General features: G+C 41.8%; 3 protein-coding genes and 1 long non-coding RNA gene across 9 annotated transcripts; 2 read left to right on the top strand and 2 right to left on the bottom strand.

Moving 5' to 3' along the window:
• Positions 1 to 30,000: 30,000 nt before the first annotated feature.
• On the bottom strand, positions 30,001 to 82,660 carry SMC1A (structural maintenance of chromosomes 1A). 2 transcript variants are annotated; one of them, XM_071213181.1, is made up of 25 exons: positions 82,441 to 82,660; positions 78,493 to 78,681; positions 78,267 to 78,379; positions 77,088 to 77,291; positions 76,757 to 76,995; positions 75,972 to 76,230; positions 75,738 to 75,878; positions 74,832 to 74,914; positions 74,478 to 74,685; positions 60,646 to 60,831; positions 60,374 to 60,553; positions 60,126 to 60,272; positions 59,895 to 60,032; positions 58,503 to 58,623; positions 58,294 to 58,396; positions 54,322 to 54,463; positions 51,686 to 51,831; positions 51,448 to 51,601; positions 50,344 to 50,454; positions 39,252 to 39,408; positions 38,636 to 38,790; positions 38,376 to 38,527; positions 36,722 to 36,791; positions 36,324 to 36,434; positions 30,001 to 35,889 (listed from the first exon to the last, which is right to left on the bottom strand). In XM_071213181.1, the coding sequence occupies exons 1-25, from the start codon at positions 82,547 to 82,549 to the stop codon at positions 35,806 to 35,808; spliced, it is 3,702 nt and encodes a 1,233-aa protein (XP_071069282.1). In that variant the 5' UTR covers positions 82,550 to 82,660; the 3' UTR covers positions 30,001 to 35,805. The 2 variants fall into 2 exon arrangements, with proteins under 2 accessions (XP_071069282.1, XP_004480414.1); XM_004480357.5 differs by having other exon boundaries at positions 58,294 to 58,400; positions 58,507 to 58,623; positions 82,441 to 82,552.
• Positions 82,647 to 98,497, top strand: RIBC1 (RIB43A domain with coiled-coils 1). Of its 5 annotated transcripts, none has more exons than XM_058291927.1 (9): positions 82,647 to 83,101; positions 83,274 to 83,388; positions 84,967 to 86,882; positions 88,942 to 89,059; positions 93,125 to 93,206; positions 93,409 to 93,753; positions 97,233 to 97,351; positions 97,755 to 98,149; positions 98,264 to 98,497. In XM_058291927.1, exons 4-9 carry the CDS (start codon positions 88,943 to 88,945, stop codon positions 98,343 to 98,345), a joined length of 1,140 nt encoding a protein of 379 aa, XP_058147910.1. In that variant the 5' UTR covers positions 82,647 to 83,101; positions 83,274 to 83,388; positions 84,967 to 86,882; position 88,942; the 3' UTR covers positions 98,346 to 98,497. The 5 variants fall into 5 exon arrangements, with proteins under 5 accessions (XP_058147910.1, XP_071069287.1, XP_058147905.1 ...); XM_071213186.1 differs by lacking the exon at positions 84,967 to 86,882 and adding an exon at positions 83,884 to 83,943 and having other exon boundaries at positions 82,717 to 83,101; XM_058291922.2 differs by having other exon boundaries at positions 82,824 to 82,985; positions 83,277 to 83,388.
• Positions 98,498 to 124,919: 26,422 nt separating this feature from the next.
• Positions 124,920 to 125,899, top strand: LOC101443395 (uncharacterized). The gene is made up of 2 exons (XR_002794569.3): positions 124,920 to 125,110; positions 125,677 to 125,899. It is a non-coding gene; the product is annotated as an uncharacterized lncRNA (long non-coding RNA).
• Positions 125,900 to 136,327: 10,428 nt separating this feature from the next.
• Positions 136,328 to 138,761, bottom strand: HSD17B10 (hydroxysteroid 17-beta dehydrogenase 10). The gene is made up of 6 exons (XM_004480361.4): positions 138,658 to 138,761; positions 138,175 to 138,339; positions 137,300 to 137,464; positions 137,043 to 137,171; positions 136,856 to 136,964; positions 136,328 to 136,663 (listed from the first exon to the last, which is right to left on the bottom strand). Exons 1-6 carry the CDS (start codon positions 138,682 to 138,684, stop codon positions 136,473 to 136,475), a joined length of 786 nt encoding a protein of 261 aa, XP_004480418.1. The 5' UTR covers positions 138,685 to 138,761; the 3' UTR covers positions 136,328 to 136,472.
• Positions 138,762 to 144,179: the final 5,418 nt, after the last annotated feature.

Here is a 144,179-nt window from a genome sequence, read left to right on the forward strand (position 1 = left end):
GACAGATGGCCCTTATTTGGAGCTGGTGTTTCTGTGTGATGGAAATGGACTCAGAGGGGATCTCTTTTCACAAGACTTGCATGCTACTTTATTGGAATTGTAGTCGGTGCTGGGTTTAAGATATATGTAGGGGATTTGAATCTCTGGACTGATAATATGACACCCAGGCCCAGAGCCTCAACAGACTTCAGCTCCTACACTTTGACTTATTGGACTTACTCCACTCAGCTAACATGGAGTTGAAGAAGGTCAACCACCACAACATGGAGCCTAGAGTGTCTACAACTAGAAGCGGGAAGAGTGCATCCAGTACCCATGTGGAATCTAAGCCCTCACTTGACATAGGTGTGCAATGGACACAACCAATCCAATGTCCACAGAGAAAATGTGGAATGGGTGTGGGAACGGTAGCCATGGGGGCTGCTGGGTGTGGGGAACGGGAGGAAGAGATGAGATGTGGAGGCGTTTTCGGGACGTGGAGTTGTCCTGGATAGTGCTTCACGGACAATTACGGGAGAGAGTCTGGGCTATGATGTGGACCATTGACTATGGGGTGCAGTGATGCTCAGAGATGAACTTACCAGGTGCAATGGATGTATCACGATGATGGGAGAGAGTGTTGCTGTGGGGGGAGTGGGGGGCGGGGGCGGTGGGGTTGAATGGGACCTCATATATTTTTTTTTATGTAATTTAAAAAAATAAATAAATAAATATTTAAAAAAATAATAAAAGCAAAAAAAAAAAAAAAAGAAACCTGACTAGGAGAGGATATTGCAGAGTAGAATATTTCAAAATATTTATTTTCAATTTTTTCCAATTATGAAAGTGAGATATAGATGTTATGAAAAGTTGAATATTACATAAATATTTAATGTAGAAAATGAAAATCCCTCATAATCCCACACTCTTGAGATAATTTTTCTTAATAGTTTGGCATATATGCATCCTCTAATATTTTTCTATGCTAATAGTAATACATTTTTTCATCAAAAATAGGATCATACTGTACATACTGTTTTTGCAAGTGCCATTTTTCCTTAATGCTATATATTTGACACCTTTCAATGGTATAAAGATCTGTTCTTTTCTTGTTCATTCTGCTTATTTTTAATAATTTTTAAAGACAATAAAACAATATTTATATTTAACTTTAATATCCTAACTTAATTGTCCTTTTCAACTTGTGTCCTAAAAGTTTGGTACTAGGTTTTGTTTGTTTGTTTTTTAATTAAAGTTAATAGATCACAAGGAATGTTACATTAAAAAACATAAAAAAACAAAAAACATAAGAGGTTCCCATATAACCCACTCCCCACCCCTCACCACATCATTTTTGTATTTTTTTGAAGTTATATACATCACACACAAAAATGTTACATTAAAAAATATAAGAGGTTCCTGTATGGTACTATGTTTTGATGAAGTAGACCCCCCTTTTCCTGTCAGAGCAACAGGAAAACAAACTTCCTCTTTCCAGGAGTGGCCTCAAGAAGTAGCCAAATATCTTAGCCCATTGTAGTTAGAAAAAAGTCTGAATATCAATTATGGAAAAATCAGTTATTGTTTTTGACAAAATAGTTTGGTAGTTTAATAACACTAAATCGGGTCATTCAACTTGTTAACTTGTTTACTCATTCCCAGGTCTGTTTTCTGACTAACATCCTAGCTGACTCACATGGATATCAGTTTTCAAAAGTAATTATGTTACAGCATTCAAAAGTAAATATGTTACTTTTACTGGGTAGAGTCAGACAGGAAGAGAGTTGGAGTTGCATTCTGAGGAAATTTCTGTTCTACATTTTTATTGCAGAACTCCCATACAAGCAAAATCATGGCAGAATTTTAAATGTTAACAATAAAACATTTGTGCCTTAAAAAAAATAAAGACAATAAAACAAAAATAAATTGAAAACATCAACTATCTGTTATAGTTTCTGGGTTTTGTGTTACTTGGGAAAGGTCTTCCCTAGATTACAATATATTAACCACAATGGAGTGGATGTGGCTCAAACAGTTGAGTGCCTGCTTCTTCCCACATGGGAAGTCCCAGGTTCAGTTCCCAGTGTCTCCTAAAAACAAAACAAAAACAAAAAGCAAACAAATGAAAAAATCAGCTCAGGGGAGCTGATGTGGTTCAGCGGTTGAGCACCAGCTTCCTACATACAAGGCCCCAGGTTCAGTCCCTGGCCCTGGTACCCCAACAACAAAAATATTAATCATATTTTCTTCTAATATTTTATGACTATTTTTAAGACTTTTAAATTGAGGTACACTTTACACATTCTGAAATGCACAGATCGTAAGTGAAAGGTTCTATCAATTTTGACAAAAGCATACATTTGTGTAACCCATATCTCTATCAAGATATAGAACATTTCCATCACCCTAAAAGGTTCTTTCACAACCCTTCACGTAATCTTTTTCCCCAAAACACAACTGTTCTGACTTCTACCACTATAGTTTAGTTTTACCTGATCTTGACCATTATATAAATGGAATTATACAGTATGTACTGTTTTGGTTTTTGCCTGGCTCCTTTCAGCATAATAATTTGGAAAGTTATCCAAGTTGTTGCATGTATCAAAAGTTCATTCCTTCTTATTGTTGAGTAGTATATCATTGTATGTATGTACCATGCTTTGTTCATCCACTCACTTACAGATGGACATTTGGGTTGTTTCCAGGTTTTGATGATTATGAATAAAGTATAGATGGTTTTTTATGTTTATATTTTTTATACTATGAAAATATTTTAAAATATTTATTTTGGTGTAAGGAATGAGATAGAGATGCAACTTTATATTTGCTGAATCTCTAGTCAATAAATCCCATAACCATTTATTGCTTATTCCATTTTTTCACCAATGACTTGAAATATTATCTTTCAATATACTAAATCTTCATAGACTAAATGTTTTTCCCTGAACTTTCTATTGTGTTTGATTGATCTAATTGTCATTTTGAACCAGTTCCACTATCTTTTAATTCCTATAGCTTTACAATATGTTTCATTAAGTGGTAAGGCTCATTGGTACTCATTATTCTGTTTTAGAATTTTTCTGATTATTTCTGGATGTTTATTCTTCCAAAGGGATATACACTTTAGAACTTTAATGTCAATTTAAAGTATTGGGATTGCTTTAAATTTATAAATTAATTTGGGGAGAATTGACTTCTTTATAAATACTGAGTCTACCCAGCAACCAAGTATGTTTCTCCATTTATTCAAATATTCATTTATCTTCTATAGGGGAGAATATTAATTATGGAATGAGGTTTCTAGTAATTACAGTGAGAAGATTTTGAAGGAAGAGATTCAGTTAAAAGTTGGTCAGGGCGACTATGCTTATGAGCCTAGGCCTATACCTGCAGTGTACCTAAGAGTTACCTCCTTAGAGCCTCTATGTTGCTCAAATGTGGCCACCCTCTAAGCCAAACTCAGCGTGTAAATGCATTACCTTCCCACCAGCATGGGACATGACTCCCAGGGATGAGCCTCCCTGGCACTGAGGAATTACTACCAAGCAGCAGCTGGTGATGCAACTAGAAAAAGACCTTGATTAAAAGGGGGAAATGGCAAAAACAAATGAGTTTATATGGCTAAGAGACTTCAAAATGAGTTGAGAGGTCATCAGTGGGGTCACGCTTACGCACATCTCAGCAGGGTCTCAGAAACAGTCAAAGGAGCTACAACCCCAGGTAGTGGTGCTCCTGACGGCTATGGAGACACCCAGACCCTGCAGTCATGAAAGATGGCTTTGGAGTTCAGTGCCTTGCCAGTGGACCTTACTTTGGAATTTGTGTTCCTGAGTGTAATGGAGTGGGACTCAGATGTGACCTCTCTACACATGTCTCTTCTGTCACTTTTACTGAACCCGTGGTTGGTGCTGGTGTTGGTGTATGCTCAGGAGACTTGAATCTTTGGACTGTCTATGTGGCAGCTGGGTCCTGAGCCTCAGCAGAGTTGCAACATCTACTCTCCGGTTCATTGGACTTAACCAGGTCAGCTAACAGGGATGTGAGGATGGTCAACTACCACACCAGGGAACTGAGAGTGTCTACAGCTGCAAGCAGAAGAATTCCATCCATCATCCATATGGGATCTAAGCTCTCTCTTGATTTAGGGATGGAGTGGACATTGCCATCCCAGGGTCTTCAGGATGGAGGAATAAAATATGGATTAGAGTGGAATTACTGGTATTCTACTATAGAATTATTGTGACTCTAGTAATGGAAGAAATTATATCATTGATATAGAGACAGTGGCCACAGGAGTTGCTGAAGGCAGGGAGAGGGAAAACAGGTGTGGTATTGGGCATTTTCAGGACTTGGAGTTGTCCTCAATGATATTGCAGAGACAGATGCAGGATATTATATATCCTGCCATAACCCAATGAAGGGACTGGGAGAGAGTGTAAAATACAACATAAACTATAATCCATGCTGTGTACCAATGCTCCAAAATGTACTCATCAAATGTACCACACAAATGAAAGAAGTTGTGGATGTGGGAGAAGTGGGGGGTATGGGGAGTGGGGTATATGGGAACTTCGTATATTTTTTAATGTAACATTTTGTGTGATCCATGTATCTTTTTGAAAAAAGATAATAATTTTTTAAAAAAAGTTGGATCAGGGGAGGCAAAGTACAGAGTTGTATGAAATACAGGATAGAATGGATTATTAGAACAGCTAATATAAAAGATGGCTACTCATAGAGACAGAAAGGAGATTATAAAGGTTACCAGGAGCTGGGGTAGGGGGAGGTGGGTGGAATGGGGAGTTATTGTTTGATGAGTAGAGAGTTAATGTTTTGAGTGATGAAAAAGTTTTGGTAATGGATGGTTGTGATGGTAGTACAACATTGTAAATGTAATTAATGCCACACTGAATTATACACTTAAACATAGTTAAAATGACAATGAGATAAAGCTTTACACCCACAAGTCAGAAATAGCAGCTATGTACAGCAGGCGAAGCGTAGAGAAATTGAGAGGTGAAGAATTTTATTGTTTGTTTGTTTTTTATTTATTATTATTATTGAAATAATGAAGATTCTCTAATAATGATTGAAGTCATTAATGCACAACTATGTGTCTATACCAAATAGCATTGATTGTACACTTTGGATTATTTGTATGCTTTATTAATATGTATAAATAAAATTGATTTGTTTAAAAAACTTTACACCCACAAAGATGGCTATTATTAATAAAATGGAAAATAACAATGTGAAGAAATTTGAACTCCGGTGCATTGTTTGTGGGAATATAAAATGGTGCAGCTACTACATAAAGCAATATGGTAGTTACCCAAAAAATTAAATATAGAATTACCATATGACCCAGCAATTCCACTCCTAGATGAATACTCCAAGAAAGTGAAAACAGGGTCTCAGACAGATACTTGTACACTCATGTTCACAGCTATTAACAATAGCTGAAATGTGGAATCGATCCAAGTGTCCATCAGCAAATGAATGGATAAACAAAATACATACAATGGAATATTATTCAATCATAAGAACAAATGAAGTTCTAAGACCTACTACAACATGGATGAAACTTGAGAACATTATGCTCAGTGAAATAAGCAAGACACATAAGGACAAATATTGTGTGATGTCACTTAGATATCTAGAATTAGCAAATTCGTAGTGATAGAAAGTAGATTAGAGGTTACCAGGGGGATAGGGGGAGAAGGAAGAAGGAAAATGGTTAATATGACAAATTTTATGTTTCTATGTTACTACAGTTAAAAACAATAAAAGGTTGTTTTATTATTTATATATGAAAGGATAAGGGACAGAAATGTAAGGCAGGGTATGTTTGGTAGAATTAAGTGAATCAAAATTTACCAAAAGAATGTCCTAGAGGAAGCGGACTTGGCCCAATGGATAGGGCATCCACCTACCTACTACTACCCATGGTTCAAACCCCAGGCCTCCTTGGCCCGCGTGGAGCTGGCCCATGAGCAGTGCTGATGCACACAAGGAGTGCCCTGCCACGCAGGGGTGTCCCCCATGTAGGGGAGCCCCACATGCAAGGAGTGCATCCTATAAGGAGAGCCGCCCAGCGCAAAAGAAAGTGCAGCCTACCCAAGAATGGCGCCGCACACACGGAGAGCTGACACAACAAGATGATGTAACGAAAAGAAACACAGATTCCCGTGCAGCTGATAAGGATAGAAGCGGTCACAGAAGAACACACAGCGAATGGACACAGAGAGCAGAAAACTGTGGTGGGGCAGGGGGAGAGAAATAAATAAAAAATAAATCTTAAAAAAAAAAATGTCCTAGAAGTCCTCTGACACATGGGGAGAAAAGAGAGATGGGTTCTTCAGGATTTTCCTGTAACCTCTATCAAGTGCATTTCCAACAGAATTATAGTCTCTTTAGACCAGTTAAATAATAATTTCCATTTGTGTAGCATTTTATGGTTTGCAATCTGCTTTTGGAGCTATTATTTAATTTGATTCTCATAATAACCGTATTAGGTAGCCAGGCAATGAAATTAAGATTCAAAGAGGCCATGTGGTCACCCTAGATCTCACAATCAATGAGATCTCACAATGGCAGAGCTGGAACTAGAACCTCAGTCTTCAAATTCCTAAGCTATTATACTAGAGTGCCTTCACTAAAAAACACAGAGATATGCTATGTTTCTCCCACCATCTTCCTCCCTCTCTGGGTTCTTATCCTAGGTCCATTATTACTAGCCAGTCAGCCAACCTTGCTCCACTTTCCAGAATTACTGTAAGGTTCAGAAAAACAAATTTTGCAAAGTCCCCAGCACACTGTCTCATGCACAGTAAGTTCTCACTAAAAAGAAGCTATTAGCTATTATTAATCTTTCAACTGTTCCAGTCCAGCTTCATTGCCACTAACTTCCAATTCTTCTCATTCTCCTTCCTGAACCTCTGTGGTACCAAAGAAGTGTGACTTGCTTTCAGAAGACAATACCAACAGCTTTTTCAGGCAGATGCTGCACATCTCCCAAAACTTCTACGAAAAACATTTGGTTGTCAGTAATGTGGCTTCAACTCCCCCTGCCAAATCAAACCCTTAAAACATAGCTACAACACCTAGCGCCCAAATCTTGCTTTCTAAATACCATTTTCTTCAACAAAGAACCACCAGTCCTCCTTGGGAAAATAGCTGATTCCAGGGCTGGGACAGGGAAAGAACAAGACAGGTCTGGAGCATCTTGTGGTGCCAGAAAACAGGGAAGTTGTCAAAAGGACACAGGAACCAGTTTGAATGGCTTCCTGCTGGCCAAATCTAGATCATTTTGAAGATCATCATAAAGAATCATAGTCATGTATTATAAACCATTGGAAAAAATAGACAACCATGATTCTATGATGTTACAAATATTTAAATGTGGGAGAAAGGAAAGTTCTTCTTTACAATAGAAAGCCAACTGATACATGTAGAAAAGAATGATGGCATTAGAAAATCACCATTTGGCAATTCCAGCCGTAACTTTTTCAGGTGAGAATCATCAGTGACTACTAAACTAGTGGGTGAAAGTTTGAGGAGTAACAGGATATTTCCATAGTTGCAATGTATCGCTCCACAATATAATGATTACTGTAGCAGTTAAACTATTACTGATGAATTCCAAAAGGAACTATTAGATTATGTTTAAAAGCTGGTCTTTTCCTCTGGGCATATTAGAGTGTATTGGATTCAGAGGTTTCACTTTAACCTGATTAAATAATGATTAAGGCTTTGATTGGCCCATGTCAGTAGGATGTAAGTGGGCGAGGACTCACAGAGAAACCACACAGCAGAGAAGGGAGGAGGGAGTTTTGATGTTGGAGTCTTGAGCTGGAGTCCCAGGAAGTAAGAACACAGAGGAGCTTCGTCATGAGGAAAGAGAGAAGGCTCCAGGAAGAGAAACAAGCCATTCGCCTAATAGTCTACAGCTGGCCTTGTGGCAAAAACAAAGCAGCTGAGTCCAGAGAAAGGTAAGCCCTGGGAAGAGAGGAACCCAGGAAGACTGAACCCTGGCTGATGTCAGCAGCCATTTTGCTACAACACGTGGCAACAGACTTTGGTGAGGGAAGTAACTTATGATTTATGGCCTAGTAACTGAAAGCTTCTACCCCAAATAAATACCCTTTATAAAAACCAACCAATTTCTGGTATTTTGCATTAGCACCCCTTTGGCTGACTAAGGGGAAAATAATAACTTCAGAGTGGAGACACCTGACATATACTACATTAACCAAATGGTCAGAGTTAACTCTGCCATTAATGGGACAAATAGACATGATCTGTCTCCTAACATGACACACTGAAAAGGACACAACACAACTTCTCTATTTCTACCAAAAATGCATAACCTGCATTGAATCATGAGGAAACAAAAAACCCAGCTGAGAATAGTCTAGAAATACCTCGCCTGTGCTTTTAAAAAATGTCAGTGTCATGAAACGCAAAGAAAGACTGAGGATACTAGGGAGTAAAGAGATATAACAACTGAATGCACATGATTTGGGGTGTTCTTTTGCTATAAAGAGCATTGTTGAGGAAATTGGTGAGATCTGAGTAAGGTCTGTAGATTAAATATATAATAGTATTGTCTTGATGTGAATGATCAGATTTTGATATTTGCTTTGTGTTTATGTAAATGAATCCTTGTTTCAGGAAACACACACTGAAGTATTTAGGTACAAAGGGCATCATGTCTCAATTGTTTCAGGGGGAAAATATGTATGTAGGGGAGAAATAGAATAGGCTATAGCCATTGTGGTAAAATGTTAAACAATTGGGCAACCTGGATGACTAGTATACAGGAGTTCTTTGTATTATTCTTGGAACTTTTCTGTAAATCTGAAATTGTTAAAATAAAAGTTTAAATTAAATTAATTTAAAAATATAACTATACATATATACACACATGTATAGGCTTACAATATCCACACAAAGGATATACAAGGAACTGATAATAGTGGTGACCTCTGGAAAGGAGAACTAGGAAACTGAGTGTGAAAAGTGAGAAAGAAACTTATTTTTTACTGTATACCTTATATCTTTTGAAGGTTTTATCCTCTGCATGTATTCCATACTTCAAAATTTCCCTCAAAGATTACTGCTTCCAAAAAGCCAACCCTGTTTTTCCTAACTTTTGTCAACTTTTCTAAAATAAGGCACAGAGAAAATCAAGCCTAAATCCTGGGGGGGGGGGGGGGGGGAGGGAGAGAATGGGAGAATGTTTATATGAAAATGGCTATATGTAATTGAATATATAATATGATCTCAGGGAGTTTTTTTTAAAGGCCTAGAATAAAACCTGATTACATAAAAATAATCTGCTGTGCTTGGGTGTGGTACGATATGGTTTTTTCCTGAATTTTCCGCAGTGAACATGCATTACTTTTGAGGGGACAGTGGTTTATTTTGTTGCTTTAGGAATTCTGGGCAGAGGTTGAGTTTATCCATGCTCTTCAGATCAGGCACATTATCACCATTAGTTTGTTCAATGTTCCTCTCTTGATCCCTTTGTTCATTTATTTATTTATTCTCCTGAACTCCCAGCTACCTTCCGTTTCATTCCCCTTTCAACACAAAGACAAACATTTAAGCATATCTAATAAAATTAACCTTCAGCATCAGAAAACTTTGAGTATAAATATATATAGATATATATTTTTAAAGATTTTTAAAAATTTATTTCTCTTCCCTTCCCTGCCCCCCCCCCAGTTGTCTGCTCTCTGTGTCCATTCGCTGTGTGTTCTTCTGTGTCCACTTGGATTCTTGTCAGTGGCACCCGGAATCTGTGTCTCATTTTGTAGCATCATCTTGCTTCGTCAGCTCTCCGTGTGTGCGGCACCACTCTTGGGCAAGCTGCACTTTTTTCATGCTGGGTGGCTCTCCTTATGGGGTGCACTCCTTGTGTGGGGGGCTTCTCTACACAGGGGACACCCCTGCATGGCACGGCACTCCTTGCACACATCAGTATTGCTCATGGGCCAGCTCATCACATGGGTCTGGAAGCCTTGGGTGTGAACCTTGGACCTCCCATGTGGTAGGTGGATGTTCTATCCATTGAGCCAAATCCACTTCCCTAAATATATTTTAAAAATCACAAGTGTCCTCTCTGGGCTTGGCCTGGCATTATTCTAATATTTTAGTTCTAAGGCTTTATTGCCAAACTCCACCCTTTCAATACAAGGGTAGTCCACTGGTCCCTCCTCTTAGCCAGATAACTATCTTCCTGGCCACTCTTGTCCCAGCCCCTTGCAGAAGCCATGTTTCAATTTGCTTCTGGGCCTTTGTACTTCTTCCATTGGGAAGTCAGATATACCTATTCAAGTCCTGCCCTTGTGGCTTACTGGGTTCCTGAAGTTATGCAGTCTCAGTTTTCTCAGAGGTGAAATGGGATGTTAATAATTTCCACATAAAGGGGTTACTTTGAGTATTTTAAGAGGTCATGTATAAAAAGAACTGAGCAGATAATAGAAGTTTAATAAATTCTCTGCTTCTACCCCACCCCTCCAGGCATTCCTCTTCGTTCCTCCAGAGCACAAGGACACCACAGGTGTGATTTCTTCTCTCTCTTCTGCCATGACAATTGTTTCTCTAAGGCCCAGCTTTGAGTCGCAACTCTACCTTTAACTACTGCAATTCTGTTTTTGAAAGGGAAGGTTGTGAGAGGCCAGGACTCTGTGGAAAGAGACCTGGAGTTTACCAGTGTTGGAGTCACACCACACCTGTAATTCTCCCTGTGCCTCAGTTTCCTTATCTGTTAGAGCTGGAGAATAATAGCACATACCTCAGATGGCTTCCTCACTATTTCTCACTCTTTTCTGTCAGGCCTTCTTGCTCAAGACCTTGCTGGTTTGAGCTCCTAGTGCACCTCACACTGACCCAAGCCACGCCCATGCCCCTCACACTGACTCAAGCCATGCCCCCTCCCACACGGAGGGGAAACTGCCAGGCAACCAGTGATGTCATGCAGGACCCTTGGGCAAGAATGCGCAATTACACAGTTAAATCCAAAGCTCAATCGTTCAATTATTCATGCACTCGTTTGCAGGCTCTTCCTCTGTATCCAGCCCAATGCTGGCTTTGTTGGAGACATGGTTCGAATCATATTCAGGCTTTGCCCTCAGGGAGTTTCCAATATGATAGGAGAGAGAGTCCCAGATGTCAGGTCACCAGAGTGCAGGGTAGAGGGCAGCTCTGGGCATTGTGGGAGCCCAGAGGACAGGATGCAGTCCAACTTGGGAATCATCTTGGGGGAGGTGACACTTGAGCTGAGTTCATCAGGTTGGGGGACTCTGTGTAGGGATTTCCATATTGAAGCAATAGCAATTGCAAAGACACTTAGACAAGAGAGAGCCTCCTACATTCTATGAAACCCTTTTACTTAGTTCTGTGGTCAGAGCACAGTGTGTAAATCCAAGAGTGGCAAGAGAAGAAGCTTGAGAGGTTTGGCAGGGGCCAGAATTGTGGAGGACTTTAACTGCCAAACAAGGAATTAGAACTTTATCCTATGGGAATGGGTTGTCACAGAAGGAAGTATTATGTTGGCTTTTCCTGTTAGAAAATGCCTTCTCACTGCTGGTGTACTTCTGTAAGTTGAAGATGACCAATCTGGAATCAGGGGGCCAGGGAGTAGACTTGGGGTTGTCCATGTAAGATATGTTGAGGCTGGAGCAGGGTGATGGCAGTGGATGAGGAAAGAAGATGGATTTGAAAGATAGAGGGAAACGGACTTTGGCCCAGTGGTTAGGGCGTCCGTCTACCATATGGGAGGTCCGCGGTTCAAACCCCGGGCCTCCTTGACCCGTATGGAGCTGGCCATGCGCAGTGCTGATGCGCGCAAGGAGTGCCGTGCCACGCAAGGGTGTCCCCCGCGTGCGGGAGCCCCACGCGCAAGGAGTGCGCCCGTGAGGAAAGCCGCCCAGCGTGAAAAGAAAGTGCAGCCTGCCCAGGAATGGCGCCGCCCACACTTCCCGTGCCGCTGACGACAACAGAAGCGGACAAAGAAACAAGACGCAGCAAATAGACACCAAGAACAGACAACCAGGGGAGGGGGGGAAATTAAGTAAATAAATAAATAAATCTTTAAAAAAAAAAAAAAAAGAAAAAGAAAGATAGAAAGGTTAGAACCAACTGGATTTAATGAAGGATTGGCTATGATGAGAAAGGAGGTGTCTGGGCTGCACATATGACAGATAATATCGAGTAAATGTATGGCACAAGTTCCAAGTGGGTGATTAAGACAGAGATAAGTGCTGAGGACTGAGAAATCAGTGTGTGATAGAACGGGCAGAAATGCCTTGCTGGAGGAGGAGAGATTTAGGCTAAGAATCACCATGTGACCTTAGGCCAGTCATGTTTTCTTTCTCTGGTCCTTTAGGTTTCTATCTGCTAACTTGGGAGAAGAGGAATAATAATTGTGAGGATTGAATTATGTAAAAAAATGTTCATGAAGCACCTAGTCCTGTGAGTAATTTGGAGGGGGAGGCATGTGGCAGGTGTGTTTGGTCCAGGATGGGGTGGGGAGTAGAAGGGATGGGATGCTGTTTGTGCAACAAAGTTGGTGTAAACAGGAAAACACACATACATGCAGACAATGGGACAAGGAGAAGGGAAATGTGATCTGAGCACATGTGTATGAATTTCAGGGGGTCAAAGGGCAAGGCCAGCTGCCAAATCAGTCTTATCCTGGGAGGCCCTATCTCTGCAGTCAGCATTGAAAGGCTTCTCTGAACTATGCATTCTAGAGGAAGTAATGGGAATTGCGGGGCCTGAGGCCTCTGGGTAAGTACCTGAATTGCTACGTGAACCCAAGTCGCTTCTAACTCACTTTGGGTTATGAACAACAACAAGGAGGCATGTGTGTTGCTGGGAGATGGAGGAAATGTTTCCCAAGGCCCTCTCCAGGTATGTTATGTTGCAGTTTTACAACTCTGAAACCTTTCATTTTTTTAAAAAAAGAAAAGTCTAGTCCTATTGCCATCTCTGACTTGCCGTGTGACCTTGAGCCAGCTGCTGAACCTTTCTGGGCCTATATTCACATCTGTAAAATCAGGAGATTGGGCAGGAGTGTCACCAATGTCCAGTGGTTCTCCATGGCTTGGAGGACTCTTACCTTCATCTCTAGCTGAATGCTTCATACAAATCAGAAGAAAGTGAGACGCTGGTCACAGACAGCCCCTCTTTTCCAAATCTTCCATCTTCTCCCACTGCCCTCCCCTCCCCACTGACAGGAGCTAGCAGCACTGGCTTGCTTGCCAAACTTGTTGTCATGGCGACGGGTTACAAATAACTCAGATGCAGACAGAGATTTTAACCCAAGAGCTGCTGGACCAAGGGCTTCTTGCTCCCTCCCCAGACAGACTGGGAGAATAATCTGACACACTCTTTGGGATCAAGTCACTCCCCTGCTCACAAACCTTTCAAGGCCCCTCAATCTCAACAAGAATATTGTGTGTTAGGCCCACCAAAAATCTGATTGAAATCTTTCCAATCACATTTTCTACTTGCTCCTATTATAAAAGTGGTCATTCCTATTTATTGAACACCTACTCTCTGCCAAGCCTGTGTTGGGTGCTATAGATACAGTATCTAATGAAATCCTCCTAGAACTCTATCAGGTAGACATTATTATTCCCATTATACAGAAGTGAATAGTGAGGGCCATGGGTGTAACTTGAATAAGTCAGTCAGAATTCAAACTTGAATCCATTGGACTCCCAAACCCAGGCTTTTTCCACTACCAGTGGAAAATGGTTTACAGACTTGGTGTATCCAAATAATCTGAAGAGTTAAAAAGTCAAATTCTGACTTTCATTCAAGAGGGCAGAAAGCATTTCTCTCTTCCTTCTGAGTCCCCATAAAATAAGAGTCAAGACCCACAACTCCAAAGAAAACTGGAGGAGGGCCCATCAATGGGGGAGAAATTTCAACAAATTTCTGGCAAGCAGAACAGGAGCTGAAAGGGATGGCAACTGAGAAGGCAGGGCAGGGAAAGGCATGGGTATAGTAGACCCATGGGAGGGGATCAACCCAGGAGAAAGCTGATCCACCCTGCAAAATCTGAGAGACCTGCTCAGAAAACACAAGTTTTGCCTGATGGCAGGAGTGAGATGTAGCGCCCCAAACAGGATAACTGTAAGTTTGTAGACCTCCCCCATTTTCACTCTACCCTCCCTGCACGCTCATGGGTTGAAATCACAAGAGACAGGCATTTACACTCAGGCAAAACATTGAAGGGTTCTCCAAAGACATGGAACATCCCTAGAGCAAACGCTTCAACTTTCTGCACTTAGGAGTTCTAGGGCAGATTGTGCATGTTTCCTTAAAGGATCCTTTAAAGGGAAGTTAACAATAGACCTGACAAACCACCCCCCCTTAAGCAGAGCTCCCAATCAACTTTTTATTGCTTTCTCCTTAAATTAATGGGCTGATGTTTTGAACATTTGTGAAAAAAAATGCTGAAAGGTCTGTGAATAGACTGATGTAACAAACTGAATAAATCAAGGCTACCACATTGCAAATGAAAAAAACAAAACCAAGCAATTATTTTTTTATTATTTATTTATTTATAAAAGATACATAGATCACACAAAAAGTTACTTTAAAAAATATAGGAGATTCCCATATGCCCCACTCCCCACACCCCCACTCTTCCCACATCAACAACTTCTTTCATAATGATATACATTCATTGCATTTGATGAATACATTTTGGAGCACTGCTACACAGCATGGCTTATAGTTTATGTTGTACTTTACACTCTCTCCCAGTCCATTCAGTGGGTTATGGCAGGATATATAATGTCCTGCCTATGTCCCTGCAATATCATTCAGGACAATTCCAAGTCCCGAAAATGCCCCTATATCACACCTCTTTTTCCCTCTCCCTGCCTTCAGCAACTCCTGTGGCCACTGTCTCCACATCAATGATATAATTTCTTCCATTGCTAAAGTCACAATAATTCTATAGTAGAATGCCAGTAAGCCCATTCGAATCCATATTTTATTCCTCCATCTGAGGACCCTGGGATGCGGATGCCCACTCTTCCTCTCAATTGAGAGGGGGATTTGATTCCACATGGCTCGTGGATGGGACTCTAGTGCCCACAGCTGTAGCGTGTCTCAGTTCCCTGCTGTGTCACCTCCCTGTCAGCTAACCTGGGTAATTCCAATGAACTGGAGAGTAGGTGCCCAAGCAATTATTAAATCCATGAAGACAAAACAAACCAAAAATCAAAATAAAAAAATAAAAAAGGTCATTCTTGTCTCTGTAGTGAATATTAGCTTATTAGGAATTGGGATATATATAAACATAGTACAATAATGAAGGGAGGGAAAGTAGGGGTATGTGTGGAGGGGAATAAAATCCTCTTCTACCATAATGAAATGTCAAGTGATAATGTCTCAAATTGCTGAGTTAAAAAATAGTAAAACCACATATGAAATATGAATATGGGTAAAATTGCATGTATAAGATTATTTTTCTTTGAAATTGAATAAATGTATGTTAATACTACAAGATGTTAATATCAGATGAAAAAAACCCCATTATTCTAAGTGAAAGAAGCCTCACACAAAGCACTACATATGATTCCATTTATATAAACTGTAAATATAAATCAATTTATAAAGATGAAGTGAGATTAGTGGTTATGCAAGGCTGGGGAAGGACTGCTAAGGGGTATGAAATTTTTCTTTTTGGAGTAATGAAATTTTTCTAAACTTTTTAGGGTGATGAATGCACAACATTGTCATTATACTAAAAGCCATTGATTAAACACTATGGATAGATCATATAGTATATGAATAAATCTCAATAAAACTGTTTAATAATTAGATAAGTAATTGTGCAAGAATAGCCAGAAATAGGAGCTATGTATAACAGGGGAAGCATAGAGACTTCAAGAGGTGATGAATTTTCTTGTTTGTTTGTTGATTGTTATTGTTATTTTTGTTGAAATGATGAAAATGCTCTGATGATTGGGGTAATGAATGCACAACTGTGTGATTGTGCCAAATACTATTGGTTGTGCACTTTGGATGATTTGTATGCTTTGTTGATATGTATCAATAAAATTGACTTGTTAAAAAATTAAATAGTAATATAAGCATATTATTTAGAAATACAGAGGTCCATCAGCCAAAATTATTTCACCTACAAGTAACAAAAAAACCAACAGAAGATTGAACACATGGCTTTGTTTTTTTTCCAATTAGCAGGAAGTGTGGTCTGGATTCAGCTGCTCAGTAATGCCATCAAGCAACCAGGCTCTGACTTTTCCTTCCTTGATGTATTGAATCTATTAATACATCCTCATGCTCATCAACTCATGGTCACAAGGTGGCTGCCACAGCTCCAGGTAGCATAACTATATTCAAGGCAGAAAGAAGGAAAAGAGCAGCATTAGCAGTGTTTCTTTGCTCACAACAGCAAAAGTTTTTCCAGAAGTCCCCAGCAAATATCTCGTTGGCTGTAACTGGCCATATATCCATTTCTAGCTGCAAGGGAGGCTTAAAAAGCAAGTATCTGGCTCTTTAGCCTCTAAGTAGGGGGATGGCATGGTTTTGGGAATGGTAAATCCAGAATAAACAGCTAAAAGAGTTGAAAGTAGTTGACTAGGGAATAGGACTTGTAGTGGGAAGGAACGGGACAGGATATTGCTGATTTTTATAAGTCCTTTAGTACTATTTTGTTTTTTAAACTACGTGCATATATTTCTTTCATAAAAAAAATAAAGGGGGAGCAGATGTGGCTTTAGTGGTTGAGTGCCTGCTTCCCACATAGGAGGTCCTGGGTTCAGTCCCTGGTGCCTCCTAAAAACAAAAACAAACAACAAGCAAACAAATGGAGGAAAAAAAGGCTATATTCTATGGGGGGAAAAGCTAGTAGTACCTTTCTGTCTCTAGAAGTAAGGCCATCAATTCACCTTGGAAACAAACTTGCCTGAAAAGGCTCTTTACTTTGACTAGGGTAGCTCAGGTTTCCACCTACTGATCTAGACAAAACCGTGCCATTACCATTAACCTGAATATGGCTGGTTGAAACCAGTACAGCACTGTGTAGCAGTGACATGGGTGGACTATGGTTAGATGTCATGGTGCAATTCCCTGTCACCTATTTATTAGCTCTGTGAGCTTGGGCAAAGGACACCTGTGAGCCTTACTTTCCTTCTTTATGCAATGAAGATAATGCAAGTACCTACCACAGAGTAAGCACTCAGCAAATCTAACCCACTGTGATTTAAATGTTAAATGTTCTCTGTATTAACATACTTTGGGTGTACCTTTAACAGTATTATGTTCCCACTCAGTTAATTTTTTATCCTTAACATAGGTTTGGGCTGGACAGTTCCAGTAAATTATTATTTGTTCTTTGGAAGGGTATGTGCATGTTTTTGTACAGGCATTAGCTCACAGAAGATACTCAGTTTGAATCACATCAGGAAACATGCAGTCTTGAATTGCTGTTGATGCCTATTGGAGGAAAGACTCTTAAAGGAACTAGGCTGGATTTTTGGTATCACTACAAATATTGTTGTCTAACATTTTAAATATCCACTCTTTGTGAAATGTGCTATTTAAAAAATTTTTTTATTTAATTGACTTTTTTAAAAAGATACATAGATCACAAAAAATATTACATTAAAAAATAAAAGAGGTTTCCATATACCCCACACCCCACCCCACTCCTCCCACATCAACAACCTCTTTCATCATTGTGGCACATTCATTACATTTGGTGAATTCATTTTGGAGCACTGCTGCACCACATGGATTATAGTTTGCATTGTAGCTTACACTCTACCCATCCATTCAGTGGGTTATGGCAGGATATATAATGTCCAGCATCTATCCCTGCAATATCATTCAGGACTCCAAGTCCCAAAAATGCCCCCACATCACATCTCTTCTTCCCTCTCCCTGCCCTCAGCAACTCCCATTTCCACTGTCTCCACATCAATGATAGTTTCTTCCATTGCTAGAGTCACAATAGTTCTATAACAGAATATCAGTAAATCCACTCTAATCCATATTCTATTCCTCCATCCTGTGGACCTTGGGATGGTGATGTCCACTCCACCTCTAAATCGAGAGGGGGCTTAGATTCCACATGGATAATGAAAGGGATTCTCCTGCTTGGAGTTGTAGGCACTTTTGGTTACCTGGTGTCGTGGTTGACAGTCTTCACCTCCCTATTAGCTGACCTGTGCAAGTCCAACGAACTGAAGAGTAGAAGTTGCAACTCTGCTGAGGCTCAGGACCCAGCTGGCACATGGCCAGTCCAGAGATTCAAGTCTCCTGAGTGTACACCAACCCCAGTGTCAACCACAGTTTCAGTAAAAGTGTCAGAAGAGGCATGTGTAGAAAGGTCACATCTGAGCCCAACTCCATCACAATCAGTAACACAAATTACAAAGTAGGGCCCACTGGCAAGGCACTGAACTCCAGAGCCATTTGCCATGACCATAGATCCTGTGTGTCTCTGTAGCCCTCAGGAGCACCAGTATCTACTTTGGCTGTCTCTGGGATCCTGCTGAGATGTGTGTAAGTGCGACCCCTCTGATGACCTCCCAACTCTTTTTTGAAGACTCTTAGCCATATAAACTCATTTGTCTTAACCATTATCCCTTTTTTATTCAAGGTCTTTTTCTAGTTGCATCACCAGGTAGTGATTGGTAGTAATCCCTCGGCGCCAGGGAGGCTCATCCCTGGGAGTCATGTCCCATGCTGGGGGGAAGGTAATGCATTTACATGCTGAGTTTGGCTTAGAGAGTAGCCATATTTGAGCAACATGGAGGCTCTCAGGATGTAAGTCTTAGGCACCCTGCAGTTCTAGGCCTAGTTCAAATTTCAGGCACACAGGCTCATAAGCAGAGAGTCATCAGTATCAAGGACTCATCAGTGAACCATCCTTCTTCACTGGTCTTTGCCCTTGGACTTGGGGGATTGTTTCTGTTCCACTGGGGAATGTGACAGAGCTCCCCTGGCTAGGATCTCATCACTCCCTCACTTGTCATTTGTAACTACTATGAAAATACCCAATGAATATCCAAACATTTTTATATACCCTATATACATGCCCTGGAGAACTCCACCCCAACATGTACTGCTGACTATTGTGACTGCCATGTGTGGGCCATGGGGACTGGGTCACTGCTGTCAGAGGAAGCTATGAGAATTTTCCAAAAAAAAAAAAAAAACACACACACAAAAAAGGATATATGGAGTGTTGTGCTGGATCAAGAAATATAGGTGGCCTGGGAGTGGAACACAACAATGACCTCCTTTCTCTGAAGCCAAGGTGAGAGCTGGGGATCTGGCTTTCAGGTAGGGAGCACATGGTCAAAAGCCATCAGGTGGTAGAAGATAATCTTGTCCCCACAACATGGTATCAGGCTAATGGACTAAGGAGATGGTCAGCAAGTAGGCAGCCCCCTTCAGAGGGGAATGAGTGACATTCTCTCAGAGTGGTAATTTCTGGTATCCATTAAAATATTTCCTTTTTAGCTTGGTAATTCTCTTCTGTTATCCCCAGCTCCAGTGAGGTTCCATTAAACACACATACACAAAAGATATTCCAACCATAATAGAAAGAAAAGAATGCTATGAAAAAGTCACCTTTGGAGAATAAGAAAGGGTGCTTAGAAATTTAAAATTATTGCCAAAATAAAAAAATTCAATAGAAGATAAAGTCAAGAAAATACCACAGAATACACAATAAAAAACAAAGACATGGCAAATATGAGAAAATAAAGAGGCAGACAATCATCCAGGAGATCCAACATCCAACAGGTAAGAGTTCCAGAAAGAGAGAACAGAGAACATAAAGGGAGGGTATTATCAAAGAATTAAGACAATGATTTCCCTGAGTATAGGGACATGTCTTAAGATTAAGAGTCTACTCACTAAAACAGGGGGGACAATCCACCTCTGGACAAAACATTAAGTATAAGAAAAAAACAAACAAACTTAAGCTTCCATAGGTGGGGAAAATAAGTCACAAAGAAATGGGAATATATATTAACACAGAATTCTAAAGCCAAATTATCATTCAAACATAAAGAAAAAAATTACCACTACATTTTCAAACATGCAAAGACCACCCCCCCCCCCCCCAATTTATCTTTAAGAAGTTACCTGAGGATGTTCTCCAACAAAATGCATGATGTTCAGTCAAGTCAGTGTTCTTGGATGCAAGTAACAGAAACTGATTCAAGTTAACTTAAAGAAAAGGAATTGCAAGGTTATCAGGTAGCTCATAAAAATTGGGAAAATCGGGCTCAGAAAATGGGGCAGGCACTAGGAAGGAGCCACAGCCAAGGTCATACTGTTAAGAATAGCCTGGATAAAATGCTACTACTGGTACTGCTATCCCCACTGCTGCTACCCTACTAGACGCTACCCTACCATCACATAACACTGCAAATGAATTCTAATTGTTCTTGTTCTGCTGTTTTGGTCCATTTGTTGTGATCTTTAGGGTTGAGTTCCTTATACTCTTCAATTCATGGCATATTATTATCATCAGTCCATTCAAGGCCCTTCTTTTGCTTTATTATTTTTCCCCATCAATCCCTAGTTGCACTCCCATTATTCTCCCTCTTAGCCATTCTAGGTAATTAATGTATATACCCTTGCAGTCCATATTCCATATGATTAAATATATGTATATCCATGAAAAAGTTTTTTTAAATCTTTTCTTCCCCCTCCCTCCTCCGTCTCCCCTGCCATGCTGTTTTTGCTTTGTCCATTTGCTGTGTGATTTTTTGTATCTATTTCTCTTTTTGTCTTCTCTTCTCATCTTTCTCTTCTAGGATTCACTGGGATTGGATCCTGGGAAACTCTGATATGGAGAAAGGTTCCCTGTCAATTCACCACCTCAGTTCCTGGTCTCCACTACACTTCACCTTGACTCTCCCCTTTGTTTCTCTTTTTGTTGTGTCATCATCTTGCTGCATGACCCACTTGCATGGGCACTGGCTCACTGCACATGCACTCACCTCGCCACATGGGCACTTGGCTCACTATGCAGGTACTTGTCTCACCATGTGGGCACTTGGTTCACCACGCAGGCACTTGGCTCACTGCATGGGCACATGGTTCACTGCACGGGCACTTGGTTCACCACGTGGGCACTGGCTTGCTGTACAGGCATGCTTTCTCTTCTTTTTCAACAGGCCCCAGAGATTGAACCCGGGTCCTCCATATGGTAGGCAGAGGCCTTATCACTTGAGCTACATCTGCTTCCCTATAGTGTTGTTTTACATTACATAAATGGTATACTATAAATCTCATTCTGTTTCTTATTTAAATTACTCAACACTAGGCTTTGAAGGCCTATTCATGTGGCTATTTGTGAGTCTAGCTCATTACTTTTAATTGCTTTATACTATTCCATCCAATGTACCATTTGCTTATCCAGTCCCATGGTGATGGACACCTAGCTGCTTTCAATACTTCACTATCACAAACAGTTGTGCAACAAACAACCTCAACTATATTTTCTTAAGGATTTTATGAGAATTTCTGTGGAAATATACCCAAGAGTGAGATTGCTAGATTGTAGGGTATACATGTACTTAATTTCATGAAGTACTTACAAACTGCTTTCTGGAATACCTGTATCAATTTATATTCCCACACTTGGTTTTCTTCTCCTCACATCCTCATCAGCACTTGATAATATCTAACTTTCTGTATGTTGCCATTCTTACAATGACTTCTTACTATTAAGAGTAGATGTCTTTTTTTTTTAGATTTATTTCTCTCCCCTTCCCCCCACCCCCCCACCCCAGTTGTCTGCTCTGTGTCCATTCACTGTGTGTTCTTCTGTGACTGCTTCCATCCTTATCAGCAGCACCGGGAATCTGTGTTTCTTTTTGTTGCGTCATCTTGTGTCAGCCCTCTGTGTGTGCGGCACCATTCTTGGGCAGGCTGCACTTTCTTTCACACTGGGCAGCTGTCCTTATGGGGTGCACTCCTTGTGCATGGGGCACCCCTACGCGGGGGACACCCCTGCATGGCAGGGCACTCCTTGTGCGCATCAGCACTGCATATGGGTCAGCTCCACACGGGTCAAGGAGGCCTGGGGTTTGAGCTGCGGACCTCCCATGTGGTAGGCGGACGCCCTACCCATTGGGCCAAGTCCGGTTCCTGAAGATGTCTTAATATATTCATTAGGTACTAGTTTCCCCTTCTATAAATTACTCTTCCTATCTTTTGTCCATTTTCCTATTGAGCTTACTGTCTTTTCTATTAATTTTTTGGTCAGTTTTTCACATTGGAAATATACTCTCCTAATTTATCATCTATCTGTTAATTTTGTATATTACTTTCTTCTATGTGTTATTCACTCCAGATTCAAAGCCATGAACAGGTTATTCAACCCTAGCTGCCTGGTGGGCAGAGAAATTCTGACTACCTTCAGTTTCCATTGTAGGAAGTGGGGCTCTGCCTCCCACCAAGACTCACATTATGGGGGAATCCCCCAAACAGGACAGGTATTTAGGTGCTAGGCAGCAACTAGAGTTTACCCTTTGGGTGTTCAACATTCACATATACTCTTCTTCCCATACTTATGCTTTAAAAAAATGCTTCCACCTAATATAGTGTAAATAAACCTCATATAACCAAAAATGCAATCAATCCCTCTCCAGAGAGACACAAAAAGCATAAATTAGAATGCATTCAGGTGAGCAATAGAAAACTCAAACAGGCTTAAATAATAAATGCATATTTATTAAGCTTACTGAATTAATTTTATTAATAAGAATAAAAAATTATTTATTAAGCTTTAATGCTTAACTGAAAAGTCCATAGGCTGGGCAGACTTCAGGCATGGTATGATCAAGACTATGGTTCCATTTCTCTGTGATTCCCTTGGCTCTGCCCTCCTCCATGTGCCATCTTCATCCTCAGGTAGGCCTTCTGCATGTTCACAAGATGGCTAACAACAGCAAATAGGATAGATACTTCTTTGCTCATATCTAAGGACAACAGGTCACCTTTCCTCTCAAAACCTGAACAAAAGTCCTAAGCTTCAGTGTGACTGGTCATCCTTGAATCCTTGAACCAATCATCACTGTGTCAAGGAGGGATGAAATGACCCAGATTGTTATATACCAGTCAAGGCCTACCCCTAGAGCTGGTGGTAGGGACAATCCCACACAAAGTGCATAGCTATACAATGGGTGAGGAGGAGAGTGAATGTTGGAGAAACACAATGTCCACTACAAGGGAGTAAGCTAAGAAAGAAGAAGATATGGGCTCCAGGATAGATTGGGTACAACCCAAAAGAGTAATGAAGGGACATCCCAGGATGTCCAGTTGTGCTGCAGGCCTACAGAACAATTAGTCCAAATTTGAGCAGGAAGATAGAGGGCTCCAGGAGGAAGATTTCTGGGAAAAGAGGGGATTCAAATGATTTGATGCTTTCCTTGAGAATTTGGTACAACTCAAGAAGGTCATAAAGTCAGGCAATGAAAGGAAAAAAGAAAAGCAATTGGTGGAGGTGGGGGTGGGGGAACTGTATAAGAAAGGAAATGTAATCCTAGTATACTAATTGGATCTGTAGGGAACAATATTTACATAATCAAAATAATGTAAGTACTTTATTGACTTTAATCTTTTAGAATGAACATAGGTAAAGTATGGATGACAATTATGGCTACAGAATAAAATGCACAGTAAATATTAACCTTGTTAATAGTCAAATAAAAGTACAAATGACAGAAGTTGAGAGATAGAACAAGGGACTATAAATCGATTATTCAAAGGTACAAAGGTAAGGAATAGAAGATATATAATTAATGACGTGGGTATACTAGGGGCATGGGAAGAGGATAGTTGGGTGATATAAGTACCAGGAAGTCAATGGATAATGTCTAATATTGATAAATAAATTGATGAATAGGAAAAGCTGTATATTATTTAGAAATATGAAGATAATTACCAGAAGGAAAAAAACCCAAACTATTAAAGGCAGACTAGAAGATTTCCAGGTCAAGATGATAAACTTACCACATATATTTATCTCCACTACCTCCTAAGACCCTGCTAAAATGATAGCAAATGAGTTAAAAAGGTATAAAAACACAATGACGAAGAGAATGGGAACAGGTCCATCAGCAAGAGATTTTAACACGTTTCTGGAAGATAGAAAGTAAATGGAAGAATGGTGACTGATGAAGCATGGAGGAGAAGCCAAAGGCTGGAGTATGCATGGAGGAGATGCCAATGAGGAAGGAGCTGATCTTTCTCTGCAGAACCCTGGAGTGTCTTGAATCTTGACAATGCTAGGTACTGGTGAAGGGTGGGAGTGAGATGCAGGGCTGAAAACAGGGAGATTAATTGTAAGGCTGCATATCTAACTTTGTGCACAATGCACAGCAGCCAGGTGTCTACCCATTAGGGTTCTTCTATAAGGAAATAGAACAACCTCAGAGAAAAGATTTTTGCATTCTGTCATTCAGGGATCCTGAGGCATAGTAGTCAGTTCTCCACCAATTGACTTAAAGGAAAGCCACCCAGTTGCCTAGCCCTGTCCCCCATACACATAGCTACCAAAAGATTTATATTGTTGCATTCTTAAATATCAGTAATCAACCACTGACCACCACACATTTATAAAAAGACTGCAACATGAAAGGGACCAAAATAAGCAATTAAAAAAGAAACAATCTCAGAGGAAATAGATATTTCAAATAATAGAAGACATTATAAAAATATCTCTACTTATTATCTTCAGAGAGATTCAAGAAGATAGTGCATCCATAAAACAAGAACAGGATGCTATAAATAATAAAAAGAGAATATGAACAAATACTTGGAAACTAAATATATGACTGCCAAAATGAAAATAAATGCAATAGAAGGATTGGGTGATAAGGTTAAATCTTCTCCCAGAAAGTAAAATAAAACAAAAGGGAGGGAGGGAATGAGGAATGGAGGAGGAAGGGAGGGAGGAAGAGATAAAAAATATCAGAGAAAGGATAAAAAATATAAATGATCAATTCAGGAGGTCTAACATCCAACTTTAAGGAGTTCCAGATGATAGAATAAAGAAAATGGAGGAGAGGACTTTGATACATCAATGAAATACTATGAGAATTTCCCAGAGTAAACGTCTTCAGAAAGTAGAGAAACCAAATAACCAGCACAAAAAAATGACAAAAGACCCTAAACCTAAACACAGAATTGTGCAATTTCAGAACACCAAGAAAAAATTTTTAAATAACTATTTTAAATGGGAGGTAGGAGGAGATGGAGTAGTATTTTTTCCCTATTCTTTCCACTAAGTATAGCTAAAATCCCTAAAAATTGTATATAAAACAATCATAAGAAGACTCTGAAAGGTGGAGAGAAGGAAGCAAACTGGTTAGGGAACTTGGGAACAGAGTAACTGTGGTGGTGAGTTCTCTTGGTTTTCTTTTCATCTCACATATCCTTGACTTTGTGCTGAAGGAAACAAGTAATTGAACATACCAATGGGCACAGACAAAGAAAAGCCTCAACATAGGCCTGCTCTCTTTAACCAAAGGACCAGGAAAGGGGCAACCTAGCAAAACCGAAAACTTTTAGACAATAACTGCTGTACTCTAGCCAAATACCACAGAAAAAACTGTGTTCCCCCCCAACAAAGGCCAAGTGGGGGAGCTTAGACTTCCACATTTTCCAGGCTGTAACAAAGCACCCCAATCCTCCCCAACACGATACTGTCAGAGAAGGCTGAATGGGGCTGGAACTTCCACACTCAACCAACAGAAATAAGGAATCCCTCTTCCTGCAATGTCAATGGAGTCCGGCTGGGAAACGTGGACTTCTACCCCCACATGGCAGTAAGAAGGCTGTGACCTTCTTCTATTGCCAGAGCAGTGTGTGAGGAGGCAATCTAAAACATTAAAAGAAGATTTAGATAAGATACAGAGCCTCTTAACGTAATACCCAAAATACCCAAGTTTCACTTTTTTTTAAAAGGCGGTACCAGGGATTGAACCCAGGAATTGTATGTGGAAAGCAGATATTCAACCACTGAGCTACATCTGCTCCCCTAAAAATACCCAAGTTTCAATAGAAAATTACTCATCATACCAAGAACCAGGAAAATCTCAATTTGAATGAGAAAAGACACTCAACAGATGCCAACACTAAGATTACAGAGATATTAGAAATATCTGACAAGATTTTTAAGCAGCCATTATAAAAACGTCTCAATGAGTACTTAGGAATGTGCTTAAACAAATGAGAAAAAAAAGAAATTCTCAGCAAATAAATAGGAGATTTAAAGAAGAAGCAAATGAAAATTTTAGGACTGAAAAATATAATAACCAAAGTAAAAAACTGGATGGACTCAACAGCACAATGGAGAGAACAGAAGGAAGAATCAGTGAACTTAAAGATAAAACAATAGAAATAAAATTCTGTATGACAGACAGAAAATAGACTGGAAAAAAATTGAACAGAGCCTTAGGGACTTGTGAGACTATGACAAAATATCTAACATTCATGTTATTGGAGTCTCAGGAGAGAAGAAAAAGAGATGAGGGAAAGTTACCTATACAGCAATGAACTCAGACTTCTTATCAAAACTGGATGCTGGGAGAAAGTGGAGCAATGCCTTCAAAGTCCTATGGGAAAATGATGTTGAACCTCAAATTCTATAGTCAAGTGTGAGAATGGAATAGACATTTTCAGTCAAAGACTCAGAAAGTTTACCTTTTATGTGTCCTTTCTGAGAAAGTTACTTGAGGGTATTCTTCATCAAAACAAAGGGGAAAACAACCAAACCAAACCAAAATCCTGGGATCCAGGAAATGGTGGCTATAACCAAGGAAAGCAATGAAGGAAAGCCCCAAGATGACAACCATGCATCAGGGCTAGAGTGCAAAAAGTCCAGATTGGAGAAAGGGGTTGGAATACTCCAGGAAGGAGGTCACATGAGAGGGGAAAAAGTGGACTCAATGAAATACCTAATGTAATGGACATTTTGGGAAGAAAAGAAATTTCATGCATGATAAAAGTAAAAATAGTGAAAGAAAAAAAGAAAGAATTGGAAACTTCAGGAAAAACAAAAAGCTGCTTCAAGCAAAACATTTACTAGTACACTTGGTTCTGCAATGAACATATTTACATACTCATACTAATATAATCATTGTTTGCTGCTTTTCAACTTTAAGAACCAAACTATAGACAAAGCACAAAAATGTCACGATTACAGAACAGAATTCAATGTTATTAACTTTGACAGAATAAAACCAGATGGCAGAAGGTGGGAGGATAGCAGTGGGGAAAAGGGCTAAAGGAAGGGATATTTTCATCTAATCAAGTTTTGGTCAAAAAGTACAGTCTCACATACCATACAATCTAGCCAAAGTGTATAATGGTTGACTCTTAGTATAATTACAGTGTTGTACATTCATCACCAAAGAAGTTTTAGAACAATTTCATTATGTATAATGGTTGGATCTTAGTATAATTACAATGTTGTACATTCATCACCAAAAAAGTTTTAGAACAATTTCATTACTCCAAAAGAAAAACTTCACACCCCTTAGCATCACCTCTCAATCCCTCTATCCTCCCCCAGCCCTACATAACCACTAATATAATTTCATTCTTATAAATTTATTTATATTTACACATTAAATAAATGGAATCACATACAATATGTAGTACTTTGTGCCTGGTTTCTTTCACCTTGCGTAATTTTTTGTTTATTGAATATATCTCAACAAAACTGCTTTAAATAAACATACAAGAATAGCCAGAAATAGCAGCTGTGTACAGCAGGGGAAGCATAGAGAGATTGAGACGTGATGAGTTTTTTTATTATTATTGAAAAAATGAAAATGCTCTAATTAAGTGATGAATGCACAACTATGTGATTATGCCAAATACCATTGATTGTATGCTTTGGACGATTGTATGCTTTACTAATATGTATCAATGAAATTGATTTGTTTAAAAAAAATAGAAAAAAGTAATATAATGATTAGGGAGGACTTTATACGTGTGAAATGCTATCTAAATGTCTCATAATAATATTCAGAGCTCAGTATCCTTTTAAGAGCAGTTCACTTCCCTTCTGTGCCTTTCCAATCAATTATACTCTTGTGAAAAAATAATACATTACCTACCAAAGGGGAAGAAAAAAAGAAATACAGTCTCTAGTTTATGGAACAAGAACTAAAGGTGCTACTTATATTCAGAATGACAATAGAGAAACTAAAATACAAGTATAATAGAAGCAGGAAGGAGAGGATTTGAATATGGTATGAATGGGCTAAATCCTCATGTTATAGCAGGCCTCAATGGGTTATCTCTGAAATTGATTTTTAAAAATGCCCACATAGCATATTATTTAGATATGGTGATAACAATCAGAAAAAATAACTGAAAGCAGTTGCTAAAAGTGAAAGTAGGGGTAAGGATGTGTGGGGCAGTAGACTCGTGCTTTTCACAAACTCTTCTGTACTAATTTGTTTTCTAAACAATGTGCACTCATTACTTCTATTTTTTAAATGAACATGTATATAAAGCAATATTAATTTTTTTTTAAGGTACCAGGGCCAGGGAGTTAACCTGGGACCTCATATGTGGGAATCTGGTGCTCGACCACTGAACCACATTGACTCCTGAGTTGTCTTTCTTTTTGTTTGTTTGTCGTTTTTGTTTGGTTTTAGGAAGCACCAGGGATCAAACCTGGCACCTCCCACGTGGGAAGCAGGTGCTCAACTGCTTGAACCAATATTAATTTTTAAAAGCACTAAAAAAAGGACACATTTACCCCAAAACAATCCTTTGTCCCTCCAGACAAGGAGCAGAATATACAAAGAGGTGGGAAAATTTGCACTCTCCCCTCCTGCTTCTCCCTTAAATGCAGCTCCTGCTCCAGCCAAACTGGAATGCTTAACTCAAATGTGCCATATTTACTCTGACATCAGTTTTTTTTTTATGTTTCCCAGGTTTCCCTTCCTCCTCATCTCCACTATTTGGAATCCTCCCTATTCCTCAAGGCCCAGCTTAAATTCCAACTCTTCAGGAAAAAAGTCTTCCTTAGTTCCCTGGCAGACCTTCTTTCTTCCTCCTCAGGGACTCCTGTAAATCTTCATTCCTGCCTTTAATTATTGACACTTTTCTCAGATACATTCTTTAAGTAGGTGTTTCATTCCTACAACCTATCCCCAACCAACTTTCACATGAGCACCCAGAGTAACCTTTTAAAAACATGAATCTTTCTGTCACCTCATGGGGCAATGTCCAGTTCCCCCAAAATCCATGCATTCAAACACACTTCATTTAACTTTTCTTAGGCAGCTCCTTTGCTTGAAATGTTCTCGCTTCCCTTTACACAAACACCTATCCTTCTTTCAAGACTCAGTTCAAATGCCCCCTCTTCTATAAAGGTTTTCCTGACTACTCCCCCAACCCCACTCCACCCAAAGTTGAACCAACCAATGCTTCCTAAGTGCTCTCACTGTGCCTCATCTAGACTTATTATATTGTCTGTCAAACTCCATGCACTTGTAACTTACTTATGTGAGTCCCCAACTAGACAGTGAACTCCTGAAGGGCAGGGAGTATACATCTTATCAGTCCATTTATTCCCAGAATCTAGCACAGGATCTGGCGTACAGCAGGAACTCAATATATGCTTGCTGAACAAATGGGTGGAAAATGATAGGAGTGAATGAATATAGGAAAGAATGAACAAATGAAAAAGTAAATGCACATATAAATGTATGACTGAGTAAATGTCCAAGTGAATAAATGAGAAATGAGTTAATGTGTGAATAAGTGAATAATGAGTGGGTGAATGAATGATTAAATAAGTCAGTAAGTAAATGAAAAGCACCTATGTCGGTGAGGGAGAGAAAGAATGAGTGAATTTCCACCTCTGTGTCTTTGTTTAAACCCATCTGGCAGACCTTCTGCCCTGCTCTCCACCCATCCGAACTGCACACAACAGTGTTAATGCCCTTTAGATTACAATAAAAAAAGACACACTATGGTTATTAATGGGGTTTTATTAAAGCATTTACAGGGAAATAAGGAAGACAAGAACAGCTACCCAGGCAGCTTCTTCCAAGAACAGAAAATTGAAAGTGGTTCAGATTCAAAGCATCTCTAAAGCCTGGCTTATTCTGTCACCCCCTCAGCTGCAGGCATCTGTTGCTCCCTTCTCTAGTGCTTCCCAAAATGTGACTCAACTACTTTCTGGTTCTATTTCTACTACTCCTACTCCTACCAATTAACTTCTTTCTGCACCCCTCCTCACTAGCCCATGGCTTTTGCTGCCCCACATCTTCCAAGCTTCCTGGCTCTGGCAGCTTCATGGTTTTGCAGTTTCAGTTCCTATAATCCAGGGCATCTGTGTTGTATTAATAACTCTTGTGGCCTCTTAGATTCTTGTTGCCTTGCTACCATGTGGTTCCGGGCACCTGTGGCTCTTGAAGTCTCATGGCTTCTGTTGCCTCATGGAGCTTGCTTATTCAGGCTTTTTGCTGCTCCACAGACTTCATATATTCAGGTTATGGTTTCTGTTCCCTCATGGCTGATGCTACATCGTAGCACCTATTGCTTGATGGTTTTGTGCCCTTTTACCCCATTGTTGCCTTGCTGCTGCCTAGCTTCTGCTACCTATGCCCCTGCAATCTCATGACCCAAATGTTTTATGACTTATGGTTTCTGTAGCTTTCTTTTTAGTTCCTAGCCACCCCTCATCTAGCACTTCTGTATCACTAAATTCTAATTGTTCATTTTCTCTGAATGTCTTACATTCATTCAGCCCCCTGAAAGAGGATATTGTTTCATGCTTTTGGCATTTGATCTGAGCCATCCCTATGAGGCTGAGTTCTTATACTGGGCCACCTAACAGGTTGCTGGCCAGCCTAGATATCAACTATTCTGGAGTGGGATACTATCCCAATCTAACCATCTGTGGCCAGGACTGTGAGTTCATATGGTAGAGTATGGCAACTTATACTTAAGAAACCATTTAGAAGGGACTGTGGGCACAGCAGGTTTGCCAAGGGTTTCCAGAGGGGGGCAGTATAATCGGTAAGCACCTTGTTTGACCTAACACACTGACCTTCAAGGCTCAACTTAAGTCCACCTCCTCCCTGACCACCTCTGTCCTGATCTGTGATGGAATGGATCAAGGCTCTAGAGGTGATGTGGAAAGGAAACGTATGTTCCAGCTCTGGCCCCACCACTTCCTAGCAGTGGGACCTCAGGCAAGTTCCTTTCTCTCTAAGAGCTTCAAGAAGGGGATAGACAAAGTCTCTAAGTTCCCTTACAGGTCTGGCATTCGGGGAATCTCTTTATGTTATTGTATTAGGGATAATGAGTCTTACCTAAGAACCCTCAAGAACATCTCTAGAGGTAGAAATGAGGGAGGCAGAGTCCTAGTTTGGAAGAGCCTTACTCTACAGAGAAGGTGCTAAGCCAAGATTCATTGTACTGGGTGAATGAATCAATAGCTGTGGGGAAGGAGGAGCACACAGAGAATGTTTAACTAACTTGAGGTAGAAATTTCTACTGCTGAGGAGTTCGATTCTGATTCAGAAGTGGATGAGGAAGGAGAAAGACTAAAGAAGGTAGAAATCCTGGATATTAATGACTACTCATTCTAACCTCAATCACACTCCACATTCAATAATCAGAAACCAAGTACAGTTCATCATCTTTCCTTAACAGCTCACATCTTCTCAATGCCAATTCTTTCCTACTGCCCTTGCCCTAGAGCAGGCCTCCTGGTCTTTTGTGGTAGTTTCCTAATTAACCTCTGTCTTCATTCCCTCCCTCACAAATGCATTCATTCATTCATGCACTCATTCAAAAACAAATTATTAGGTGTCTGTTATGTGCTGGGCACTGTGCTTATTGCTGGGGATATCCACTTAGCAAGATACTTAGTTTATTCAGAGAGAAAAATAAGCAAACAATAAACACAGTGTGAGAAGTTGAGTAACAGGGAAACTACAGGCATGGCAGCCTACCACTTCAGCATCTAACCCAACCCATTTCCACACTGACTGGTCAGAAAGCAGTCTGTTAAAATTCACATCTGATCTAGACTGTCCAGCTTAAAAACCATGGTTCCCCCACTGCATTTAAACAACAGCTCCAAACCTGGCTGCTCCCTAGAGACATGGGATGAACTTTATCAGCACGTAAGATTCCAAGCCCCTGCTCCAGACTTAATGAAACTGAATTTTTAGAGGTTGGGGCCCAGGACACTGCATGTTTCTGGTGTTCAGCCAGCCAGTTGGAGCTGGGGAACCAACCACACTGTCCAACAGGATATACAAATTCCTAAGCCAGGGACACAAGACACTTCAAATCTGGTTGCTGCTACCTGTCCTACTTCATTTCTGGCTGCCCTCCTCCTCACCTAGCAAACTTTATGCTTTGGTATTTCTAGATTGCTTTGCTGTTTCTTGCCCTCAGGACTTTGTTCATACTGTCCGTTCTACTTGGAAATTCCTTGCACTCTCTTCACTTGGACAATTCCTAATAGTCACTCAAGATTCAGGTCAGGTGTCTCCCCCCTAGAGGATGCCTTCTCTGAATCTCTTTTTCTATGCTTCTGTCATAGCACTGATCACACCATATGCCTCCCTGTGATGTCACACTAGACTGTGAGCTCCTTAAAAGCAGGATAAAGATTTGACTCATTGTTGTGTTCCTAGAGCACAACACTGTGACTACCAGATAGTGAAGTACTCAATTAAAGGTAGATACTGTTGTAGAGTAACCAGTTCCTTAGACCAAAGCTGCGGTGTCCATGATGAGTCAACTTAGTGTCTTCCAACAAGCCCTAGGGATTCTATTGGCATCCAGCTTGCTTTTCTTAACACACAGCAACATCTGCCCTCCTGAGCGCATGTTGCCTTGAGATGATAGGAGGCATGTGGAAGAATTGCAAAGAATGCTGGGCAAGCACAAAGGAGATCTGAGCTTTAAGTCTAGGCTCTGCCATTGAACTACAGGAATCTTGGACAAGTCATCTCACCTCTCTGACCCTCAAGACTTAAGTTCTCTAAGCTCCTTTGTAGTACCTGTGCTTCTGGCTGTCAGAGCCTTAGTCCAAGGCATCTCATGTAATCCTTTCTACCCTGGGAGGGTACTACTAAAGCAGATTTCTAGTTCTACATTCTTTGGATATGGGGGTGTGGCAGGGGATGGTTACTTTTCTTTATAAGGCCTTCTGCACCTTTTCTTTGGTAACCCTGTGCATATATTACTTTAATTACCAAAAAGGAAAGTGATTCTGATGCACAGTGAAGGATAAGAGCAACCTTTATAGTGGAGAAAGCAGTAGACTGAATCAGAGGACCTGGGTTCGAATCTAAATTGTTATCTGCCAGCTGGATCACGTCTAATGACTCACCCAACCTTCCTGGGCCAGTTTTCTCATCTGTAAAGTGGTGAGAAGAGCAATGGTTCCTTCTACAGATGAGAAACTGAAGCTCAGAGGTGAAGTAACTTGCCCAAGCTTCTACAGCTAGGATTTGAACCAGGCCTGATTCCTAGGTTGTGCTCATCCACATGTTCCAGCAGAACCACTGGCAGTATATGATTTTTTAAAATAGTTGATTACAGACAAATTTAATTGTTTTAATAGTTATGCCTTTTAATATGTATTAGAAAAACATAATTAGCATATAAAAACTGATTTCACCAATATCACTGCTTAGGATGAAACTAGATAGACAATGTTAGATCTAAAATGACTTCAATAAAAAAGAGTAAATAGTACAGTTGGGCAATTTGGAAGTATCTATTAAAAACAAATAGGGGGAGCGGATGTAACTCAGTAGCTGAGCACCTGCTTCCCATATATGAGGTCCTGGGATCAAAACTCCTTAAAAAAAAAAAACACAGGAAAGAAACAACCAAAAAATAAAACTCACAAAAGGGTAAATACCTATGCCTCTACAAATTCCACTTCTAGGTATGAAACCTAGGTAAACTTTCACACATATTTTTACATACACACACATGTGCATAAGGATGCCCCATGTAGCACTTTGTAATAGCAAACACTGACAAGTCTTAATATCCATCAAAAAAAGAAACTGGGTAAGTACAATGTGGTAGTCATATGGTGGCAAACAGCAAGTACAAAGAACGAACCAAATCTACGTTTAGCAACATGTATAGATCTCAAAAATTTGTTAAGCAAAGAAAGCAAATTGCAGAAAATTCAATATAACATTTACATTACACTTACATAATATTTTCAAGGAATTGGCAAATTTATGTAAAAGTATTAATGTCTAGATGGATGTACAACAAACAAAACAGCAGGTAAGAGTGGGTGGGAGGAAAGGGATCAGGATTGGAAGTGGTAGTTGAAGGAGGCTAGCTTTATGACGGTCTAATTTCTTAAAAGGAGAATAAATTCATGCATTATTTAGATAATTAGAATTGATTCCACTTTTTAAAAAAAGAGTAAAATGCAGATTAGGATAAGACAAAGGTCTGACAGTGATTGTAAATGAATGAAGTCGGAATTCATTGCACCAGGTTTTGCTGCCTCTCCATAGCCTCTACAACTAATGAGGTTAGGGATGTGACCGGGGCTACATCTCCCCTACTTCCTCACAACTCAAGTTGGGGCCCAGGTACCTGGTTATCACACATGTTGAAGACTTAGGTTTCTTTAGGCCTTCTAGTTACAGATAACCCCACCAGTGCCCAGTGATTTTCCCAGCAACCAGGGCATTGAGCACACCAGATGTGGAGGCCCTTTCTGTCCCTAACAGCAAAGAGCCAAAGCCCACAGGGATCCAGACATGAGGCAAATTATATTCTGAGGGGTCTGCACCTAGTGGGCTCTAAGCAGGGATAAGGCCTCCAGTGAGGAACTTGACATCATTAAATCCTGAGGTAAGTAATATTTTACAGATGAGGAAACTGAGGCACAGAAAACTCAAATGACTTGCCCAAGGTCAAACAACAAATGATAAAAATGGGACCAAAACCCTTAGCTGTAACCAGAGCCCATGCTCTGCAACTAGGGCCTGACCAAATCCTACCAATTTGTCAAGGTCCAGATCAAATGCGACCTTCTCCAGGAAACCTGGAGGGGATCTTCCTCTTCTACAAGTACCTATATATATGACATTCAGCTAACCACAGTAATTCATGAATCCATCTCTCCACTAGGAGGGCAGAGATGATATCTGATTTAGCTCTGTGTTTGTAGCACAAAGCCTAGCAAATAGTGGGTGTTCAGTATATTTTTGATGAATACAGGAATGAGTGAATGAATGGGGGCAGTTTCAGATGACTGCCTAAGACTCCTATGAGGTCCTGAGTACCTATGCCCAGCCCTAGGGAGCTGTTACCCTAAGTTCTCTTGGAATCCAATTCAGCCTAGGCCCCTGCTAAAACAAGTCTCCATTATCTTTATTAATTTGCAAGCACACCCACATGCACACATGCATACACACACATATATATACACATACATACCTCCCCCCCACAGAGGGTAAGTGGCCTGAGAGAACCATGATTACAGGTCATTAGAGGGAGGGATGGACAGATGGCCCTGATCAGCTCAGTTCAGTTCAGTTCAGCTCAGCTCAGCTCAGCATCTCCTCCCAAAGGCCAGGATACAACCTGTAGCTTAGGAATTTTGGGTCCAGAGCTAATATCACCTCTGTTCCTCTTCGTGCTTGATAGCAGTGCCTTGACTATATCAACAAGAGCTAGGAGGTTGGGGAAGGTTGGGAGCCAAATAGCCAAAGATTGGGAGAGGCAGCTTAGGGATCCAGAAAGGGTGGGAGGGCAGAACTAATGCTACTGCTCATTGGGGTTGGGGTTGGCATCTGGGTACTTGGTGAGATCGAAGGTCAGGACTTTGCTGATCACACAGTCCCCTTGCTGAAGGAGGAGGGAGAAAAAAAAATTATAAAGAGAGAATTAAGAGGGGTCTAGAGCCTCAGGACTGGGGGACTCAAACCCTCCTCCCTACATACCTAAAAGCCCAGACAATGGTTGTCTTTGAGTGGCAGAGAATGTGCTCAGTCCCATGTACCTTCTCTCCTTGCCTATCTCAGCATTTTCCTCCTTTTCTCCACTGTCTGGTTGCCTCTGCCTGGCCTTTCCACCAGTCCCCAAATGCAATGGGCATTGTCTAGCTGGGTTGGCCTAGCCTAGCCTCCAGGGCAGGGCTCCAACAAGCCCAGGTGGCCATTCAGGACCTGATTTCCTATGTTTCCCCACCTCCCTTCCCCCTCCACTGCAATCTTCCCTTCCTGCCCTGGGGAGTCAGGCAGGCTTGACTGGGGCTGGCTTCTGAGCCAGGTCTGCCCTACCTCGGGATAGACTCCAATGAGGCTCTCAGCCTTGGTGTAGAACTCCTCCTTGAGAGAGATGACAATGGCCTGGAAGTTGCAAGTCGACTGCTCCTTGATGTAATTTGCCACCTGTGGGAGGGGCCACCAGGCACTTAGCAGGGCTGAAGTCTTAATACTCCCTTGTGTCTTCCCGTAAGAACCAGCAGGCAGATGGGGTGGGGGACAGGGTAGAGGGTGGAGAGAACAGAGACTGAGAAAAGGAGGCCACTGACAGTACCAGAGTGTGCATAACCCTGGGCTCAGCCTCCCGGACACAGAAAGCAGGTAGCAGCTAGGGCGCACTCAGTAGTTGCTCTCTGAAACCAAGCCCCAACCAAGAGACCTTCCTCCCAGGCCCCCACTTTCCTTGCACCCACCTTGCCAATGTTGGTGTTATCCAGGGCAGCATCGATCTCATCCAGGACGAAGAATGGGGCTGGCTTGTAGCTGGGAGGGAACCAGTAGATGAGCTGACATGGAGGGTGGTGGCCAAGGTGGGGTGGAGCAGCCCCAAGACCCATCAAATAGGCCAGCTTCCCCCTCCACTTCTTCAGACACTAAAAAACCTAGGTCTTAATGTTGCCTGAGTCCCTAAAGGCCAGTGAATCAACTGAGCCATGCTCTGAACCCAGTCCTGTGCTCCAGGATCCTGCAGAAGAACCAAGAGAAGACATGGTCCTCTCAGGGAGCTTCCAGGATGGCTGGAACTCTGCAGGCTCTGGTCATATTGGCCAAGATATCCTAGAGATCCACACCCCCGTCCCATTCTGTCATGCTTCCTTGACTTGGCACATGTTGGACCCTCTGCCAACAATGCCTGCTGGTCAATCTGGAAAACTTTTACTTATCCTGTATATCTCCTGCTCAGGTGTTACTGCTCTTGAACTCCTTCCGTAGGCACCCCCCCATCCTCTTTCAGATTGGGTTAGGTCTCCCTCCTCTGTGCATCCACAGCACCCAAGCTTAACAGTGACAACACTTAGCACACTGTTTATATGTCTGCCTAGATTGTAAGCTCCTCAAGGACAGAGACCATGTCTGACTCATCTCTGCTCCCAATCCCTCTACAGGATCTTGTACAGAGCAGCCCTCAAGAAACACTTACTGAATGACACTGCACAATCAAACACAAAGCTGTGGGGGTCAGACACAAGTACTATTGGCGTTCAGGATGGGGAGGTCACAGTGGTCAAAGAAGGCATCCTACGTTGATATTCCCAAGATGGCTGCAGGAAGACCCTTCCCAAGATTCTGTCATTCAGAACAAGATTTCCTCCGACAGCCAGAAGCCCCGGATATTCCCCAAGGACTTTATCATTGGGCCCTCCTAGGATATTGATGGGTGGGGTAATCAATCAAAACAGTAAAAGCTGGGAATTCTCCTATGCCATTAGCAAAGGAGTGGAATAATTAATGGTTCAAAAGTAGGCCCAAGGCCTGAACTCACTCTCTCTCCCCTTTGGACCCTGATTCTGGCTACCTTCTCCCCCTGCATTGATCAACATGCAAGTAAAACCTAGGCATTTATAATCTATAATGGGGGATTGTAGTCTGTAAATCAACCTGCGTTATCACTTTTCAGTCCCTTTCTATCTGGAACCCATGATCTGTTATTTTCTCCCATTTCTTTTCCCTCCCTACCTTAAGAAATTACTGGCCTAACTCAAAAAAAGAAAAAGAAGGCATCCTAGAGAAAGGGGAGAAGAGAATGAGGCATGAAGGGGTGGAGGGTGACAGGCTAGATTTGCATGGAAAGAGCTTATTAGAGAGCAACTGCATGAGCAAAAGCCTGGAGGTGGGATTGAATACATGCAAGGGCCAGTGGGGACAGGCTGAATGAATGAGGATAGATGGGGAGGACAGGTCCAGGAAAACCAAGGCCAGATACACTGGAGTAGAGAGGGAAATGGACGAAATCCAGATTCTATCAGAGCATCTTCACCTCTTTAGATCTCTCCATATCCGGGGGCCCAGAGTCTCTGGTGGCCTCAGTTCAGTCTCTCTGCCAACTGCCCTGGGGCGCAGCCTTACCTATGGATGGCAAAGAGCAGGGCCAGAGCCGCCACTGTTTTCTCTCCCCCTGACAAGTTGTCCATAGGTCGGAAGCGTTTGCCAGGAGCCACACAGTTGTAATTGATACCATCCAAGTAGGGCTCCTCAGGGTTCTCAGGGCCCAGGAATGCCTGGGAAGAAAGCATATGGGCCAGGATATGGATATAGGCCTGCATAGGGATGGGGACAGGAAGTCTAGAGCAAAGGGCAAGTGAAGACAATAGGAGCTATTAGCTTACCTGGGCACTGCTGTTGCGGGATAGGGCCTTATAGATCTCATCAATGTTGGTGGCCACAGATTCAAAACAAGCATTAAAGCGGTCAAAACGCTCTTTCTTGATCTGTTCAAATGCCTGCTTGGCCTTCTTGGCTCGCTTTCGGGCTGCCTCAAACTCTGCCACAAGGGGAAGATAGATGAACCCTCAGTGTCCTAACTCACACCCTGGCAAGAATGATCTACAAATGACAATTTGCAGAGCAGGTACATTGCACAGAGGGAGAAGAATGACTGGAGTGATTCCCAAGAAGCGGGTACCACAAGGCTCTGTATTCAGGAGGCTGACCACATCGTAGAGGAAGAAACTTGGGCTTGGATCCCTATCAACATGGATTTTTCCCTGGGCTCTACCAGCAACCGGCTGTTTGACCTTGCACAAGTCATTTCTCCTGTCTGAACCTCAAGTTTTCCACACTATAAAACAAGTATCATAACCCCTACTGTTCAGGGCTCTTGGGAGTTTTAAAGTAAGAAAGCACACTAAAAACTGGAGCTGTTATGATGTGCGGCAACAGGTCCTTGGCATACCTCCAGCCTTCTGCCCTCTTCTGAGGCCTAATTAGAAGGGGAAAGCTTACCATCTGAGGTCTCTTGGAACTTGTCTCGGACACTTTCCAGCTTTTCCATGGCCTTCATGTTGGGGGCAGCAATACGCTGGAGTACACTCTGCTGCTCATTCAGTTTCTGCTGCAGTGTGTTCATCTCCTGCTTAATCTCCTCCTCAGCCTGGGCATCCTGTAAGCCCCAGGCCCAGCAACATCAAGAAGGGTCTGGCTCCTGAGCCCATATAGAAGGCAGGATCTTCCCCAGTTCAGCTCCTCTTACCAATCCCTGCCTACAGTAATTACTCCCACCATTCCTGAAAATTACAGGATGAAACTGCTTTCTCATCTCTAATACTCCCCCCAGACCCTGCCAACCATTTGTCTCTCAGGAGAAGCTGGTGGTACCATACTTCTCTGGCTTTCAGCCTAGGCCATGAGCCAGTGCCATCCCAGGATGACCAAGAAACTCCCAACCAGGCTGCTGTAGACTCCATTTACGGCTCTGAAATGATTAAGGCAACTCATCTTTTCTACTCAGATCACTACATTTGAGCAAATTATCCTTGAGTTTGGTTTAGAACTATGGATATTGTATATACATGTCTGGTTTGTGCCTTTCTGCCACTTTTAGTCAATAAATACTTTCTGAATGCCAACTAAATGCCATGTACTGGGGTTCCTCGTAGCCTGTGAGCAATGGTTCCTGGGCTAATCAATCTAGCCGAAGAATGCATGTAAGTGAACCATTAGAATACTGTATGACAAATGCTAAAGCAAATATAAGCAGGCAGTGTTGGGTCAGCACACATGAAGGGTACTTAAATCACTCTGGGGCCAGGGAAGCCATCCAGGAGTATTTCTAAGCTAAGGCCTACAGGATAAATGGGTGAGGACATGGAGAAGGAACAGTATTCTAAGCATGTGTTCTAACATGGCATGCAAAGGCCAGGGGTTTTTCTCATGGACTGTTCAAGAAAGTAAAAGCAATTCAGTATGGCAACGGTAGCAATTGTGTGAACGTGTGTATACATGCGCACATGCCAAGTATGTATGCCGGGCAGAAGGCACAGGAAGAGATGAGGCTAGAGAGACAGGCAGAAGCCAGATTATGAAGGACCTTATAGGTCTTGTTCAGGCTTTCCCTCTGGAAGGAAATGAGGTACTATTGAAGATCATGAATGGATTTACATTTTATATAAGCCCTTCTGAAGATCTCTACATACTGCTAAGGAGTAGGTCTCCAGGATATATTAAGTGAAAAATGAAAGGTACAAAACAGTATGCCACCTTTTATCTGAGAAACGGGTGAAGAGAATATTAATATATTTATATATAAATGTATTTTAAAAATAAAACAGACTAACCAGGTGATTAGGGGTTGGGGTTTTGAGCCACACATCAGCCCACCTCCTGGAGCTCTGGAAGGGGAAGAAAGCTGCAGATTGAGTTCAACCATATGGACACTGCCTCTATCAATCATGCCTATGTAACAGGACCCATATAAATGCGGGACATTTGAAGCTCCTAGGAGCTTACATGATTGAGAAAATACATCTCTGTCTGGAGGGTGACAAGTTTTGATTCCATGTGGAAAGGACACAGAAGCTGGCGTTATAAGATCCTCCCAGACCTTACCCTGTTTGTCTCTTCTTTTGGCTTCTTATATGTATCTTTTCACTATAATAAAAATAATCATAAGTATACCACTTTTAGTGAGTTCTGTGAGTCACTGAATTATCAAACTGGGGAGAGGGGTGCACAGGAACCCCAAATTTGTAGCCAGCTGGTAAGAAGAGAGATTAAGGATTGCCTAACTTCCGGCATCTGGTCTAACTTTGGGTAAAGTCAGAACTGGGGGAAACAGACGTGACTCAGCCAACTGGGCTCCCGTCTACCATACAGGACGTCCAAGGTTTGATGCCCAGGGCCTCCTGGTGAGGGCAAGCTGGGCCATGTGGTGAGCTGGCCCACATGGAGTGCCAGCCCACGTGGGAATGCGGCCCCGTGCAGGAGTGCCACCCTGCGTGGGAATGCCAGGCAGGTGAAAGCTGCCCTACGCAGGAATTTTGGCTGATAAGGAGAGCTGGTGTAGCAAGGTGATGCAACAAGAGACACCGAGGAGAGAAAATAAGAAGATGTAGCAGAACAGGGAGCTGAGGAGGCACAAGAGAATAATCGCCTCTTTCCCACTCTGGACGGTCCCAGGATCAGTTCCTGGAGCCACCTAATGAGAACGAAAACAGACACAGAAGAACACAGAGCAAATGGACACAGAGAGCAGACAACGGGAGGAACGGGGAAAGAAACAAATAAAATAAATCTTAAAAGAAAAAAGAATTAAATTGGATTGAGTTACTCCACTATTTGCAGTTGGTGTCAGAAGCTGTTGTTAGAATTTGCTGATTGAACTTTGACAGCCTACACAGCAGGCAACAAGGGAGGTGAGGGGGACAAAAAAGGAATCTAGGGGAAGCAGATGTGGCTCAACTGACTGGACTCCCATCTACCATACTGGAGGCCCTGGGTTCACTTCCCAGGGCCTCCTTGTGAAGGCAAGGTGGCCTGCGCCTACGGAGAGCTGACAGCCTGTGCCCATGGAGAGCTGGTACAGTAAAATGATGCAACAAAGGAAGACAAGCAGACACAGAGGAACGCGCAATGAATGAACACAGAGAGCAGACAGCAAGCAAGCGGCAAAGTGGGGGGAATAAATCAATTTTTAAAAAAATCTAAAAAAAAAAGAGGAATCTAGACTTCTCTTTATGTACCTTGTTTTATATTTTCAGTTTTAGAACTTATAATGATTTTATATAATTATAAAACAAAACTAAATAAAAAGGTGGAAACCATTGGGTAAAAAGTTGATGAGGAACAAGATATTCACAAGATGCCAAAGGATTATCCTAAGGATTACTAGTTGCAAAAGTAAAAGTATACAATTACAGTTAAGAAATCTAGCAATTAACATCTTAACTAAGGGATCACACTTAGTATCACTAATAGTGGGACATTCTGATATTACATATTACTTAGTATCACTAATAGTGGACATTCTGATATTACTGGCATGGCAATACAAAGTACATAGCAGCACCAATGAAGGATTCTTGCCAAAACAATACTTACCCCAGATCTATCAAGCCTTAAGACTAGACCAAATTTCTAATTTATAGGAAATACAAGGTTGGAAGAACAAGTTAAACAATACTCTAAAGAAACCAACATATCCATAATATGAGACATTCTAGAATACAATGCATGTGGACTCTTTAACAGTCAATGACATGAAAAAGGTGAGGAGACAGTTCTAGATTAAGAGGCACTAAACAGACATAACCAAAAGCTATACATGATTCTTGATTGTATCCTAGTTTCACACACAAAAAAAACTATAAGAAAATATAGGACTAGGGACATTTGAATATGGACTGAATAATATTAGATATTATGAAATTACTATTATTTTTCTTAGGTGTAATAAGGAATTGTCATCATGTAGGAGAACTCCTTAGGAGATGCATGCTGAGTATTTAGTATTAAAGTATCATGTTGTCTCTCCCTTCCTTCAAATGGGTCAGAGAAAAAAAGTGTATATTAAGTAGGGAAGAGAGGGTAGGAGACAGAGTTGAAAGGCAAAGCAAATGCAGTAAAATATTCATTGGTGAACCTAAGGAGGGTATGTAGGTGTTCTCTGTACTCTTCTTTCAACTTTTCTGTAGATTTGAAAAATTTCCAAATTAAAGTTGGGGGAAAAAAATCTAAATGTGAAAAAAAAATCCCTAAAAATTGAAAACAAATCAAAGAAACCTAATTATGTATCAAGTTGGTTAAATACTCAGAATTATTTCCAATTACTTTAAAACATAGAAATGTGATGTATATACCCAATGAGATAATAGCTTAATGACAAAAAGAACCTAAAAGAAATCTTAAACAGTATTCAGTAATCAAATTGTTAGTAATAACATCATATTGTGATTTTCAAACTATTATATATAGAGTAGGCTAAAGTAAATTGGTCATTATGTTAATGTTGATAGGAACTACGGTTGTCAGCAAGAATAACTGGAGGTTTAAATGTAAAATCAATGACATTAAACTGTGCAAATTACCACTTCAATTGGAAGTATCAGTGAACTCATGATGTATTTTTCTTCCAAGATAAAAAAATTTTCATAGACCAGGCTACTGAAAAGTTCTGGAAGCACTGACCAACCCAGCAGTCATGAATGCTCCAGTGTCCAGATGGTAGTCACTAAATAATAGCATTTCCCACTGAAAAAACCCAGAACAATCTAGAAGAAATGGCTAATTTTACGTCTGGGGCAGGAAATACAGAGGAAGAGCCTGGACTGTTTGGTCATATCAGAAAGTAAGGAAGATATCAAAGACTACAAGGGCTGTGCCAAAATGGTTCAGAAGCCAACTTGAATTAAGTTCCTACTGGCCAAAGATGGGACAACTTGAGTACCAAGGATAATAGCCACAAGAGACTGAAACACACCAAAATCCCTAAGTCCACAATAATACGAAAAACAACTCAGTGGAAAAATCTTGAGAATGCGAGGAAACCAACTCATTATGTAATCAACTGGCAAATAAGGGGAAAGAATCAGCATATATCTTGCCTTTCCTATAAAACCAGTATCTCAGGGTAACCAAATAATTGATAAGAGGAAGTCTATCTATAGTATACCAGCTAAAAAAACAAAGAAGAAAATGATAGAATTAGAAGATCACCATTTTGCAACCCCTGATGATTTTTAATGGATCTAGCTTATGATCACTGCAGCTGCTAAGGGTGAAAAAAGAGCCACAACCAGACATTACATATCTCTTCACGGAAGTAAAAATGTCACCTATGAATTACTCTAAATGAAAACAAACAAAACACAGAGACTTAAATCTGACCAAGCCTCTAGATCTGCACTGTCCAATACTATAGGTAGTAGCCAAATGTGGTAGGACATGTGAAATGCAGCTAGTATTACTGAGAACGGAGGAACTAAACTTTTAACTTTATTTAATTTAAGAAGTCATAGTCAGGATGTGGAAGTGGCTCAAGCAGCTGAGCACCCACTCCCACATGGGAGGTCCCAGGTTTGGTTCCCAGTGCCTCCTGAAAGAAAGAAAGAAACAAGCAAAACAAATGATAAAACCAACTCAGGGAAGCCGATGTGGCTCAGTGGGGCTCCCCACATAAGATGCCCTGGCTCCTGGTACCTCAAAAAAAAAAAAAAAAGTCATAGTCAATAGAGATTTTAGGAAGCCTTTTGAGGTATACCACAAGTGTAAAATACATACTGGATTTTGAAGAGAGTATAAAAAGACTTATCAAATATCTTATAATTTTCATATTGTTTACCTGTTGAAATGATATTCTTTTAGATATACTAGGTTAAACAATATATTGTTTGTGGATGTGTCTGTATAACAATTAGGGAAATGTAAATACCAATCATAATATCAAGGAATTATTTTTAGGTGTGATAATGGTAGTAAAATTTTTAAAAGAAATCCTTACCTCTTTTAGACATAGATTCTAAAATTTCACAAGTAGTATGATATTATGTCCAAGATTTATTTTAAAATAACCTGGCAGGGAGGGAGAAGGAGTGTGTGGGGGTTCAGATGATACAAGTTTGGCCAAGAGTTGATAACTGTGAAGCTGGTGAGGGTTACATGAGGAAGCACTGTACTGTTTTACTATTGCACATGGAATCTTCCACAATAACCTAAAAATAACAGCAATAAAAATCACCTTGAAGTATCTCTCATTGACAAAGTCTGGGGCAATTTGAGTATCCAGAAGAAAAATATCAAATGCATTTAAATACATAAATTTATAATGAATACAAAAAAATACTCATTGGTTAACTCTGAGGGTTATGAGGGTAACCAACTAATTATTCTGAAAGCTGGCAAATAAAGGAAAAGAATTAAGTATTTATCCTACCTTTCCTGTACTAACTGTATTCCAAGAGAAACAGGTGACAAATGAAACTTCTTTTATTTAGAATTCCAACTAATAAATGAAGGAGGGATGAGAGAATTAGAAAAATACCATTCTGCATCCCTAACATATATATCTAGGCAATGATCACCAACAGCTGCTAATACCAATTCATGAAATACAGACAGGGAACTTTATACAGGATGGATCAGGCCAACAACACTTGAACTCAGTGATCATGGCTGTTTAAACTTCAAACATTCAATCTTCAAACATACACAAATATTCAGAGAATAAAATAACAAATTTCCATGTACCCATTACTCAGCTTCAACTGTTTTCAACTCATGGCCAATACTCTACCATCTATACCCCAAACTCCCTCCCTATACTCAAATTACTTTAAAGAAAATCCCAGATGGGAAACGGACTTGGCCCAGTGGTTGGGGTGTCCGTCTACCACATGGGAGGTCCGCGGTTCAAACCCCGGGCCTCCTTGACCCGTGTGCAGCTGGCCCATGCGCAGTGCTGATGTGCACAAGGAGTGCCGTGCCACGCAGAGGTGTCCCCCACGTAGGGGAGCCCCACGTGCAAGGAGTGCGCCCCGTAAGAAGAGCCGCCCAGCGCGAAAGAAGTGCAGCCTGCCCAGGAATGGCACCACCCACACTTCCCGTGCAGCTGACAACAACAGAAGCGGACAAAAGAAAAAAGACGTAGCAAATAGACACAGAGAACAGACAACCGGGGGAGGGGGGGAATTAAAATAAATAAATAAATCTTTAAAAAAAAAAAAAAAAAAAGAAAATCCCAGACATATAAGTTCATCTATAAATACTTCAGTATGGTATCTCTAAACCTGACACTACTGACATGATGGTCTGATGATTCGTTGTTGTGGGGTGACTGTCTTGAGCATGGTAGGATATTTAGCACCATCTCTGGAATCTACCTTGTAGATGCCAGTAATACTACCCACCCCAGTTATGATAGTCAAAAATGCCTCCAGACATTACCAAGTATCCCCTAAGTCCCTATGGGAGAAAATTCCCTCTTCCACCCACCCCCAGTTCCCCTACACAGAGAACCACTACTGTAAAAGATAAGGACTTTGGGAAGCGGATGTGGCTCAAGCAATTGGGCTCCCGTCTACCATATAGGAGGTCCAGGGTTCGATGGCCAGGGTCTCCTGGTGAAGGCAAGCTGGCTTGTATTGTGAGCTGGCCCACATGGAGTGCTGGCCTGAGCAGAGTACTGCCCCAGGCAGGAGTGCTGGCCCACACGAAGAGCTGGTGCAGCAAGATGATGCAACAAAAAGAGACCAAGAGGAGAGATAAGAGACTCAGGAAATCAGGGAGCTGAGGTGGCGTGAGAGAATGATCACCCCTCTCCCACTATGGAAGGTCCCAGGATCGGTTCCCAGAGCTGCCTAATGAGAATACAAGTGGACAAAGAAGAACACACAGCGAATGGACACAGAGAGCAGAAGGGGGGGGGGGGAATAAATAAGTAAATCTTTCAAAAAAAAAAAAGATAGGGGGGCAGCAGACTTGGCCCAGTGGTTAGGGCATCTGTCTACCACATGGGAGGTCCACAGTTCAAACCCCGTCCTCCTTGGCCCGTGTGGAGCTGGCCCATGTGCAGTGCTGACGCGCTCAAGGAGTGCCGTGACACACAGGGGTGTCCCCCATGTAGGGGAGTCCCACGCGCAAGGAGTGTGTCCCGTAAGGAGAGCCGCCCAGCGCAAAAGAAAGCGCAGCCTGCCTAAGAATGGCACCGCCCACAGGAGAAATGACACAACAAGATGACACAACGAAAAGAAACACAGATTCCCGTGCTGCTGACAACAACAGAAGCAGACAAAAGAAGACACAGCAAACAGACACAGAGAACAGACAGCCAGGGTGGGGCAGAAGGGGAGAGAAATAAATAAATAAATCTCTTAAAAAAAAAAAAGATAAGGACTTTAAAAAACCATAACCATCACACCATTAGCACTCCAAAGATATAAACAGCAGTTCCTTAATACAAATTATCTGGTTTATAAGTTCAAAAAGTCCTGATTGTTTTACAGAATACTTTTTTACACTTTCTTCATATCAGGTTCCAAATAGGTGCATATATTGTACTTGACTGATATGTCTCTTAAGTCTATAGGTTCCTGTTCCTCTTTTCTTTGCAATGGTTCAAATCAGACCCATACATTACAATTGGTTTATTTGTCTCTTTTAGTCTAGAGTAGTCCCCTTCCTCTTTATTCATTTTTTTTCTTCCTATTTATGAAAGAAACCGAGTCTTTTGTCCTTTAGAGTTTCCCACAGTCTGGATTTAGCTAACCACTTCCCTGTGCTTTTATTTAACACGCTCATGAAGCATAGATGTTTCTTATAATTGGCGGCTACAGATGCTTGATCAGATTCATGTTAGAGTTTTTGGCAAGAATATTTCATAGTTAATATTGAACACTGATCAATTTTTAACATTACAAAGAAAATGAACTGACATCATGTGTCTACTGATGTGATGCAAAAGGTAGTTGACAAGTACACAGCACCATCTAGGATATTCTTGCCTTGGGGGCGGGGGTGAAGGACCTAAATCCAATCATACCCTAGAATGAACTACCAGTTTATAGAAAATACAGGGGGTGGAAGAACATATTAAATAATGTCATGGGAACATAATCAGCCAAATCCATAATGTAGATAATTCTATGGACAAATGACTCAGTTTATTCCATAAATAAATGGGAAGAAGAAAAAATAGAGGGGAAAATGTTGTAGATTAGAAGGGACGAATAAACTAATTGTAACATGTAAACTTCACTTGAATCCTGATATAAACACACAAACTTCTAAAAAAAAAAAAAGATGCTTAAAGGACTGTTTTGAAAATCTTAGTATTTACTATTAGATGATATGGAGTTGCTATTAAATTTTTAGGTAGGATATTGTGGTTATGTTTTGTTTTTTTAAAAAACAAGAATCTTTATATTCTAGAGATACACACTGAGGTGATTATGGATGAAATAATGTCTAGAATTTGCTTTAAAATAGTCCAACAGAGATAGGAAGAATATAAGAAATAAGATTGACCGTATGTCACTAATTGCTGAAGCTGGCTGATGGACACCTAAGGTTCATCATATCATCCTGTCTACTTCCCTATGTTTGAAATTTTCCATAAAAAAGTTAAAACCAGTTAAAGGGAGTGGATGTGGCTCGAGCAGTTGAGCTCCAGCCTCCCACACGGGAGGTCCCAGGTTCAGTTCCCAGTGCCTCCTAAAAAAAAAAACCAAAACAAACAACAAGCAAAACAAACATAAAAACCAACTCAGGGAGGGAAACGGACTTTGGCCCAGTGGGTAGGGCGTCCGTCTACCATATGGGAGGTCCGCGGTTCAAACCCCGGGCCTCCGTGACCCGTATGGAGCTGGCCATGCGCAGTGCTGATGCGCGCAAGGAGTGCCGTGCCACGCAAGGGTGCCCCCCGCGTGGGGGAGCCCCACGCGCAAGGAGTGCGCCCATGAGGAAAGCCGCCCAGCGTGAAAAGAAAGAGCAGCCTGCCCAGGAATGGTGCCGCCCACACTTCCCGTGCCGCTGACGACAACAGAAGCGACAAAGAAACAAGACGCAGCAAATAGACACCGAGAACAGACAACGGGGGGGGGGGGGGGGGGGGGGGGAATTAAATAAATAAATAAATAAATCTTTAAAAAAAAAAAAAAAAAAAACAACTCAGGGAAGCCAATGTGGCTCAGTGGTTGAATGCCAACTTGCCACTTATGAGGTCCCATGTTCAATCAATCCCTGGCCCCTGGTACCTCAAACAACAACAACAAAACAAACAAACCAGTTAAGTCCCCCTGGCTATAATGATGAGGTATGGATTAGAAAGCACGGGACTGTTCATGTGGTGCAGCGGTGCTCCAAAGTGTATTCGCCAGGTGCAGTGGGTCTGCCGCAATGATGGAAGAGGTTGCTGGTGTGGGAGGAGTGGGGTGGGGGGGTTGGGGGGTATATGGGAACCTCATATTTTTTGAATGTAACATTTAAAAGAAAATGAAGAAAAAAAAAGAAATAAATTCAACAAAAAATTTAAAAATTAAAACTGCAAGTTATTGGTGGCAGGGTGAGATGTTATATAGGTTTGTTTTGTAAGTTTGCAACTATTATACATTTATTGTTTATGTATGTTTATGTATGAGTGATATATTTCAATAAATTAAAAAATCTAAAACAGATCATGAAAAAAATCATAGCTGGTTACAGTATTTAATTATAAAAATAATAATTTGCATTATTAAAAAGTATGTGTATAAAAACATATGAATGTATACAGATCTATCCATATATCTGTTTATCTACACACTTATATGCTATACACACATTTCTTTTACACAAATGAATTTACACTGTACAAACTATCCTGCAATTTTCTTTTTTTACATATCAAATAAAGTGATAATTCTCTGCCAAAAAAAAAAAAAGCACTGGGAATTATTTAGGAGGTTCCTATAGTAGTCTTTGTGAGAGATCAAAGTGGCCTGAACTAAAAAGTAGTGGAAGCAGGGAAAAGTAGAAAATTCAATAGATATTTATTTAGGAGGTAGAACCAATAGGGCTTGGTAATTTATTGAATATGTGAAGTGAGAAAAGGAGGAGGTAAGGATGCTGCTCAGATTTCTGGTTTGAGCAGGTGGCAGGCTCAGAGAAAATGGGCAGATTTGGGTAGGTAGAGTGGGGTTGAAGTACCTGTGAGACCTAGCACAGAAATGGCAGCTGAAGTCAGGAGTATGAAAGAGATACCCAGGATAAGAAAGTGCTGAACAAGAAGGAAAAAGTACCTTGGAAAAAGTTCTGAGGATCACTTGGGGCCTACCTATTCACTGTACAGGAGCCTATTCGCTCTGTGTATTTATCTGCTTATATGTATACATACATAGAAGTTACCCCCGTCAGAAGACAGAGACATGAGTAACTCGACTCCTTGGAAGGTGGAGGGGTGGGAGATGTGTAAATGTCTGTGAATATGTATTAGGGGGAGGAGCCTGGATCACAACTCAATCTTCCCTCTCTTGCCAACTCTCCCCTCTTCCCCACCACCATCTCCAAAGGGACTCCAGTGGCTGACCCTCTCTCGGTAACTAAGATGTCCCCGGGGGCTGATCCTCACCTTCAAATCCTCACATAGGTCTCCGTAGTCAATCTCGATGAGGGCCTCTCGTGCATAGATGCTGGATGTTCTCTGGGAGCCACTCACTGAATCCTCACCTTGGGAACTACCCTATAATGGTGAGAGGGAGTCTAATGAAGGAGACTGGCTGTGAAAGTGCCCCCACCAGAGGGAGGCTGGGGGTTTTTGCAGCCTTCAGTGTTTTTGAGAAAGCCGTGTGGAGGAAGGAACAGTACCTTTGAAGGCAGAGAGACCTGAGTTCAAAATTGGACCCTGCCACTTCCTTACATTGTGATTCTGGGTAAGGCATGCTCTCTGATCCTGAGTTTCCTCATTTGTAATATGAGGTAATGCCTGCCTGGCAGGACTATAATTAGGATTAGGGGTGATCATGTCGTGTGCTACCATGATGCCTGGCACATTTCTGGGGTTCAAGGTATTTTACTCAATTAAACTGAAATGCTATTTAGGAAGAGAGGAGTGCGAAAGACATGGGGAGAATGAGATATATGACCAGATCTAAGATAAGATATATGAAAACTTCCTTGCAGGTAAATTTCCCACCCCCTTGCTACCAATCTTCACTTCCAGTGGACAAAATGCCTTGGCTCCCCTACTGGCTAGCTTCCCCTTCCTGTAGCTAAGCCTTCTCACCTCTGCATTTCTAATGCCCCTGGTTCCACTTTTTCCTGGCCAAATCCCTTGCTGCAGCTAAGCTATCATCCCACATGCCCCCCTGCTGCCTGTCCTCCTTTGCTATTAGTTGATGGCTCTCAATTCCCACTCCTAATATCCATCACCTGCTAGAGCCAACATCGCTCAAGTCCCTAGAGTTAATGAATGACTTTATCCTCCTGGCTTACACCTCTCACCACCTATTGGCACCCAGCCCTACCAATTCAACTTCCCTCTCACACCAAGGCTATTACTACCTTTCACTCCACCTGCCTCCATCTCACCTTGCTTCATCTCCCCTGCATCCCTCCTATGTCCCTTACCACTCCCTGCCTTCTCTCTCTCACCTGCCCCTCCTGACCACTGTCATTCCCCGTCCTTGGTTAATGTTGTTTACAGCTCACTTCCACCACCAGCAATAACACTCACCTCTTCTTGACTAATATCGTCCATGGTGCCCTTAGATAGCGGCAACTTGATGTCCTGCATTTTGCAGGCCTGTAGCAGGTTGTGGCGGTCACTGCGCTTCTGTTCAAGTTTAGTCTCAATAGCTGTCACCTCCTTTTGTAAATGGGTCATTTCCCTAAGAAGGTCCAGAGAACAAGGTGAGACTAAATCTTGCTGCCTGCTCTATCTACTCCCTCACCCCAGGCCTGAACCCACTTACTTATTGGCACCTCCCAGTTTCTTACGAATCTCTTCCATCTCGTGATTCTTGTCATTCACCTCTGACTTCTTGGCGAGATGCTGATTCTTCAGGTCTTGTAGCTGGGCCATAGTCTCATCGATGATCTTCATGTGCCTTTGTTCCTCCTGATTGCAGCAGGGGGAACAGGACAGAAAGTGATGGCTTTCCCTACTTCACCTTGGGATCTTCTCTCCCTGCTGCCACCCTTTCCACCACGCAGCTTGTTGGAGCCTCTCTTCAATAAGCTCACAACCCCCCACTCACCACTCAAGCTTCTTTTATCTTTTTATAATTTATTTGGTGGCCTTCCTCCCACCAGTTATATGAATTGACTGCTGTAGAAAAGTTCAAAGTATAGAAAAAGTACAAAGCAAAGAAAAAGGTCACTCAAAATCCCACCAGCCAGAGATAACAAATTAAGATTTGAGCATATTTCCTTCCAGTATTATTTATACAGCAGACAGGTTTACATACTTCCTCCCAGCATTATTTATAGGCAGCTTTACACAGATGAGACTAGAATTAAATTAAACTCTATATACTGATTTAATGTTATATTTGAGCATTTTCCACATCAAAAACTTTCTGCAACGAGTATAACAACATTTACATCTTCAAAAACCCACACAAACAAAACTATATTTTCTATGAGTAGCACATATATGAATGTAAAAATATGAAGTGAAAACATAAAGTCTGTAAGAATACAAACTAAACTGGGATTACCTCTGGAAAGAAAGTAAAAGGATTAGGACTAAAAGTGGTCAGTCAATGGGGATGTAGCTATACTGTTTTGATTTTTTAAAAGGATGATTTTTTGTTTTCATTTTTTATCTTAAGAAATCACATATAAGGGATATGATATCTGTAAATTACTCTCAAATGCTTTGGAAAAAACAAGCATATGCATATATAATGAAAAAGCAAATGTGGCAAAGCGTTAATGACTGATAAATCTTGGCAAAAGGTGTATGTGAGTTCTTTGTACTATTTTTGCAAATTTTCTGCTAAGCTTAAAATTATTTCAAATAAAAAGTTTAAAAGTTGGGGAAGCGGTTGTGACTCAACTGATAGACCATCTGCCTACCATATGGAGGGTTCAAGGGTTTGATACCCAGGGCTTCCTGACCCATGTGGTGAGCTGGCCCATGTGCAGTCCTGCCTCACACAAGAAGTGCTATGCCATGCAGGGGTGTCCCCCGCATAGGGGTACCCCATGCACAAGGAGTGCACACTGCAAGGAGAGCCGCCCTGCGCAAAAAAAGTGCAGACCACTCCAGGAGTGGTGCTGCACACACGGAGAGCTGATGCAGCAAGGTAACGCAACAACAACAAAAAGTGACAGTTTCCTGGTACTGCATGATAAGAATGCAAGCGGACACAGAAGAACACACAGCGAATGAATACAGAGAGCAGACAAGAGAGGGGAAGGGGAAATAAATAAAATAAAATAAAATAAAATCTTTAAAAAATGAAATTAAAAAAAAAAGTTACATGAAGGTATCTTTCTGGATCATCTAGATGCCCACTTAGTCCTGCCCCAGGATTTTATTGCCCAACCTGCATTTGTATTTAAGATTCCAGTGATACCAAAGAGTACTACTTTAATAGCCTGGGGTTAATGAAAATAACAAACATATACACACAGTCAGACATAAAAGTCAAATGTTGTGTTCAAGCAAAAGGGAAGACCAAACCACTTCAGGAGGGTGTACTATAAGGAACAAAGATTTCATAGTAATTTAAAGAGAAAAAGTAAGGGAGAACTGAGTTATCATATAATACATGGTAGAAATGTTAAAACTCAAAAGAACGGAGCTGTAGCTGTCAGTAGTAGTCGCACTGTGAAAAAAACAATTCAGTTTCGGCAAAGTGTCATCTTTTGAACTAAATTAATGTGATTAATCTAAATTTATTAGGGTTTAATTTGTAAGTATGCCTTGGCTTTTTGGTTGTTTTAAGTATATATGTTTGTACATATTTAAACAAAGTTAAATTTTTTTTTAAACCAACCCTGGGAATCTCAGGGAAATTTTTCCTATAAAAGGGACTAATGTACTAAAGTCAAAAGATCAATAAACTACATAAATATTTATATGAATATAGCATCATTTACTAAATTCCTCATTCCAAAGGGGCACTGGGAAGTTTCCAACTTAGAACTGTAAATAATGTTTGCAATAAACATCAACCTTTGTGCACAAAGCTTAGCCAACATTTTTGATTATTATTTCCTCACGTATTACTGAGTTAGAGGACTTAAATGTATTACAAAAATACTGGTCTTGCATGCCATGGCCAGTACTGGGCATTATTGGTTTTTGTTTTAAATCCTGACTAATGAGATAGGGAACAAATTACATCTGATTGTTGCTTTAATTTGCATTTCTTTGATTACTAGTTAAACGAAATTATTTCTGTGTGCTTATAGGCCATTTGAATCTCTTCTTGAACTTTTGTGCCACTTATTCATTTTTTCCCTGTATGGGTATTAACGTTTTTCTTATTGACTTTAGATGAGAGATGTATAAATTATGGATATTATCCTTCTGTCCATCATAGCGCTTCCAATATTTCCTCTGAGTTTTCATTCTTTTAACTCTCTCCCTCCTTACCTTCTTGAGCTTTTCTATCTCATTCTCATCCTTTTTCACTGTCTGCTCCCACATGTGTACTTTATCCTGGTCCTCCTTCAGTTGGTTCTTCTCAAAATCCAACTGGATGCCCAAACGAGTCTTCTGATTCTCAAACTCCAAACTGCAGGGAGAAAGGGGAGCTAGGCCCAGGGTTCATGGATCCAGAGTTACTGCTGGATGTCAGTCACAACTCAGCTTATCCACCCATATCCACATACAACTCTCCCCTGAAGTTTGGAAAACTAAGTTCCTCAGCCTAGCTCTGTGGACATGGCACAAGGCAGGGGAGAGCAGGCCAAACTCCCAAGTCCAAAGGACTCCAGAGTCCTCCCAAGTTCCTAGAGGGAGGCACAAAAAAGGGGTCCATCTGAATCCACCAACTATGATAATTCTTATTTATTAAGCTTCTATGTACTTTACATAATCTCTAATCTTCAGAACAGCCCCACAAATAGGGATAACTATCCTAATTTTATAAATGAGGAAACATAGGCGAAGAGGTAAAAGACCTTGTCCAAGGTGACACAGCTAGTAAATGGCACATTTGAGATTAGAACCCAGGTCTAACGCCAAAGCTTGGGATCTTTCTCCTACACTATCATTGCAATATAATGCAGTAGCTATTAGTATTACTTATTAATAGTGTAAACTCCGACAAGCTAGTCACACTTGCCATTCCTTAGTTTCCTCATCTGTAAAATGGAAATAATGGTACTTACCTCAGAGTTATTGGGAGTTTCTTAATAAGCTAGGATGTACAAAGTCCTTAGAACACTGCCTGGCACAAATAAATACTCAACAAATTTTAGTTGTCAGCATTGCAGGGTACATTCTGTAGTCAGCTCATCTTTACCCAAGGACCTTGACTCTTTCCAATAACTACTTCTCCCCCCCCACCCCCACCCCACCCCACCCCGCTGCCCTGGTTCCAGAACCTTTTAAAGGAAAGGGCTTGAATAGTACAAAAACATGGAGAAAATCCCAGGTTCCTAATATTGCTCCTCCTCCCCATCTCTTTAGAAACCCAAAAGAATAGAGAATTAGCACACAGATACTAGTAAGCCAAGCAGGGCTAACTTCCAACTGCTCCCCTCATGTGCCCCACCAACACTGTGTGACAGGTGCCACCAGATGTCATGCTAGCAGGCTTAAAGCCATTAGTCACTGTAACACAAATGGAATGTAATTAACCCCATAATTTTGAGCTATGCAATTTTAAATCCAATCTCCTAACTAAGTATGACTCACAAGGCTCTCTGTGATCTGGCCCCTGCTGACCTCTCTACTACCTCCACCTTTCTCCTGACCCTGTTTTTATGCTCCAGGCATTCAAAACTACTTAGTTTCCAGAATAAAGCTTGCTCTTTCACATTTCAAAGCATCCTGTTCTCACTGCCTGGAACCCCCTTCTCTGTCTGCTGCCTAGTTAAATCCTACTCACTCATCAGGTCTCTAGGTCTTCACGCCTTGTTCTATAAAACCTTTAACTGTTCTGAGCAGACTTGGAAGAACTACTTAGTTTCTATTGTACTTTGTTGGGGTCTTCCCATTTTGGATTTTAGGTGCACATCCTACAGCTCACGACATACTTATTGTTGGCAAGACTTGTCTCTTGTCCCCTTTGTTTCAATCCCTGATTCCCATTCCCATTAACTTCCCTAATGTGAGCAGGTACTCTAAAGTAATACACATATAGGTATAGTTCCTTAAAAATGCATATCCATGTAAAATGCCATTTTGCTTTTAAATGTACACGAGTTTATGGTATTATAAATTTCATTCTTTCTAATTTCTAATTTTCAACATTAGGTTTATAATTTATCCATGTTACTACCTATAAATCTAGTTCTTGTTTTGAACTGCTGGACAGTATTCCATAGTGTATATATACATCGCATTTAACTTATACACCCCACTCCCCCGTGATGGCCATCTACACCACCAGCTTCCCACTACCATAAATTATGCCAAGATAAACCACCCTAAACATTCCTCTTTGGGACCCTATAGCAAGACACTCTGGGTTTGATAGAGCATATGTAGACTTATTGTCACCAAATACTGCTAGATTGCCTGAAAACAGCTGTAGCAGTTTACATCAACATCAGAGGTATATCAGAGTTCCTGGCTTTCCATGTCAACAACACTGGTCATTACTTTTTTATTTTTGCCAATCTGATAGGTACAAAGTGGTATATCATTGTTTTAATTTGCATTTCTGCCTATGAATGAGATTAAACATCTCTTCATTATAGTTAAGACATATTCTTCTTTCATTTTTTTAATTGCAGTTCTTGTTTTCCTCCTGTTGATTTGCAGTTCCTTGGAAATTTCCTCTATATTTTCTAACTACCTCAATTATAGTATTGATGACACCGTTCTGAAGCTGGTGATCTATTTTTGTTTTCCCCACTACTCCAAAAGCTCCCTGCATACAAGGATGGTCTCCAATTTAAAATCACTTGAGCCTAGCTTGGGGTAAGCGAATGATGAATATTTACTGTAAGTGTGAAGGGCTAGATGAACTGCTCACCAGGGCAGAGTCCAGGTAACCTCCTTTAAAAAAGAGGCTGTGTCATGTTCATCGTTTTCTTACTCCAATCTCCCCTGCCCCTCTCTAATACCTAGCACAGGACAACCTGGCAAAAGGTAGGTACTAAAGAAAGGTTTGTTGAAAGAATAAACAAACTGAAGATGGGCCTTAAAGCAAAGAGAAACCGTTGTTTTGTTCTTGCTATTATTCCAACCTAGAACTTCTTTCATCTTCCCCCACATCATCAGGATAATGACAATAAAAGGTAATAGTTTATTCTCATTATTCACAGTAGTTATGTTCTATAAAGTCCCTATGAACACTGAATTGGCAAACACTGAACACCATTGTTTCTAGGGAAAATATAAGGTTAGGCTCCTGTAAGCCTCTAGTCACATTTTCAACTACCAATCAATACCTAGCTTGTTTTATACGTGTTTCTGCTTAAAGACACCTTATTTTACATTGTTGACTCATAAGCACTGAACTTATGGCCAACAGGAGTATAAGGCATGCTTGAATGAAACTTATGTAACATGTATCTTCTTGGTAAGGCACGTCACAGCCTTCTTGCACTTAGGAACACTAAACAGCACTTCAGTACTATACTTGGGGGCCATTTTAAGTAGTGAAATCACTAATAAAAAGCAAAGGGGAGAGGGTGTAGCTCAGTTGTTGAGCATCTGCTTCCCATGTACAAGGTCCTGGGGTTCAATCCCCGGTACCTCCAGACAGGAAAAAAAAAACCCATAAAAATATGAAAAAAATGTGGCATTAAATAGACTCGAAAAGTATATTTAAATTTTACAGTGTGATAGCTGAAATTAGAAGGCAGAGCATCACTTACTCAACCTCAGATGGGAAAGTATGTCAGGTGATTCAAACCCCACCCACCTCCACTCTACACTTGTCCACAAACTACTGCAAAAATGCTGCCAAGTGTTGATTTGGGGATTACAAATAAATTTTAGCAATTAGGCAAATTTGCAAATAGGGGACCCACAAATAATAAGGATCAACTATATCTATTGCTCTTAACAGGTGCTAAGTATTATGCTAAATACTTCATAAGGATTTATTTCAGCTGCTCCTCCCAAGAATGCCAGGATATGGGTACCATTATTATCTCATTTTACAGATAAGGAAACTGAGGATTAGAAGGGTCAAGTCACTGCCCAAGATCGCAAAGCTAATGAGTCATGGAGCTGGGATCTTAACCCAGGTAAACCAGGTAGAAAGTTGGTACTCTTTTACTAAGCCACACTGCCTCCCTGATTTCCCTTTAAGGCCTATCTCTACTAAACTCCCATTGTTTTAAGAGCTAGTCCCTGACTTACAATGGCATCTGACTTTCCAACAATGTCAGGCTGGAGGCTCAAGGCCATCAAAGTATTTCCTCCTACCACACTTTCACCTACCGTTTCTTGGCAATTTCATTCTGCCGCTTCACCTTCTCTTCCTCAAATTCCCTGATGTTGCGCACACCAATCTCCCGACAAAACTCTTCAAATACCTCATCTTCTACCTGAGGGAAGAAGTCAGGGAAGGCAGAGGACTTTTTGGTTAAGAGTCCTGACTCCAATCCCAGTACTGCCCTTAAGCACATGCTGGCATGGCTTACCCCCACCAACCTGGTTCATCTTCTCCTTCAAGTCTTTCATTTCCCTCTCTCGGCTCTGAATGATCCTCTTGATATCATTGATGCGAGGTCCAAAATTGGCTAGCTCACTCTCCAGTTTGGACTTTTCCTGCAGGAAATGGGGTTGAGAAGTCACAATTCCAGGATCCTTGAAGGAAAAGAACTACTCTGACGGTGTTGGCCCCATGGTCAGGAACAGGTAGCTCACCACACATTGAGAGAACCTAAACCTTACACCATTGCCCTAGTCAATTCTCCTACCTTACCTCACTTTTAACAATCACACTGCTTCCTCCCTGGCCTCCAGTTTGGCAAACTTCAACTGAGGGGTCTAGACAATCAGGTAATCATCATTTGTTACAGGTTCGTAGTTCCTTATCTACAACCCTTGAGGCCAGATGTTTTGGAATTCAGACTTCTTCAGATTTTAGAAAAAGAAAAAATGATGCATATACTACATATTTCACATTCCGGGGTGGTCTGGGGAAGCTCCCCATAATCAAACACGTTAATATTTAAGAAGCTAAATGTCTCAGTTGCATTAAGTGGGTTAAATAGATCATAAATAACTCATGTCCACCAGATTGTTTTTTGTGTGTGTGTTTTTTCACCACCAATTCAAAAACAAAAACCATAGTGAAACAGAATCAAAACAAAAAAGGATATTTTTTGTATTCAAAACTTCCTGAACTTTGAATTCTGGATACGGGATTATGGACCTGTGTTAGATAATTGTATAGCTCATGTCTGTACCAATCCTAACAATGACCCTTCCTTATTCCACTTTCCTGCTTCTTTTCTCTCTAAAACACTTACTACTATTTAACATACTGTATCATTTATTTATTTAAATTTCCTTCCAACTGAATATCAACTCCATGAGTGCCAGGATTTTTGTGTTGTTCACTGCAATATCCCTAATACATAGAAAGGTACCCCTACCCATGGGGATTGAAATACCTGCAGCTCACTTTCAATTAACTTTCAGAAGAAGTTTGAGGTTTGTTGAATGAATGGATTATGCTAATAATTGCACCTAACATTTACTGAGCACTTATAATGTACCAGGGACAAGTTTAAGCACTTTACATGTATTAACTCATTCAATCTTCCTAACCCCATAAAGTAGGTAGTATTTTAAGTCCTATTTTACAAATAAGAAAACTAACACCATACACTGCCATGTGTATGACTTGCCTAATGTCATACACATGGCAGAGCCAAGATTTGAATCCCTGGCTGACTCTATGCTATGTTTGGTTCCCTGGAATAGGATGGGGAGAAGAGACAGAAGAGGAACAAGTTCCTCGCTCCTAAAGAAACCTAGGCCAGGAATGTGGGCATAGCTTTTAGGGGATAAGGATGCAGGCTGGAACCCACCTGCAGATTCAGGGCTAGATGTCGTGTCTTAGTCTGTTCTAAATCACTCTGTGAGTACTTTAGCCGCATCTGCAATCCATGGGCTTGAGACTGAACTTGACGCAGCTCTGCCTCTTTCCGTTTTGCCTTCATCTGCTCCTAAATGGGACAAGAAAGAAGGCTAGGTGGTAATGAGGCCACCACCTGGGCTTAGGATCCCCATTCCCAGGGGCAGTGCTATCTGTGGCTCACTTTCAGCTCCTCTGTCAACCGCTCCTTCTTCTCTTTCAACTTGTCTACCGCTTTCTCATCCCAGCGCCGTGCCTTGGCCTTCAGGTCACTGGCCCCACCAGAAATCACTCCTGACTTCTGGAATAGGGTCCCATCCAGTGCTACTGTCTACACACAGTAGGAAGAAAAAAGAAGAGAGGGAGAAGCTGTGTAATGGAATCTCCAGTACAGAGCCTGTCAAGCTCCAAACTGGGTAAGGGAATCCACACCTTGTGGCGCTGGTGGCCTCCAAATGCAATACGGCGGGCATCCTCTACATTGTCACAGACAAGGGCATTGCCACAAGCATACTGCAGGGCCTTTTTGATGTGAGGTGGCTCATAGCGAATTACATCAATCACTAGCTTGGCCCCTTTCAGCTCCCGGAGTTTCTCATCTGTAGGTTTCACCTGTGGGAAGTAGCTCAGTAAGTGGCAGAACATGGAAGGCTGGGAGGAGGGGCCATCTCACACTGAACTGACCCCATCTCCACAAGCCTCACCTCCAGGTAGTCAAGAGGCAAGAAGGTCTCAGGCTCTCCACGCTGCTCCTTGATATACTGAATACAGTCCCGTCCTGTCTTCTCCGAGTCCACAATAATGGCATCCATGTTCTTGCCCAAAACTTTGGTTACAGCAATCTGATACTTCTTTTGTGTGGGCTGGCAGAGGTCAATGAGGCGGCCATACTAAGTAAAGTAAAAATGGAAAACAAGCATGAGGCTTTTAGGAGCTGGCTCAGGAATCCCAATGCCCAGCTTGGAAAAGGGGACAGAAGCATGACAGGCTAGAACTTTTACCAGAACACAGCCCCCAAACTATGGGTGAAAAACCTGCTCTGACCCCAAAGCAAAAACTTCGGTCATATCTGAATTCAAAATCATCTTTCTAAACCTCACTTTTACCATTTCACAGAACACTGCTACCCCTAGGCACTGTGCTAAATACTTTATGAGGATTAGAGTCATAGGACTCACTTCTCTCCTAGAAAAATAGCTAAAGGACACAGAAGTGGCCTGAAAAAAAACATTTTTTAGGGCTTAAGGCATCACCCAAAAAAAGAGGAGCAAAGGATAAGAATTTTGACGGGAACTCTGTAAAAGCTGCAGCTGCAGGTGCCTATCCCCACACCCTCAAAGTCAAAGTACCAATCCTCAAGTCAAAGCTCACAGCTTTGAATTCTGCCTCTGGCTGACAGCTACAGACAGAGGGGACTGTACTGGTCTACCTCCCTAAGAAAAGGGAAAGAAAGGGACACAGCCTAAGGCGAATTCAGCTTTTGGCCAACAAACTTGGTCAGGCCAGATGGAATAATGCCATTGTTCGCCCTGGGAGCTGGCGGGGGATGAAAGAGATCCAACACTCACAAACACCCTCCTTACTAACTGGAACTGGGTGTTGAGGACACAGAGGGGAGTGGAATAATTTCCTACCCCAGAAAAGCAAGGGGGCTGCAGGCAAAGGTTGGAGAACAGCCTCTGAAAACGTTTGATTTGCCAGGCACTGAATAATAGCCTCGAAACAGGATCCTTGTCACACTGTTGTCATGGGTGTTGGAGCAAACACATTCTAACCAGGGTTTGAACTAAGAGGTCTGTCAAAGAGCACCATCTCCTAGCAGAATAGTGACGCACGTGAGGAAATTAAAAGTAAGTAATTAAGACAGGCTTTTTCTGGCCTTTACAGACTCTTCCCCCAAGGCCCTTGGAAGTGGTCTGCAACCCGTGAAAGGGTCCATGGCCTAGATTTGAGCAACTAAACAGGATTAATCCTAAAGAGCTAGATAGAACAGGATGAACCAAGAATAAAGAAGAGCAGTAACACACAACCTCCCACCACCAAATCCCTATAGGAGAGAGAGAAATTGAGCATCAGAGTAAACTCATCATTGTCAGATGCCCAGATATCAGCAAAAAACTACAAACAATACTAAGGAAATGGAAGTTATGGCCCAAGCAAAGGAATATATCAAAGCCCCAGATGAGACACAGGTTTGAGAGGACTAATCAACAAGGTCCATACAAATCTCCTAAACCAAATCAATAAGTTGAAAGACAATATGACTAAAAAGATAAAGGGCATCAAGAGGACACTGGGCGAGCACAAAGAATTTCAAAACCTGAAGAGAAAAATGAGAGAGTTTATGGGAAAGACAATAGGTGATATCAAAAACACATAAGAAGCATACAACAGCAGACTCAAACTCACACAAGGATAACTAATACAGAAGACAGAACAGCTTAAACTGAAAAGAGATAAGAACAGAGAGAGAAAAGAATGGAAAAAAACCGAGCAGGGGCTCAGGGAATCGAATAACACAAGGCGCAACAACATATGTGTCATGGGAGTTCCAAAAGAAGAAGGGAAAAGAGACAGAAAGAGTATTTGAGGAAATAATGACTGAAACTCTCCCAACTCTCATGAAAGAAATGAATTGACATGTCTAAGTACAGCGTACCCCAATTAGAATAAATCCAAATAGTCCTACTCCAAAACACATACTATTCAGAATGTCAAGCACTAAAGAGAAAGTTCAGAGAGCAGCAAGGGAGAAGCAAACCATCAAGTACAAGATAGGCCCAATAAGAATTAGTGTGGATTTTTCATCAGAAACCATGGCAGTGAGAAGACAGTAGTACGATACAATTAGGATACTGAAAGAGAAAAAAACGCCAGGTGAGAATTCATTATCCAACAAAACTATCCTTCCAATATGAAGGTGAGTTTAAAATATTCACAAATAATAAGAAACTAAGAGAGTTTGTAAAAAAGAATCCACATTTGCAGGAAATATTAAAGGGAACCTTATAGCCTGTAAGAAAAAGATGGGAGAGAGAAGCTTGGAGAGTATAGAAGGGAAGACTATCAGAAAAGACAACCAAAAGAGTAAAAAGACAGATGAAAATAAGATATGACATATGAAAGCCAAAGAATAAAATGGTAGAAATAATGCATTTACAGTAATATTGAATATGAATGAATTTAAGCTCCTCAATCAAATATACAGGCTGACAGAATGGATAAAAAAGCACGAGCCATCCTTATGCTAGCTACAAGAGAATCACCTTAGATCCAGGGATACAAACCGTCTGAAAGAGAAAGGCTGGAAAAGATATTCTATTCAAACAGTAACCAAAAAAGAGCAGGGGTAGCAATTGTAATATCAGACAAAACAGAAATTAAATGCAAAAAAAGTTATGAGATGCAAAAAGCCATTTATAGTAATAAAAGGGAGCATCCATCATGAAGAAGTAACAGTCATAAATATCTATGCACCTAACCAGGGTGATCCAAAATACAAGAGGCAAACTCTGACAAAGCTGAAGGGAGAAATAGACATCTCTACAATAATAGTTGGAGACTTCAACACACCACACACATCACTAGATAGAACTAGACAGAAGATCAACAAGGAAACAGAGAGTCTGAACAATATGATAAATGAGCTACACCTAACAGACATATACAGAACACTGCATCCCAAATGAGCAGGTTATACATTCTTCTCAAGTACTCAAGGATCTTTCTCCAGGATAGACCACAAGTTGGGTCACAAGGCAGGTCTCAATAAATATAAAAAGAAAGAAATTATACAAAGCACCTTCTCATATCATAATGGAACGAAGCTGGAAATCAATATTAGACAGGAAAGGAGAGAATTTGCAAATGTGTGGAGGCTAAACAACACATTCCTAAACAATCAGTGCATCAAAGAAGAAATTGTAAAAGAAATTAGTAAATATCTTGAGACAAATAAAAATGAGAACACAACTTATCAAAACTCAAGGGATGCAGCAAAGGCAGTGATGAGAGGGAAATTTATAGCCCTAAATGCCTATATTAAAAAATAAGAAAAATCCAAAATCAAGGACCTACTTGAACAACTGGAGAAAGTAGAAAAAGAACAGAAAACCATTCCCAAAGCAAGAAGGAAAGATTAGAGCAGAAATAAATGAAATTGAGAACAACAACAAAAATGGAGAAAATCAACAAAACCAAAAGTTGGTTCTTTGAGAGGATCAATAAAATTGACAAACCCCTAGATTGGGGAATGAATAATGGACTAGAAGAGGTATCACTTCAGATAAAGGCTGGGCTTGAGAAAGAATCAACATGTCTTTGACTAGAGATTTACTCATCCATCCTTGGAAGAGGAAAAGAAAAAACATAAAAAGAAATGGCCAGCTCGAAGTCCAAATTCTATTTTATGGATGTAAAATGTCCAGGTTGCTACAAGATTACAACGGTTTTCAGCCATGCTCAGAGAGTGGTTCTTTGTGTAGTTTATTCAACAGTGTTGTGCCAGTCTACAGGAGGAAAGGCCAGACTCACAGAAGGATGTTCATTTAGAAGAAAACAACACTAATAAATGATGCTCCCAACTTCCTGAATTTGTTTTACATTGTAGAATGCCTTAACAATTCAGTAATTCTAGTTAATCTACCAAGATAATTGAATTATGTTTGCTTTTGTAAAGTATACAGCAGTGATCTCCTATTTTGATGTCAGTTTTTCAATGAAGTTTTGATTACGGGAAAAAAAAAACCACAATGAACTAGAGTAGATTTACGGATATCCTACTATAGACTTTATTGTTATTCTAGCAATGGAAGAACTTTTATCATTGATGTGGAGACAGTTGCCACTGGAGGTTCTGAGGGGAGGGAGAGGGAAAAATAGGTGTAATATGGGGGCATTTCTGGGACTTGGGAATTGTCCTGACATTGCAATGACAGATTTGGGTCACTACGTATCTTGTCATAATTTACAAAATTGTGTGTTAGAGTGTGTAAATTACAATGTAAACTATAATTCAAGCTTAGTGGCAATACTCCAAAATGTGTTCATCAATTTTAACAAATGTACCATACTAATGAAGAATGTTAATGTGGGAAAATGTGGGAGGGGTAAGGAAGAGGGGCATATGGGAATCCCCTATATTTTTCATGTTACATTTATGTAATCTATTAACAAGTATCCTTTTAAAAAAATAAAAAAGTATATTATTTAAAAAAAGAAAAAAAGATAGAAGATGCAAATAAATAAAATCAGACACGAAAGGGGGGAAGTTACAACTGACCCCACAGAAATAAAAAGAATCATAAAAGGATATTATAAGAAACTGTATGCCAACAAATTAGACAACCTAGATGAAATGGAAAAATTCCTAGAAAAGCGCAAACAACCTACATTGACCCTACAGGAAATACATAACTTAACAAACCAATCATATTTAGAGAGATTGAATTAGTCATCAAAAATCTCCCAAAAAAGACAAGTCCAGGACCAGATGGCTTCACAGGTGAATTCTAGCAAGCATTTTAAGAATTCACATCAATCCTGTTTAAACTCTTCCAAAAAAAAAAAAAAAAAAAGACGGAAAATTACCCAAAATATTTTATAAAGCCAACATCTCCCTAATACCAAAGCAAGATAAAAATAGTACAAGAAAAAGAAAATTACAAACAAATCTCTCTACTTTAATGAACTTAGATGCAAAATTTCTCAACAAAATATCTGGAAATGGATTCCAACAGCATACTGAAAGAATTATATACCATGACCAAGTGGGTTTTAATCCTGGTATGCAAGGATGACTCAACATAAGAAAAAACATCATATTAACAATTCAAAGGGGAAAAAACTACATGATCATCTCAATTGATATAGAAAGTGCATTCAATAAAATCCAGCATCCTTTCTTGATAAAAATATTTTGAAAGATAGAAATAACTGGATGGAACGTGGGAGAGTGTGGGCTGTGATGTGGACCATTGACCATGAGGTGCAGCGGTGCTCAGAGATGTATTCACCAAATGCAACGAATGTCTCATGATGATGGAGGAGATTGTTGCTATGGGGGGAGGAGTGGGGTGAGGGGGGTGGGAGGTATATGGGGACCTCATATTTTTTTAATGTAATATTAAAAAAATAAAGACAAAAAAAGAGATAGGAATAGAAGGAAAGATCCTCAATATGATAATGGGCATATGTGAAAAACCCACAGCCAACAACGTACTCAATGGGGAAAGATTGAAAGTTTTCCCTCTAAGATTGGGAACATGACAAGGACGTCCACTGTCATCACTATTATTCAACATCGTACTAGAAGTTGTAGGTAAAGCAATTAGACAAGAAAAATAAAAGTAAAAGACATCCAAATAGGAAAAGAGGAAGTAGACTTCTCACTATTCACAGATGACATGATTATACAAAATTCTGAAATGTCTACAACAAAGCTACTTGAGCTAATAAACAAGCTCAGAAAAAGTGGCAGGATACAAGATCAACAAGCAAGTCATTAATGTTTCTGCAATGAGCAAGCTGAGGAAGAAATCTAGAAAAATATTCCATTTAAAATAGCAAAAAAAAAAAATACTCAAATACCTAGGAATCAATTTAACTGAAGAGGTATAGGACCTATATTCAGAAAACTACAAAATATTGCTAAAAGAAATCAAAGACCTAAACAAATGGAAAGACATTCTATGTTGATTGGAAGACTAAATATCATGATGATGTCAATCCTACCCAAACTGATTTATAGATTCAATGCAACACCAATAAAAATCCCAACAGTATACTTTACAGAAATAGAAAAGACAATTACCAATTTTATTTGGAAAGTAAAGTGTACCTGAATAGCCAAAAACATCCTAAAAAAGGAGAGTGACATAGGAGGGCTGTCACTGCCTAAATGTGAAACATATTACAAAGCTACAGTAGTCTAAACAGCATGGTAACCTATAACATTGTATGATACAAAGTATAAACCATAATGTATTTTGTGTGATCTATTTACCTTTTTATAAAAAAGAAAAAAACCCTCATAATGTAAATTATAGACCATGGTTAGTAGCAATGCATCCATATTTGTTCATCAATTTTAACAAATGTACCACACTAACAAAAGATGTTATTAATAGGGGAAAATATGACAGGGGAACAGGGTGGGTTATATGGGTATCCTCTATATTGTTGATGTAATTTTTTTGTAATCTAAAACTTCTTTAAGGGAAACATGTGGCTCAAGCAGCTGGGCTCCCATCTACCATATAGGAGGTTCAGGGTTCGATGCCCAGGGCCTCCTGGTGAAGGCAAGCTGGCCCGTGTGGCGAGCTGGCCCATGTGGAGTGCTAGCCCACACAGGAGTGCCACTCCGCACAGGACTGCCGGCCGATGTGGAGAGCTGGCGCAGCAAGGTGATGCAACAAAAAGAGACACAGAGGAGAGAAAATAAGAGACACAGCAGAACAGGGAGCTGAGGTGGCGCAAAATAATGATTGCCTCTCTCCCACTCTGGAAGGTCACAGGATCACTTCCCAGAGCCACCTAAAGAGAAAAAAAGCACAGAGGAACACACAGTGAATGGACACAGAGAGCAGACAATGGGGATGGAAGTGGGGAGGGAAGGGGGATAAATAAATATAAAAAAAAAAACTTTAAAGTTAAAATTTTTCAGGGAAGCAAATGTGGCTCAAGCAGTTGGGTGCCTGCCTACCACACGAGAAGTCTTGGGTTCAGTTCCCAGAGCCTCCTAAAAAAGACAAGTAAGACTGAGAGCTGACGCGATGGGTTGGCATGGTGAGCTGATGCAACAAGATGATGCAACAAGGGAACACCAGGAGAAAACACAATGAGAGACACAACAAGCAGGGAATGGAGGAGGCTCAAACAATTGGGTGCCTCCCTCCCATATGGGAGGTTCCGGGTTTGGTTCCTGGTGCTTCCTAAAAAGATAAGCAGACACAGAGAGCATACAACAAAGAGACAGAGAGGAGACAGCAAGTGCAAAGAACAGGGCGGGGGGGATAAATATTTTTTTCCAAAAAAAAATTATACATACAACACATTTGCTTAAATGTGCATAAAGAAAATCAATGTTGGGAAGTGGACTTGGCCCAATGGATAGGGTGTCCACCTACCACATGGGAGGTCCGTGGTTCAAACCCCGGGCCTCCCTGACCCATGTGGAGCTGGCCCATGCACAGTGCTGATGAGCACAAGGAGTGCCCTGCCATGCAGGGGTGTCCCCAGCATAGTGGAGCCTGACGCGGAAGGAGTGCACCCCGTAATGAGAGCCATCCAGCACGAAAGAAAGTGCAGCCTGCCCAAGAATGGCGCCGCACACACGGAGAGTTGACACAACAAAAAGAAACACAGATTCCAGTGCCACTGATAAGAATAGACGTAGTCACAGAAGAACACACAACGAATGGACACAGAGAGCAGACAACTGGGGGGAGGGGAAAAATAAATTTAAAAAAACAAGAAAAAAAATCAATGTCATTTATTTTCAGCATTCAATTTAAAAATATTTTCAATTATTTGTTTGACAAGGCACATTTATGAATGGTTTGTATGCACTCAGTAAGTTTGATACCAATGGCTTTTAAAGACAATTATTCTTGATCTATCCAAACAGAAGGATAAAAAAGAACTGTTTGACATGTCAAAACATTCACTAAATTCTTTGCAATTATGCATTTATTCTATATATTAATTTTGAGCTCTGAATATGAACTCTTATTTCAAAAGAGCTTTGAAAATAAAATAAACATAAAGAACCAGCAAGATAGTGATGGAGTAAGAAGCTCCTAGAGTCAGCTCCTGCTATAGGGCAGTCAGTAAACACCCAGAGCTATCTGGAGCTAGCTGAAGCACCTGTTTGGAGGCTCCAGGAGACCAGAAAAGCATCCTGCCAAATCCTTAAAGGAATGGAAGGAGGAGGCTGCCCATCTGCAGAGAAGATTCGTAAGTAAAGTGCTCCACGTTATGGCGGCCAGTGCTCATCCTCCACTGAAGGCACAAGCCGCCTTAGGAGCTGTTCCGCAGCTGGAAGTGAAAGCTCCATTTCCCAAAAATGGGGAGGAAGAGACGGTTGGGCACCAACTTCAGCTACTGATAAGTAAATTCAGTGGGCTAAACTATAATCCTGAGAACAGCTAAAGTTTGAACCTGTCCAAGTCAGAAAGAGGCCAGAAGCTACCATCTTAACTCTGCGCCTGGCATGAGGGGAAGCAGGGCGGACTGAAAATCACAGTGCTGGTAGGGACTGTCTCTTTTCCTTCCAGATCAGATTACAGGTCTAGCCTAAGCCCCAGCCCCACCTCTAGCAGGGAGGAAGCTGGGGGGACCTGCACCAGCCTTTCTAGGAAATTACCAGCAAAGCCATGGAGGCCAGTGATTGCCCTACTTTGTCAGTGCAAGCTACCTCAGGAGCTATTCTGTGGCTGGAATTGGAAGCTCCATTTCCCAAAAACGGGAGGAGACAGTTGGCCACTGATTTTGGCTACTGATTAGTAGACTTGACTGGATGAGGTAAAACCCTAGGAACAGGTAGGGTGTGAATCTGTTCAAGTCCGAAAGAGGCTGGTAGCTGCCATTTTGACTCTGCCCCCCACCTGAGAGGAAGCCAGGACCAAAAATCAAAGTGATGGTAGGAACCAGTTTCTTTCAGATCAGCCTGCAGCCCTAGCCTAGGCATCAGTCCCACCTCTGGCAGGGAGGAGGCTGGCAGGCACTGAACCAGCCTATCCAGGTAACTGCAGATACCTTTGGTTGGCACAGACTGAATGATCAGAAGTCTACCGGGGCAACTGCAGTTATCTTGGACCCACACTGCTTAGACTGCTGCCCACACCTGCAGCTCCATCCCTGCCATAGGCAGGGGAGAAAGGGGCATGAAGCCTTAACAGTCTCTCTGGGCAACTACACTCTAGGCCTGAAAGATTTGGATTATTCCACACAGCTGTGACTCTGTGCTACCCCTCTGGCAAAGGAGAAAGTTAGGAGAAGTTTCATCAGTTCCTGGGGCAATGAGGGCAGTTTGAGCCTCCACAGCTTACAGCACCAACTACATCCTTGGCTCCCACTGCACAACCAGCAAGGGAGAAAGGGCAGAAAGCACTAAACTAAACAGAAAAACTGTACACAGAATACTCTAGCAAGCCAGATGCCAAGACACCAACAAAAAGAACAGTCCACACCAAGAAACAGGAAGATATGGCTCAGTTAAAGGAACAAGATAAGCCTCCAAATGACATAAAGGAGTTGAGACAACTAATTATATATGTTCAAACAAATCTCACTAATAAACTCAATGACATGGCTAAAGAGATTAAACATATTAAGACAACACTGGATGAGCACAAAGAAGAATTTGAAAGCATACATAAAAAACAGCAGATCTTATGGGAATGAAAGGCACAATAAATGAAATTTTAAAAACTTTGGAATCATATACTAGCAGATTTGAGGTGGCAGAAGAAAGTATTGGTGAGCCTGAAGAAATGGCCTCTGAAAGTGAACATACAAAAGAAGAGATGAAGAAAAGAATGGGAAAAAATTGAACAAGGGCTCAGGGAACTAAATGACAGCAAAAGATATGCAAATATACGTGTTATGGGTGTCCCAGAAGAAGAGAAAAGGTGCAGAAGGAATATTTGAAGAAATAATGGTAGAAAATTTCCCAGTCCTATTGAAGGACACAGATATTCATGTCCAAGAAGCACAAAGTACTCCCAACCGAAAAAATCCATATCCAACTCAGAGACACAAACTCATCAGAATGTCAAATGCCAAAGACAAAGAGAGAATTCTGAGAACAGCAAGAGAAAACCAATGAATAACATATAAGGGATACGCAATTAGTTTAAGTGATTTCTCACCAGAAATCACAGAGGCAAGAAGACAGTGGTATGATATATTTAAGATACTTCAAGAGAAAAATTTCCTGCCAACAATCTTATATCTGACAAGACTGTCTTTCAAAACTGAGGGTGAGATTAGAATATTCAAAGATAAATAGAAACTGAGAATTTCTAACCACAAGACCAGATTTTCAGGAAACGCTAAAGGGTATGCTAGAGCCTGAAAGAAAAGATAGGCAAGAAAGGCCTGGAAGAGAGTCTAGAAATGAAGATTACATCAATAAAAGTAACCAAAAGTGTCAAAAGACTGGTGAAAATAAAATATGACAGATAAAACTCAAATAGGAATAAACTTAACCAACAATGTAAAGCACTTGTATTCAGAAAGTTGCAACTCAATGTTAAATCAAAAAAGGCCTAAATAACTGGAAGATCATTCCAAGCTCATGGATAGGAAGACTAAACATCAGAAAGATGTCAATTCTAAAACTGATATACAGAATCAATGCAATCCCATAAAAATTCCACTGGCATTCTTTTTCTTAAATTGAAAAAATGATTATCAAAATTTTTTGAAAGGGTAAGGGGTCCTAAACAGCCAGAAACATCTTAAAAAGGAAAAGCAAACTCTCATTTCCAGACTTTAAATTATATTACGTAGCCGTAGTGGTAAAAACAGCATGGTACTGGCATAAAGACAGACACACAGACCAATAGAACCAAACTGATGGTTCAGAAACAGACCCTCACATGTATGGTCAAGTGATTTTTGACTAGCCTGTCATACCCACACAGCTCAGGCAGAACAGTCCATTCAACAAATGGTGCTGAAAGAACTGGATATCCATAGCCAAAAGAAGGAAAGAGAACCCCTATAGCTCACACCCTATCTAAAAATAACTAAAAATGGATCAAACACCTATCTATAAAAGCAAAAACCATAAAGCTTCTAGACGAAATTGTAGGAAAATATCTTCAAGCCCTGGTGGTAGGTGGGAGATTCTTAAAGGAGATAAGAAGAGGACTGAGATGGACTACTGATGTTTAATGTATGTAGAAGTTTTAATTGGCTTTAATGTAAAAGTGTGCAAATGTATAGAGTGGATGGTAACACATAGTAACAGCTAGTTTCTAAATGGGGATGTGGCTGAAAATGGTAGTCTAAGGAGGTAAATGCCAACTGACAGAATGCTAGAGAATCTAGGAACTGAATAGCACAGCAAACCAAGAGGTGAATGAGAATTGTGGTTGATAATACAGATGCAAGAGTGTCCTTTGTGAGCCAGAGCAAATGTACATCGCTACTGCAGGGTGGTGGGAATGCAGAGAAGCATGGGAAAAATACAACTGGAGTGACCTATGGACTATGGTTAGCAGTAATAATGTAATATGCTTGCATCTATGCCAAAGATGTGCTTTGTTGATAACAGGGCAGCATTAGGATGCCAAAGATGTACTGTGTTGATAACAGGACAGCATGGAGAATGTGTGCCAAATAGACACTATGGATGTGGTAAAAACATATGTTAAAAATAATAATAGGGTGAGTTAGGGGTAAAATATACCAAATATAAGGACAATAATTAGTAGAAAGAATATAAATGTCTCTCGACAATGCAAGGTGTTGGTGGATGGCTGATGTATGGGACCCCTGTATAATGTTATGCGTGTTTGCTTTATAAGTCCACAACTTTTACTATACACTTATTGTTTATGTATGTCCATATATAAATAAAATAAAGATAATAATAATAATAGGGTGAGTTGGGGGAAAATACTTTGGTAATGCTCTTTAATCATTAGTTAAAAATGTTTAAAAATAATGCACAGTATTGGTGGTAGGGTGAGTTATGAGAGTACTGTATGATGGTATGTATGTCTGTTTTGTAAGTTCACAACTATTACTATACACTTATTATTTATGTATGTTTATGAATGAGTGATATACTTCAATAAATTTTAAAAAAAGAATAAACATGATGGGAGCTGTTGTAGCTCAGTGGTTGAGCACCTGCTTTCCACATATGAGGTCCTGGGTTCAATCCCTGGTATGTCCTCAAAAAAAAAAAAAGTAAATATGAGAATACACACACACACCCACAAAAACAAAACAGCATGGTATTGGCATAAAGGTAGACATATTTATCAGTGGAATAGAACTGTGAGTCCAGAAATAGTCCCTCACTTCTATGGCCAACTGGTTTTTGCCAAACACCAATTCCATGTTACTGGGACAAATACATTCCATCACCAGGGGCTGAACACAGTCTCTTCAACAAAAGGTGCTGGGAGAATTGGATACCTATAACCAAAATGATAAAAAGGACCCCTATCTCACTCCCTGTATAAGAATCAACTCAAAATGGATGAAAGATCTAAATATAAAAGCCAAGACCATAAAACTACTAGAAAAAAATGTAGGGAAATGTCTTTAAGATCTTGTGGTAGGTGGTGGTTTCTTGTATCTTGCACCAAGCATGAGCAACAAAAGAAAAAAATAGATAAATGGGACTGCCTCAAAATTAAACACTTCTGTACCACAAAGGACTTTGTCAAAAGAGTAACAAGGTAGGTGACTGAATGGGAGAAAATAATTTAGAAATCATGTATGATAAAAGTTTAATATCCATGAAACAGAAAGAGATGATACACCTCAATAGAAAGACAAACGACCCAATTAAAAATCTGGCAAAAAACCAAAACAAAACAAAAAATGAAAATTAAAAAAAATAAAGGGCAAAAAACTTGAATAGAAAGTTTTCAAAAGAAGAATTAAAAATGGCAAAAAAAAAAAACCACAGGAAAAAATTGTTCAACATCACTAGCAATGAAGGACATGCAAATCAAAGCTATAATGAGATACCATTTCACACCCATTAGGTACTATTAAAAAGCTGGAAAACTGTTAGTGTTGGAGAGGATATGGAGAGATAGGAACACTTATTCACTTGTGGTGGGAAAGTAGAATGGTACAGCCACTATGGAGGATTGTTTGGCAATTCCTAAAGAAGTTGAATATAGATTTGCCATGTGATCTGGCAATACCACTACTAGGTATATACCCTGACACAAACAGACATCTGCACACTTATGTTCACAGCAGTGTTATTCACAACTGCCATACTGCTTGACTCCATCTATACAAAACATAAATACAAATAAATTAGAAAGACAGAAACAGAATAGCAGCTATGTATGGCAGGGGAAGCAAAGAGATTGAGAGGTGAATATAAGGGATAGAGCTTTGTCTGTTTTTTAGTATTATTATTGGAATAATGAAAATGCTCTAAGAATGACTGAAGAGATGAATACACAATTATGTGATTAAACCAAATACCACTGATTGTCTACTTTGGATGGATTGTATGCTGCATTAATATGTATCAATAAAACTGATTTTAAAAAGAAAAAAAAACCCATTTCCTTGCGAGACAAATTCTTCATGAAGACACAAGTGGTGTTATGCAAAGCTTGAGAGTCAGAATAAGTTGGTTTGAATTCCACCTCTTCCACTTGTAAGATGTGCTGCTTTGCGCAAGTCATTTAACCTCTCTGACCTCTGGTGTCCTCACCTGTAAAAATGGGATTAGCAATCCTTCCCTCACATGGCTGCTGGGAAAATTATGTGACAGTGAGTGTGAGACAGTTGTTGTTTAGGAAATAAGTTCCCTTTCTACTTTTACCACAGAGCCAGGGTAAAGGCGCTTGATGCTCTCCATGATCTCTGCCTTTCGCTGTTGGCGGCTGCTCTCCTGGCGGTCGATGCGGGCATCCCCCAGCTGCTCCATCACCTGGTTCAGCTCTTTATTGATCTCATCAATACGCCGCTTGGCCATCTCCACCTCCTCTGTCAGCTCCCCCTCTAGCTTCTTTTGCTCCTCTAGAGACTGTCTACAAAGGGAGCAAACACTAGGGTTACGCTAGCTGGTCAGAAAATATTTCTGGCTATGGCATGTTAAAGGTACTGCTTGGGGTGGGGCAGCACAGGTCATAAGAACATGCCTGGAAATAAAAGAGAAGGTTGCAGAGTCACATACTTGCTAGTGGTGATGTATTCTTCCAGTTTCTCAATCCGCTTCTGATTTTCTTCAATCTCCCGCAGCTTTTGCTTGATCTTGGCCTGAGAGAGACAAATATACTCCGTCACTAGGGACTGAATAAATTAACTCCAATACCATGGGGCCCTGGCTTAGACCCCTTTGATGCTGACTCATTCAAGAGCCCAACAGTCCAAGACAATCTGTCACTAATGCAGGAGGCCTATGAAAAAGTAGACACACAGGTGGTGTTTGGAATGGATGTGCTTACCAATGAGGGCCTCCCAGGGTTCTAGAATCTCTTCTAGCTGTTCTACTCAGTCCAGGCTATCTTCCTCACCAATCATGGAGGCTCAAACCAAGGCAAAATAAAGCTTTACAGGCTTTTCTGCACCTGTTTTCTCATCTGTAAAGGTGGGTAATCTCCACCTCACAGAATATATATGAAGTACTTGACATATTAGCATTAATGCTGACATTACATACTTTAAAATATTTTAAAGTACTTAGCAGGATGCCTGGAACACTGTAGGGGCTCTTGGGGCACTACGAGACCTTTCCATTATTGTTATTATTATTATTACTATTGATATCAGGGAGGCAGTAAGTAAAGTATATTCAATAAGAGCGTGGGCCCCAGAGCTAGACTGCCCAGGTTTGTATCCTGGTTCTGCCACTTAACAACTGTCTTTAGACAAATTATTTTACCTGTGTCACAGTTTCCTCATTTAGAAATTGGGGTCAACATTACCTATCCCATAAAGGTGGCCATAAATGAGGAATTAAATGACCGAATGCATGCGAAGAACAGTGCCTGGTACACACAACACATTATCGTTACTGCTATCATTACTGAGAAATCCTTTTCTCTGGAACATTATCCCTATTCTTATAACTTATGCCCACCTCTGTCTCTACTTTTTTCCGTTCTTCCAGATCTAGCCGGTCCTGGTCAGCTTTCTGGTCTCGATTGAACTTCTCCAGTTCCTGAGCCAGGGTAGCTGCTCTCTTGCTGGCTTCTTCTTTCAACCGGTGGTACTTCTTCACCTATATAAGGAACAGGGAAGAAGAAGAGGAATGACCAAGTCAGTCCATTTCAGCCAAGCGATTTCCTCCCTGTCAAACCCTTTCATAGCATGCCTGGTTCTCCTCCAGCGTCAAGTCTCTGCCTTGACTCTGACTCTCCTCTTCCATCCGTTCTTCAAACTCCTGTCGGGCTTTCTCCACTGACAGCATCTCCTTTTCCAGTTCATCCATGTCACCCTTACGCTTCTTATAGTGCTTCTGAGCATTCTGCAGGGACTTCTTGGCTGCTTCCAGTTTCTTGATTTTGTGGGAGGTATTCTCCTTGGCTTTGATATACTGCGGTCGCTTCTGGTTCAGCTCTGAGTCCTTCTCCCTTTTGCCAGAGGGGAGCAGAAAACCAGTCAGCACTATGAGAATGGGGAGGGTTTCCAGGCTTTTTACCCAAAGAAAAGGAGGGCTAATTCCCCCACCCACCCCCAACCAATCTCAGGGATTTACCTAAAAGAAGGGCTTGATGCCCTACAGATCCTCACAGTGACTACCCTGTGTTTATTTAGTTGTCTCCTGTCTGCTCTAACCTTTTCAGATCCCTGTCCTTTAAAACTTCTGGTTCCAGTTTTCCTCTTCTAGAAAGGCCTTTCTGGCAACTCCAGTGGCTGGGCCTCCCATCTCTTCATCTCTCTTGGCAAGGCCACCATCCCTTTTAAGTTCTCCCTCTTCTGAGTATCTATCATACCCAGAATCTCAGTACTTAAATATTCTATCCAAGTCAAAAAGTGTGCCTGGTACTGGCGAAAGCAAGTCAAGGGGAAGAGAGAAAAATAAGTATGGGCACTGGACTCTAGGCTCAGTGGAGTTTCCCCAAATCACAGACCCAGGCCTGCCTGCCTGCCTCTTACTTGATCTCCTTCTCAATCTGCTGCTGCTCCCGCATCATTTTGCCCAGCTCCTTCTTCTTCTCCTTCAGTTCATCTTCTACTTTGTCCATACGCTTCTTGTCCTTCTCAATCTCCTTGTTCTTAGAGGCCAGTTCCTTATTGAGCTTCTCAATTTCCACTTCATTGTGATAAAGCTTAAACAGCTGTAGCTGTACCTGAGCTCGTACCACCTCATCCTTCAGGCGCTGGTAGCGGTCAGCCTGTGCAAATAGGGGAATGGGGGCAGGGTATATCTGTAAAGCACTGGCTCCATCCTGTCCCCTTAGAGCAAAGAGGCAGCATGGCAACATACCTCTTCTTTCTCCTGCTTGGCCTCCTTGCGTTCAGCTGCAATGTTTTTCTTGCGATGGTAATTAAACTGGGTATCCTCTTCGGCCTTCACCATTTCCTTCTTTCGCTTGTCATATTCCTGGGCCAACTCCCCAGAGCGACTAATCTCTTCAAATAGAGCTGTTCTCTCTTTGGGGTTCTTCATAGCAATAGATTCCACAGCACCCTAGTAAAGGTCAAAACACTCTCCTTACTCAGACCTTTGCCAACTCAGTTCCCTCACTCACTACCACTCAATCATTCCAAGAAAAGCTCACTGACACTCCCATGCCTCCATCAGGTACCACATTTCACGCTGGGCTTTGAAGATATACTTCTTGTCTTTTGAGGAGCATAGGGAACAAAAGAGAGATGCAAAGACAACACAGTGTGTTAAGTGCAGTGACAGAAAGAGCACATAAAAAGGGCTAAATGGAGCTTGGGGACAGAGGACTGGTAGGGATGTCTATCTGGGAAGGCTTCCCAAAGGTGACATCTAAGCTGAATGTTTAAAAATGGGGAAGAACTAACCAAGTAAGTAAGAGAGAAAAGGTTATTCCATGTAGAGAAAACTTAATATGCAAAGGCCTGGCAACCAAAGAAGCAGGTAAATTTGGGCAACTGTAAATGGTTTAATTAGGCCGAATTGCACAACTGGAAAGGAAGATTATTGGCATATGAGGCTGGTAAGATGGACAAGAATCAAATGATGGTGTTTCCTTAATGACAGGCTTAGTTTGGATTTTATTCTACGGCAGTGGTTCTCGGATTTTAGCATGCATCCTAATAACCTGGAGAGCTTGGTAAAACACACACTGCTGTGCTCCACACCAAAATCTCTGAGTCTGTACGTCTGGAATGGGGCCTAAGAATGTGTATTTCTAACATGTCTCAGGTGATGTTAATGCTGCTGATCTGGAAACTACACCATCATAAGGCAATGAGGAATCACTTAAATGCTTTAAGGAGAGAAGGAAAAGAGACCAATTTGTGTCTTCCTAAGATACCAGCCAAGGGCATGAACTGGAGTCTGGCAGCCCAGTAATGAGGCTGGTACATCAGTCCAGAGGAGAGATGATAAAGCCTGAGATGGAACAGGCCCAACGAGGATGGGATGGGGTTGGTAAAGAGTAGATATCCAATAACTATTTAAAATGTCTACCTGGAAGACGAGGAAGTTACGAGCTTTGATGAGAATGCCCAACTTCTCTAATTCTTCACTGTATTCATGCAGTTGGACCACTTTGTTGTTAATCTTGTACTCAGAGGAACCCCCTGCAAGACAATCCAAGAGTCAGCTGAGGACCATGCCTCCTTTCTACCTCCAGGTAACTAGTCCAGCCACCCCCCCAGGACCCAAGGGGAGCCTTCTGGCTAGTCTCACTCACCAACAATGACACGAGCAAAGGTGCGGTCCTCAACACCCTCATCAGAGTAGACCATGCTGACAAAGGCCCGGTTGGCAGCTGGCTTACCTACAGGAGCTCCATGGATCAGGTCCCGCAGGGTCTTTACCCGCAGGTTGCTAGTCTTTTCACCCAGCACAAAGCTGATGGCATCCATGAGATTTGACTTACCTGAAGGAAGAGGGAATGGAACAAAGCAGTCAGGAAGAAGGAAAAGGAGAGAAAAAGAGTAAAGGAGACATTGAGAGGAACAGGAATGTCTCCTAACAACCCAGTGTTCAGACTAATGGGAGAATATTCTTCCCCCATAAAGCCTGGGTCCAATCACAGTGCTGGATTAATGGCTTAGAAAAATAGTCCCCTTGCTGTTATTATTTGCAATAGCTAAAAACTGGAAACCCATCTAAGGAAATGGTATATTCACAGAATGGACTATTCTAATAAACTTTAATGATATGGATTCATGCCAACAGGCGAAAACTAGAAAGATTCAAAACTTAATACACAGTTTGATCTCAACCATGTTTTTTTTTAAAAAAAGGCATACTCCTACTATGATCAAAGTATACAGCATCATCTATAAAGTATCTTGCCAAATCTAAATCTAAACAAGCCCTTAGACTTACATTCCAGTTTATAGGAAATACAGATTGCAAAACATGGTAAATGACACCACAAGGAAGCCTTCAGACAAACACAGAGTGTTCTACAAGACAACTGCCTGGGCTTTTCAAAAAGTCAGTATCTTTTAAAAAAAAAAAAAAAAAGCCTGGGGGAACTATTCCAGAATACATGAGATTACTGAGACACAATCAAACACAGTGTACAAACTTTTATTGGATCCTGGTTCCAAAAAAAAAAGCCAAAAAGACATTTTGGGGTACAATTAGGGAAGCTTAACTATAACCTGGATAGTCAATGATGTGAGAAACTGATTTTCCTAAGTGTGGTAATGGTATAGTGGTAATATAAGAGAATGATGATTTTAGGAGATGAATGCTAAAGCATTTAGGGATGAAGTGTCATTAAGTCTGTAATTTACTCCAAATCACTAAGCAAAATATGTAGGTATGTTTAAAGATTTTCATAATAAAGACTTGGGGGAAGGGAAAGGCACAGGGAAAAAATGAGAATGTAAACAGTTTAACAGTGGCTGCTTCTGGGGAGGAAACTAGGTAGCTAGTGAATGATAGGGGAGACAGGAAGTCTTTTTTTTTTTTTTTAGGAGGTACAGGGACTTGAACCCAGGACCTCATACATGGGAAGCAAGTGCTCAACAAATGAGATACATCCACTTCCCAATGAGAGTTGGTTTTTTCATTTTTTTCAGGAGGTACCAAGGATCAAACTCAGGACCTCGTACATGGGAAGCAGGCATTCAACCACCTGAGCTACATCTGTTCCCCCATAAGATTTTTAACATTATGAGTAGCTATCTTTTCAGTAATACAGAGAGTTTTTGTTTTCTTCAGTTTATAATCAGAAAAAAAATTATATTTAAGTTTAGATAGGGGTTGGGTGGGGATGTTAGAGACAAAAAGTTTAACCTCAATAAATTCTATCTCAAGGTTCTCCCCAAATATATTATATGATGAACTGAAGTCCTGATTTCCATTGCCTTTCTACCTAGCCATAAAAATGGCACCCCAGGTCCTTCCACGGAGGCACTATAGGACAGTGATTTAAGAGCTTAGGTTCTAGTAAAATAGACCAAGTTCTAATCTTAGTTTCATCACTTCTTAGTTATGTGACTGTGAACAAATTGTTAAATATCTCTGACCTTCCACTCTCTCACCTGGAAAATATGAAAAACACACACACATGACTCATAGGTAAAGAATTTAAAACAATACTTGGCACATAGCTCTTTGTTGGAGCAAGAGGAGCACAAGTTTTGCATTATGACAGGCATGTGTCTGATCCTGCCAGAAGACTACCAGCAAGTTATTGCACTTCTTTGTGTCTCAGTCTCCTCATCTATAAAATGGTGATAAAATTAGGATTATTGTGAGAAATTAAATGTAAAGGGTCCCAATCAATAAAATACTTGACACACAGGTAAGTGATCAGTAAATGGCAGTCCTATCCTAATTTAGATCTGGGCTCTTAGCCTTTTAAGCACCAATTTTCAACCTGTGGGCTTCTCCAGTGCTCTCCAGGGATGATGAGAACATCTCACAATGGAAGTCATCTCTAGTCACAATGTCACAATCATTCAATATTGCAAACATTTTCATAACATGTAACATGAGCTGGACACTAGAATTACAAAGATAACTAAGATAAAACATTTCAAGGAATGTCTTCTTCAGGACACCCATAGACCAGTGAAGAAGATACAAAAACATACACGGTGAATACAAGACAGAAGAAAATAAACATCAATGTGAACCAAGTGTCGCCTGTGTGCCAGAGAGGAAGAGCAATTTACTGATTGAGGGCAATCAAGGAATGCCTTTTCTGGAGAGATGGAACTTGAAGAGAGGGGAGGCAGCAGTCAGGCCAAGGGCCCTATTGGAATAGTTGAAATCTACAAATCTACGATCGCTGAGGGGACTGAATGCCAAGTATATCCTGGCTCTTTCCACAGGGATCAATGTACCAAAACCTCAAGAAACTGGATTGGAACCCCCTCCCCCAAAGCATTAGCTGTCTAGGTCAGTGGTTCTCAAGAGAGGAGAGGGGGGAGGGGGTACTGATTTTGCCCACCAGGGAATATTTCGAACTGTTTGGAGACAGTTTTGGTTGTCACACCTGGGGAATGAAAGTGCTACTATAATCTAGTGGGTAGAAGCAGGGATGCTGCTAAACACCCTATAATGCACAAGAATGTCCTCACAACAAAGAATCATCCCAACCAAAATGTTAATTGTGTCACTGTTGGGAAACCCTGCTCTGAACAGAGCCAGGCAAGATTCCAGGAAAAGTATTCAGTATCAGGTACTTCAGCAAGAGCTAGAAAATGATTCAGGTAGATCTTCTCAGGTGGATAGATACAGAATGATTCCAAATGGACCACTTCTGGGGATAGGTGGAAGAAAACCACGGTGCATCATTTAGAGATGGGAAATTAAGATATGAAATAGAGGCCTTACCTGACCACCATTTCTTTCTAAAGACACCCCCCAAATCACTCTATCACATCAGCCCACTGGTCTTATTTCTTTCACAGCACTCATAACAATCTAAAATTATCTTATTTCCTCCTTATCCTCTTTCCCCTCCAGGATGTAAGTTCCTGAGAGCATAGACTTGGCTTATTCCGTTCTCCGCCGTTTCCACAGCATTTGAACAGCTCCTGATAAGCAGTAAGCACTTATATATTTGGTGAGCAAATGAGCACCGGCTTTGGACGGTTTCAGTGGTAGGAAAGGGGCAAGTTTAAGACACACCTCAGAGGTAAGAGAAGGGGATTCAAGACCCCAAGCACTCTGGAGACGTAAGTGCCAGGTCAGAGATTCAAAAGTGCCGCCTCCAGAGAAAAGTGAAAAGGGCGGCATTGGAGCGTACCAATGCAAAGCAGAAGGGGGGTGCTGAGATGGGCAGAAGTGTACCATTTGGGACCGGAGGACACCGGAGATTACGAGCCGTCCCACAGCTTCCGGGGGTCACGCAAGGCGGGAAAGCCGGATTCTGTGGGCCAGGGATGAAGGGGAGGAGGGCTGGGCGGGGCAAAGTAGAGTTCGGCGCCAACCACTCCGGCCTTAGCAGGGGCTGCGCAAAGCCGGAGCAACTGATACCCGGGAAAGTGGTTCGCGTCAAAGCAACCAAGCAGGCAAAGCGAGTTCGGGCCGAACACCCTGAAGAGGGATAAGGAACCCCGTAGGGCTTGCGACTTTACAGGTGGCACGGGCTGGGTCGTACTACTCTACCGCCGGATACGGGGTCAAGGCCGGGACGAACGCAGGGCCGCAGCAGGGTTTATCTCACCAGAGCCATTGGGTCCAATGATGGCGGTAAACCTCTGAAATGGACCGATGATTTGTCGCCCCTTGTACGACTTAAAGTTCTCGATCTCAATTAGTTTCAGGAAACCCATGGCGGCGAAGGTGACGGCGCAGTCAACCGTAGGAGAAGCCGCGCCGTAGCTCCGGGAACTGAGAGAGCCCGCGCGGGAAACACCGCAGTGCAGGCAGGCGGACGGCAAACCTCGCGAGAAAGAATACAAGCCAAACGGGATTTCCTGCTTTCATCACGAGCAAGAATAAAGGGCGGGGCCTTTGGACTGGTGGGGAAGTTTTGTTGATCGGTTGCCAGGGCGTGGGTTTGAGGCTGGCGGTTGGGCCCCGCCCCACCTTTCTTGTTTCCTTGGCAGCGCAAACAGCTGCCACCTCAGACCGAGTAATAGTGGAGGCGGAGCCCAGAGCACTTAAAGCGGCATTTGGGATCCTAGGAAGCAGGCGGGACTGGAGCCCACGATTGCTGAGAAAAGTCAAAATTCACAGCAGGGTTAGGCTTCGCCGGGAAAGAGTAAGGTGGGAGCTAAGCTCTGCCTTTGGCCTCACGGGCCAAGGCAGGGATCTGGAATTGGAAAGACCTCGGGGAGGGAAGGGCCGAACTAGGAAGGGTGGTCGGGAGAACTACATATTAGGTGAGCTCACACTTTGCCCAGGGTGGGGCGGGGTTGAAAGTGAGATGGAGTGTGATGAGGGATGGGGTGTGAAGGGGGTTGGGGGATTCCTGGCAACAGAGACACGGGACTAGGGAAGGCTGTGACCTGAGATACTGCCCTATCCCCTGCCTCCTGCCTCCTGCCCTCCCAGCAGAGTTCAGAGACTGCCGCTGGAGTCCAAGAACAGATTTGGACCTAAGCCACTTGACTACTTGAACTCAGACCCAAACTGGAAGCTTCAAAACGGAGACTCCTGGTTGAGAAAGGTATTTTGAGTCTACCTCCTGAAGTCAGTATCCCCAAGCTACTACTCCCCGCCCCCTCTGTCTTTCCTCCCTTCTCCATCTCTCTCTCCCTGTCTCCCACTTCCCATTTGCTCTTCCCCATTACCTTCTCGGCTTCATCCCTTGCTTGCCCCCTTCCTCTTCGCGCTCTGCTTTGTCCCCTCTCCCCTATTCACTAACATGCCCACCCCTTATCTTCCTTCTTCAGGGTAGGGAGAGATTTTGTAAATATTAAAAACTACCAAGTAGAACGGAAAAGATTGGTAAAATTTACTACCGTCAAATTCACCAAAATACACTATAAGGAAAGTGAAAAGATGGGTAACGACCCACAGAAAGCTTCTAAAGTATTGATAATGTTCTGATTCTGGGTTTTGTGGAGGGGTCACAGGTGATCATTTTATTGTTGTGCTTCATACTTTGCATGACTGTTAACTATATTCCTTTGTATGCATTAATTGTTACCATAAAAAATAGTAGCGTGAAAAGACAAGCACAAATTTGGAGAGGAAAGTCTACAATACCAAGTGTTGACAGGTATGTGGAGTGAGTGAAACTTACATTTTACCCTATTGTAAAAGTGTAAATTGGTAGAATTTCTTTGGGAAACAATTCGGCCTTATCTTGTAAAGTTAAATACACATATATCCTATGGTCCAGCACTTCTACTCCTAGATATATGCTAGAGAAACTCTCCTACTTGAATGTATGTCACTTTTAATCTAAAGTTCCTCCTCCCTCTTTTTCTCTTATAATTTTAAAATTACTATTAAACTGATTGTTTTAAAGAGTCCTACTCTCTCTTTTTAATTTTTTTTTTATTTTTAAAGGAGGTTTAGGTTACATAAATGTAACATCAAAAATATAGGGGATCCCTATAAATCCCACCTCCTCCCCCTCTCACACTTTCCCCCATTAACAACATCTTTCATTAGTGTGGTACATTTGTTACAATTGGTAAACCCATTGAAGGATAGCTACTAAGCATAGTCTCTAGTTTACATTATGGTTTACACATTATACTGCACAATTTTATAGGTTTTGACAAAATTATTATGGCATGAATATGAAATTGCAATGTCATTCAGAACAATTCCAATACTAGTCTCTCTTGAACCTACTTCAACCAGGCTTTTCTCCCCATAACTCCACTAAAACTGTTCTCATCAAGGTTATCAGTGACACTGATGTTACTGAATCACCTTGTTCTCAGGCCTCATCTTACTTAGCCCATCATCAGTTGATCACTCTCTCCTCCTAAAAGCACTTTCTTCACCTAGGATGCTATACTCTCCTGGGTTTTTTCCACCTCACTGGCTATTCCTTCTTAGCCTCCTATGCTGGCTCCTCCTCTCCCTGTCTCCCCTCCTCTCACCTCATAATGTCCTGGAACAATCTTATCTGTCTACCTTCACTCCTTCAGAGATCTCATACAGTCTCAGAGCTTTACATTTCAGTCAGGATAGATAAAATTTCACTGAGTTTACAAGCAGCCCCCAAACCTCAGTGGTTTACAAAAACAACGGTCTCTTTCTCACTTCTGCTTCTTGTCCATTGCAGGTTGGCTGCATCTCTGCTCTATGTCATCATTCCAGGACCCAGGCTGAAGAAGTATCCCTTGCCTGGGACATTCTCCTAGCAGAGAATAAAGAGAAAAGGGGCAGATCACATAATAGCTCTTAGTTCTGCTTGAGAGTGGCACATGTCAATTTTCCTCATATTACATAAGGCAAAGCAAATCATGTGGCTAAGCTTAACAGCAATGAGATAGGGATGTATAATCCTTCTGTAAAGAGGAGCAGCAAATTATTTGAACAGTAATGAAATTTACCCTGCCATTTGTATGTCATTAATTCCCTCATACATATTCTCAATTCAAACCTCTCTCCTAAACTCTAGACATTTTCACCTTTCAAACTTATCAGGTCTAAAATTGATCTCTTGATCCTCCACTGACACCATACTTGTTCTATCTACACAGACTCTTCAGTTGATAGCAACTCCATCCCTCTTGATTGCTCAGGCCCATTCTTTTTTAATTTATTTAATTTATTTTTATTTTTATTTATTTCTCTCCCCTCCCCCACCCCACCCCCAGTTGTCTGCTCTCTGTGTCCATTCACAGTGTGTTCTTCTTGTGTCCGCTTGTATTCCTGTCATCAGCACCCAGAATCTGTGTCTCATTTTGTCACGTCACCTTGCTACGTCAGGTCTCTGCGTGTATGCAGCGCCATTCCTGGCAGGCTGTGCTTTTTTTTGCGCTGGGCGGCTCTCCTTGTGGAGTGTACTCCTTGCATGTGGGGCTCCCCTACATGGGGGACACCCCTTCATGGCAGGGCACTCCTTGCCCGCATCAGTACTGTGCGTGGGCCAGCTCATCACATGGGTAAGGAGGCCCTGGGTTTGAACCTTGGATCTCCCATGTGGTAGGTGGACGCCGTATTTATTGGGCCAGAGCCGCTTCCCTGAAGTCATTCTTGATCTCTCTCTCTCACACCTCACTGCCAATCCTAAAGAAAGTCTAATCCTCTGTCTTCAAAATATATCTGGAATCTGACCTCTTCATGCCAACTCTGCTGCTTCAGGCCCAGTCTAAGTAACTATGTTCTCTTGCCTAGTCTACTACAATAGCCTCCTGACTGGTCTCCTGCCACCTCTCCCCTCAATTTATTCTTAACAAAGCTACCAGTGTAATCCTTTAAAAATCAAAATCAAAACTTGTCATTCCACTGCTCAAAACCCTGTTCATTTCTGTCAGAGTGAAAACTAAAGCCTTTACAATGGCCTACAAAACCCTACATGATATACCTCCCCTTTTCTTTCTGTCATTTTCTACCTACCTCTCCCTCATTCACTCTAGCCACACTTGCTGCCTAGCTTTCCCTTGAACATGTGTCTCTCATGTTTACACCTGAAGTCCTGCCTGGAATGTTCTCCCCTTTAGATATCTATGTGGCTAATCCCCTTACCTTCTTCAGGTATTTGCTCAAATATTACTTTCTCAATTATGCCTCCCTGACTTCCATATTAAAACTACAATACTGTCCCATTTAAACCATTAAATGTACATATGTTTTATTTTTTTTAATCATACAGTACATATTATGTTTTTACTGTCTGTCAGCCCCCACTAAAAAGTAACTTCCACAAGGCCAGGATTTTTGTCTTGTTCCCTCATATCTCCAACATGCTTAAAGGAGTGCCTGATCATTTTAGTAGGCACTCCCTAAATACTTGTTAAACTATAGAATGAATGTTGAGGGGAAAAAAGTAAGACACAGGAGAATACATACAGCATGATTTATAAAGTTATAAAACAAGAAACCTCAAAAAATATTGTTCAGGGAATCATACATGCACAGAGTATATTTATAAATAATAGTAGGGGAATCATCATAGTTTAAAAAGGGTAAGGATGAGGGAGAAAAAATACCGTTTACCTCGGTGCTATCAATAACGTTCTTTTTTGTAAGATGGTGAGTTGGTTCATGGGTCTCTATTTTTTCATGCTTCCTAACTTATATAAGGGTTATGTCTACTCTGGTGTATATATCAAATATTTCACAGTTACAAAAGGGTGAGAAAATGAGCAGGAACTAGCTATAGGAGGAGTTGAGGAATGGTGTTGCAAACAGAGGACCACCGCGTACCTGAGGTGGGAGCAACTGTTGTGTGAGAGGACATGACAGGAGGCCAGTGTGCTGAGAGCACTATGAGCAAGGGAGACAGTGGTATGAGGTGAATTGGAGAGGTGTGCAGGAACCAGATCTTGAGAGCCCAGAGTAAAGAGTTTGGACCTGATTGTAAGTGAAGTGGGAAGGAACTGGAGGATTTTAAGCAGGCAAGAGAAACAATCAGATTTATGCTTGAAAACAAATTTTTTCTTAATTTTTTATTTTTAAAGAAGCTTTAGATTACATAAATGTTACATGGAAAACGTAGGGGATTCCCATACCCCCCTACACTTTCCCTCTTTAACAACATCTTTCATTAATATGGTATATTTGTTACAATTGATGAACACATATTGAAGCACTTCTACTACCCATGGTCTATAGTTTATGTTGTTTTACACTTTGCACAATTTTATAGGTTTTGAAAACGTGTAATAATGGCTTGTATCTGTCATTTCAATATCATGCCAAACAATTCCAATGTCCCAAAAATGCCCTGTGTTACACCTATTCCCTCTCCCTCCCTTCTGGTGACCACTGTCTTTATATCAGTGTTACAAGTTCTTCCATTGCTAGAATATTAATAAGTCTACTTTAGTCCATAGTTGCATTCCCGTCTTATGTTTATTCATTCCTCAATCTTGAGGATTTGGGGATGCTGATGCCTACTCTGCTTCTGATTAAGAGGGGGCTTAGATCCCAGGGGGCAGATGGATGCTTGCAGTTTTAGATCCTCTCTGTTTTCTGGAATAGGCATTGTCCATCATCATCCTTTTGTTAGTTGTCCTGGGCAAGTCTGATGAACTGGAGAGCAGGTTGATTGCAACTCTGCTGAGATTCAGGGCTTGACTGGCATATGAACAGCTGGAAGATTTAAGTGTCTGGGGCATATATTTAATAGGTATAGGTATATAGGTATAGGTATAGTGCTAATTATAGGTTCAAATAAATGGGCAAAGAACCATGTGTAGGAAAATTATAAATGAGTCTAACTCTGATACATTATTTTGACTGGCTTTGGCTGGCCCACATGCCAAAGCAGACTTCCCAACATGAGATGGAACTTGGGCAAATTTAAGTCCTCTGGCCTTTCAACTGACTAGAGAATATGTAATAAAAATAAAGGGGGAAATTTATTTCAGAAAAGAAAGCTTTTTCTGGTCTTTGTTTCATCATTGGGCTATAGGAGGCAACAGATGAAGCTGGAAGATCAATACGGAGACTGTTGCAGTAATCCAGGAAGACAGTGATGGTGGCTTGTACAAGACAGACATTTGTACCAAACAGATGGAGGATATATTTTGAAAGGAGTGAGGGAAAGGAATATTAAAAGATGCCTCCAGGGTTTTTGACCTGAGGAACTTAGCAAATGGTGGTGCCATTTACTGAGATGTGGAAAACTGAGTAGAGCATAATGAGAAATGGGGGAGTGTTGTAAATGTGTTTGAAACTAGAAAGGTGAGCAGGGATCAGATCACAAAAACTCTTATAATAAATTTGGCAAAGGTGTTGGGACTATCTTGTTAGCAATAGGGTCAAGGTTTTTGGGTGAGAAAGGCCATGGTCATATTTGCTTCAGAAAGATCACTCTGGGTGTCAATGCAGAGAAAGAACTAGAGAATGCAACACCAGAACAAGGGAAGCCAGTGAGTCTCCTGGGGACAATTGTCTGGCACCAGATTGTGAGACTTGAATTAGTGTGGTGACAGCAGAGATGGAGGCTATAGATATGAAATGTATTATGCATATGAAATATACTAGGAAGTAAAATCAGTAGGAATCAATAACTGGTGTATTGTAGGGAGAAAGGAATGGGAACACAGTCAACACTGATTGGCCATCTACCTTACCCTTGCTCCAGGATGCATAAGGTAGACCTGTCATCTGATCACAAGGAGGCAGCAGCCATTGAAGCTAGAAGAAATCGAGAAAAGGAACGACAGAGCCGATTCTTCAATGTGCGGAATCGAGTTATGGGGGTGAGTGGGTGGTGGAGATTATTTCATTTTACTTTTTCATTTTAAAAACAATTTATTGAAGTATATCATTCATACATGAACATACATATACATACATATACAATAAGTAAAAGTTGTGAATTTGCAAAAGAAACATACATATCATCATACAGGGCTCCCTTACATCACTCTACCACAAATACCTTGCATTTTGTGAAACATTTGTAACAAATTATGAGAGAGCATCATCAGAGTATTAGTACTAACTATAGTCTGTATCTTACATTTGGTGTATTTCCCCCAACCCACTCTCTATTATCTTTTTTTGTTCATAAATTTATATAAAGTATAATTTATATAAAGTGTACAATAAATGGCATCTGTTATAATCAAAGAGTTGTCCATTCATCACTTGAATCAGTATTAGAGAATTTTCACTACTCCAGAAAAAAAAAACACCCCAACAACAACAAGCCCCTATCATACCCATATGTTAGCACTACTAATTGAAAATCCTATGTGCTTTCACCATTTCTATTTCCAAAATTTACAAACAACTTTTTCCCAGTTCTGTACAGATTAAACTTCAGCTTTCCATTTTCTACCTTATTCTATTCTCTGGTGACTTATATACTAGCTATTAACTCCATGAGTTTATTATATTTAGTTCATAATAGTGAAATCATAAAATTTGTCCTTTTGTGCCTGACTTGCTTCACTCAACATAATGTCTTCTAGGTTCATCCATGTTGTCATATGCTTCACGACTTCGTTTCTGCTTACAGCTACATAATATTCCATCATGTGTATATACCACAGTTTGTTTATCCATTCGTGATTTGATAGACACGTGGGTTGTTTCTATCTTTTGACAATTGTGAATAATGCTGCAATGAACATCAGTATGCAGATGTCTGTTTATGCCACTACTCTCAGTTCTTCTGGATATATACTAGTAGTGGTATGGCCGGTTCACATGATAGATCTATATCTAACTTCCTTAGGAACCACCAAACAGACTTCCACAGTGGCTGTACCATTTTCCATTCCCACCAACAGTGAATAAGCATTCCTTTCTGTCCACATCCTCTCCAACACTTGTAGTTTTCTGTTTTGTTAATTGTGGCTGTTGTAGTAGGTATGAAATGATATCTCACTGTAACTTTGATTTGCATTTCCCTAGTAACCAGTGAACATTTTTTTCATGTGATTTTTTGTCATTTGTATTTCTTCTTTAGAAAAATGTCTATTCAGGTCTTTTGCCCATTTTTTTAAAAGACTTATTTTATTTATTTCTCTGTCCTTCCCCCCACCTGCCTGTTCTCTGCTCCCTGTGTCCATTCACGGTGTATTCTGTGCCCAGTTGCATTCTTGTCAGCAGCACTAGGACTCTGTGTCTCTTTGTTGCATAATCCTCCTGCATCAACTCTCCATGTGTTCAGCACCACTCCTGGTCAGGCTGCGCTTTTTTCACGTGGGACAGCTCTCCTTGCAGGGCATACTCCTTGCGCATGGGGCACCCCCACACGGGGATGCCCCTGCTTGGCACAGCACTCTTTGCACACAGCAGCTCTGCGTGTGGGCCAGCTCTCCCTATGGACAGGGATGCCCTGGGTTTGAACCCTGGACCTCCTGTATGGTAGGCGGATGGTCTATCAGTTGAGCCACATCCGCTTCCCCCCAGTGTCTTCTTAATGTCTTAATTTCTTTAACCACTTTGTCCTTCAACTCCATGATTGGATTTTGGATATTTGTATGAACTTCACTGATTAGTTGTTTTAAGTACTGTGTCTCATCTGGTGCTTTGAATTGTTCCTTTGCCTGAGTCATAGCTTCCTTTTTCTTTGTATGGCTTGTAATTTTTTGCTGATGTCTAGATATCTGATTCTTATGCTGAGTTTACTCTTATATTCAGTTTTTCTCTTTTCCTAGGGTTATAGTAAGTACCTGTGTGCTACCACTGTTCTTTGACTCTTGGTTCAACTTATTCAAGATATTTAGGATTGCCCCTGTTTGCTCAAACTAGGGCTAAGGACCCAGTAATGGGGTGCAGGCCAGTTGTCAGGGGCCTTGGAGAGAGGTACAGTAAAGGTACCATATTGCCTCCTTTATTTATATATTATTTTTGCCTTTTCAAGCACTTTTATGGTCTGCCAGCTGATGGTACTCCTTGGCAGACCTTTCAGCCCAGAGCCCTAATGGCTCTGGGTACAAAGTCGTGGCCTCACCCAGCCTGGAAATGTGCAACCCCTCCACTGCAGCAGACTAAGTATGCTGGCCTAAATAGGAATTTGCTGTAGACTGTGTCCCTTCCTCTTCCCTTTCTTGGGGAATAGAACTCCAGAAAACCCTTCATTCCCCAGCCAATGCAGTCCACAGCTGCTGCAGTCTGCAGATTGCTATTTGCTCCCAGGGTGAGGGGATGGGCACAAGCTGCCGCTCTTGCAACTTTATTCAAGGGATTTTTCATCCAAGTGAGACTCCTTTCCTTTGTCCTCTATCTTCTGTGTGGTATCTTGCCTTCCCCTGGTGTCCTGAGCCCCTGAACAACCTCCAGACTCTGCCTGTCCTCTAGCTATTTTTTTTTTCTGGGAGAGAAGTGATCTTTCTGCCTCTGTAATCCATCTTCCTGCAATTCCCTCCATAGACTATTTCTTAAGACCATGGGCCAGCCCATTCTTGCACCTGTAAAGCAACATAGCAGGGCCTGAGAAGGGGGGTGGGGTACAGAGAAAGAGACTAGGGGAAGAGTTGCTGGTGACAGCTACCTCTTCTTGGGTCATCTCTGGGCCATGTGCCTGGGTGCTCAAGAGAGAGGAAACAAATTAAAAAAAAAGTCTAAGGAATATTTGGTTTTGAGCTGTATGTATATTATATATATAAAGATTGCTGTGTTGTTGGATAGAGGGAATGCTGCATTATAATCTGGAAAAGACACCATATGTGTGTTCAAGGGACAGTTCTGCAGTTACTAGATGTGTGACTTTAGATAAGTTACCTGTCTTCCCTGAGCTCCAGACCCCTCATCCATAAAATGAGGATAAGAAAAGGAAGTGTTGACGTGATTAAAAGAATGGTGGCAGCTCTGAAAACCTGAGCATAACACCTGACAGTACGTAGTTGGCTAAGGGGTGAGTGGTCTGATTGAATCAGCTGGCAAATGTTTCCTCTGGGCCTGCTCTGTGCCCCAAGCACCGTGTTGGGCAGTGGGGATAACAAGGTGACTAAGGCACAGTCTTTGCCCTTAAAGGGCTCATAGCCTAATGGAGAAGATAACATATGTAGACAGCCTTCAATGTAATGTGGACTGTGGGTCTAGATTCTGTGGGGGAAGCACCAGCCTTAAAGGCTCAGGAAGGTGAAGCCTGAGCTGTTTTTGAAAGATGAATAGAAGTTCAGGTAAAGAAGGGAAGAAAGAGTGTTCCAGTTAGAGAGGGCAGCTTAAGCAAAGGCATATAGGTTCAAAGGAGCCTAAGATGTGCAGGGAACAGTAAGCACAGCTCCTACGGCTAGTGTTAGGGTGGTATAGGGAAATAACATACTGAGAAATGAGCCTGGAAAAGAAGGAGGGCTAGATCACTGACAGACTTTGAAGCAATGGTCAGGTGTTGAGACTCCATCCAGTAGGTACTGGGAATCTACAGAAGAATTTTGAAGCAGGTAAATTATAAGCAGTTTAGGTTCATATAGGAAAATTTAGGTTGTATACATGCTTCCATAATTTCAAAAAAAGAGCAATTAAAGCAACAATGACATGTAATGCACACGTGATCCTAGACAGGCTCTAAAAATGGAGAAAAGGCTGAAAGAATATTGTTGGGATACTGAAGATAGATAGATGGTAGAGGGGTTGATAGAACAATATGGCAAATGTGGCAAAATGTTTAAATTGTTAGATCAGGGTATATGGAGGGGTTGGGTATAGCGGAGTTGTCTTCGTGAGTTTTGTATTACTTTTGTAACTGTCCTGTAAATTTGAATTATTTCAAAATAGAAAGATTAAAAAATTATAAGCAGTTTTTCTTAGAACATCCAAAGCCCCCTGCTGAGCCCCTACTCTGACTTAGCTCATTTCTTTGGTACCAGGTGGATGTTGAAGCACTGAACAACCAGGTGGAAGAACGAAAGCTGCGGGAAGCAAGAGAGCGGAGCAGGGAGGCAGCTTATGGTAAATAGCCAATGCCAGGGGCCAGGCAGGGGAGGTAAAGTAAGGGCCTGAGGGAGCTGAAGCAGGTAGCTCTGGCTCTAAGTGGAGCCTGAGGACCTCGAGTGATAGAGGAAATCAGAAGGACCTCAGGAGCAGAGGCCATGCTGGGTGGGCTCTTTCCCTGCCATAGCGCCTTCTCCATACCCCTGCCCACAATCCCCAGGTACCAGCCAGGGGCAGTATGATTTGGTAGCCCAGATGCTTGAGAAGGAACAGGCAGAACGCACACGTCAGCTGGCAAAGAAAGTCCAGGAGTTTCGAGAACAGAAGCAGCAGCTTAAGAACAGACGTGAGTTTGACGTCTGGGATCCAGACCGACTCTGGAAGGAGTTTCCAGCTCGCCTCAGTGACAATGATGCCCACTGTGGCCCGGCCAGCCTGCAGTGCTTCTCTGGGGAGGACCTGGACAGGGCCACGTGTCTGCGAATGCAGCAGGACCAGTTCAGATACAACCTGGAAAGGCAGCTGCATGAGCAACAGCAAGCCAAGGCTGATGAGAAGTGTTCAGGTAAGCAGCTGGGCCTTCCAGACTCAGAGACCTGAGGCCTGGCAGGGAGTTGTCCTGAGCTCAGTACAGTACCAAGGAGACCAGAATTGAGTTGGGAGGTCCAATTTGTCATGAGGCTGATGCTGAAGGGTTAGACTGTGCAGACCCTAACCTCTCTGGCTTCCTTCAGTAACTGACAGTGTAGTCATTGTTCCACAATTACCCTGGCACTCCATTACCTGGAGGCAACACGTTGCAGACAGACCTGATGGCTCTGCCACTTAGTAGCTGGTTTGGGAAAATTAATTTTCCTCTCTGTGCTTTAGATTCCTCATTTTAAAATGAAGATAATAGTGCATACCACATTAAATTCTTATGAGAATGAGATACTGAATGGAAAATACAAGCATCAATACTCGATAGCTTCTAACTACTATTATATTATCTGTGGCAGCATCCTTCTCTTCCATTAGAGTAAGCCCTTCGGGGGCAAGGACCATGTCTTATCTACTTACTCTGCTCAATTTTCAAGTCACCCCTATTATGACACCCTGTTCTGTTCACCACTTATCACAGTTGTAACTTTCTGTCTTTACCCAAAATGTCATTCAGCCCACTGAAAATCAACCACATCTGTCATTTCCACCCCATATGCTAATTACCTAGTACCATGTCTGCCATGGAGCCAGGAGCTCAATAAATTACTGTTGGAAGAACAAGTGAAGAGCAGAATAAACAAGACAGGGGCCCTGTCCTCTGTGAGCCCACAGAGCCATACCTTCCAGAGAAACAGTTCGATGAAGAGGAAAAGATACACCACAAATCATTCATCAGCAAATACTTATGCTTTAATACTGTGTTAGGTACTATGACAGGTATGATAGAACGGTATCTAGGACATGGAGGGGAAAGTAATACAAGAGTGGCTAATTCTCACAAGAGGGAGGCAGGGTAGGGGTGATGCAGGTTGCCTGTGAGAAACTGTGTAGGAAGTTATGTAAAATTTTGCCAGCCTGGGAGGAGAGAATAGAAATGGCCATTCTAGGCACAGGGGGCAACAGGAGGAAGAGCACCAGGGCTGTCAAAGGTCTGGGTATGTAGGATGCAAAAACAATTTAGTGTCAGTGCAGTGCAAGGGTGAGCGGTGGAGGAAGAGAAAATGGGCAAGAACCTTCAAAACCAAAGTAAGGGATTTTGACTTCATCATGTAGGCAGTGGGTAACCACTTCAGGGTTTTAAGCAGGGGAGTAACAAGACCATTTCAATAAGCAGCAAATGCTAATCTGCCTACTTTGTGCCTGTCATGGTGAAAAAGCAGAAAAATCACTGCCCTCATGGAGTTTCCATTTTAATGGGGGCAGAAAATAAACAAGGTGAATTAGTGAAATACGTAACACACAAAGTGGTGATAACTGCTAGGGAAAAAAGCAAAGCACAGAAAGGAGATACAGGGACTTTGGGGGAAAGGGGTGCACAGTTGCAATTTTAAGTAATGAAAGCCTCACTGAGGTAACATTTGAATACAGATCTAAAGATGAGGGAGGGAGCCATGTAAGTACCTAAGGGAAGAGTTGTCTTGTTGGAGGAAATAGCTAGTACAACGGCCCTGAAGCAGGAGAGAGCTTGCCAGGATTTTTCTGAGGAACAGAGGGGCTGAAGCAAAGTGGGTAAGGACAAGAGAATGGTAGGCAGTGAAGTCAGAGGGTGATAGAGTCATCCCTGTGGGCCAATGTGAAGAGGGCATTGACTTGTGGCAGGCTGATGGACAAGACAGTGATGCAACAGGGACAGCACAACATTAGGAAGAGTCCTTGTAGAGTAATGGAAGGAGCATGGGCTGAGACCTAGATTCAAATCCTGACCTTCTGCTTCCTGGCTATGTAAGCTTCAGCAGTTTAGTGGATTTCTTTGGTCCTCTCTCTCAATTTTCCCATGTGAAAAATGGGGCTTTCCTTGCTAGGTTGCTGTGAAGACTGAAATGAAACAATTCACCTTTACCTCTTTTTCTCCTGCTCTTCAGTCTCTGAAGTCAGTATCCCTGTGGCTCTTCAAAGCCAAGCCTTCAGCCTGTGCACTGGAACCCATTCTTCCCTGCCTCCCCTTGGGCCGTGCCCCTCAGATATCCTCTCCTTGTGTTTTCAGCATTTGCCTTCTACACACCCATTCTGTACAGGCTTAAGTCTAACCCTTCTTAAAAGACAAAAGCCTCCCTCAACCCTGATTCCTCTGGATGCTGTGAGACATCTGTTTTCCTTTACACCAAACTTTTTGAAAAATCTTCCACTTGCTGTCTTTTTACCCTAACTTTCCATTCATACCTCAACCCCCTGAGATCTTTTTCACCACTTCAGTGAAATTATTCTTCCTAAAACCACCAATGTTCTTTGTGTCATCAGGCAGGGAGGGTCTTTTTAGTCTTTTTTCCTTGTGGTCAAGGACCTTTCCTACTTCATTTGATTCTGATCATGTCTTCCTTCTTAAACCTCTTTATTCCCTTGGCTTTCATGACACCACATCCTGCTTCTAGTTCTATGACTATTTCTTCTCTTTCTGCCCTTTGTGAGCTCCTCTTCCTTTTGAAAATTCCTTTTGAGACTCTGTCCCTGGCACACAGCTCTCTGTCCTACATACTCACCTCACATGCCCTCAGCCCTCATTCTGGTTTCAACTACCATGTCACCTACCACCTCTGTGCTGAGGACTGTGTCCTGCAGAATCAAATATCCAGATGCATGCGGATCACCTCCAGTTCAACATATCCTAAACAGAATTCACCAATGCCCTCTAAATCTGTTATTCATTCTGTATTCTCCTCTTCTTGTGGTGGCTACACCATCTACCTCGTCATATAAACCAGAATCCTGGGAAACATCCCTAAGTCTTCCCTCCCCCTCACTCTCTCATCCAATCCAACAAGTACTACTGATGTAACCCCCTATCTATTTCCCCTCCATCTTATCATTGGCCTAGTTTGTGCCCTCTGAACTGGACTTTTAATTGTATTTTAAGGATCACCCCCTCCCAGAAGCCATCCTTTCACCCATCATCAAATCTCTCCCAGTGCCCTGTGTCATTGCCCTTACCTCATTGTGGTATGATTATCTATGTCTTTTCTGCTCCCCCACTAGACTGGGAGTACCCTAAGAACAGGATCTGATTAAGTGGTATCCTCAGAGCCCAGCACATCAGAGGACACAGGCTCAAGTGATGAAATGATTTACCCAAGGTCACACAGCTCAGCAGCAGGAGGGCTGGCACTGGGACCCAGGTCAATGGGAGGTATTTTTCAGTTAGGAACTTGAGAAAACCTTGGTACTGCCACTTTGCTTATCCCTAGCACCAGAGAGTACCCTCTTCCATAGCCCTACAAATCAGAAAGCACCCCCCCCCCGAAAAAAAATGACAGACATACACATACACAAACCTTGAACAATGGATAAATGTGTGAGCCAGAAATGGTGCAGGCCAGTGTAATGCCCAGGCCATATTTCTTTCTGTAGACATGCTCAGTGACCAGCTGCGCCTAGCCATGGACATGCGGGCCACCCACCTGGCCAAGCTGGAGGAGTTCTGTCGCATGGCCATGATGTCTGCCATGGCCAATGCCAACAAAGCCCAGGTACTGCCTGGGCCACCCAGTGCACAGTGTCCCCTCCCTGCAACCCCCTAAACAAAGTCCTGGGGAACCTCAGCCACATCCTTCCCCTCACAACACCTCTTTCTCATGCACCTGAGGACTCCTTCCTTCCGGCAAAAGATTCATCTTCCCCCACCTCCACACTCAAGATGATTTGATACTAGTGCATTATCTCCCCATCCCAGCCTCTCAGTCTAAGGGATTCCTGAGGGCTGGGAAGCTTCTTGCTCATTCTACCCCTTCCTTAACCTTACAGGTCCCTAAAAGGCCATGTATAGTCTGGTCTGTTCCCTGAGATCAAGAAGGGTAGGGTCACCTGTAGCCCCTGTGATTAAGTTCTCTGAGGTTGGGCACCTAAACACTCACGTTCTGGGGGCCCCACCAGGCAGCTGAGCTGGCTGAACGGCAGCGCCTTGATCATCAGCACAATCAGGAGGCCAATCTCATGGAGATCCAGAACCAGATCACAAGTGACCTACTAACTGAGAACCCCCAGGTCGCCCAACACCCTCTAGCTCCCCACCGGGTCCTGCCCTATTGCTGGAAGGGCATGACTTCAGAGCAGAGAGCTGCCATCAGGAAAGTCCAAGAGGCACAGCGCCGTGAAAAAGAAGCACAGCGCCAGGCTGAACAAGCACTGGATGCCGAATGGGAAAGCCAGGCCATGAGCTCAGCACAGGCAGCGTTGGAGCTGGAGCAGCAGGAGAGGGAACTGTGTGCTGAATTTCGGAGAGGGCTGGGATCCTTCAACCAGCAGCTGGCTAAGGAGCAAAAGGCCCAGTAAGTTCTCAAGGGTGATCGTGGGGATGAATACCATGTGAGGGTGTGGAGGGATGGGGAGGGTCTGGAAGAGCGGGAAAGCACATTGGCTGAGGCCTGGGATTTCTTTCACAGGCAAAATTACCTGAATTCAATAATCTACACCAATCAACCAACAACTCAGTATCACCTACAGTTCAACACCAGCAGCCGCTGAGTTTAGCATGGTCATCTCCCCCTTCTTTTCATCAAGCTCAAGAAGTCAAGAGGAAAATGCTGCTTACTACCACCCCCATCCATTTTCCAGTAGGAGGGAACTGATCTAGTACTCCCACCTTCTACCCTAGATAATAAACTTACTGAAATCAAGGCCACATGTTGCAAAAAGTGTGAGGTTCTGCTTCTCTCAGGACTCTGAGCATCCAACCCTGTCAGAGTCTTCATGCATTTACTTTTCTTCCCCATATCAGTCCACCCAGCATATAATACTGTCCACTCACTGTGAGAAATACCGATTTTATTAGGCACAGAGGGTAACTGGTGGGCCGAGGTACAACATGGTGACTGGGCTTTCTTCCACACTGGTAGTTAGGACTCCGGGAGAAGGCAGGACAGAGGAGAATGTGTGCTCTGTGCCCTCTCCCTTCAAAGCCTCAGGCAGATGCCCCCATCCAGTCAAATGACCTCTCCATTGAGGAATGGGTTCTCAGTGATGACCTGTACCAGATAAGCATACTCAGCAGGGTCACCCAGTTGGCTAGGGAAGGGCACCTTGCTGACCAAGAAGTTACACACTTTGTCTGGGAGATTTGTCAGCAGTGGGGTTTCAAATAGGCCTGGAAAAAAACAGCCTGAGTCAGAAAGTCACCCTTGCTTTACTTTTACCTGGTTCTCCTTCATCTTAGCCATACTTCTTGGTACTTCCCTAGGGCCCAGAGATAGCTGCTGTTGAGTAGGTTGCTTTCTCCTATTGCCTATGGATCTCACCTAATTCCAGGTGCAGCAGGGAGATATGTCTACCTGGAGCAATGGTCATCACCCGGATGCCTATGGGAGCCAGGTCTTGAGCAATGGGCAGTGTCATGCTTACTCTGCCCCCCTTGGAAGCAGAGTATACAGTTTGTCCAACCTGGAAATTGAGTGGATCAGAGGTGGGAGGGCCTCAACAAATCACTGCAGGGCAGAAGGCTTGCCCCTGTCCACATACCTGGCCCTCGAAGGCAGCCACATTGGCAGTGTTGATGATGACCCAATACCAGCTACCAGGCACATCACATTGGAGGTACTTATAAGATTGGTCTGGAGGACGGGTAGAAGAATGGGATAAGATGTGAGACATAGGCAGCCTTTTGTCCCCTAAAAGCTATTTGGGGGACCCACAGCCAGATGTGTCTTATGCCTACCCTGGGAGTAAGGTCTTACATTGAGAACTTGTTGGAAGTCTTCCAAGGAATAGGCCTCACTCTTATTTAGGTTGTATGTCCTGCGGGCCACTGCAATGCCTGCACGTTGACAGCCACAACCACATGGCCAAACTTTTCTTTTGTTCGAGTCAGGGCTGCTTGCACATCCTTCTCTGAGGTAATCTTAAAAGGTAGAAATGGCAAAGGTATTGTATCTCCCAGCAAACAGACTCCCTTGAACCACTAAACCTGGGGGGAGGGTGGTAGGCCCAAAACTTGGGTCTTAAGCAAGAGAGAGGCCAAAAGAAAGGGTTGTGGTGGAACTTGAAGTGAGGCTAAGGTGAAAACGTTCACTCCTCTAGGGCAGTGTTTCAAAACATTCTTCAAATCCACAGCCTTTTATGATAAAGATACATAACACCCCTACCCCTAACCATTATCTGTTTTTTTGCATAAACTTCTAATATTTTTATTCTCTTTTCTCTCTTTCTCTGATACAGATTAAAAAAATTATTAGACCTTTTCAAATATACACAAAAATAGGGAATAAATTTGAATGGTTTGGAACAGTCTGGGTCTGATGAACTGCCAAAATAGTCACAATGAAAAAATTTCTGAGAATAGAATCTAATGTGAGCAGGAGGGACAATAGAGATAACAGATAAAGAAGCTCCACATAGAAGTGGGATATTTCAGAAAGCAAGCTGCCATATTTTTAAAATTTTCACAAAAACAGAAGAGGGAGCTATAAAGTCATGAAATTAGAAAAGCTATCCTGAACCATACTTCCCCTCTAAACATGCAAGAAAGCTAATTTCATATAAGAGAATGGCAGAACTTCTTTGAAGTTATCAGATAAAAGAGGGAATAACATCCCTACAAAATGAGAGAATTCCAGAAAGATACCTATAAAACAAGTGAAAACTATCCTAATATTTTCTAATGATCTAAAAGTGATTTAGAAATGATTCAAGATATGAAAGAGCATAATGAATCATTATGAGAAAAATTCATAAATGAGAGACTGTAATTCAAGAAAGAATTAGAAGTAAAACAAAAATCATTTCAGAAATAATAAACTAGAAGGAACATAAGAGTGAATGAACAAAAGGGGAAGAGTCTAAACTACAATGTAAACTCTTATCCATGAGGAGCAGCCGTGCTCCAAAATGTACTCACCAAATGCAATGAATGTACCACAATGATGAAAGAGGTTGATAATGTGGGAGGAGTGGGGTGGGGTGGGATGTGGGGTATATGGGAACCTCATATTTTTTTAATGTAGCATTTTTTGTGATCTATGTATCTTCAAAAAATTACAATAAAAAAAGAGCTTCCAAAAAAAAATTAAATAACAGATACTGGCTGAAGAGAAATGGGTGAAAAGGAGGAATTCTCTTTTTATTTTTAAAATTGATTTTATTTAAAAATTTACAAAATTTACAAACATTATACCCACTAGGCAAAAACTCACTTTAGCCCCTCTCCTTACCCCCTGGTAATTTCTAATGTACTTTCTATCTCTACAAATATATTCTTTTTAGATATTTCATATGAGTGAAATCATATAATGTTTGTTCTAATGTGCCTTGCTTATTTCATTCAGCATATTGTTTTCAAGATTTACCCATGCTATAGCATGTATCAGGATTTCATTCCTTCTTAGGGCTAAAAAATATTTCATATGTATATATACATTTCTTTACCCATTCATCTGTCGATGGACATGGTTCTTTCCACCTTAGAGCTACTGTGAATACTGCTGCTTATGAACATTGGTGTACAGATACCTGTTTCAGTCCCTCCTTTCAATTTCTTTGGGTATATACTTAAGAGTGGAATTGCCAGATTATTGGTAATTCTATGTTTAACTTTTTGAAAAACCACCATACTGCTTTACACAGAGGCTGCACAATTTTACATTCCCACCTGTAATACATGAAGTTCCAATTTCTTGGAATCCCCTCCAACACTTTTCATTTGCTAAAATATCCATCCTTGAGTATGTGAAGTGATATCCCATTGTGGTTTTGATTTGCATATCCCTAATACAAATGATGTTCAGCATCTTCTCGTTCTTATTGGCCAGTTGTTTATCTTCTTAGGAGAAATGTCTATTCTAGTTCTTTGTCCAGCTTTTAATTGGGTCATTTATCTTTTTGTTCTTGAGCTGTAAGAAGCCAAGGGACTGGGTAACACAATAAAGCACACTAATATATACATTATGGGAATCCCAGAAGGAGAAGAAGAGATCAATGGATTGTTTTAGTTTCATAGGCTGCTAAAAGCAGATACTATGAAATGGGTTGGCATAAAGAATGGGAATTATTAACTTACAGTTTGAGGCCTGGAAAATGTCCAAATCAAGACATCATCAAGGTGATGCTTTCTTACTGAAGACAAGCTGCCAGTAACCCTTGGCTCCTCTGCCACATGGTAAGACACATGGCAGCATCTGCTGGTCTTCCCTTTCTCCTCTAGGTTTTGTTACTTTCAGCTTCTTGCTTCTGTAGCTTTCTCTTTGTCTGAATTTCATTCTCTTAGAAAAGACTCCAGTAAGAGGTTTAAGACCCATCTAAATTGAAGTGAGTCACACCTTAACTGAATTAGCCTCATCAAAAGATCCTACTTAAAATGGGTCCACACCCACAGGGATGGATTAACTTTTAGAACATGTTTTTCTGGGTAAACACAGCATAAAATCACCATAGGGGCAGAAAGAATATTCAAAGAAATAATAGCTGAAAACTTGCCAAATTTAATGAAAGACATGAATATATACATCCAATATACACAAACTCAAGACAGGATAAACTCAAAGAGATACACAGGCAGCCACATTATAATCAAACTGTTGAATGCCAAAGACAAAAAATCCTGAGAACTGCAAGGGAGAAAACACACAACGTGTACATGGGAACCTTAATAAGGTTAAGTGCCAGTTGTTTTTACTGTTGTAACATATATATAACATGAAATTTACCATTTTAACCATCTTCCCCCTCCCCTCCATCCCCTGGTAACCTCTATTCTACCCCCTATATCTGTGAATTTGCTTATTCTAGATATCTCACTTAAGTGTCTTCATACAATTTTTGTCCTAACCTGTCTAGTTTATTTTACTGATCATAATTTTTTAAGTTCTTTCTTGTTTCCACATGTCTCATAACTTCATTTTTCCTTATGATTGAGTTCTATACCATTGTTTGTATGTACCACATTTTGTTTATGCATTCATTTATTGATGGACATTTGGGTAGTTTCCAGCTGTGGGCTATTGGGAATAATGCTGCTATAACCACTGTACAACTATTTGTTTGAGGCCATGTTCTCACTCTCTTTGGGTATATACTTAGAAGAGGGATTGTTGTATCAAATGGTAATTCCATATTTAACTTTCAGGAAACACCATATTGTTTTCCACAGTGGTTGCACTATTTTACATTCCCACCCACATTGAACTGGAGTCTCAATTTCCCCACATTTTCCCTAATTTGCTATTTTCCAATTTTGTAAATAATAGTCATTCTTGTGGGTATCAAGTGGTATCTCATTATGGTTTGTGGTTTTGCCTTGGATTTCCCTATGGCTAATTATGTTAAGTATCATTTCATGTTTTATTGGGCATTAGTACATCTTCTTTGAAGACATGTCTATTCAAGTCCTTTGCCCATTTGTAAATATAATTTTGTTGAACTATGTCTTTCAGACATGAACCTACATAAACAATATATAGTTGTGAATTTACAAAACAAACATGCATATCATCATACAAGGTTCCCATGTATCTCCCCACCACCAACCCCTTGCATTGATGAAGAACATTTGTTACAAACAATGAAAGAGCAACATCAAAATATTACTACTAACTATAACCTGTATCTTACATTTGGTGTACATTTCCCCCAACCCACCAATTACTAACACCCTTTATTAGCATTATATATTTGGTATCATTAATGAGAGAATATTCTCATATTTGTCCTGTTAACCATAGTCCATCTTCCACCACTGGATTCCCTGTGTTACACAGTACCATGCTTTGTACAACCCATTCAAATGTATGTTCAGTGGCTCCCATTTTCATCACAGAGTTGTGCTGTCATCACCTCAATTTCAGAAGTTTGTCATTACTCCCAAGGGGGGGACACACTCCCTTAAACCCTCCTTGTTGTTGCCCCTTAGAACTGAGATATCTTCCTGCCATTGCTGCAAAATATTACATTACTTTTAACTGTTGTCCATAAGTTACATTAGTTGTAACTCTCATGTATCACCATATTCTTAGCACTTTGTAAAAGAAGAGCATTCTTATATTCATACTATGAACTACAATCTTCATCCAACACATAAATCAGTTATACATTCCCTAGATTATTCTCTAGTTTCCTTTCAATTCACATTTATGCCCACAGACTACCCCTTTCAGTCACAATCACATTTATAAATCAGCAGTGTTATTTATACTATGTTACTATCAATGCTATTTATTCCCATGTTTTCAATTAACCTTATTAATAATGCTACATGCATTAAGCATTAGCAACTATTATCAACCCACATTCTATTTCCAAGTCACCTATACTCTTGTGTTTACCTCCATGAGCTTATTCATCATATTTAGCTCATATTAGTGAGACCATACAGTATTTGTCTTTTTGCGTCTGACTTATTACACTCAGCATAATGTCCTCTAGGTTCATCCATGTTGTCATATGCATCCTGATTTCATTTCTTCTTACAGGTGAATAGTATCCCATTGTATGTATATCCCACAGTTTATCCATTCATCAGTTGATGGACACTTGGGCTGGTTCCATATTTTAGCAATTGTGAATAATGCTGCTATGAACATTGGTGTAGAGGGAAAGTCAGTTCATGCACCTGCTTTCAGTTCTTAATATATTAATATTTCTAGTAATGATATTGCTGACCCATATAGCAGTTCTATATTCAACTTCTTGAGGTACTGCCAAGCTGTCTTCCAGAGGCTGCACCATTGTATATTCCCACCAACAGTGAAGGACTGTTTTTGTTTCTCCATATGCTTTCTAACACTTGTAGTTTGTTTGTTTGTTTGTTTATTTGTTTGTTTGTTTGTTTGTTTTTGAGGTACTGGGGCTGGAGATTGAAGCCAGGACCTTGTATGTGGGAAGCTGGTGCTCAACCATTAAGCCACATCAGCTCCCTTGGTTTTTTCATGTGTTTACTTGTTTGTTTTTAGGAAGCACCAGGGACCAAACCCAGGACCTCCCATGTAGGAAGCACGTGTTCTACTGCTTGAGCCACATCCACTCCCTTGTAGATTTTTAAAAAAATAATGGCCATTCTATAAGCTGTGAAATGATAATTCATTGTAGTTTTTAAAAAAGATTTATTTGTTTATTTTGAATTACCAGTACAAAACAGTTTATTTGCAAGTAGTTAAAATGGGAAATTTTATGTTGCATATATGGTACTACAAAAACAATTGAAAAATAATTAAGAGCTTAAGCAATGCAGAACAAAACCAAGCAATCAATTGACCACAAATTGGTGGGTTTATTTTTGGACTTTAAATTTCAGTGGTGAGGAGGACAGTTTTTAAGATAAAAGGAATTGAAAAGACTTCTGGTTTCAACTTGGCTCTGTAAAGAGCTGAGAAAAAGAAACTCCCAACCTTAAAAAAAGCTGGACAGTCAGCAAATAAATGACTTTGGAATTTATCAGAGAACTGAGGTTTGTGAGAGAACTGAAATCACAGGGCAGTTGGCCATCCTGAAGTGGAGAGGAAGAAGTGCATGCACAGGAACACCAGACCAAAGAATTTGCTCGCTTGGGGCAAAAGCCACCAGATGCCACTGAATGCTATATACACTTGGCAGGAACACAGAAGTAGAAGTTTTGAGGAATTGCTGGAGGCCAAGCGTAGGCTAGGGAGAGAGGGTGAAGGTGTGTGTATGCCTGTGTATGTGTGTATGTGTGTGGGGGGGTACAGTCACAGGGGAGTTCCACCCTTTTACAGGCGTTACTCAAGGAATCTCACCTGGCTTTCATAGGGGAATGGGGATATCTAGAGAGAGCTCCCTCCCTGCCCCCAGGGTGCTGGCTGGCAAGGGGAACAGCTGCCACAATGCCTAGAACACCTAGACCTCGTCCATTACAGAACAAAAGGCTTAATCTGGAAGGAGAAATGTAAGGCTTCTAGGCTGTTTGAGGGACTAGGTCCCAAGTGTGAGCTCTCTTAGTTCCTTGGGAATCTGTGTCCTAGAGGGTGAGATCCCTAAGCTGTTTGGGGCCCTGCTTCCTAGTATGCAATGACTTTGAGGATATGTTTCCAAGTGTGAGCTCTGGGGGTCTTTGGGGGTTGCTGACCCCTATAGGTCCTGAGGTGTTTGGGAGTGTGTGTCACAGGATGTGAGGTCACCGAGATGCTTGTGTTTGTCTGTCTCAGGCTGTGAATTCCCTGGGTTTTGGGGGAGCTTGGGAGTCTGAGTTTCAGGTATGAGGTCTCCAGGCTGTTTGGGGATCTGTACCCCAGGCTGTGAGGCTTCTGAACACTTTGGGGTTATATTTCCCAACGTGTGACATTTCTCTCTTCCTAGGGTGTGAGTTCTCTGAGCTGATTTATTTGGAAGCATGCTGCGTTTCCATTTCCATGTCTGTGAGGTGTTTGCTATTTTGAGGGTCTGTGTCATCCCTGACTGTGGACACCTCTGAATTTTGAGTTTTTCTCCTAGAATTTGAGGCCCATTGCTGTTCTGAAATGTGTTCCCACGTGTATCATGTTTCTGATTTGATGTATCAACTAAGTCCAAAATGTAAAACTTTATAGTGTCTATTTGAAGGATTCGTTTTTAAATAATTTTGAGAGTCTGCATTCTAAGGTGTGAAATTTCAAAGTCTGATGGGAGCATTTTTTCATATGGTGATATTAGCTGTTTGGGACTTCTCTGTCTCAAGGTATGAGAGCTCTGAGTGGTCTGAGCGCTTTTGTACACATTGTGACATCTTTCATGCCTTTTAAAGTCTTTATTTTATTTTTTAAAAATTATTTATTTATTTATTTTTTTAAATTACATTAAAAAAAATATGAGGTCCCATTCAACCCCACCGCCCCCGCCCCCACTCCCCCCACAGCAACACTCTCTCCCATCATCATGACACATCCATTGCACCTGGTAAGTTCATCTCTGAGCATCACTGCACCCCATAGTCAATGGTCCAGACTCTCTCACGTTCCATCCAGTGGGCCCTGGGGGGATCTACAGTGTCCCGTAATTGTCCGTGAAGCACTATCCAGGACAACTCCACGTCCCGAAAACGCCTCCATATCTCATCTCTTCCTCCCGTTCCCCACACCCAGCAGCCCCCATGGCTACCGTTCCCACACCCATTCCACATTTTCTCTGTGGACATTGGATTGGTTGTGTCCATTGCACACCTATGTCAAGTGAGGGCTTAGATTCCACATGGGTACTGGATGCACTCCTCCCGCTTCTAGTTGTAGACACTCTAGGCTCCATGGTGTGGTGGTTGACCTTCTTCAACTCCATGTTAGCTGAGTGGAGTAAGTCCAATAAATCAAAGTGTAGGAGCTGAAGTCTGTTGAGGCTCTGGGCCTGGGTGTCATATTATCAGTCCAGAGATTCAAATCCCCTACATATATCTTAAACCCAGCACCAACTACAATTCCAATAAAGTAGCATGCAAGTCTTGTGAAAAGAGATCCCCTCTGAGTCCAATTCCATCACGCAGAAACACCAGCTCCAAAGAAGGGCCATCTGTCATGGCAGTGAACCCCTTCTGCCATGACCATAGAACCCGTGGGTCTCTTTATCCCTCAAAAGAACCAATACCTGGGGTTGTATCTACCTTATCTGTCTCTTAGACTCTGTTCAGTTGTACATAGGGGTATTCCTTCTGACAACCTCCAGACTCTTTTTTAGAGACTCACAGCCTTATAATTAGAGTCTTTATATCATGGTGTGCAGCATCTGAGTTCATTGGGTTTTTGCTCCATGGAGTGAAAGTGTCAGTGATGGGGAATTCATGGGAGGAGGTTTACTTGGGGCATACATATAAGGCATATGAATGTGTTCAAGTGTTCATGGGGCACCATCACACTGGGTGGAGATTCACACAATAACTGGAAGAATATTGAATTCCCATCCTGGGGAGCTCTTCCAGTCTCTAATGGAACAGCAACAACCCCCCAAGTACAGGGCAATGACTAGTGAAGAAGGATGGTTCACTGATGGGCCCTTGATATTGATGATTATGTGTCTTTGCTCTTAAAATTGCAACTTAGCCTAGTGCTGTAGGGTGCCTAAGAGTTACCTCCTGAAAGCCTCCATGTTGCTCAAATGTGGCTTCTCTCTAAGCCAAACTCAGCATGTAAATGCATTACCTTCCCCCCACCATGGGACATGACTCACAGGGAAAAGTCTCCCTGGCACTGAAGGATTACTGCCAAGCACCAACTAGCAATACAACTGGAAAACCTTGACCGAAAGGGGGAAAGGGTAAAGATAAATAAGTTTATATGGCTAAAACACTTCAGAGTGAGTCAGGAGGTTATTCTAGAGGTTATGCTTATGCACTTCTCACCAGGATCTCTTTGACTGCCAAAGTAAATATTGCCTAAAATAGTGGACTCTTGAGTGCTCTGGAGACATCCTGACAGTATAGGCAGGGCAGACAGCTCAGGAATTTGGCACTCTGCCAGTGGGCCGTACTTTGTAATTTATGCTCCCCAGTGTAACAGAGTTGGATGCAGTTGTTTCCCTACACATGGCTCTTCTGCCCCTTCTACTTGAACCTGTAGTTAGTACTAGAGTTGACAGATATATGCCCAAGAGACTGAAATCTTTGGTCAAAGTGCCAGTTGGGCCCTGAATCTCAACAGAGTTGCAATGCCCACTCTTCAGTTCATTGGACTCACCCAGGACAACTAACAAAGAGATGATGATGGACAATGACCATCCCAACGAACAGAGTCTGCAACTGCAAGTAAGATAGTCCCATCCATCTGCTCCATGGGAACTAAGCCTCCTCTCAATTAGAAGCAGAGTGAGCATCACCATCCCAGAATCCTCAGGACTGGGGAATGAATGATGTTCCAGAGTAAACTTACTGTTATACTACTATAGACATTGTTATCATTGATGTGGAGGCAGTGGCCACTAGAGGGGAGGGAGAGGGAAAAAATAGGTGTAATATGGCATTTTTGGGACTTGGGAATTGGCCTGAATGACATTGCAATGACAGCTACAAACCATTATATACCTTGTCATAACTTAGAAAATTGCACAGGAGAGTGTAAACTACAACATAAACTACAATTCATACTTAGTAGCAATATTCCAAAATGTGTTCATCATTTTTAACAAATGTACCACACTAATGAAGGATGTTAATGTGGGAACATGTGGGAGGGATAAGAGTGGGGTATATGGGAGTCCCCTATATTTTTTATGTAACATTTATGTACTCTAAGTATTTTTAAAATAAAATATATATATATATATATAAATACATTTTCTTTAAAAAAAAGAAGCTTCCTATATTGTCAAAGTAATAATTGACTCTCATCCCTTTGCAAAGCCTTAATTAAATAGTGGATCCAGGCAATGGCTATCAAGGGCTACAAAGTCACATGAGAGTGAAAGGCAGGAGAAACATACATCACCACCTATGAAGGATTCTTACCTTTCCAGATCCTACTACCACTTTATAGAAATCTGGGTGATTGAAGAGCATGTTGAACAAGATCATGGGGAAGCAATTAGCTTTCCCCTTGGGTTCCTTCAGGCCTCTGCTTGAATGCCTCCTCAGTGAGGCCTGCTCTGACCATCTCATATAAAATAGCAAGCCTTCCCTATCCCCCAACCACTTGACATTTCCTCTCCCCTTGCTTTACTTCATAGTCAGTAGCACCATCTGATACACGATAGATTTCTTCATTTCTTATTTATCTCTACCCTGTGAGAAAGTAATATTCATGAAGGCAGGGGCTTTGCCTGGTTGCTGTGCTGCTGTGTCCCCAGCAGCTAGAACATGGCCTATTACAGAGTAAGCAATACATAAACATCTATGAAATAAATGCTCATGTGAATGAATGGGGCTGACAGGGTATCAAAGCAGTAGCCCTAACACAGCTCAGCCTTCAATGATAATTCTCCCACATTCTTTCTGTCCATTCAAAGCATGTGTGATCCTTGTTTCTGTTAAGGCAGAAGAGGGGTTCATGGCTCATCTCCAAAGGCTATTGCACATTTTAACACAAAACACACTCCCTCAATCCTAAGTATGACCTCTGTTTCTCTTTTCTTGGAGACTGGGAAAAGGGAGTAAAATCGTATTAACAGTCTCAGTACACAGAGCTACCTGAGATACAGTAAGTCAGTTGGAGAGTTTCCTTTTACTCCACTTTGAGACAGTTTATATCAAGTTGATAAATTGGGACAGAGTGATGTAAACATATTATCTATACAACATGCTAGCTACCAGCTACATGTGGTGTGGAAGTTTGAGGCCTTTATAGACCCCAGAAAATCAGGTCCTTAGGGCTAATCCATTCCTGTGGGTGTAAACCTATTGTAGGTGGAACCTTTTTGATTAGATTTCCTCACTATGGCCTGAAGGTGGGTCTTAATCCTCTTACTGGAGTCCTTTATAAATGGGATAAATATGGGTTGAGAGACAGAGAAAGTCAGAGAAACACAGAGAGAAAAACCGGAAGCTGAAAGAGAAAGCCCCAGAAGCCAGAAGCTGAAATTAATGGAACACAGAAGCAGAGAAAAGCCATGAAGCAAGAAGCTGTGATAATAGAGTCTGAAGGAAAAGGCAGAGACTGGCAGATGCCACCATGTGCCTTGCCATGTGATGGAGGAATCCAGGATCGTCAGTGGCCTGTCTTTGGATGAAAGCATCACCAGATGATGCCTTGATTTGGACACTTGTCTCAGCCTGAAACTGCATTTTGCAAGCTAATAAAACCCTCATTGTGAAAGTAAAAGAAATTCTTGTATATTGATTTTGGTAGCATTTAGCAAACTAAAACACATGGCTATTTAAAGATTTATTTATTTTTATTTATTTATCCGGCCCCCCCCCCTTGCAGCTTGTTTTTTGCTATCTGTTTTCCGTGTTCATTTGCTGCATGTTCTTTCTGTATTTTCTTGTCTCATTTCTGTGTCATCTTGCTGCATCAGCTCTCTGTGGTGCATGGGCCATCAGCTCTCTGTGGTGCACAGGCTGGCAGCTCTCCACGGCTCACAGGGCCAGCTTGCCTTCACAAGGAGGCCCTGGGATGTGAACCCAGGGCCTCCCATATGGTAGATGGGAGCCCAACTACCACAGCCAGTCCCCCACACATGGCTATTTAAATTTAAATTAATTAAAATTAAATGAAGTAAAAATTCAGATCTTCAGTTGCACTTGCCACAACCCAAGTATTCAATAGCCATATAAGGCTAGGGACTACCATATTGAACAGTGAAAATATAGAACATTACCATCATTGCAGAATAATTTATTTGACAGTGCTGGTTTAGAGTTCTGGCAGAAAACACTGGAAAAACTAAAATAAAAAAGAGGTTGAAGGGAAGCAGATGTGGCTCAACTGATAGAGCATTCGCCTACCATATAGAAGGTCCAGGGTTCAAAGCTAGGGTCTCCTGGCCACTGTGATGAGCTGGCCCACAGGCAGTGCTGCCACATGCAAGGAGTGCTGTGCCACGCAGGGGTGTCCCCCACATAGGGGAGGCCTACACACAAGGAGTGCACCCCGCATTGAGCCACCCCGAGCAAGAAAAGTGCCACCTGCCCAGGAGTTGTGCCACACATGGAGAGCTGATGCAGCAAGATGACACAGCCAAAAGAGACACAGAATCCTGGTGCTGCCAAGAATACAAGTGGACACAGAAGAGCACACAATGAATGGACACAGAGAGCAGACAATGGGGGGAGGGGAGAGGGGAGAGAAATAAATAAAATAAATCTTAAAAAAAAAAGAGGTTGAAGAGGCCCAAGATAGCAGAGTTCTATCTCCCATAGAAGCTTTGAACAACCAGTAAGAAATGGCAGAAATATCTTTCTCAAAGGTCTGGAAAATATTTAAGGAGTTGTAGTAACAGGATGAATGCCAAATCAAGAAAAGGGTAACTTAAAAATGGTAGGATGTGGGAGGAGTGAGAAGAGTGGGGTAGGGGGGTGGTATATGGGACCTCTTATATTTTTTGAATGTAACATTTTTAAAAAATAAAGAAAAACTGGTATGGAAACATCCTCATGGAGCTCTTGTTGGCTCCTGCCCCATTCCCTCACTGGTTCAGCATGGAATTACCATGCATTCCCAAGGTAAGTCCCAGGTCACAGTTTTAGAGGGTGCAGAGCAACCTTTGAGCACACCTGAGGGACTGAACCAGGATACTCATGGCAGGCTTGCTGTCCCAAAACTTGAGCTGCACATAGAGGTAGCTTAAGGAGTTCTCCTATAGAACACTGTAGGAGAACATTAAAATTGCAGCCTTGTGGAGTGGGTGTAGCTCAGTGTTGAGCACCTGCCTCACATTTACAAGTTCCCAGGTTCGATCTCTGGTACCTCCTTTAAAAACTAAAAGCAGTCTAGGGCCAAAGAGTGCCACCTGTAGGGCATACAGTGTATCAACTGGGATCATGAAGAAATCTCTTTAGGGGAATGAGGATATTTGTATCCATTTAAGTAGTGGAAATCCTAGGATCAAATATGCATGGACAAGGCAAAATGCATGCATAGAAAATGCCAGGAAGTGCCTACAGTTTTGCATTGGGTTGTTCTCTAAATTCACTGTATGTGATGGAAGGTCAGAACATCAAAACAAAGCTTTTGCATCTTTTAATTTTTTGATACCCCAATTTATTTTTACCTTAATTTTCTAATTAATATGTATTCTATATCTAACCTTTAAACTCATCACTATATTCCATTTTACTATTAATGGAACCTGGCAATATATTGGGCTTTGCTTTTCAAGAAGTTTTGGATCACAGAGAGGTTCAACAATGGCAGGGGAGGAATACTGGTGTGGGATGTTATTGACAGGGGACACATGGTTGGCAGGGAGTTCTCCACGGCATAGATCCAGGTACATAAAAATGTTTGGGTATTTTCATAGTGGATACAATTAAAAACAACAACTGAGGGAGTGCTGAGTACCTAGCCAAGGGAGCTCTATCACAGTCCCTAAAGGAACAGCAACAATCCCCCAAGTGCAACAGCAAAGACCAAAGAGAAGGAAAGTCAAACAATGAGCCCTTGATACTAATGACTATGCCTGTGAGCCTGTGCACCTGAAATAAGAACATGGCCTAGAGCTGCAGGGTGCCTAAGAGTTACCTCCTGAGAGCCTCCGTGTTGCTCAAATGTGGCAATTCTCGAAGCCAAACTCAGCATGTAAATGTGTTACCTTCCCCCCAGTGTGGGTCATGACTCCTGTGGATGAGCCTCCCTGGCACCGAGGGATCACTACCAAGTACTAGCTGATGATGTAACTAGAAAATGACCTTGAATAAAGGGGTCAACTTGGACCAGCAGAATATCTCACATATAATACCAGGAGTTAAAAATGCTTTTTGACCTGAATCAAAGGGGGAAATGGAAAGGACAAATGAGTTTATATGGCTATGAGTCTCCAAAAAGAACCGGGAGGTTACCACAAGTGTTGCCCTTATGCACACCTCAGCAGAGTCCCAGAGACAGATAAAGTAGATAAAACCCCGGGTATTGGTTCTTCTGAGGGCTACAGAGACCCACAGGTTCTATGGTCATGGCAGATGGAGTTCAGTGCCATGTCATTTGGCCCTACTTTGGAGTTTGTGTTTCTGTGTGATGGAGCTGGACTCAGATGTGACCTTTGTTCACAAGCCTCTCCCGTTACTTTTACTGGAACTGTAGTTGGTGCTGGGAGTTTAATATATACCCAGGGGACCTGAATCTCTGGACTGACCATGTGATAGCCAGGCCCTGAGCCTCAACATACTTCAGCTCCTACACTCTGGTTTATTGGACTTACCCCACTCAGCTAACATGGAGGTGAAGAAGGTCAACCACCACACCAGGGAACCAAGAGTGCCTACAACTGGAAGCAGGAGGATTGCATCCAGCATCCATGTGGAATCTAAGGCCCCTCTTGATATAGATGTGGAGTGGACACAACCATTCTAAGGTCCACAGGATGGAGGAATAGAGTATGGATTAGAGTGGACTTACTGATATTCTATTCATGAACTATTGTGATTAGTAATTGAAGAAAATGTGGCATTGGTGTGGAGAAAGAGGCCATGGTGGCTGCTGGGGGTGGGAAATGGGAGGGAAAAGATGAGATGTGGGGGTGTTTTCAGGACTTGGAGTTGTCCTGGGTGGTGCTGCAGGGACAGTTACCGGACATTGTATGTCCTCCCATGGCCCACTGGGTGGACTGTGGTAGAGTGTGGGCTATGATGTGGACCATTGACCATGAGGTGCAGCGGTGCTCAGAGATGTATTCACCAAATGCAATGAATGTCTCATGATGATGGAGGAGATTGTTGTTATGGGGGGAGAAGTGGGGTGAGGGGGGTGGAGGATATATGGGGACCTCATTTTTTAAAATGTAATATTAAAAAATAAATAAATACAAAAAAATAAATTCACTGTATGGCAAAGGTCTGAAAGAGGGCGAACCCACACAATTCAATCTGCAAAGACTGGAAAGATGTTTTCTTCCCCCCCCCCCCTTTTTTTTTTGGTGCGCTCCTGGCATTCAGGGAAATCTCTGTCATAACACTAGATGGCTCAAGCTTAAGGAACAGATTTTTCAGAATCTAAATTCTAGCAATAACACATTAAAATATCAAAATGTCCAGACTGCAACAAAAGATTACAAAATTTACAAGAGACAGGAAGCTATGACTCATGCAGAGGAGAAGATTAAAGCATCAGAAACCATAAATTAAGAGACCCAGACTGGGATATGTAAAACAAAGAGCTTAAAGAGCTAAGAAAAACATGGATGAAGAGCCAAAGGACATAAAATAACAAATGAACATGAAGATAATGTCAATAAAGAGAAATCATGAAAAAGAAACAAACATAGCTAAAGATCACAGTAACTGAAATTAAAAATTCCCTAGTGGGTTTCAGCGGCAAATTGGAGGTGGCAGAAGAAAGAATTGGTGAACTTGAGATATGGCAATTGAAATCATTCAGTCTGTGGAGCAGAAAGTAAAAAGAATGGAGAAAAGTGAACGGAGCCCAAAGAACCTATGGGAACATTATATGCATATTATCAAGCATATTATATGCATTGTGGGAACCCCATAAAGAGAAGAGAGAAATGAGCAGAGTCAATATTTGAAGGAATAGTTTGGCAGAAAACTTATTTACTGAAGACATGAATATACACATCCAAAAGCTCAATGAAATCCAAACAAGAAAAATCCAAATAGACCCACACCTGGACATATTATAATCAAACTGTCAAATGCCAAAGATAGAAAATTCTAAAAGCTGCAAGACACATCTGCAGTATGTCAGATGCAAGGGAACCTCAATAAAATTAAGTGCCAATTCCTCATAAGAAACCATGGAAGCAAGAAGGCAGCAGGATTACATATTTAAAGTGCTGAAAGCAAAAATTGCCAACCAAGAACCCTAAATCTGGCAAAACTGGCCTTCAGAAATAAGGAAGAGATTAAGGCATTCCAAGATACACAAAAGCTGAGGGTATTCATCACCACTAGACTGGCCTTACAATAAATGCTAAAGGGAGTTCTTAAGTTGAAAGGAAAAGACACTAGACAATAGATTGAAGCCTCATGAGGAAATAATCTGGTGAAGTAAATGACATGGGCAAATATAAATGCCAGTATCACTGTATTTTTGGTTTGTAACTCCACTTTTTACTTCTTACTGGCTCTAAAATGCAAATGCATAAAAACTAATGGCAAAAAGAGACAATCAGCAATCCTGGGGGCTCCAGGATACCAGAAGAGCATTCTGCAACATTCTTGACAGAATGTAAGGTAGAGATTGCCTATCTGCAGAGAAGATTCCGAGTAGAGCACTCCATGCCACGGAAGCTGGTGCCCATCCTCCCCTGGCAGCACAAGCTGCCTTGGGAGCTATTCTGTGGCTGGAATTGGAAGCTCCATTTCCCAAAAATAGGGGAGGAAGAGAAAATTGGGTATCAACTTAAGCTGATTAGTAAATTTGCCTGGCTAAAGTATAATCTTAAGAACAGCTAATGGAGAAGCAGATTTGGCTGAACTGATAGTGCATCCACCTACCACATGGTAGGTCTAGGGTTCAAACTCAGGGTCTCCTGACCCATGTGGTGAGCTGGCCCATGCACAGTGCTGATTCCCACAAGGAGTGCTGTGCCACACAGGGGTGTCCCTTGCATAGAGGAGCCCCATGCGCAAGGAATGTGCTCTGTAAGGAGAGCCACCCTCGTGATAAAAGTGCAGCCTGCTGAGGACTGGTGCCACACACACACAGAGCCGATGCAGCAAGATGATGCAACAGAAAAGAGATGCAGTTTCCCAGTGCCACTGACAAGAATGCAAGCAGTCACAGAAGAACACAGAGTGAATGGACACAGAGAGCAGACAACTGGGGAGGGGCGGGAAGAGGAGAGAAATAAATAAAAAACAAATCTTAGAAAAAAAGAACAGCTAATGTTTGAACCTGTCCAAGACAGAAAGAGGCCAGTAGCCACCATTTTAACTCTGCCACTGGCACGAGGAGAAGCAGGGTGGACTAAAAATCAGTGCTGGTAGGGACTGACTTTTCTCCACCAGATCAAATAGCAGCTCTAGCCTAAGCCCCAGCCCCACCCCCAGGAGAGAGGAACCTGGGAGGATCTGAAACAGCCTCTCAGTGAAAATACAGGCCATGCCACAGAGGCTGGTGATATACTAGTCTGGCAGAGTAAGCCGCCTCAGCAACTCTTACATGGCTGGAGTTGGAAGCTCCATTTCCCAAAAATATGGAAGGGAAAGACATTTGGTCACCAACTTTAGCTGCCAATTAGTCAATTTGGCTGGATAAAGTATAAATTGGAAAGAGGCTGGTAGCCACCATTTTGACTCCACCCCCTGGCATGAGCAGAAGCCAGGCTGGCTGAATATCACAGTGACAGTAGGGACCTTCTTTCATCCAGATTGTACTGCAGCCCTAATCTATTCTTCAGCCCACCTGTAGTAGGGAGGAGGCTGGCAGGTCCTATACCAGCCACTCTGGGGTAACTGCAGGTACATTTGGCTGGCAACAGACTGAATAGTCAGAAGTCTATAAGGGCAACTGCAGTCATTGTGGACCCGCATGCCACAGGACTGCTGTCCATATCTGCAGCTCCATCCCCTACCCAAGACAGGGGGAGAAAGAGGCATGAAGGTTCATCAGTCTCTCCAGGCAACTAGAATCTAGGTCTGCACAACTTGGATTATTACACATGGCTGTGACTCTGTCCCTAACCCTGGCAAAGGAGAAAGGTGGGAGAAGCTTCATTTGTCACTTGGCTATGAGGGCAGCTTGCGCCTCCACAGCTTACAGTATCAATTACATCCCTGGCTCCTACTACACAACCAGCATGGGAAAAAGGGCAAAAAAGCCTAAATTAAAGAGAGAAATTGCACCCAGAATAAATACATCTAGTAAGCCAGATGCAAAGACACCAGCAAAAAATTACAATCCACCCCAAGAAACAGAAAATATGGCTCAGTTAAAGGAACAAGATAAGCCTCCAGATAACATAAAGGAGTTGAGACAACTAATTATAGATTTTCAAACAAATTTCCTTAATAAAGTCAATGAAATGGTTAAAGAGATTAAGGATATTAAGAAGACATTGAATAAGCACAAAGAACTATTCAAAAGCATATATAGAAAAATAGAAGAACTTATGGGAATTAAAGTTACAATAAATAAAATTAAAAATACACTGGGATCATATAATATCAGATTTGAGGAGGCAGAAGTAAAGATTGGTGAGTTTTGTAGTTTGATATGGTACGTGAATTACAAAATAGATACAGGATTATATTTTGTAAACTAGTCTGTACCTGGGCATGATTAAATTATGATTAGGGCTTTGACTGGGCCATGTCAATAGGGGGTTGAGTCCCCACCCCTTGGTGGGTGGGGACTCAGAGATAAAAGACATGGCAAAGGACAGAAATGAAGTTTTTGATGCTGGAGTTTTGAGCTGGAGTCCTGGAAATGAACACAGAGGAAAAGAAACGCAGAGGAATAGAGATGGCTCCTTAGACATGGTGGAAGCCCTGGGGAGAGAGACAGAGCCATTTGCCTGGTAGTCTACAGCTGACCTTGGGGAGAGAGGCAAAGCCTAGAGAGCCTAACAGTCTACAGATGACCTTCTGGAGAAAATAGAGAAGCTGAACCCATAGAGAAATGAACCCTGGGAAGAGAGGAACCCAGGAAGCCTGAACCCTGACAGACATTGGCAGTCATCTTGCTTCAACCAGGGGCAAAAGACTTGGGTGAGGGAAGTAACTTATGCTTTAATGACCTGGTAACTGTAAGCTTCTACCTCAAATAAATACCCTTTATAAAAAACCAATGGATTTCTGGTAACCTGAATCAGCACCTCTTTGGCTGACTAATATAGTGAATTTGAAGAAACGGCCTCCAAAAGCAAACATACAAAAGAAAAGATGAAGAAAAGAATGGAAAAAATTGAACAAGGGCTTAGGAACTAAATGACAGCAAGATATGTGCAAATATACATGTCATGGGTGTCCAGAAGGAGAAGAGAAGGGAAAAGGGGCAGAAGGAATATTTGAAAAAATAATGGTAGAAAATTTCCGAGTCCTTTGGAAGGAAATAGATATCCATATCCAGGAAAGCAAAACCTACTCCCGTCCAATAAATCCAAATAGACCAACTCCGAGACACATACTAATCAGAATGTCAAATGTCAAAGACAAAGGGAGAATTCTGAGAACAGCAAGAGAAAAGCAATGCATAACATATAAGGAATACCCAATAAGATCAAGTGCTGATTTCTCATCAGAAACCATGGAGGCAAGAAGACAGTGGTATGATATATTTAATATACTGTGAGAGGAAAACTTCCAGCCAAGAATTTTATATCTGGCAAGACTGTCTTTCAAAAATGAGGACAAGTTTCAAATATTCACAGATAAACAGAAACTGAGAGAGTTGGTAACCAAGAGACTGGATTTACAGGAAAAACTAAAGAGTGTGTTACAGTCTGAAAAGAAAAGACAGGAGAGAGAGGCTTGGAAGAGAGACCAGAAATGAAGATTATGTCAGTAAAATTAACTAAAAGTCTCAAAAGAGTGGTGAAAATAAAATATGTCAACAAAATTCAAAGGTCAAAATGGGTGAAATAAGAACTGCCTTACAATAATAACATTGAATGTTAATGGATTAAACTCCCCAATCAAAAGACACAGACTGGCAGAATGGATAAGAAAATATGAGCCACCTACATGGTGTCTGCAAGAGACTCACCTTAGACCCAAGGATACCAATAGATTGAAAGTGAAATGCTGGGAGAAAAAAGCTGGAGTACCTATACTTAAACCAGATGAAACAGACTTTAAAAAGACACTAGTAGGGAAGAGGATTTGGGTTCAACTGATAGAGTGTCCTGCCTACCATATAGGAGTTCCGAGGTTCAAAACCCAGGGCTTTCTGACCCATGTGGTGAGCTGACCCACACTCAGTGCTGACGTGCACAAGGAGTGCCCTGCCACACAGGGGTGTCCCCCACATAAGGGAGCCCCATGCACAAGGAATGTGCCCCAGAAGGAGAGCTGCCCCTACATAAAAAAAAGGACAGCCTGCTCAGGAATGGCATCACACACATGGAGAGCTGATGCTGCTAGATGACGCAACAAAAAGACATAGATTCCCAGTGCCACCGACAAGCATGCAAGTGGACACAGAAGAACACACAATGAATGGAAACAGAGAGCAGACAATGGGGAGGCAGAAGGGGGAGAGAAATAAATTTTTAAAAATCTTTTAAAAAAGACACTAGTTATATGCAATCTGATGAGAAAGTCAGGAAAAAGCATTCCATTTACAATAGTGAATAAAATAATTAAATATTTAGGAATAAATTTAACTAACACTGTAAAGCATTTGTATTCAGAAAAATACAACTTATTGATTTAAAAAAATAAAAAAAGACCTAAATAATTGGAAGGACTTTCCATGCTCATGATTAGAAGACTAAATAACATTAAGATGTCAATTCTATTGAAATTGATATACAGATTCAATGCAATCCTGATAAAAATCCCACCAGCATTTTTTAAATAAATGGAAAACATGATTATCAAATTTATTTGGAAGGACAAGGGGTCCCGAATAGCCAACAACATCTTGAAAAGGAAAAGCGAAGTTAGAGGACTCTCACTTCCAGACTTTAAAATCATACTACCTAGCTACAGTGGTAAAAACAGCATGGTACTGGCATAAAGACAGACACATAGACCAATGGAACCGAACTGATGGTTCAGAAACAGACCCTTACATCTACAATCAAGTGATTTTTGACAAGCCTGTCAAACCCACTCAGCTCAGGCAGAAAATTCCATTCAACAAATGGTGCTGAGAGACCTGGATATCCATATCCATAAAAAGGAAAGAGGACTCTTATCTCAAACCTTATACAAAAATTAACTCAAAATGAATCAAAAACCTAAATATAAAAGCAAGAAACATAAAGGTTGTAGAAGAAATGTAGGAAAAATATCTTCAAGACCTGGAGGTAGGTGATGGATTCTTAAAGGAGATAAGAAGAGCACTGAGATGGATTACTGATGTTTAATGTATATAGAAGTTTTAATTAACTTTATTGTAAACGTGTGGAAATGTATAGAGTTGATAGTAACACATTATAGTGAATAAAAAAGCTGGTTTATAAATCTAAATGTGTCTGAAAAGGGTAGTCTAGGGATGTAGATGCCAATTTAAAGAAAGCTAGAGAAAAATCTAGGGGACTGAATAACATAGTAAACCCAGAGGCAGGTAAGGATTGTGGTTGAATGTACAGATGCAATAATATCCTTTGTGAGCTAGAGCAGATGTACATCACTATTACAGGGTGGTGGGAATGTGGAAAAGCATGAGAAAAATACAACTGGAGTGACCTATGGACTGTGGTTAACAGTAATAATGTAATATTCATGCATCTATGCCAAAGATGTACTGTATTGATAATGGGGGAATATGGAAAAGTGTGACAAATGTATGCTATGGACCTGGTAATAGTCCGATGATACTATCTCATAATCTGTAACCAGATGATTCACCATGGTGTGGTGTGTTGATAGAAGGGTGTTGTATGGGAATTCTGCACGTGTATGATTGCTTTGTAAGTTTACAACATCTGTCATGAAAATGTATTTTAAAAATTAATAATAAAGTGGGGTTGGGGGAAAGACACACCGAATGTAAAATAAGGAGTATAGTTAGTAATAAGATTCTGAAAATATTCTTTCATCATTTGTAACAAATGTCTCACAACAAATACAAGTTGTTGGTAATGGGTTGATGTATGGGACCCCTGTATGATGTTATGCATGTTTGCTTGTAAGTTTACAACTCTTACTATACCATCTATTGTTTATGTATGTTAATATATGATATAAAAAATAATAGGGTTGGGGAAAAATAAGCCAAAGATTAAAAAAAAAGTAATGGTAAAGAAGAAATAAAAAAAATAAGCAAACAATGAAAATAAACAAGTAAAATATAAAAAAGTAATGGTACATAAATTGTTTTGCACTCATAATGTATAAATATATATATATTATATATATATATAGTGAGATGAACTATGTAAAGGTGGAAGGATGGAGGGATATTGGATCATAATTTGTGTATGATTTTTAAGTTAATTTGGTCTCAAGTCATGTGAGAATGTTATAGATTTAGGATGCTAAATTTCTGCCTTGTTGTAACTGAAGAAAATTTCAGAAAAATACTCACAGAAGGAAATGAGAAAGGATTCTAATGGGTTCACTACAAAAGATAAACTAAATACAAAAATAGGTGGTAATGTAAGTAAGAATTGAAGAACAATAAAGGTAGAAGCAACCCAAATGTCCATCAGCACGAGTGGATAAGCAAATGTATATACGTGGAATCAAATATTACTCAGCCTTGAAAAGGAGTGAAGTTCTGACACATGCCACTGCATGATGAACTGTGGAAGACATCATGTTAAATGAAATGTCAGACACAAAGGGATGGATATTTTAAGGTTCCACTTAAAGAAATAGAATATGCAAACCTATAGGGACAGAATGTAGAATGAAGGCAATCTGGGGCAGAGGTTGGGAGGGAGAATGGGGAAATTAATGTATAATTTACATAAGGACTCTGTTTGCAGTGATGGGAAAGTTTCTGCTAATGGATGTGGTGAAGGTAGTGAAACATTGTGAATGTGATATATCCCACTGAATGTTATGCTTGGGAAGTGGTTTGAATTTGGAAAGTTTATGTGTATATAAGTTTCCACAATTTAAAATCAAAGGAGCTTGATAATATCTCTTCTATTCTAGATCATACACAGAGGATTTGAACATGTTATAAGTTCTGGTAAATTTAATTCATTTTCTAATTTTGTTAATGAATGTGTCTATAAGATAAAGGAACGGCTCTCAAGTACTGTCTTTATTTTTCTTGCCATATGCTTGACTTGTTGTTGCCTATATTGTATTTGTGAGTTTATGTCTAGGCCAGTGCCTCTCCCCATACCTCTCCTAGCAGACCTACACATAACCATCGCCATGGGATCTGGGGTTGGCAGTTTATATGAAAACCCAGCAGGTCTACCACAATCTCTCCCTAGGTTAACCAACAGCATAAAAGAACTCAAGGAAGAATGCTATTTCCCCTAAACTTTGGGAGGATGCAGCCTCTGGAGGCACCTGGCCTTTCTTGTTTCCATGGTCCAGTATATCATGGCTGGCCTGCCTTTTGGGCCCACATGCTACCAATCTTCTTTTTCCTTTTAGTGGGGCAATTTATCTTCAAAATTCTAACTAAATTTATTTCTTCCAGAATCAACACCTTCAAGAACAAGGTATTAGTGGAGCTTTCATCAGTTCCAACAATGGTGCCTGACCTGTCTTCCCTCAACCTCAATAGAAAAGACAGAGGGTTTTACATCCTGTCAGGTAGGTACTATGCCCCCTAACCAGACAGAAGCAGCTACAGAAGAATGACCATCACCCTTCAGTTCCTCCTTAAGAATAAGGATGTAAACTCTCTGAAGGGGGAGTTGAGGCAGGTTAGTTTAGGAAATTAGGGAAGGTGGCTGGGACCTGGCAGAGAACGTGGCTGTGAGACCTTACCCAGAAACCCCCTGCCTAGATGCTGGCCATGAGGTCCCATTTGGAACTCTTTCTAGGGTCAAGGTGAAGCCCTGGATGACTCCAAACAAAAGGCCTCATTATTGGTCCCCTGAGAGCTAACATGTGGGGAAACCAATCAGAACAGCAAACAGCTGGGGCCCGTCCCCAACGTTAGGAAAGGGAAGGAGGAAAGGTACTAAAATGGCCTAATTTTGCCCCCCCCCCCACACACACACATCTTATTCTATAGGATGCTGGCACCCATGTCTTGGGTTGTGTACTTATCTCTTTTTTCATTTCTTAATAAACTCTTTACTCCCTTGCCTAAAAAAAAAAAAAAGAAATTAAAGGGACATGACAAGGAAGCAGATGTGGCTCAAGCAGTTGGGTACCTGCCTCCCATATGGGAGTTCCCAGGTTCAGTTCCCAGTGCCTCATAAAGAAGATGAGAAGACATGATGAGAAGACGTAAGCAGACACAATGAGCAGAGATGGCAAGCAGACAATAAGCAGAAAGACTAGGGAACCATCTTGGTGAGTAGGGGGGAGACATGACAAATGCAATACATGATCTGGACAGGACCTAATAATAGAGCAGAAAGGGTTCAAAAGGACATTATTGGGACATATGAAAAAATCGAATATGGACTGTAGGTTTTATTCTTTATTTTATGTTAAAATTCTTGAACTTGATAACTGCACTTAAGGTGTTTACTAAAGAGAATATCCTTGTTCTTATGAAATGTACATGAAAGTGTTATGTGTTCAAGGAGCATGATGTCTACAACCTACTCTCAAATGTTTAGAGAAAAGACATATAAAAACCCTGGGTGCAGATAGCAGAAGGTCTCTCACCCAGTGGACTGCCTGACTTCTCTAGTGCATATCTGAGCTTTGTAAGATGGCAGCCTTGGCCAATAGGAGTGGGTGGGGATAAGTTCCTAGATCAGGGTTTTCTTGTTACCTCTCCTTGCTTTCAGTCAGAGAAAGATACATAAAAAGAGGCCAGCACAGGCACAGCCCCTGAGTCACCCAGAGACACCCATGTTTCATGCACATAGACCCATACAGACACAGGCACACACATTCTGACATATGGCAATAGCAAAGAGAGACACATGCAGACAAAGTCACCTGAAGACAACCAGTACAGTGACCATAAGTCACTCACAAAGAGACACAAATTGCATAGAGACCCACATTTTGTGAAGATACACAGCCACACAGCCAATGAATACAGACATGGGAAGAGCCACACACAGGCTGACATACAGCAGTTCCAAACAGACATGTGCAGGCCAAGGCACACACCAATACAGGCATAGCCACACAGATACACACACAGAAGCGGACATACTGAGGAATAGAGGGCCATACAGACAGGTTAACACATACCCAGACACAGCCCCAGAAATTATTCTAAAACACGCTGTAAGATACAGACACACTGAAGAGGATATCCTCATGCACAGTCAGTGATATCCAGTGTCTCTCTTTTAGGGTTGTGACAACCATTGATCATCATTGCCTAGACCCATGATTTCTTCAGGAGCTGGACTGGAGTTTTGCCTGCTGAATAAAATGAAGTGAGAGAGGGTCAATCATAAAGAGGAACTGAAATTATGGACCGAAGAATTTACACTGGTAAGGAGGGAAATGAGGACATGAGGGTATGGAAAACAGAAAAGGGAGCAAGGTCAATAAATTGTTAGGCCCTGAAGGGGTTGAAAGAAGTGAGCTGGAAAGAGAGGCAGTTGTGGTCAAAAAATGAAAATCATGAAATTGAGATTTCAAAATATGTCAGAGGAATGACATATTTTAAAAACCAATACATAAATTCCTTCTTATTCCTCTGGTCTAAAAAGCAAGATACTGGTTACTGAAAAAGAAAGTGCATCTTTTTCTAGACAGTGAAGTCAGATAAAATTCTCTTTGAATGCTAATTACATTGACCCTGAGGGAGAAGGTTATCTTGGAAAGAAGAAAAGCGGACAGAAAGCGCCCCAGGTCTGTGTCTCTTCCTGCAGATTCAGTGGTTCTGGAGAGCATTATGCTCTTTTGACAAAGCTGACCTTGCCAAGTTCCTCCAGTTTGTCACGAGTACTTCCAAGGTGCCCTTGCAAGGCTTTGCTGCCCTCGAAGGTATGAATGGCATTCAGAAGTTTCAGATTCATCGAGATGACAGGTCCACAGATCGCCTGCCTTCAGCTCACACATGGTAAGAGTAAAGTTCTGCTTTCCAGCATTCAGAATTAGTTTGTGTGTTTTCCACACTCTAAGGCCCCTATTCAAGGTTGGGAACATAGATCTGGTTCAGTCCTGGCCCTTAGGTAACTCAAAATTTGGCGGTTCATTGGTATTTGATATGTGACTGGGAATTGGGCTATCCACTGTGGGGCCTGAGGATCAGGAGAGCTTGACGTGTTCTAGGGTTCAGCATGAGTAGAGCAAGGCAACGTTGCGGGGAACAAAAAGCTAAAGAGCTCAGCAGAGGTCGGATCACCGATGACCCTGAACATCTCATAAGAGTTTTGCTCTTTATTCTGTAGCAAGGAGAAGCCATGGTGTTTAAGCAAGAGTGGCAGGGCTTTGTTTTAGAGAGATGACTGTTGGCCGGTATTTGGCCCAGATTAGAAGAGTGTAGTCTGGGCTAGGACAGGATTGGAAGTCAGCAAGAAATGAGAAGTGGGTTCCTCAGGGAGGAGAGGTCCATGAGTGAGTACCATGGGAGTGCAGGTTTGGTTGTAGTCCTTTTTCATTAACAGATCTTTCCTCTTCCCCTAGTTTTAATCAGCTGGATCTGCCTGCCTATGAGAGCTTTGAGAAGCTCCGCCACATGCTACTGTTGGCCATCCAGGAGTGCTCTGAAGGCTTTGGGCTGGCCTAATAAGGCTCTGCCCATCTCTCTGGGGGGTTTTCCACCATTGTTGGACCTGGGGTGGGGGCGAATAAAAACAGAAAGGAACCAGAAAGAAAGTGTCAAAAACCAATAAATGAAATCCACGAACTCATCCTGTGTGTGTTCCAGCTGCCCCATCTTCCCTAGCGCAAACCTGTCCCCCTCTCCTGCTCATTCTTTCTTCCCCGCCCCCCTTTCTGTGCCGTCCATGATCCCTTCCCCATATGTTTAAAAGGCAGTAGCCTTGGCAGGGACCTATTTGTCCCAACTGTTTGAACAATGTGCTCCTCAGATTATGTGTTCAGAAGGATTTGCTGCATTGAGACTTGAAACCTTTGGATAGGGGAAAAATTTTATATATATATATATAGTTGTTGTTCTATTTGCATTTCTTAATTTGTGCTTGGAATGTGTTGATGTGCACAGCTAATGATTCACTGCGAGATAAGATTGGCGTCTGTGTTATGGAAGTTTCAAATAAAGAGCACTTTTCATAACTTACTTTTCACAATGGACTTTTTTCAAGCTTAAAAAAACCAAGTCTTAAACACATACTAGACATCTGGAGAAAAGATCCAAGTGGCCCCTCCAAAAACTGTCTCTGTCGTGCTCACTCGCTACCACAGTGCATCTTCCTCATTCAAAGCTGATTTCCCGAAGTCAGCAGAGATAAGCAGCCACCAAGAATTGGGGGGAAATCTGACTCTTAGAATGGAATCTGTGCTTGGGAGTGGTGCTGGTGTTGGAGATGTCAGCCAAGGACAAAGCATCACTTCGTTCAAAGGAAAAGCAGCAGGTTGTACAAAAGGTTCAGAGAACTCAACGGAGGGATTTATCTGGTGAGCTTCTATAATATAGTGTTAAATTTTTTTATTTCATTTGTTCATGTTTTAGTTCATTTCTAATGTATTTTATTGAGGAAATAATTTGACTAGCTCTCCAGAAGAACAGTTTTCCCATTCTTGTTCGTTTTTGTTTTGTCTCTCCCTCTTGTCGTCTGCCTGCCTGTCTGCCACTGTTTGCAGATCATCTAGTAGTCTTGTGATTCTTCATCCAGCACTTAAAGCTCATCTAAGGCCTTTGATGGGCCTAGCCTATGAAGAAACATAATTTAATAAAAGTTCAGTTAGCTAATAACCCAAAACGGTGCTTGCTTTGTGTGATTTTTCTCATTCTCAGAGGCTTCTTGACCAACTTTCCCTTGACCATGTCCCAAAAGGATGAGTTTAGGAAAGCAGGAGTGTGTCCTTAACCCGATCCCTTGGTCCTGGTGCACATGGCTGCTAGACATTTTTCCCTGTCTTTCAATATTCACACCTCTGCTTTGGCCACTGAGAAGACAGAGAACAGTCAACCCTGTTCCTTTTATTGTGCTTCTAGTCAAGGGGAGGAGACAGTGGTCAGTTTAGTGATCTGTAAAGCGGTCTCTCTGTTCACAGACCTGGTGGGTCAGGGAAGGCTTTCTATAGGAGGGGAGGGAAGGGTAACTCGGTCAGGGTAGCAGGAATGCGGTTGCTATGGCTTGGCTAGAACAAGGGTGGTGGCCTGAGATAAGGCTGGGAGCCTATCATGGCTTTAAAATGGAGAGAATAACCAGAAATCTGCAGAATTAATAAGCTTAAGAACGGATTCTTTTAAAAATCAAAGCTCTCACAATACGTTTGACAAGGGTGCACAGATTGGAGGTTAGGTGTGGAAGCTGGGAGTACAGATGGAATAAAGACATGGAAGTAAAAAGCAAATTGAATTCAATGGCATACTACAAGATTTTATCTACAGGTGTAATTTGCCTGTGGAATATGTTCATGGTGTGATGAACATATATTACCTCAATGTCAAACGAGGAAATCCTTGTCAATAGATAACAGTATAGGTAAAAATACTACACTGTTTTGATAAGGTAGTCTGAAACCAAGAGCCAACATCACACTTGAAGGGTGGCCAATTAACACTGTTACACGAGATATAACAATTCAAGGAAATGGGAAACAACACACAACTGATGAAGATAAATTTGCTAAGCTAAGAGAAGTTATTAGAACTTACTGAGTTCAGCAAGAGATCTGGTTATAATGAACAAATCATTCACGTAAAACATTCATTGTCAACAGAAGTATAATAGAGTCATACAATGGAATCCAGTACAGCAGTAAAAGTATCAGTTACATGTATCGGTGTGCACAGTCTCAATGACAAGCAGAAAACTTTTCAGGAATGTGTATACAGTATGACACTTCAGAAGTTGCAAAACAATACTGCATACGAATGTGCCAAGAGTTTAAATACCACGTACATATGTAGGAAAAGTGCAAAACCATGCACAAGAATGACAAAATAGTGTATTACATTTAGAATAAAGTTATGGGGAGATGAGAGTGGACAGGAGGGGATGCAGTTGGGCAGAGGTTTGCAGAGGGTTTCAACTAGATTGGTGGTGGTATATTAAGCTGGGTATGAGGGTTTTCTATATTGTATATAATTTTTATATCTGAAATACTGCATAATACATTACTGAGATATACAATTTATTATATTTCACAATGTATTTGAGGTAGGTAGCGGGAGATAGCAGTCCTAAATTAGGATGAGGAAGTCAAGGATCAAAAATAATTTTTTAAAAGATTTATTCACTTATTTTTTATTCTTTTTTCATTTATCACCCCTCCCCCAGGTGGTTCTCTCATCTATCTGCCCATTGTTTGCTCACCTTTTCCAGGAGGCACCAGAAACCGAACCCAGGACCTCCCACATTTGAGGCAAGTGCCCAACAGCCTGAGCCACTTTCGCTCCTTGTGGGCTGCAGAACCTGCTGGCTTGTGGCATCTGCTCGTTGCAGTGAGTGCAGTATCTGCCCATCTTTAGGATGCACCAGGACCAGAATCCAGGACCTCCCATATGGTAGGTGGCTGCCCATCTGAGCCACATCTGCTTCCCAAAAAAGTATTTTTTAATCACTGACAGAAAGAATATAAGTGACAATGTTCGGAGTGATTTCATTTCTGCCACTAATTCAATAACAGGTCTAATTCTACAGGAAAGCTAATTAATAGCTCCTTACATGATATGATTAAACATGCCTTCTCTTGCCCCTTAATTCCCTTCCTTGATCTGTTTGTGCATTATGATTACATGGCTTGTCTCTTTATTATAACAGCCCCCTTTTCTGATTAGGATGACCATATAATGTATCAACCATAGTTGAACAATTTTAAGAATAAAAAGGGATGTTATTGCCTCTGTGGCATATGAATATGTTCAAGTGGTCATGGGACATTGTTTCACTGGGTGGTGACCCACACAATAACCAAAAGAATATTGAATTCCCATCCTCAGAAGTCCTGCTACATTCTCTAATAGAGTGACAAGAACCCCTAGAATACGTGGCAGTGCCTAGTGGAAGAAAACATCATTATGGGAAGCGGACTTGGCCCAATGGATGGAGTGTCCGCCTACCACATGGGAGGTCTGTGGTTCAAACCCTGGGCCTCCTTGACCCGTGTGGAGATGGCCCATGTGCAGTGCTAATGCGTGCAAGGAGTGCCATGCCACGTGGGGGTGTCCCCTGTGTAGGGGAGCCCCACGCGCAAGGAGTGCACCCCGTAAGGAGAGCAGCCCAGCATGAAAGAAAGTGCAGCCTGCCCAGGAATGGCACCGCATACACAGAGAGCTGACGCAGCGAGACGGATGCAACAAAAAGAAACACAGATTGCTGGTGCTGCTGATAAGGATAGAAGCCGTCACAGAAGAACACACAGCAAATGGACACAGAGAGCAGACAACCGGGGGGGGGGGGGGCAGTAAATGAATAAATAAAAAACCCAAAATATCGTTATGACAGGCCCTTGATACTGATGCTTATACTTATGAACCTTTTCTTGTGAAATTGAAAGTTAGCCATGTATTATATGTTGCATAAAAGCTACTGCCTGAAAGCCTCTCTCTAAGGCAAACTCAGCATACAATCACACTACCACCCTGTATGGGACATGACGCCTGAGGTTGAGCCTCCCTGGCACTTAGGGATTATTACCAAGCACCAGCTAGTGATGAACTTGGGAAAAAACCTTGACCAGAAAGGGGAAATATCAAATACAAATGAGTTTTTATGTCTAAGAGACTTCAAAGTGAGTTGGGTGGTCATTCCAGAGGTTATGGTTATACACTTCTCAGCTGGATCTCATTGACTGCCACAGTAAACTGCCTCAAACAGCGAGTCTCCTGAGGGCTCTAGAGACATCTAGACACTAGGCAGGGCAGACAGGCTCAGGAATTTGGCACCCTGTCAGTGGGCCTTACCTTGGAGTATGTGTTCCCCAGTATAACAGAGTTAGACCCATTATAGAGCCTATTATTAGTACTATACTCATTAATGTCCCAGAGACTTAAATCTTTGGTCTGTTCATATGCCAGGTGTATTAGCCAAAGGGGTCCTGATGCAAAATATCAGAAATCTGTTGGCTTTTATAAAGGGTATTTATTTGGCGTAGAAGCTTACAGTTACCAGGCCATAAAGTATAAGTTATTTCCCTCACCAAAGTTGTTGCCATGTGTTGGAGCAAGACGGCTGCCAAAATCTGTAAGGCTTCAGGCTTCCTCTTCCTCTTAAGGCTCCATGGTCACAGCTTCTTCCAAGATCAGCTGTAGGCTGGGATAAGTCTCCTCTCTCTCTCTTTCTCTCTCAGGGCTAGTTTCTCTCCAGACTCAGCTTCTCTGCTGTTGCCACAAGGCCAGCTAGAGACTATCAGGCTAATGGCTTTTCTCTCTTCTTGGGCCCTCTGCCATGTCTAATGGAGCCTTCTCTCCTTCCTCATGTATCTGCTTCTCTGTGTGTTTATTTCCTGGGGCTCCAATATCAAAACTCCAAAGTCCTTCTCTGCCATGTTTTCTCTGTTGAGTCCCCGCCCACCAAGGGGGCAGGGACTCAACATCCTACTGATGTGGCCCGATCAAAGCCTTAAATCTAATTTAATCAAGTAAGACTGAGCCTCTGAATCCAATCCAATCTAATATGCCCAGAGGAGCAGACCAGTTCACAAACATAATGCAACATCTATTTGGGGAATTCATAAAAAATGTCAAACTGCCACACCAGGTGAGCCCTAAATCTCAGCAGAGTTGCAACACCTACTCTCCAGTTCATCAGACTCGCCCAGGACAACTAACAAAAGGATGATGATGGACAGTGCCCATCCCCAAAGACAGAGTATCTATAACTGCAAGCAAGACAGTTTCCACCATCTGCCCAATAGGATGTAAGCCCCCTCTCGATCAGAAACAAAGTGGGCATCACCATCCCCAAATCCTCAAGATTGAGGAAAGAATGAACATAAGGGGGGGGGGGACAGCAACTTTGGGCTAAAGTAGACATTATTATAGCAATGGAAGAACTTGTATCATTGATATAAAGGCAGTGGTCACCAGAGGTTCTGAGGGGTGGGGGAGGGAAGAATAGGAATAACATGGGGCATGTGGGTGACATTGGAATTGTCCTGCATGACATTGCAGTGATGGATACAGGCCATTATACATTTTGTCAACATCTATAAAATTGTGCAATGCAAAATGTAAATTAAAATGTAAACTATAGACCGTGGTTAGCAGCAGTGCTTCAATATGTGTTCATCAATTGTAACAAATGTACCACACTAATGTTAATGGGCAAGTGTGGGAGGGGGAGGAGGGTATATGGGAATTCCCTATATTTTTTCATATAACATTTATGTAATTGAAAGCTTACTTTAAAAAAAAAGATTTTAAAAAGGGATGTTATTAGTAATTATGCTGGGCAACAAGTATAAACCAGAGAAAGTGGGATATATGACTATTCTTATGCCTATCTGTTTTGACTGGGAAATCATAATTATTACCCATATTATTGAGCAATTAACCATGTGCTGACAGCACTGACAATAAGAAATCTCTGCTCTCACAAAACTCACGAGCTGAAGGAGGTCCATACAGTTTCAGGACAAGGTGTTAAGAGGAAAGTACACGGGGCTATGGACACACAAAGGAACTTAATAGGCAGGATAGCAGGATTAATCATTTTCTTAAATATAAGCAATAACTCATTAGAAAACATAATAGGAAATGGATTCCCTTCACAGAAGTAGCATAACGTACTAAGAATAACCTTAAGAAGCAATGTTTGGGATCTGTGTGAAAAAGAAAACTACAAAACTTGTGAGAAGTATAAAAAGAGACAAATAAGGAGACTTAATGTGCGAGTGTTGTTGGGGGGGGGAGGGGGGGGGTGGGGGGGTGGGGTTGAATGGGACCTCACATATATATTTTTAATGTAATATTATTACAAAGTCAATTAAAAAAATGTAAAAAAAAATAATGTGTTCATTACATAAAAATACAATTACAGCTGGCCTCAATACTTTTGAGATCAAACTGACAAACATGCTAAGCAAGGTGGGAGCCGAAATGGGCAGGCCTAACAGAGAACAAATCTCAGCCTTGAAGATTTGTTGTGCTGTGGTCAACTCTAAACAGAAAATGAAGCACCAAAAACGAGCTGGGGAAAGAATGGCTTCATCTGTATTAAAGCTGGGAAACTTGCCTAAGTATTAGGAGAGGAAAATATGTAAAGTTAGCTCAGCACTTCAGACTAAATAAATCCTGAATGGAAGATTCAATCTTGAAGAACGTGAATTGATTTTTAAAGCACAAAAGGAAACTATAGGCAAATAAATAACTCATCTTGGAATATAGAAAACCTCTCGAAGGCTAAGACAGCAGAATTTAAAAGATTGCTATATTTGACTACTAAAAATTTAGACACCATAAACAGAATTAGAAGGCAATAAAGGTCTAGAATAAAAATGCAACTCTAACAGGTAATGGATTTATATATATATACACATATATATACGTATATACATATATACGTATATATACATATATATGTATATATATGTGTGTGTGTATATATATATATATATAAAGTATGACTCGTTAAGAGACAAACTCACCAACAGTAAAACATGCATGGACATGAAAAGGCAATTAACAAAGAAGAAATAAAAATGAGCATTAATCTTATAAAAATGTTCAAACTCTGCAATAGACAAAGGTATCTTAAGGGGAGCAGATGTGGCTCAAGCAGTTGAGTGCCAGTTTCCCACAAGAGAGACCCCAGATTCGGCCTCCGGTGCCAAAAAGCAAACAAATGAAAAAAAAAAAACAACCCAGGGGAGCTGATGTGACTGTTGAACATTGAATGTTGGCTTCTCACATGTGAGGTCCCAGGTTCAATTCTGGACCCTGGTACCTGAAAAAAGAAAAAATCCATTAAAATCTCAATGACAACCAATTGTGTGTGCGAGTATGTTAATGAGGGTAGGAGAGAATGTGAAAAAAAAAAACCACTCATACACAGCTGAGAAACTTGCACTAACTTTTTAAGGTGCAAATTTGTAATATCTATTGAGAAAAGTAAAAGCAGCCCCTGGCATCGGGGAGCTGGCCTGGCACTCACAGCTAGGTCTTGGTGTTCTCTGTTGAACATAATTTTATAGAACATCGACATCAAACAAGGTCACTCTGACCCTGATGGATCAAGACAAAAACGAGACCACTTCACAATCTCACCTGAACACAGATAAAATACGAACGTTGTCCAAATCACAAAAATCACCAAACATCCACCTATCTGGACTGTTATGAGTGACTGACTGCTACTTCTTTACAAATTATGGTGTTAGCCTCTCTAGTCTGCCTCTTTATAGATAAGATTTATGAACATACCCAGTCATAATATTACTCCCACTTCCTGATAGTATTCAATCTAGAACAAAGCCCCACTTCCTTAAACCTCCCCCAAATTACCTAACACAAGCCCAGATCCTATAATGAATCTTTTCTAACATCCTTTCACTGAGACGCCCCACAGTTCCCCATGGTGTGCATTCTCCCTCCCTGCAAAGAGTAATAAACCCAACTTGCTCAACTATAGGGCATGTTCATGTTCCTGGTCTTTGACTGTAGGGCACTGACCCTATGAAAAGACTTAAAATATACATACTGGGAAGCAGTTGTGGCTCAACTGAACGTCCGCCTACCAATCTGGGAAGGGTATAAATGTTGGGCATAGGCAGGATGCCATTTTAGGTAGGGCATCCAGGGAAGACCTCACTGAGAAGGTAACATTTGGGCAAAGACCTGAAGGAGTGAGGAGGGCATGGACCAAGTGTATGGTCTCTGCTAATGACAAATCAACATCTATTACACATCGCTGAGGCAGGAGGAGGGTCTGGCCAGATCGAGGGACTAGGAGACCAGTGGGGCTGGAAAAGTAAAAGTTTCATTCAGTGCCTTCGCTCATGCTGTGCCCTCAGCCTGGAATGTCATTTGCTCCTTTTGCCTGTATGTAAAATGTATTTTAAGGATCACGTCCTCCAGGAAGCCATCCTCTCACCCACCACCAAATCTTTCTTAATGCCCTTTACACATCTGTGTCATTGTCCTTACCACATTGTGGTATCATTATCTATGTTTGATCTGCTCCCCCACTGGACTGGAAGCACCCTAAGGACAGGATCTGATTAAGTGATATCCTGAGTCCAACACATCAGAGTACACAGGCTTGAGTGATGAAATTATTTACCCAAGGTCACACAGCTCAGAAGCAACAGAGCTGGCACTGGGACTCACGTCAATTGAAGACATCTTTCAGTTAGAAACTTGAGAAATCTTGTTGCTGCCACTTTGGTTATCCTTAGCACCAAAGATTATCCCCTTCAACATTCCTACAACTCCAAAACTACTTCCTCCCCTAATCACAGACATACACATACACAAAACTGGCTGAACAAAGGCTGAATGAGTGAATCAGAAATGGAGCAGGCAAGTGCAATGACCTGGCTATATTTCTTTGTATACACATACTCAGTAACAGCTATGCCAAGCCATGGACATGAGGGCCACCTACCTGGCCAAGTTGGAGGAGTCCTGATGCATGGCTATGTCTACCATGGCCAATATCAACAAAGCCCAGGCACTGCCCAAGCCATCCAGTGCGGTGTCCCCTCCCCTCAACCTCCTGAACAAAGTCCTAGGAAACTTTAGCCACATCCTTCCCCTCACAACCTCACTTTCTCATTTACCTGAGGACTCCTTCACCCGAGGGCTCCTTTAGGGCAGAAGATGCATCTTTCCCCACCTCCATATTCAGGATGACTTGATACCAGTACATTATCTAACCATCCCAGCCTCTTAGTCTAAGGGATTCCTGAGGGCAGGAAGTTCCTTGCCCATTCTGTCTTTCCAAACATTAAGGGTCACTAAAATCCATGCAGGATCTGCACCTTTCCATGAGGTCAAGTAGGGTAGGGTCTGCAATACCACTACTGGGTATATACCCAGAACTGAGACCAGTGACACGAACAGACATCTGCACACCAATGTTTGTGGTGGCATTATTCACGATTGCCAGAAGCTGGAAATAACCCAGGTATCCATCAACCGATGAATGGATAAACAAACTGTGGTATATTCACACGATGGATTATGCAGCTGTAAGAAGTGGTGTAGTTGTAAAGTGTATGTCAACATTGATGAACCTGGAGGACATTATGTTGAGTGAAGCAAGCCAGACACAAAAGAACAAATACTATATGATTGTGTTACTATGAACCAAATATATTGTGTAACATATTGATTCAAAAAAAATTTATATGTATCCAGTACATTTAATTAAGAAATGTATGTTTTCATTCAACTATAGCTTTCTAAATTATTGTTTTTATTTTCAATTATTAAATGTACAAAATAAAGTTTAAAAAAATAAACACATGAAAGAGAATGCAACAGGCAAATTGCTTAACAAATGTTAGGGGTATCATTTAAATCTAATAATGAGATTATACCAAATACCATAGATTGTACACTTTGGATAAATTGTATGCTTTATTAATATGTATCAATAAAATTGGTTAAAAAATAAAGAAGGGTCTAGGGACCAGATGTGGCTCAAGTGGTTGAGCCCCTAATTCCCACATGGGAAGTCCCAGGTTTGGTTCCCAGTGACTTCTAGAAACAAACAAACAAAATAAATACAAATAATTGAAAACAAGAACAAAAACAATCCCGTGAACTTCGGGGAGCCGAGTGGTTCAGTGGTTGAGCATTGGCTTCTCACGTATGAGATGCTGGGTTCAATTTCCCCATCAAAAAAAAAAAAGACAAAAAGAAGGATAGGGTCATCTCGAAACCCACGACTCAGTTCTCTGAATTCAACATCAGCAGTCGCTGAGCTCAAACTGGTCATCTCCCCCTTCTCTCCATCAAGCTCAGTCAAGAGGAAAATGCTGCATACTCCCACCCCCATCCATTTCCCAGTAGGAGGGAACTGATCCAGTAACCCTACCTTCTATCCTAGATAAAAAACTTACTGAAATTAAGGCCACATGTTGCAGTAAGATGCTTCTCCCACCCCAGGACTCTGAGCATCCAACCCTGTCAGAGCCTTCACCCATTCACTTTTCTTCCCCATGCCAGTCCCTCCAGCACATAGCTCTGTCCACTCACTGTAAGGAATACAGACTTTATTAGGCACAGAGAGTGACTGGTGGGCAGAGGGACAACATGGAGACTGGGTTTCCTTCCAAACTGGTAGGTAGTACTCCAGGTGAAGGCAGGGCAGAGGAGAATGTGTGCTCTGTACCTTCTTCTTTCAGGGCTGCATTCGGATGCCCCCATCCAGTCGAATGACCTCTCCATTGAGAAATGGGTTCTCAATGATAGCCTGTACCAGATGAGCATACTCAGCAGGGTCACCCAGTCGGCTAGGGAAGGGCACCTGGCTAGCTAAGAAGTTACGCACTTTGTCTGGGAGGCTGGTCAGCAGTGGGGTTTCAAATAGGCCTGAAAAAAAAATCCAGAGTCAGAGACCCACCCTTGTTTTCCTTTCACCTGGTTCTTCTTCACCTTAGTCCTACTTCTTGGTGCTTCCCTAGTGCCCAGACACAGAGAGATACTGTTAAGTAGGCTGCTTTCCCCTCTCAATTGCCCATGGATCCTACACAATTCCAGGTGTAGCAGAGAAGATATGCCTACCTGGAGCAATAGTCATTACCCGGATGCCTATGGGAGCCAGATCTCGAGCAATGGGCAGTGTCATACCCACTATGCCCCCCTTGGAAGCAGAGTATGCAGCTTGTCCAACCTGGAAAACGAGTGAATCATAGATGGGAGGGCTTCAAGAAGTCACTGCAGGGCAGAATGCTTGCCCCTGCCCACACACCTGGCCCTCAAAGGCAGCCACACTAGCAGTGTTGATGATGACCCCCCGCTGGCCTCCCTGGTCTGGTTCATTCTGGGCCATCTCACCAGCCACCAGGCGTATCACGTTGAAGGTACCTATAAGATTCACCTGGAGGACAGGAAGAATCATGGTGTAAGATGTGAGACATAGGCAGCTTTCTGTCCCCTAAAAGCTTTTGGAGGCACCCACAGACATATATATCTTGCTCCTACCCAGGAGAATCTCCAAAGCCTTACACTGAGAACTTGCTGGAAGTCCTCCAAGGAATGGGCCTCGCTCTTCTTTAGGTTGTATGTCCTGCGGGCCACTGCAATGCCTGCACAGTTGACTGCTACATCCACATGGCCAAACTTTTCTTTTGTTACGGTCAGAGCTGCTTGCACATCCTTCTCTGAGGTCACCTTCAAAGGGAGAAATGGTGAAGGTACTGTATCTCCCAGTACACAGGCTCTCTCTCTCTGGTAAACCTGGTTGGGGGGGGGGGTGGGGGTGGGGTGAGGGTGGGTACGCCAAAAACTTGCATCTTAAGCAAGAGAGAAGCCAAGAGAAAGGGTTGTGGTGGAACTTAAGGAGAGTAAGGCTAAGGTGGAAGTGATAGGTCCCATAGGGCAGTGTTTCAAATATTCTTCAAACCCACAGCCTCTTTTGAAAAAGACACATAACCCTGAGGAGTGTCCACTGCTGTGGATGGGGACAACTATACACTAACGTTTTGAGAATTACCGATATAAAAATAAACGACTTTTTTTGTATCTGTACCTGCTAAGATGATTTCACCATGCTTTACTTTCTGCAGTTGGTTTCACGAAAACACGTTTTTCTACTTTCTCAATGTAAGATTACAGGACACAATATGTATTGTCTAACTACAGGTACCCCCTCCAGGATATCATAGTATGTCCAATTCCCACCCTTCATTCCTGTGAATCCTGACTTTAAAGAATGCTACCAAAGGAGCCCCCACAATGCTTAGACACTCAGGCCGAAAGGGACAAGGACATGCGCCCACCGGTCACATACAGGCACCCTTATGTGAGTGTGGGGGCACCGGTACCCAGGCAGGTGTTCCTGACCTCAGACAACCTGTGAGAGGACAGATGACCCCACTTACATCGGCGGGGGTGAAGGTGCAGCTGTTTCCTAACTTCTTCGCCTGGGTCTCCCCATCCGAGTTGGGCAGGTCCAGAAGCACAGCAGTTGCCCCATGGCTCACCAGCCGCTCTGCTGTGGCCAGGCCTAGGCCCGAGGCTCCTCCCGTTATCACTGCGACCAGGCCCTGCGATGAGGGACAGGATGAGCTGCTGCACTTCCCAGACCACTTCCACCCTTTCAACTGCTCGCTCTCTAGGCTTCTAGTCACGCCTGCGGTGTGACCCAAATCCTTCACCAACGGGACCTGTGGGGGTCTCATCCCCCGACGGCACATGCATCACACCACGCATGTATCAGTGTTGACCTCCACCTCCTGAACCCAACCGCCACACTACCAGGCCTCGATGAGCACGACCCTTTCTCCCTGCACAGATTTCTCCCCCTGAGTTGCAGGGCAGCGCGGTCCCCACCGGGCGAACGGCAGGGACGACGACCGGTCTACCTTCACACCCCGACGCGCAGCAGCCATCTTACGCCAAGCTTCCTCACATCCAGGTCTGCGCAGGCGCTGACTGGCCAAAGAGAGGGGCGGGAACGCCTGGGCGGCGTGGCGCAGGGCGGAGGAGGCGGGCCTTCCGGCTTTGCAGAGGTCGGGGTCTGTCCTTGCGGGCTCGGCCGCTAGCGAGTGAGCGAGCCTCTGGCTGGTGGGCGGAAAGAACCAGGTAGCAGCGGCGCAATACCACCACAGCCTCCGCCCTGTTTCCTGTCTGGCCTTTTGCAGGCTGCCAGCTCCGCGAGGGGAACGGAATCCTGAGAGTTCCTTTCCCCTCAGATAAAGTCTCCATCTGCGTATAAACATATGCCGGACTCCGTGCAGGAATCTGAGGAATATTCCCAGTTGGAGCAAGACAGTTATAGTACCAACAGAAGGGACAGAGAACCGGATTCTGGAACACAGACTTGGAGATCCAAAGATGAACATTCTGGGATACTGAGAGATACACGGAGAGAAATATGTTGAAACAGAGATAGGTAGAGAGACGAACAGAGACGCAGAGACAGGACCACAGAGGTATGGATGTGGAGAGCCACTGAGACAGAGATTAGGAAACAGAATTTCTCAGAGCTGCTGAGAAGCATGAACCCAGGGAGGCAGCAACAGAGAAATAAAATTTTTTAAAACATCTTTCGTCACCTCAGCCTTTGCTACTCTCCCCCGTCTGTGTCTAACCTATTTTAAGCCCCAAAGCCCAGATCACATATTTCAGATTGGACTTCAACCAGAGACTGTTATTTAAAACCCAGGTTTCTGGTCATCTTAGAACATCTTTCAACCAGCATCCCATGTAGAATGTTCAGTGCACCAGACATCTACTCTGTCTTCCTTCCACACTGTCCCTCAATTCAGGTTTTTCATGCCTTCATCTTGGTCTACATTTTCAGTCCCATTGTGGTTTGGAACTATGTACCCCAGAATAACATGTTTTTAAACTTAATCCATTCCTGTAGGAGTGAACCCATTTTAGGTAGAACTTTTAATGAGGTTTCTTCAGTTACAGTGTGGCCCAACCCAATAAAATTGGTCTTAATCCCAATACTGTAGTCCTTAAAAAAAAAACAAAGAAATTCAGAGAGTGAGAGAGAAAGCCATAGAACAAAAAGTCAGAAGCTGAACATGAATGGAAGCCAGAAGAAAAGGAAAAGGCCAGGAGAGGCTGCCATGAGCATTGCAACGTGACAGAGGAGCCCAGGACCAAGGATCTCCGGCAGCTAGCCCCAGAATGCCAGTCTTTGGTAAGAAAGCATCACCTTGATGATGCCTTGATTTGGACTTTTCTTGGCCTCAAAATGATGAGCCGATAAATTCCCATTGTTTAAGCCAAAACGTTGGCTGGTGTTTGCTTGAGCAACCAAGGAAACTAAAACAAGCCCCATACTGCTTTAGGTTTCCTCTGTCTGAATTATCTCCCCACCTGCTCCCAGGAAGCTCTCCTAATTAACTAGCACTACATTCATGGACACCTCTACACTGTATCAATGTGTTCTTCAAAGAACTTAGTACCAGGTTGAAAATCTATGTGTCTACATGAAATCCTTGCATTAAGTCATACCACTTTTCACCTGGCTCAATATGCTCAAGCCATAGAGGCCTTCTTTCTTTTTATTTATTTATTAATTTATTTAAAATTTATAAATTATTGTTTTTATAAAGATACATAGATCACACAAAATGTTACATTAAAAAATATGGGTTTCCCGTATCCCTCGCTCCTCATCCCCCCACTCCTCCCACATCAACAGCCTCTTTATCAGTGTGGCACAATCATTTGATAAATACATTGTTTTTCAAACATTTTTTAAAAATTTCTACACTTTTTGAAATTAAGGTTAGTAGATCACAAAGAATGTTACATTAAAAAACATAAAAAACATAAGAGGTTCCCATATACCCCACTCCCCACCCCCCACCCCATCATTTTTGTAAATTGTATTTTTTTGAAGATATATACATCACACGAAAAAAGTTACATTAAAAAATATAAGAAGTTCCTGTATACCCAACCCTCCCACCCCACTCCTCCCACACCGACAACCTCCTCCATCGTTGTGGCACGCTCATTGCACTCGGTGAACACATTTTGGGGCACTGATGCACCACATAGATAATAGTGTACCCTCTAGTTCACACTCTCCCCCAGTACATTCAGTAGGTTAAGGCAGGATATATAAAGTTCAGCCTCTGACCTTACAATATCATTTAGGACAACCCAAAGTCCAAAAATGCCCCCACATCACATCTCTTCTACCCTCTCCCTGCCCTCAGCAACTATTGTGGTCACTTTCTCCACCTCAATGCTACAATTTCTTCTATTGCTAGTCACAATCGTTTTACGGTAGAATATCAGTAAGTCCACTCTAATCCATATTTTATTCCTCCGTTTGTGGACTCTAGGATGGTGATGTCCACTCCACCTCCAGATCAAGAGGGGGCTTACATTCCACATGGATGATGGATGCAATTCCTCTGTTTGCAGTTGTTGGCACTCTTGATTCCCTGGTGTGGTGTTTGACTGTCTTCACCTCCCTGTTAGCTGACCTGGGTAAATCCAATGAACCAGAGAGTAGGAGTCACAATTTTGCTGAGGCTCAAGGCCCAGCCGGCACATGGGCAGTCCAGAGATTCAAGTCTCCTGAGTATGCACCATCCCTAGCACCAACCACAGGTTCAGTAAAAGTGACAAGAGGCAGTGTAGGAAGGTCACATCTGAGTCCAGCTCCATCACACTCAGGAGCACACATTCCGAAGTAGGGCCCTCTGATGTGGCACAGAACTCCAAATCCATCTGCCATGACCATATACCCTGTGGATATCCACAGACTTCAGGAGACCCAGCACCTAGGGTTTTGTCTACTTTGGCTCTCTCTGGGGTCCTGCTGAGTTGAGTTGTGCGTAAGCGTGACCCCTGTGATGACCCCCCGACTCTTTTTGGAAGACTCCTAGCCATATAATCTCATTCGTCTTTGCCATTTCCCCCTTTTATTCAAGGTCAAAAAGCAGTTTTTAACACTTGATACAATATTAGGCTGCGATATTCTGCTGGTCTGAGTCGACCCTTGTATTCAAGGTCTCTTTCTAGTTGCATCACCAGTTAGTGATTGGTAGTAATCCCTTGGCGCTAGGGAGGCTCTTCCCCAGGAGTCATGTCCCATGCTGGGGGAAAGGTAATGCATTTACATGCTGAGTTTGGCTTACATAGTGGCCACGTTTGAGCAACATGGAGGCTCTCAGGAGGTAACTCTTAGGCACCCTGCGGCTCTAGGCCTACTTCATATTTCAGGCACACGGGCTCTTAAGCATAGTCATCAGTATCAAGGGCTCATTATTGGACCATCCTTCCTTGTTGGTCTTTGCCGTTGCACTTGGGGGATTATTGTTGTTCCGTTGGGGAATTTAACAGAGCTCCCCTGGGTAGGAACTCGGCACTCCCTCACTTGATGTTTGGAACTGTAACTACGACACAACATATATCAGAACATTTTCATGTCCCCTATATACATGCCCTGGAGAACTCTCCCCCACCCATGTGCCCCCCATCAATAACACCCCACACCAGAGTTCCTCCCTTGCCATAGTTGAACCTCTCTGTGGTCCAAAACTTTTTCAACAATGAAGCCTAATATATTGCCAAATTCAATTAATAGGAAATTGAAATATAGTGATGGGTTTAAAGTTTAGAAATAGAATACATAATAATTTAGTAATACTAAAATAAAGTAAAAATAAATTGGTGAAAAATATTGTAAAGCTTTGTTTGAAGCATTTTGCCTTTCATCACTGTAATAGGTGTTGCCCTGTATGTACAGTGGCAAGGCACTTTCTTTCAATTCTTCCTCAGTGTCTACATCCTTTCTTTTTTTTTCTTCTAATTCTTAATTTTGTCTTCAAAAAAGTTTTAGGTCACAGTAATTCACATACACAATATAAGGGACTCCCATATATCCAACATCAAGCCCTTTCCCCCTTTCTCCAGCAATGATCTTTTTACATGTTCATGTTATATTTGCTGCAGCTGGTGTACAGATTTTGAAACATAGCTATCAAACATGATTCCATTTTGGTTTACATTATGGTTTATATTTCAGACTGTACAAATTTCCAACTTTTTAGCTTCCTTATGTTTTATGTTATGGTTTACATTTTAGCTTATAGACTTTATACACTTTTGGTATAAGCATGTCCTATATCCATCATTGCATGATCTTGTGGAGCACTTCCATTGCCCCCCAGTTGCCCTGCTTCCATCTATTCTATACCTCTCTCCCCCTCCCCTCAGGGCCCACAGTGACCATCAATCTTCACTACTTGAGTGACCAGATTTACAGATACTGCAACAATGCTGAGGGCTTGACATACTAGACTGCCCTAACTAACTGGGAGCCACTGATTCTCTCGAGAGACACAATTCCCTCTATTTGGGAACATCAGGACTCCCCAGGATGTGGGTATACCTTCACAACTCATTGTATGGGTCTCCACCCAATGATATAACCCACTATGACAACATGAGCACTCACACAGTCCCTAGGAGCTTGCCCTGTACCAGATACCGCGCCCCCCCCCCAAGCACCTTAAACACGTAATCCTTCCTTATTATAGTTTCTAAAGAGTTTTCTCAACATTATAGCTTCAAACATATACCTGACATTCTCCTACTTTCAACTGATCCCCCCAGCCCTCCCCCCAATTCCTTGGGCAATCTGACACATCCTCCCAACCCTAGAACTCCTCAAGCCCACAAAGCCCCACCCAAAGGTACCCCTATGCCCCCATCTTATCCCTTCCCTGTGCAAATACTTACCTTCAGCTTATAGACTCCACCCATGTAGGCATCAGCTCGCAATATTCCTCTCCCCTCCGCCTCCACCACCCCCCCCCCAATTCCTTTAAGCCTATCTTCCAGTCTCTAGCTCTCTGAGACAGCTCGGTTTGCTTGTTTGACCATCCTCACCTGCCTGTTAGCTGACCTGGGTAAGTGCAGTGCACCAGAGGGTAAATGTTGCAACTCTGCTGAGGCTCAGGGTCCAGCTGGCACATTGACAGTCCGGAGACACAAGTCTTCTGAGCATACACCAACCCCAGCAAGGCCTTCTTTCTTTCTGTGCATCTTTGCACAAGTTGTTCCCTCTGCCTGGCGTGCTCTCCCCCTGATATATGCGTAACAGACTTTTTGTTGTTGTTGTTTTGCATTCAGAGCTAAGCTTAAATATAACCTTGACACCAGTAAAAGTAAAAGCAGGTTCTTTTTTCCTGGATGCATCTTTAAAGCCAATTCCTGAGACACTGACTTCAAAATGAGAAAGAGGGGAGCGGGTGTAGCTTTGTGGTTGAGTGCCTGCTTTGCATATAAGAGATCCCAGGCTCAATACCTCCTTTAAAAAGAGAGAATTTTATTGGTTGTACATGCAATGGAGCACAGTGGCCTTCTGGCCCAAAACTGCTTCCCTGATCTGCAGAAATTCTAA

Source organism: Dasypus novemcinctus, chromosome X (genome assembly GCF_030445035.2).
Source record: "Dasypus novemcinctus isolate mDasNov1 chromosome X, mDasNov1.1.hap2, whole genome shotgun sequence".
NCBI classification, from domain to species: domain Eukaryota; kingdom Metazoa; phylum Chordata; class Mammalia; order Cingulata; family Dasypodidae; genus Dasypus; species Dasypus novemcinctus.

Excerpts from the sequence above, each read along its gene's own strand:
- RIBC1 (XM_058291927.1), top strand. The coding sequence starts at position 88,943 with ATGCATAAGGTAGACCTGTCATCTGATCACAAGGAGGCAGCAGCCATT. Across the intron at positions 89,060-93,124 it reads TGCGGAATCGAGTTATGGGG|GTGGATGTTGAAGCACTGAA; the intron begins GTGAGTGGGTGG and ends CTTTGGTACCAG. Across the intron at positions 98,150-98,263 it reads GCTAAGGAGCAAAAGGCCCA|GCAAAATTACCTGAATTCAA; the intron begins GTAAGTTCTCAA and ends TTTCTTTCACAG.
- SMC1A (XM_071213181.1), bottom strand. The coding sequence starts at position 82,549 with ATGGGTTTCCTGAAACTAATTGAGATCGAGAACTTTAAGTCGTACAAG. Across the intron at positions 78,380-78,492 it reads CTTTGCTCGTGTCATTGTTG|GGGGTTCCTCTGAGTACAAG; the intron begins GTGAGTGAGACT and ends ATTGTCTTGCAG. Across the intron at positions 74,915-75,737 it reads GGAAAAAAGTAGAGACAGAG|GCCAAGATCAAGCAAAAGCT; the intron begins GTGGGCATAAGT and ends TGTCTCTCTCAG.
- HSD17B10 (XM_004480361.4), bottom strand. The coding sequence starts at position 138,684 with ATGGCTGCTGCGCGTCGGGGTGTGAAG. Across the intron at positions 138,340-138,657 it reads CTGCGCGTCGGGGTGTGAAG|GGCCTGGTCGCAGTGATAAC; the intron begins GTAGACCGGTCG and ends CCCTCATCGCAG. Across the intron at positions 136,965-137,042 it reads TGGCTGCCTTTGAGGGCCAG|GTTGGACAAGCTGCATACTC; the intron begins GTGTGTGGGCAG and ends CTCGTTTTCCAG.